The sequence below is a fragment of the Dermacentor silvarum genome, chromosome 4 (assembly GCF_013339745.2).
Source record: "Dermacentor silvarum isolate Dsil-2018 chromosome 4, BIME_Dsil_1.4, whole genome shotgun sequence".
NCBI lineage: Eukaryota > Metazoa > Arthropoda > Arachnida > Ixodida > Ixodidae > Dermacentor > Dermacentor silvarum.
This window is the reverse complement of record NC_051157.2, coordinates 86,537,129-86,643,045: the sequence shown is the minus strand read 5'-3', so window position 1 is coordinate 86,643,045 and position 105,917 is coordinate 86,537,129. Positions and strand designations below refer to the sequence as shown.

General features: G+C 45.7%; 1 protein-coding gene across 1 annotated transcript; it reads right to left on the bottom strand.

Moving 5' to 3' along the window:
• Window positions 1-12,236: 12,236 nt before the first annotated feature.
• Window positions 12,237-69,356, bottom strand: LOC119450357 (oxidation resistance protein 1-like). The gene is given in 15 exon segments (XM_037713787.2): window positions 12,237-14,905; window positions 17,928-18,001; window positions 18,604-18,699; window positions 18,799-18,951; window positions 19,489-19,599; window positions 22,859-23,180; window positions 25,321-25,474; window positions 32,504-33,128; window positions 33,130-34,147; window positions 36,128-36,351; window positions 37,738-37,908; window positions 41,046-41,132; window positions 44,084-44,191; window positions 60,868-61,270; window positions 69,148-69,356. Coding segments are annotated over 15 exon segments (3,825 nt in total). The 5' UTR covers window positions 69,291-69,356; the 3' UTR covers window positions 12,237-14,769.
• Between the last annotated feature and the right edge of the window lie 36,561 nt (window positions 69,357-105,917).

The following is a 105,917-nucleotide window of genomic DNA, read 5'->3' as shown; positions in this document are numbered from 1 at the left end:
ATCTCATACTTTTAAAATCGGGTATGCATACCTGCCACCTCTCACGAGTTTTTATAGCGAAAGCTGTATATGGCTAGGTGAAACGAAAAACCGTTCGTCCCATGTTTAGATAAACATCTCCATTGGCTGCGCCGTCAGTTACGTCACTCTCTACATCGCACCCAAGCACACACACCATTAGCAGCGCTGTTAGTGATGTCGTTCTCTGCATCGTATCTGCTCTGCTCGCAACGCCGCCTTCTCGGCTCGTTGTTGTCGCATGCGTTTGATATCTCAAGTTAGCTCGGCGTCATGGTTAGCAGCATCCGCCTGCCATTGGCCCTTGCGTTCCACTAGAAACACAAACATGTAACCAATAATTGAGAAATGCTTCAATACAGCATCGGGATTAACCCACTGCTAAACACCGGGGCCGCATGTTTCAGCTTTGCTGGTTAACCATCTGTACGGAGTGCTTGGGTGGTGTTTTTTTTTTGTTTTTTTTTATAAAGTTTACAAATTTGAGTCCATTGTACGATTTTATACATGTTGCATGAAGTTTTACGAGAAATGGATTCTGTTGGCAAAAAAGTGTTGAAGGTGTTGAATGCAAAGGTGCAAGATTGGAGAAAATGCATACAAGAAAGAAATTTTGACGGCACCTAGGCTACCCTGTTGTGGCAGCGCAAGATGCCATATACCTGAGGGCTACCTGTTTCAAGCAAGTTTACTCAGACTAGTTCCTGAAGCAAGCGAAACCGGCAACACCAAAGTCGTTGAAAAGGTCACTGTGATCTGAAAATGAATATGTTCCTTTTTTAGTCACTGCTGTTTCTAATTTCTATTGCTTGTATGCTATGTCTAAAGGTAAATAATCGTAAATAAAGTGCACACGCAAAAGGTGTGCTCAGGACACACTTTCTTTAAAAATGCATACTACACCCTGGAGCACCCAGCTAAGAAAACAGTTATTAAAATGCGGAAACAATAAGCTAACAATTGTTTACAGGAATTTAAGTGGGTGCATTTGCCTTTGTTCCGCACAAGTTCAGCTGAATGGCCTAATAAATTAATTGCAATTAAAGCATTAGTCAAATAATTGTAAAGCCAACAATGAGTCTTGCAAGGCTGCAGAGTGAGACATATTGTTAGTAAAATGGGGGAAAAAATACTTAGGAAGACATGAGCTAACTTCATGCCTCGTACTTCCAGTGGATAAAAATCTCAAAGCTTTATGCGAACACTTTAGGGGCAATCAGCAACAACTAATGTTCATTTTTACGTTCAAGATGAAGCCAGCCACCTGCTAGGTCCGAAATATATTTCATTCCTCTTGCACAGCTGCTTCAGTGTTGTTTTGAGATTTTATATGCACAATGTTTGCGAGACTCTATGCTTTGTGCTACACCTCAGCAATCTTTTCTTTCTTTCTCATTACAATGAGCTTCTGAACAGACGTTGATAATAAGCTGATACCACACGTACCACCAAAAGTATTAAGTAATAATGCCAAGGGCAGCCATAGATTTGAGAATGTGGATACCATGGACACTTGCTAAATTGGATGGCTTAAAACAGTGAACATACTAGTATCGTGTTTTAGAGGACAGTGGCACCATGAGATGACCAAATACTGGGAAAGAATCATCGACCTGGTCTAGATTAATTTCTTACATTAGTTATGCTTTGCCTAATGCATACAGAAATATTGCACATGTTTTAAACTATTTTTTAAAAATCTTTTGGTATTTATTTAGTTCACAGCATTGCTTACGCGCCTGTTTCACTTCCAGTTATCTTCGGAGTAAATGAAACCTCTGTATTGTAATACAGTTTACGAGGCTAGCATTTTGTACACATTACTTTTAAGTTGGGAGTGGGAATATGTATTTACACATATTCTGAAACCTTTATTGGACATTTACTTTTAATTATCATGCAATCCTTGCTCTGTTCTTGTACAGGTCTACAAATTATTTCCATTGCAAGGAATCATGAACCTGCATTCTGAGCATATTTCTGGCAAAGCCTCACTGGATCAAATTGTGAAGTCAGGAGGGTCCTATTTGCCTATATGTCACCCAACTGATCAGTGGTGAATGTGATTGTATCATATTTTTGCTAGTGTGTAAGTCGGAATCGTGACAGCTTATTACATTTTTGTTTGTGTCTGACTATCTGAGTATACCTGATGATTTGTTGCTTCCGATTTGTAGGCAGATGTGCAGCAATCCAGGCTTGACTTGTGTGACTTTACACGGTTAAATCTCTTATTTCTGTCATGCATTTCATTCTTTAACTATGGTCGAGATGAGTTTAGTTCTTTTTCGTGAGTTTCCTTTTTCCACTCTGCTTCACCTCACGCCACATCTGGTAAATGAACCACTGTAGAAGCTGCCACCATGGCCAAAAAGAGCGTCTCTAGATAATGCTGTCAAGTCCAGCTTATGATCGAGAGCTCATAAGTACATTCAAATCCTGCTATATATTCTAGCAGTGTCTGACACGAAAATACCTACATTTTCTCAGATATTCGTTATAAGTGCACACACTGGGAAAAAACATTTCTCAAAATATTGTCGAAAAAAGTCCCGGTCGAGTCTATGCAAAAGAAAAGAAATATGATGCCTCCAGCGCAGCAACAAAGGGTCTCCTGTCAATTTTCATTGTCCATTGGCAGCTTGCCATGCTGGTACATGGCACATGAACGACGCTAAATTACAAACACATTTTGCACTGTCATTAGTGCGCAACCATGGGATCGCACAGGATTGGCACATAGATTTGGTGAATGCGTTCCAGCCAAGTCAGGCCATTGGAATATGCGCATGCTGAATTTGTGATATTAAGTTCCTCTTGCTGAGTATTTTACGTTTTTCCTGCCAGAGTACATACATTGTGCTGCGAGTGAACAAGTTATTTGCTTTGAGCGATAGTGTCTCAGAACTTGCGTTTTCAGTTTCATTATAGCAGTAAAATAAAGCATGGCCAGCAATGAAATAATACATGGCAAACCAAATTTTATATATGCTTCGCTATACCCATGTTCGCTATTCGAGGTTCAACTGTATCCGAGAAGGTGGACAGAAGAACGGCCACCAATACAGCTCTCTAGAAAGAGCACTACATGTAGAGCGAGGTTCTTGTGTCTTTAGATCTTTCCAATTGTATGTTCCTTCTCTTTCTTTATCCCTATAATCTTCAATGTGGGTCAAAAACACAACAGAATAATGCCCCTACAAAATTAAAAAGAATACTTCAGCTACCCTGTTCTTTCCTTGGCTTCCGCAACCGCTGTCTCCTTAGGTGACTGCGTTGTCAGGTTTTCGTGGCGGCCGCATTTCGATGAAGGCGAAATGCAAAAACGCCCGTGTGCTTACGTTGTAGTGCACGTTAAAGAACCCCAGGTGGTCAAAATTAATCCGGAGCCCTCCACTACGGCATGCCTCATAATCAGAACTGGTTTTGGCGCGTAAAACCCCAGAAAAAAAAAAAAAAGAAAGTCCTTTGGCTCTGGTACAGTTTTTAAAGCTGTCTCGCTGTACTAACATTGCGTCATCTTCTTTCCAGCTGCAACCATCATTTTCTTTCTGCTGCTATAGTTCTTATCTTTTCTCATTGTGTGCATGGCCATGCTGCACTCATGTCTGCCCTTTGAACTTTCACTGCCGTGTTTGTGGCCTTGACTTCCTTTCATTCCTACGTGGTTGTAGCATTTCACTTTCTCACGTCATCACTATATACCGTACAGACTCATGTAAGGGCCGCACTTTGTTTTCTTTTTTTTGTTTTTTCAAAATTTTCACGAGGTGCAGCCCTTAACACAGGACGGAACCTCTTGGTCAAAATGGTGCTGACCCAACCGGAGACTTGTGTACACCCCGGCTCTCGCCATCTAGTAGCAGCATGCAGAAGTGCGCAGCACGCAACAATTTTGGGGCACCGAACATGATTGCTAGTTCGTTGGCAATTTTTTTCTCCAAATTTTGTGCTGCCAAGTTGGAGGTGCGGCCCTTCACGGGTGCAGCCCTTACACGAGTCTATACGGTACTCTGTTTCACAATAATGTGGAACTGGAGCAAGAACTGCAGCTATACTCATTGACAATCTAAGAATTCAGTACAAGTTCCACTTACAAAACCTCACTCCTTGTGCCCTTTGTGCCACCACACTCCAAAACATAGCTCCCGACATATGCCAATATTGAAACGAATTTGCTGCTGCTGTGACATCACAGAAATGAGTGAACGTAATTGGCCGGTGCATCCACACAAATTCTTTCTCAGTTGGACAGCTGTAGGTGAGAGGTGAAGATGAAGGTGAGAGCTTAAGACAAAGTTTGTCTCTTTTATTATTATTTTTTTTAATACTTTAGAGCATTCAGGCAAAGCTTCTTGTTAGCACATACTTTTGTGTCACTTCTACATCTAGTGTCAGATTTAGAAGTGACAGATCTAACTGTTTGTGTTAAGTGCATGCAATTGGCACTTGTCATCCACTGATCTTTGAAGAGAATCCGCTGTATGGCGCAGAATTTCTGCAATATACCTTATTTGCACACCTGGTGGGACAGAAAGATTGTGCTAGCTCTAATGAACAATTATAATGTTCAAGCTTTTGATACCATGTTCAAGTTCTAGAATACTGACATGATCAAGCAGGCTTTTGCTTTATTTCAACTATGTACGACTTTGTTTAGCAATATAAACCAAAGTTGTCATTAAAAAATTTTTTTCATTGTGCATTACTATACCTTACAGTTTGTTGTTGTCATTGAGTGAGCAGACAGCAGAAATTTCACTGTTCATGGCTCGTTGCTTGTTAGTCTGTGATAAGCCTACCTACAGAATCTGGACCTGGGATGCATGCCCTAGGCTCCTACTTGCCAAGATATTGACTGCAAGTAGACTAGCATAGTAGATAGACTGTTTGCAAAGGCATGCATTGACTAGATTGTGAGCATGCAGAGAAACCAAAATGTTCATAGTCAATTGCCTATTGCATGCTGGCTCATATCAGTTACGAGGGAGTACCCAAAAGTAACCGAATTTTTTTTTTTAATGCTATGCATTTATTTATTTTTCACAAAACAACCTTGTCACCTTCAAAGACTCTTTATTCCACTTAATACATTTGTCCAATCTGCGATTCCATTCTTCGAAACATTTTTCAAACTCATCTGTTTTAATGGCTGATAGCTCCTTTCTCGTTTTTTCCTTCACTTCTTCTACGTCGGGAAATTGCAGTCCTTTCATGTTCTTTTTCATTAGAGGAAACAAAAAAGTCACATGGAGCGAGGTCAGGTGAATAAGGGGCATTGGGAAAGGGAGTTGAGCTATTTAAGATTGCGTAACAGTCTGCGACAAAAAAAGGCCCTGATTTGTGGAAGTTGGGGACTGGTTTTTCCACCACGACAATGCACCAGCTCGTGCAGCCATCTCAGTGCGCCAGTTTTTGGCAAAAAATAGCATGACTCCCTTGCCCCATGCCCCTTATTCGCCTGACCTCGCTCCATGTGACTTTTTTTTTGTTTCCTCGAATGCAGAAGAACATGAAAGGACTGCGATTTCACGATGTAGAAGAGGTGAAGGAAAAAACGAGAAAGGAGCTATCAGCCACCAAAACAGACGATTTTGAAAAATGTTTCGAAGAATGCAATCGCAGATTGGACAAATGTAATGGAGAGTACTTTGAAGGTGATAAGGTTGTTTTGTGAAAAATAAATAAATAAATAGCATTTTAAAAAGAATTCCGGTTACTTTTGGGTACCCCCTTGTATGTGTGTAGAGTTGGCCACAAAAGTTTACGGGACACAAGTTCCATGACAAATGTGAATTTCTGCCCTCTAAAGGCATAGCGCTTCTGGTTTAATGTATCACTGTGTAGTTCACAAAAATTGCTTCAAATTGAAACTAAATTGGTGTCCGTGTGCCCAGCCTGCGCAAGAATTAAGTTTTTTGCAAATACCGTGTTCTACAAACTGATGTGGCCAGCTGTACATGTGCAAGCATGGCAGTGCTATAGTAGACTTGTGTTAAATGATGTAGATTAAAAAAAAATTGCTCCTGTGCACCCAAAGCTTCTGGCTAATGTTTGTTTCGTTTATTTGCAGTTTCATTTATCGTGCAGCTCGAAATCAGCACTAAAATTGTGAAGTAGTTTTGCTCAGCTTCATGCAACTGTCCCGAGTAAATAAAGTTTTGCCAAGCATGGACAGTTCCAGGCTTTGACCTAGCATTGAACTTCTTTTACACATCCTTCATAATCTTCCATCGCTTTAGCCAAATCTGGATGATGTGTACTTGATTGATGAAAATGAATGCCACAATGGGCTTGTTTCTCTGTGCGCGAGCGTGTGCACACAAATTGCTTATAACCACTGTGGGTGTTTCACTTGCCCTGCTAGGCCAGCTAACTTCTGTGCCACACTGACTATCTTGAGGGGAGAAAATATTCTCAGAGACAAAGAAATTGGAGCTCCAACTGAACTTTTATTAGTTCGCTTGTGACTGATAGCAAATTGTCAACTTGTGTCCTACGTTTCACGACTTCAGATGCGACTCGTAACCGACTGTTTTGCTGGTTCCATTTTTTTAGTGATCAGAGGCTCCCATTTCTTGCAGGCTTGTTTAAGTAAGCACCCTGTGTACTTCGATTCTCACCACTGCTGGGAATCAAACCTTTGATTAGCAGCCGATTGCCACTGAGCCACCGTGGAAGTTGATGTAATACACAGTCACACTAGTTGTTTTCCAACATCAAACTATATTCATTTGGCAACTTGCATACAACTTGTGTAAATAACTGCTTTGCTGTCACTATTTGTTCAGTGATCAGAGGCTCTCGATAATTCTTGTAGGCGTGGAAAAGAAGCTGCCATGTGCACTTTCACAATACAGGGAACAGTGCATTTTGGTGGAGTAGCATGAAGTCGCACTGCACCTCGGTCATGTATTATACCGCTACTAAGCACATGATGCATTCTTAAAAAAATTGTGACTGTGTGTCTGGTACAATTTTGTCTCTCTTGTTTTTACCCAGTCATCCCTTTATATTGTGGAAAATTCTCGCTTTGGTTTGTCCCACTCACCTTCCAAGTCAAACTGCCACTATAGTGTGTTTGCCTGCAAAAACATGGAATGGCAAAAAAAGCTCTTTATTAAGTTTACTTTTCTTGGCAGTACTCAACAACTAAAAAGACGTGCTGACAATGACAGTGAATGGTTCAGTCTTCAAAACTTTACCATTCCATACCTTTTTCAAGGTCATCTACAGTTGGGCTTTGAAAACATGCAAGCTCCACCAATTTATGATGTGATAATGAACACAAAGAAATGGTTGTTGTAATTTTACTAAGCAGCATTTCTACTGCTCAGCTTAAACTGTACGGTCATCGGCATACTTAGCATTTGTATTGTGCCTCTTCCTGTTTATATTTTTTTTCCTGCATCCAGTTTTTATTATTATTATTATTCCAATGCATTGAAAGTGCTAGACTGGCTTGCTTGCCTTTTACAGCTTGCATCTCTTAAATAAGGCTGCTAGAAGTGTATCTTGCTTGCCTGGATTACATCTCGTGGTGGCTGTACCAATGATAAATGCAGGGCCCCCACTCTGTTCATGGTGAGGACCTTAGTGTTCTGTGCACTGATCAAGCCGAAAGTCCTTGGGGATTATTTTTGTGCATGTTTCTGAGTGTGTTTTTGTGTAATTTATGAAACATCCTTTACTACATAATTTCATAAATATGTCGGAAGCGATGCCTTAGAAATGTTTGCGTGCAATTTCTGTATATATTTCAAGAAGGCATGCAACACAGGGTTGTACAGGGACATATTTCGGTTAAAATTTTAGAAAGAGTATATTACGCTTACCGCTGCTCTGTTCTTGCTCAAATTTCGCAAACAGATCAGGTTTTAGGGTCTACGTCATTCAGTGTGACACTCTTGACAGTTACTTGCTTGGTTTTTACAAAAGAAATATACAACGTTGCCTTATTTTGTTTACGAAGATGCAAGCTGCTGCCGAGACGGCACTAGCGTAAAATTGTGTAGGCTCCTGTCGGGAGCTGCAAAAAGCAGCTGTTCAAGGAGAGTTGTTGCATGTTGCTCCCTCCTCTAGAACACGTCGCAACCCTCCCTGAACGGCAGCTTTCTGCAGCCGCCGACAGGCGGCAACCAAAGTTTATGCTAGCGCCGTCTCGAAAACAGCTTGCATCCTCATAAACGAAGGCAACTTTGCGTTTTCTTTTTCTTAAAAACCAGGCAAGTAACTGTCCCAAGTGTTACATTGATCAGCGTAGACCTTAAAATTGTATATTTCTGATAATTTTAACAAAAACAGAGCAGCAGTAAGCGCAAATCTTTTTTTCTAAAACTGAAGCGAAATATGCGCATCCCTGTAAATGTTTTGTATTTTTTCATTTGATGATGAGTGAGATGATGGAAATCTCTTGCACAAGCTTCCCTGTATTTTGTCACTGTGCATTGTTTCATTGTATACATACAAGCACCATTATGTTGACCTTTACTTAGCCATATGCACGGTGCTAGCGAGACAAGGTCAGTGCCATATGCTGGGGCCACGTTCTGTGCCGTGCATGAAGTTGTAAGCTCCAATGGCGCTTGTGCAAGATTTTGAAGAACAGTGTCTGCCTGTAGAGTTCAGTGGTAAACAGAAAATGGGCTGTAAGCTGCAATTTGAGAAATATGGTGTCTACTTTACTTCTACACATCACATCAATAAAACAATGCAGTGAAATGGAGTCATAACAGTCTAGACTCTGTGGCAGCATTTGCTAGGGCAAGAACTGTCTGTCCAGCCTGACTACCCATGATATGTCAACATTAAAAATGTCCAGAAAAAAATCTTGCCTTCCATTGTATATTTGCATTCTTTATACTAGACTGACCTCATGTGGATGAAATCATCGAGAGTATTGTAGAATGCCGTCAGTCGGGATGAAACATGATGAAATTTGAATACAAACATCGACCACAAAACATTTAGTAAGATTTACGTTACGTTACAGCACTTCACAATGAGACTAAAGACGATAAAACTGTTGCTTAAGTACACCGTATGTGGCCTAGACACCCAGTGTACAGTGGCAGTAAATAAGCATCGTATGAATTGAGAGTGTCTGCCACAGTTTGAATGTAAAGCAACTCTGGATAAAGACGCATGCTTAGATTTTCTTTTACAATCACCCTTGCCTGATTGTAGTCGGTAGTATGGTCCAGCAAAGCACATTGTTCAGCAAGCATGCTTGATGCCTTCAAGCACTCTTGCCTCAAGTTAGCATAAAGGAAAAAAATTGTCCCCAACTTGAATTCGATCCTGGGTGTGCGACGCCTTAGCTGTAGTCAGAGTTGTCAAAGCTGTAGTGGTGGTTGCGCCAGCAGCCAGTTTTGGGTGGTATTTAAAAGCTTTTGTTTAAGCCAGCCCTCTACAACCTTTTTGCCATGACAAACTAGCTTGACCATTCAATAAAAGTGCGAGGCAGTGAGGATGGCACAAAAGCTGTTGGGAATCCCAAAGCTCCGCACCTCGACATTGTATTTGAGGTTGCTACATACATGCACACACAGCAGCGAGTGCTACAGACATTGCACTGCCAGAAAAAAAATGTGTGCATGCACTTAAGTTTTGCAGGTCAGTCTGCTTTACTGTCAATGCATGGCCAGCTGTCTTCCTAGCACCTGGTCCTTGTATCATCAGGTCCTGCATCCACACTTATGGGCACAGTCTCATTTCGCAGAATAAAGCCTTGTGTATACTCCAATGTGCCAACTCTGTGAAGTGCAGCAAAAACTATGGATCACATCAGCCAGCCAGAAGAGTACGAGGAGGGTTCCTTCATTGTCCGCCTACGATTGTAGTCTCCGTGACATTGACTGAACTTAAGCATCATATTAGCAGCAGAGGGTTAGCAAGCCCTCCTTCTTCTCCGGAAAACAGTTGCCTATTACTGCTGTCAGCTGACACAAGCACTAGCCTGCACTGCACTATATGGAGTTGATGAGAGGAGAGTATAAATTCGTGTACGATACGTATCGCTGAGCAATGTGCAAACGAAGGCATGAAATGGAGACTAAAGGCCAAACTACACGTACACTTGCTGGCGCGCGAAAGCTTCTGCCAGCACACCGCGCCTAGCGAGGAATGGCAGTTTGCATCTACAAGGATGCGCACCAGTGTGCGCCCACTTGGCTCTCTGATAGACTTTTTGACAGACATCGTCTTGTACTTTGTAACTGACAGTGCTTCAAAATGCTGAAATATGGATAAACACAATTTTTTTATTTTCGGAGACGTTAGATCAGCGCAAAAATTAAAGAAAAAGCACATTCTCACATGACTTGAGTCTGCCTCACTGATTGCCGATTGTACCATGTCATAGCTGCGTAGCCAGGCGCGTGGAAACACGAGGCAGCCAGAGCCCGATATTTGTGTAAAGCAGGTATCTGTGTTTGTGCCATGCTTTGACATATGATCTGTCCTGCACAATCTGCGCATGCATACGTGCGTGCCGGCAAGCACGTGTGATGTTTGGCCTTCAGGCTTTTAATTTGCATGAGCTCGGGCAGTACATATTTAGTATAGCCTTTAAGGGCTGACTATTCTGCTTCTAAGCTTACATATTTGTGGAAGCAGGTCCTTTGTGCTGGAAACCATATTGTGAAACTTTTCGTTTGCTAGGTGGGCCCTCTTGGCATAGCTAAAAGCAATCTTTGCCACTTGTGTCATGTGTTGCTACTACTTTGTTTATTGCTCCAAGTTCACAGCAAGATAGCATTTCTTGGTTGACATCGTTCACTGAAGTACCAGGTACATTTGCCTGCCCAGAAAAAAAAAAGTTGTCGCAGTTTCACCCGAAAGGCGAAGCATCAATTGCGATAGCAAATTTGTAGAGAGCTATACGGAATAAGGATAGTAGTTTTATCAGCTGTACAAACTTGGACATGCAGCAGCACCGGCAACACACAGAACTGTTGTCGACGCCGTCGGCGTTTTGCCCGCGTTCGCACAAAACGCGCGCGGCGTTGGTGATTGTTGCAGGAGCCTCTGGGGGCGGCTCGGAGGTTTTCGACGAGAACAGAACAGACCACTCGTCGAGCAGCGTCGGAAGTCTTTACCACCTTCTCGCCTCGCAACGTTTTTATATAAATAGGCATTTTGTGCCGCAGCTAAACGTTGCCTCCCTTCCCTCCCCCCCCCCCCCCCCTACGGCCTTCTGCGTGTCTGAAGAAGTCGCGTTTGCTCTACTTATATGGTGATTGTAAAGGAGGAAAGAGACGCTTAATTCTGCAGCCTTTAAGGGAGCACGGCGCAGAACGCGCGTTTGTTCTCCGCCTTGCATTCACTTCCCGTGAAAGCGCGCGTCCCTCGCGCCCTTTCACTCACACATACAGCGTTCGGCGGCGCGCGGCGACGATTTCATCTCCATTGACGTCATACGGAACCTCACGGCGACGGCGACGGCAGAAATCTGCTTTGGAGTGTCCATATAATTGCTATCGCAATAAAAAAAAATATTAAACACACCTGACCATTTGCAAAGCGAACTAGACTGCAGAGATGCCTTGTTTTGCCAACTAATGACCAGACAAATCCTGCAAACAACAATGTCAGGTGTTTTAACTGAACAATGTGCACCAAAAAAAAGGCAATTGAGATATGCGAGTGAACAAGCAGCAATAACCATTATTCTCTTGAAGTGTTCGAAATTTAATGTTTTCAGGTCCCAGCATTATATTGCTTTATGCAGTTTACTTGCGTTTTTACTAAGGCTTTTACCACTTTTAGAAACATCTTTGTAGGGTTTTTCCAGCTTCTTAGCAATTTTGTATCTATTTGCCGTAAGGGAAGAGTATTGTTTGCAGTACGAGTTGGCTTCAGATACTGTTTACTCTCCGAGTGTTTTGTGTAACGGTGGTGCTTAGTCCTGTAGTTTAATGTGTTCCTTCTTTCTTGTCTTTGCACTTTGTTATGAGCCAGCTATGCTGCAAGATCTAGTGCTCCATCTGGGCAATGCTTGAAGCCACCCAGCTCACATTCTTAACGTGTGCATAACACAGTTTTGTCATGATGGCCCAAGTTAATACTAGCAAGAGGTTTCTTACGACCATCTAACAAGCCTCAATTTGCCCAGAAAGTGTTAACACCAACGACCCTCACAATCTGCTGAAGCATAAAGCGGATGATATGGAAAGCCTTGAATGCCACATGGCAGCAATAAAAGCCCAAGACGAGAGTTTTGAGACACAAGACACCGCAGAGTGTCATGTTATGGTTTTATTTTAAACTTCGTTTTTTTTTCTTCCAACACTTCTTTACAATACCAACAAGTACACAAGCAGTAGTTCCTAGGCCAAACCCTGACCCTAGCTCGCACACCATTTAGTTGCCTTAAGGTCATCGCGGCAGCACTGCGTGCTTCAACCCCACTGAAGGAAAGGAACTGCCACTCAAAGCCGGAGCCAAGCAGACAAAAATAGATCCCTCGTCACCTTGGCAGGGCACTTTTCACCTGAAGACACTTTCCACCTCCGACAAGAGCAGCATTTCCTCCCTTCCCACCAACAGCGAGGGACCTCTGCGCGATTTCAGAGAAGTTCTATACACTTAAAACGCAACGCAAAAACTTTGAAAAAGGAAACCACAAACAAATACTGTACAGTATATACAAACAAACCTAAGTGTGCGTGCAATTCCACAGTGTTGTCTTCTCTAAGTGTCATGTACACACGAGCTACTGCTCCGAACCGCTTGTGATGGTGCGCAGAGCAGGCAGCCTTAAAAGGTGATCTAAACAGCAGGGGATAGCCGATGGTCATGAATATGTTGCAAGGGGGAGAAAAATTTATTTTTGTTCAAAGGATATTGGTCGAGCACGGCGCACCACCGTCAAGTGATCCAGAGGACAATCCTACTCTCTAGAAACAGCCTTGTGTCAGCTACTAACAGCCTCTCAAGTGGCTCTAGACAAATAGCTTTTATGTATATATTCGCTCTGTAGTAGGATGTCACTTTTGGCTGAGACAAGTTTGTGTGAGAGCGTGTGTGTAGAGTGCACTGCCACACCGCGTCCTCATTTCCTTTGAGGGAAAAAAAGTGTTTACTTTGTGAGAGTTGTTCCACAGTACACTGGTTGTTGCTTAAAATATGTGGTATAAGCACTTTTTTTTTTCTCTCCTACAAGGGCAGCATTCTGTGCCAGCTACAAAACACACTCACACAGATACAGACACTTTTCCGCATCCCCGGCGCTAAGAGGGACGACAGCTGGGGGAGCAACTAAGATTTGTCGCTCACATCTACCGTTTAACATGCCTCCGCAACTCTAAAACGTTCTGTTTGCTTCCCTCCTCGAAACCTTCATTCTATGACGGCGAGTCCGCTACCTCTGAACATTTTTGTCGACACAGGATGACATGCAGGCAGTGGTAGCGCCACCTAGGATTGGAGTAGCTCCACAGCGCACTTCAAGGCCATCAGAAATGAGCAGTACTTGTTGCGACTGTGAGGAGTCGAGTAAGTGCCAGACCGCTGTTCTTGCATTTGAAAGCTCCCAAAAATAAACAAGCGATTTGTTCCCACTTGGAAAAAAAAAAAAAAGATATTTAGCTTCACAAGCTCCAAACAGATTCTCATCAAATTAACTTGAGCAGCCAGAGCCACTACGCAAGGAAAATAGACCTGGAAAACCAGGATTGCTGAGCCATTTTACCGCCGCGGGAAAACCCAACTGCGACAACAAACATAACGAAACCAGGGCACAAGTAACCGTCCTTTGCACTTATTCCCGTGATTGTCCTCTCCGTAACACTCTCCGGGAAAGCTTTTGAACCTCTCAATGCAGTCACCCTGGTACTTTTGGTCTCATCTCACCAAGGGGATTGTCTCTACAAAGGTTGCACACACATGTGTTTGTGTCTGCATGCTGCATATCACAGAAAAAACAAATGGTTTTGCTGGGAACCACACTGGTGCTCTTTTTTTTTTTTTTGCCTCGAAAGCTTCTTGCATTTCAAAGGCACAAGAAAAAGAAATAATGTACAGGAATGTACTCTCTGAAAACACTCCAACAACAAACTCAACAGGTTTCCAGACAAGAGTTAAATAAAGCAAAGAGTTGTTCCCAAACACAGTCCTAAGCAACCTCTCTTTTCTGCTGCCAGCAGTCGCACCTTTTTCAGCGTCTGATGGACCCCTGTCTGCACATTGTTTCTTCTCTAGTGCATGCAGCACAATGCAACACACAGTACTCCATCTTAAATTACCATCAAATCACTCGGACAACACCTCTGCAGCTCCCCAACCACAAACCCAAATAAATAGGAGTCCACTGGTCATCGATCCTTGACAGAATATAGGAGTGGCCATGTTTCTAATTACAAAGGTAAAGCGGCAACAAAGTTGAAAGGAAAGTGATACGAGATTCCAGTCTCGCAAAAGAGAAAAGCGGGGACATGGTTTGGTGGAAGCAAGGCAGCAATGCTCAACAGCAAAATAAGAATAATCAGAGGATGAAGGATGGTGGCAGGCTGTGTGTGTGTTGGGACAAGAGGGCACTGCTCCTCTAACATGTCGTGAGCTTGACGGTTTGGTCCGCACGGCCCAGAGAAAAGCCATCGTCAAAATGCCAGCCACACAGTGCAGAAGGTCAGAGGACAACAAATGGGGCCGCTTGTTCGTCTGTTCTTGTACCCTTCTTCTCAAGGTCGTCAGGTGGGCAGCATGTGTGTATATGCTCGGGTGGCGTGAACCTTTTTGCCGACCCGTGGTTCAGACAAAGCCCCATGCCTCGAGCGCTTTGACCACAAAGTCTTCCTTTTTGGAAAGAATGTCGTTCTCATAGGTCTTGCAGCGACGACTCCGCCCGTGGAACAGGTCGCCATCCAGCCACAGCCCAAACTGGCCACTGCGATTCGCATAACGATGAATGTCAATACTGATGGCGATGCATGTGCACATGTAGTACTTGGACTATGAGAGACACTGTGTTGGAGAGCTATGGATTAATTCTGACCAGTGATGCCAGGTCATAGGTCATGCTAGCTACAGAAATATAGAAATTGTAATTTTTAATACAGGTGGAGCTTCAGGCATTGCAAGTATGCTGCTTATTCGTGTCTTAAAAATAACAAAAATTATCATTACAATGAAATGATGGCCTGCTTTGCTTCTCACCCTCTACATGTCTCCCTTCAACAAGAGCTCCAGTAGTTTCCACAGTACAGAATGTTAAGATCCTGGAGAAGGTTAATTTTATATTTTTGTGGGCGTGATTAAAGTAATCTCAGTTAGGTAGCACATGCAAAGTTCATGAAACAGCTTCATCACCAAACATTTTAGCATTGGTAGCTGAAGCTTCCCGGGTGATCCTAGAATAGCACACTTTCTTTGTCATAAAAAGCAAAACCCAATGTAAAGCATGGGGTCATGTATTTCCTTAGTTCACGGCTGCACAAAAATAATGTTCACTGATATTTATTATCTCCATTTCCTCTTTATGAAGAGAGAAAAGGCTCTTTCCCACTGTTATTCTTTTACACTTACATCTAGACAGGCAATAAATTTTACATGTTAAATATACAGTAGAACTGCATACATATGTTTTAGGGGAAAATGCAATAAAGAATGTAATAACTAGAAAAAATCCGAGGACACCTAAGCACTACTTATGAGTTGTGAATGCTAAAGTATTAATGTCCAACTCATAAGTAGTGCTTAGGTGTCCTCGAATTTTTAAAGTTATGAACTTTTCATTAAGTTATAAACTCTTTGCGGGCAAGCGAGCGCATGGAGACACTTGGTGCATATTGTTTTGGCCTTACTGAGGCGCAGTTAGAATGCGAGAGCTTGCGCGAACAAGAAACGTGCGGATTACACAAGCAACCAGACAACAGCGTCGCAGTGCTGGATCTGCTCCGTCAAAGCATGCTGGTGACGTGTCGTCGCGGTGCTACCCTCTTCCTTCACGCAAAACTTGGCGCACTACCATGGCAGCAGGTGTTCTGATTTGCCCGCTCTGATCCATCGAGGCACACTTGTGACGTGGTGTCACAGCCAGTGGGAATTTAGGTGCCATTTTGCTGCTAAAGACACCATCGGCTTTTTCGCTGCCAATGGCCCATTCTCCACTTCATTCTTTCACATCAAAGACATACACCCCGAAGTCACTAAAAAAACTATGGGGGCACCTAAGTAATTCTTATGACGTGTAAATGCAAGAGCATTACTTGTCGATGAGTGTGTCGCTGAGTTATGTCGCTGACAAAGTACGAGATCATTGCAATGCTAAGAAATATGTGAAGCGAGCTGCTGCGCGAAACAACATTCACCACCCAAGATCCCGACAACGTGAAAGGCAGATCAAACAGCTGCGAACGATGAAGACCCCATAGTGCCAACAGTGGCACCACTCATAGTATGCTCCATCTATTGAATCACCTGCCAATCAGGGCCCAACCACGTGCAAAGCCTCAAAGATATTCATCACTGTCACCTGTTGCAACTATGGGCAGTGGTTAGCACGCTCGGTTAAAAGGGGTCACAGTGGTGGTGGGGCAGAGAAGAGTCCTCACTGAGGCCACTTTTCTTAGGATGAAGATGACGTTATTTGTGTGCCGTTTTTCTACCACGGGTTTTCTGCCACAGCTTTCCTGCCACGGCTTTCTGATGATGGCGGGGTCGCACAATAAGCCAAGTAATGCTCTCGCATTAAAAATTGGGCAGACTCAACTGTAGTTGACATCCACATAATGTGAAGCGGTGCATGAATCGTTGCAGCAGAGACACCTATGCGCACCGACCTGGTGGGGCTCAAGCAGCTCGAGAAGCACACTGTCGTTTTTGCAGCTTCAGCAAGCTTACCTCTGCACTCCCCGAATTCAGCCTGGGTCAGCAACTTTTTCAGGCAGGGCATTTTGGTGGGAATTTTGATGAGCTTTTGGTACCCATGTGGCGTGGCTTTTGGCGTGGCTTTTGGTACCCATAGTGCTTTACCGTTTTCCTATTGCATAGCGTTTTAAGGAGGCAACAGGAAACTCAGACGAAATCGAGCTGGTGCCTAGTGGGTTTTTCTCAATCTTTAGTTGGTTAACACTGTTGTGACCACCTGGGGTTCTTTAATGCATGCCTAAACCTAAACAGATGTGTCGTTGGAATTCACCCTCATAAATGTGTCCACTGCAAATAGGAATTTGATACACTGCAGAATATCATGGCCACTGCCCCATCACAGCAAGTGGATGTCAGCAATACATTGACAATCAAATGCCATTAATTTGTTGCTCATCATGCAATGTGAAAAATATAGAGAGACTAGTGGTTTTTAACTTACTTGTATTTGTAAATCTCCTAGCCACAGCTTTTCTCCAAATTATCCGCGAGAACAAGATTCACAAAAACTTGTTTCTGGCCTAATCCGGCTGGTACTGATAATGTGCACCTCAAGTGCTAAATACTACTGAAGATGTATCATCCCAAGCCTGATCCGACAATCAAGTTACTGTCATCCAGGAGCATTTATTACATTGCCCTCTTTTTATACCAGAACAAGAGTTTCTATGTGACTTAATGAACAAACTACATATTTCCTGGTCAGCAGTAATGGAGCTTTGTGTAAAGTCTTACTGGGCCAGGTGAAAGCTGTGGATTTGCTGTGATGGATAGAGCTGAGCATAGTGCTTAAAACATTGATCTCGGGCCAGGTTCAGGAACACATTTCGAGCCCACACATTCAGAAGTGCTGCTCCAAGTTCACTTCAGCCATCCAAAGTTCTTTAACATGCAATAAAACATGACACAGGTGTGCCTTCGCATCCTGTGCTCACTTAGGTGCAGCTTCCAAGGCTGGAAATTAAACCTGCAACCTCATGGTCAGCAGCAGAATGTACTGTTAAGAACTTATCCGAGGCAGAAAGTAAAGCTGTACTCACTCTCCAGCACCGAAAGCCAGGGAATCAGCATTGCCCTTGATGAAGTAGACATTTTCGCCTGTCCATTTGTACAACTGCACAAATTGCAAAGCAAAAGATGGATATATGTCAACCTAAAGTATATTTGAGGACAACGCATACAACTTCTTCAGCAAAAACGGAGGACTTTTCGTCACAAGTGCAGACATTGACTGGTAAGAACCTCTATCTGACACACTAAGCACTGAATGCCATGTGGGTGCATTTACACTTACCAGCACCCATGCCAAATTCGCTTGTCAACTTTCTCGGCTTATGCTATGCACAGCTGTCGAACAATACACCTTCGCTACTGACTCTTGCCAACAGCTGTGCACCAATGTCATGTGAAGCTCTTAAATGCTTCTTCAGTGAGTCATGCCTATGTCACATTGTGATACCACTTTTTATCACTCTACTCTGTGACATGCAGCTGCGTGCCAATGACACATCGTCACTATGCCATGAGTGAGCTGGGAGTGTCTAACTGGCAAAATAACAAGCAATCCACAGTGCTGTACAAGGCAGGTTATCAATAAAGTCGTCATTTAACTTAACTGTCAACAAATACACTTAAGAAAAGTTACCTCTCTGCTTTTACAAGTAATGCTTTGTTACAAAAAATGTCCACTGGAATTACGCCTAGTGGAAGACTTGCCTTGAACTCTGGGTGGAAGGTAAAAAGGAATGATTCTCCTGTGCCATAGAAGTGGTCACTCATTCTCAGGGAACACGATGTCAGAACACCAAAAACCTGCACCAGAAAACAAAACAAATAAAAATACAACTTTGCTCGTAACACGCACTCATCGTTTCGGACAGAAGGTGGTACAATGTGGAAAAGCCAACTTACAGCGCCTTCAGTGTCCAACACTGCGAGCAGGATGGGTGATTCAATCTTGAGCATCTCACGGTAAAGAGTCTTGAGGCTAAAGCCATGCTTCAGTGTACTGTATACAAGTGCCCACGAGTAACTCTCTGCACGCGCTGGAAGGTGCTTGCACAGCTGTCGCAAGAAAAGAAAGCACCACGTGCCAACTCAGACAGGCACAGCATATTTAATCGACACACGCAGCAAATAACAGAATTCTTGCACAAGTCTGTGAACATACTGTGTAAAATAAACTCAACATATTGTGCAGAACAACATGTATAACGTGGATTTGAGCCAGCTGGCTGCACATTCTCCTAAAAGTAGTCAATACTCTCTTCCCAATGGTTGCTGTCCCCACCACACCAGGCCTTTCACGTAAAGCTTCGACTTCCTTGAATAATATTTTGTTATAGCTGCATACGAAGAGATACTACAATGACTTGGGTGAGTTGGGCGTCACTATCTATAAAAAGGACAATTCATGCAATAGCTGTCTATTTTCCCAGTGACCTAATGGAACAGTTTTTCATGGAACAATATATATTATTCCTTGTTTATTTTTTATTTTTTTTTATTCTAGACATCAAATTTCACAGGCTGCACACGGTGATGCATGCGCAACATGGACAATAAGACTGTTCTGTAACTTAAGTGAGGTTCTTTACGAACCTCCCGACGGTGCTCCTCGGTGAAGATTTCCGTGGAATCGAGCAACTCGGGCAAAGGAAGGTCAGTCAGGTCTAGTGCAGACTCCCTGCGTGTTTCACTCATTGACACCACCTATATGGAACAGTGAAGGGGGAAAAAAGAGGGAGGGGTGAGATTGTTTCAAACACATTAAAATTTTAGAAACTTGACTTGGTCTTTTCATTACACTAATTACGTTCCAAGGTGCACAGTGCACAGTTATTAGTCGGAAGCCAGTGCACTCTAGTACATGGCCTATGTTTGCTCACAACAAATTAACTTATGCAAGTGCATACACAAAACAAATTTCAGTTGGATCTTATGTACACGAAGAGGAACCCAAAGTAGAACTTTCTACACTCTTGCGTTACTGACATTACCACAAACTACAAATTTCCTTAAATTTTTTTCGCCCCTTTCTGGAATGATACATGTGCCAATGCTAATCATAGAAAGCAATCTTCAACTCTTTAACATAACTCTGTTAGCATATATTAGTGGAAAGCATGAAGCCTGAACTTTCAAGTAATAATTTCATGCTCAGGCCATCATGAACTTAGCGGTGCTTTCATGTCTTGGGTCTTTAACTGCCCAGTAGGTGGTAACAAAAGTTCACACGTTGAATAGAAAGTTGTCCGCAAGTCTATAATGCTCCAGGCATTCGCAACGTTCACAACTTCACAGGTAACTAGCTGTTGCCAAAACTTCAATGACACATCGCAGCCCAACCTTCTGATGATGTATGGGGTTTTTTGGCGCAAAGGCCAGGGATGGCCAAAGAGCGCCAAGAAATGGTGTGGGGAAGTCGATGTGAATGACAAGTGTCAGATGTAGAGAGGCTGTAGAGAGGCTGTATAGAGGCCTAAAATATTCCCTGTAAGGTACGTAAAAGATACACTAGCATTAAAATAATGTCAAGGATGAGTGATGTGAGCGATGACCATAAAATGTATTCTAAAATGAAATAACAAGAAAAAAAAAAAGAAAAATGAAGCCTGACCTTCTCTTTAATATTGTTTTCTGACATATTCGAATAATATAAAGTGTAATATAATATCAAACATTTTCTTTGGTGTTTCTGTGAATGACGCAGGCACTCCATTGCATATTTTTTCACTTCCACTAAGGCATGCGTTTTCAATGCCTTCTCGAATCCCAAGCAAGTCGCACCAGCCAATTCTGTGTGGCTTTGACGTTTCTGTAACAAATCTTGTGACATCTGGCTGCAATAATTTGCACTAGTTATAGCAGTTTGCAAACCGGAACCACAGTTCAAAGAAATTGGTAATTAAGAGGGCACATGGGTCTTGGAGACAAAATATTCAAGTTTTTTTTTTTTTTTTCACATCCCCATACCAGGGCACACCTGTTGGCAAAAATCTAGCTCAAAATGACACGTTGTTGAGGAAGAAAACACTGTATTTATCGAATGAAATGTTCAGTTTTGCCCATGAAAGTGCTGACATGACCCATTTTGTGTCATTCGCTATTCCAAAACCGTCTATCATAGCCAGGCAATCTCGGTCTTGTTTGAAAGAGCACCTTTGCAGATTGCTTTCCTGCAAAAATGAGCCTTCAATGCTGCTTCAGAAGAAAACTACCTGGTTTTGTAACATAAAATGACATTTTTGCACTCTATAATTCCTTGCATTTTTCTCAAAAAAAGTTTTCCAAGTCTAAAATTTGGTAGCAGCACTGTGTCACTGCTACTCATTAAATCCTTCTGATTTCTTTTTTGTCTCAAGGCTAGAGAGTCAGAGAGTGCACAAAAGCTATGAAATAGTGTTTTAGGACACTGCAACATTTTCAAATCTCGTAGAAATCATCTACATTCAAATCTTGTTAAAATAGAGATATAAACATTAAAATGCAAACTTGCACTTTGAACATTCAGGAAGATACCTGCTTAATTTTAACTCTCCTGGTGCAGTACATTTTTTGCAAGTCACATCCCAAACTTATAACACATAAATAATTGCAACTTTTTTTTTTTTTGGATTGACTTGAAAAGCACTAACTGCATATTTGTAATCAGCCCACAAGGTTGAATATTTCCTGAAAATTTCATGTGTCTACAGTCAATAACAAACATGCTTTAATCCAAGACCCAGGTCCCCCATTATGTGGTGTGTTCTGACACTTCCTATGTAGTAATTTATGATCAGCAACTGCACACACCAAATATACTAAGAAAGAAATATAAACAAGTTTTTTGCATACTCATCATCATCAACAACACATAAGAGTAGCTCTTTATGTAGTAAAACTTGGCTTAAAGTAGACGTAAGCTGTACGTAGTGCCAACTGAATTCCTATGCCTTATACTTAGTAAACAATCAAACCTGACAAATTAGTCATGTTAATCCAGGGACCGTGCACTATGACTGCATTATCAAAATACTTTTTTCAAGCAAACGCTAGGCTATTATTAAATTATAGGGTTTTACATGCCAAAACCATAACATGATTATGAGGCATGCCGTAGTGGGGGACTCCGGGATAATTTGGACCACTTGTGGTTTTTTAACGTGCACCTAAATCTAAGTACACGGGTGTTTTCGCATTTCGCCCCCATCAAGATGCGGACGCCGTGGCCGTGATTTGATGCCGCAACCTCGTGCTTAGCAGCCCAACACCATAGCAACTAAGCAACCACGGTGGGTTAGGCTATTATTCCTTTGTATGACCACACACAAATGATGCCATGGTGACATTTTTCCAGGCAGTCTTCGGTTCAGTTGTCATCAAAAGCAAAGGTCTTCCAGTTCACATTGCTTCCTTGGTTTCTGAATACGCTAGCGTATTAACAACACTTCTTCATCTCTAAAGGTTTCCGGTAGAGATGCCATCCACCGAGATAGTAAAGGGTTACAGTCATGTTAATCGACAACATATTGCAGTAACCCCACTTCTAGTTCCACTTCTGATATGATCAGATGACGTACGTTTCGCTCAGCCCTAATTTGTCTACTCTAACAGGTTTTAACTGTAATCAGATTGTGAAGTTGCGAGATCACTTAAGTGCAAGAAGATGTTGGTGACTATATGCAATAATGCTGTAAAAAGAACAGACATATGACAAATGACAGTGCATGGTGAATAAAGGCACGTTGAGCACAAGTACACCATGCAGTGAAGGAACAAACCCTGATATGTGAAAGAACAGTGCAAAGTATGGAACAAATTTGAGATTGGACAAAATGGGCAGCACAAAGTTAAAGGTAGATAAATTGAGGTGAACCTGTCTACTCTCGACCTCTGCATTAATACTTCACATTTCAGTAGTGTACCGACGGACCCACTTCAACACACTTCTAGGATGCAACTTCAAAACGTACAGAAAGACACTCGCCTCCCAATCACCAGGAGAAACTGCAGCAGCTTCAGGCTGTGCCGTGCCACTGTCAAAAAGCTTGAAGAAGCGTAGAGCGCCACTGTGGCCCTTCTTGGAGCCATGGTGGCCCTTGCTGCCGCTTATGTCAGGAGTGTCGCGTCCTTCTTCAGTACCGCTGATCGTCCCCACGACGTGGCTGTTGGCAGTGAGCAACTCGGCCTCGTCGTCATCCTCGGGCTCTGGCAATGGCTCAAATCCACGGTTGGCCATGTCAACCCGATGCACGTCGCCATACACAGAAGGCGCCCACTTTTCCAAGAAGTAATACAGCTCATCTGCTCTGTAAGATACACAGCACAGCAAAGAAAAACGTGAGAAGAACGTAGCACCTCTGCTAGCCACCTCACTTCAGCTCCATGACAGCAAATTACTGTTGCACAGTTGTGCAGTAAGGGCATTTTTAAACATGGGATGCGCAGAGAAGACGTGCCCAACTGAGATGTGTGGACAAATAGAGCTAATGTATGCTGTGACATTCCATTTCATTGCTGTCCCCCACTTACTTGAATTATAAAATTTCACGGCAAGCTTTTGAAAGCTCCTACAAAAGTATTTTGCATGTCAGAAAAATGTATGCCAGCAGAGTATGTTGCAAATGCATAATTATCCCCACCCACTATGGTAGCGCGAGTGGCTTTGCCATTGCACTACTAAAGGGACACTAAAGGCAAATACCAAGTCAACGTAGACTGTTAAAATACAATTCCAAAAACCTCGCACCGCTTGTTTCGTGCCAAGAAAAGACTTAGTTTACAAGAAAACTGCATCTAAAGGGTCCGCATACCTTTAGCGCAATTCAAATCGCCCGCTCCCGAGTGGGGAATGGTGACTTTGCATATGCCATCACCGCCCTTTACAGCTGTCAGTGAGTAAAACGGCGCCCGACACACTGCCGCAGTTTTCTGAACAAAACGCAAATGTGCGGCCATGGAGGAACCGAGCCAGGACAGAGCATTAGATTCACCACTGCAACTGCTCTTGGTCAAGTGACGTGGACCATTCGGTAATCCCACAACATCACATGGACGTGGCATTCTCCGCTATTAGCAGTTTGTGCGAATTTCACGAGCCAGCAAAATCAGTTCAGCACTATGCGATAACGAAACTACTGAAACACGAAGGCGCGAGCAGCGCGGAGTGAAGAAAACGACATCTATTGACTGCCTGCATCATTATCAAGGGTAAGGTCAATGAGTTAATGCTTTTCTAAAAATCAAGAACTGGACAAGCAGCATTTTCTTTTGTCTTCTAATGCAATACAATTATCTCTTTATTACGAGTGGGTTAGTACTAGTGACAGAATTATAATGAGCAGTGCCTTCGTCATCTGGTTAGTACTTGAATGTCCTGGTGGAGTCTCTAATTGTGTCCTGCATTTACCTCAATGTCTCGATTACCAAAGCCCTGTTCGCAATAATATTGATGCCTCAGACATTCTCGAGCACTAATCTATCACTTAAGCTTGACTTAATATTTGCCTTTAGTGTCCCTTTAAGAAGCTGCAGGATCAAATCCCAGCCGTGGTGGTGGCCGCATTTTCATGGGGGTGAAATGCATTGCAAAATGCCCATGTACTGTGCATCGGGTGCACATTAAAGAACCCCGGCTGGTGTAAAAATTATTCCGCAGTACCCCACTATGGCGTGCCTTATAATCATATCGTGGTTTTGGCAGGTAAAACCCCAGAGTTTAATTTTAAATGAATAATTATCCCCTTCAGGTGCTGTATGCACAATTGTGCATGCCAAGATGGTGCATCAAAGCAATACCATTGATGAAAATAATGATATTTGATATTCCCTCTAGAAGGCAAATTTGTCATCAAATTTGATAACAAATTTCTTTCTAGAGGGAATTCTGGCATCTGACGGGCCCGAATGGTTCTGCCTGCTCTGATCCGTGGACATATCGGATTCCTGGAGTGCTAGCTGCTCAAGTGCTAAAGGAGCCGGTGCCTCCATGTGCTCCGGCATTGATGAATTCGGGATGCTGTTTATAAATGTTCAAAAAATGGCACACATCTTTAAACGCTTCTGACTGTATCTGTGCTGCAGGTATGAATTACATGTGTAAAGTGTTTTAGTAAAGCTAGTTGAAAGGCTGACGTTTGCTCTCAGTGTGAATATGCCGTCATGTAGCGGGTTCACTTCTTTCGTTGTGTTTCACATTGGGCATATTTTTCAAGTAGCTGGACAGATGCTCTCTAAGTTTTCCAGAGTAGAAATAGTTGATGTTCTTCCGACATTCCTGTAGAGAGTTTTTACATGGAGTCCACACTTTGTAAACTTGATAAAACTCACAAAAAACAAGGCATAATTGTAACTGACACATTGCATCAGACCACAGCCACTTTCTGCAGGACTACTTCCATGTTCAAAACATGTAGGCCAAAAACCGTGAATAAAGGAGGCATCACCAACCTGTTCCGTGGTACGCCAAACCAGTACTGGGGCCGAATGTGCCGCTTGGAGGTTGTGACAGAGCACTGGACTTTCTTGTGCAGGGGTCGTCCCATGCGTAGGCACAAGTAGAGCAGCGTGGCTTCCGATGACTGTGCTAGCCGTGGAACCAGCTCTGCAGTGGCCCACATCACGGAGGAAGGAGAGGAAAGAGCACTCATCAGCGTCTTGTTTATAAATAGAAAGAAATGCTGAGCCAGCCGAAGTGCTAAATAAAAAAAAAGGCAGCTCTATGTACAATTTTCAGCAACTATGATAATGTTGCATAATTATCTGCAATGGTATGGTGAAACTACTTACCATTTTTTTCTAAGCTATACTACTCTTAACATCCTTCGACATTCCTTTATAAGTAGCGCTCTGTCCTGTCTGGTTCTTCTTGTCCATTGTCTTGCATTGCACTTAGGCTTGTCCTTGCATTTCCTTTTTTTATTGCTTATGTAAATAATACACTCGTAATTAATATAAATGTCTGTTATACTATTTCAGTCGTGATATTATTTTCCCTAAACTGTTAAGGGAGAGTCCCATGGTAAAGCGTGACTTGGGACTGCTGTATGTGTGCATTTCTTTTATAATGTAACAAAGTTCACCTGAACAGTTCTGATGTATCAACTTATGAACAGCAGCAACATATTTGAAAACAGCCGTGCTATTCCAATCTTACGTTACCAATAAAAGACTGCCACAATGTCCAGCTCATAAAGTTGAACATGCCACCATAGAAGAGAGCTGTCACAATTATCCATCTCATTCAGGAATATTGTTGAGTTGTCTTTTGTGGTGTTAAAATTTTATGCAACTGCAGTATACTGAAACATTTTACAAGCAAGCATGCACACAGTGACTGCAGCATAACTGTCATAATTGAGGGCCTATTAACTTTCACTGCTTCATCTAATCAGTACATCAAAGTCCAACTACTTCCAGTTACACGCCACAATCTCTCACGTAATCTATGTGAAAGTGATGGTACGAGACCACTGTCTTGACGACAGATTTGCCTTCTAGAGGGAAACTGCAGAGCAGCCATACATGCAATCTGCACAGATAGAAGTGCTCGACAGAGAAAAGAAATCAGCCATCACTAAACCACAGAACTACAGTCTAACGGTAAGATGCAGGAAGGCACGCCCTTTGATTCTACAGAAGCTGCTCAATACTTTGTATCAAATACAGAAATACTGCATTCAAAATGCAGTCAGTGACTGTTATCACTATGTGGGAACACAAAAGCATTCATCATAAGCCCTTCCATAAAATTTACAAACGTTGGCCTTGACCGCATGTACCTGACTCCATTTTCTCACTCTTCACATGACTGCTGTGGATGCCAAACTTTCATAGAAAACGAAAGGCAGAGTGGCAGTCTTTAATTATCCACTCTGCACCAGCCCAGGTAATAATGTCTTGAAAACATTACCTTGTAAAAGCTCGTTAATTCAACACTCGTTAATTCGGAAAATCGGTAAATTCGGACACGTCCTTTGGTCCCGGCATTATTTAACGCAATGAAACTCCCGTTAATTCGGACGTATTTGGCCGCAAGTCGGTTAATTCGGACAACTCTCGGAGCTCGGCGAGCGCGGAGCGCCGCAAATGTGCGGCGCGAGCGTTAGCGTCCACCGAAACGAAGCGACGGAGTTCGCATCGCCATTGCCATCAGTGGAAATCGTACGGGAATGTCAGCAACGCCAGAACGCTCCGTGCCTATTTGAGCATTTAAAGCTTTTATTCTTGCGTTTGCCGGCGCGCGTAGCACCGCGTACCTTCAAAACTGCGTAGTCGCCATCCGTGATCGCGTTGATAGCGGCCGCGGTTTCGTCCGTAGCGGTTGCGGCAAAAAGTAGTTTCGTTTTGACTCGGTACGCGCGTCGGCCGCGTGATTCAGTCACCATCCACGATCGCGCCGATAACGACCGCGGTTTCGTCCGCAGTTGCAGCAAACGATAGTTTGGTGCGTGCGTCGGCCGCGCACCTTACCGCAAGGTCGCCGTGCATGATCGCGTTGACAGCGGCCGTGGTTGCGGTTTCGTTTTCATCCAATGCAAAGCTGTCGAGGATGAAAAGCACCGTCGACATCGCGACGGGCGGCGACCAGGCGACATTGGCGAAAAACATAGTTTCACACTATAAAACCGGCGGCGGTGGCCCGGGGCGTCGAGCTCGCGCAAAGCTCGGAGCCAGTCGTGTTATAGTGAGAAACTCTATGGCGAAAAAGTAATCGGGATGTGCGCGCGCTAGTGAAAAGCGCGTCTCAGATGAAGACGCGCGCCGCGGCCGCGCTGTGAAGGTAGACGCGAGAGCCTCGCCGCTGCGAACTAATCAGTCACGAGATGACGAGAATTGCAGCTTCCGCATTGCGTTTGTGCAAAAAGAAACAGAATTTGCTGTTTGATACTGTAAACAAGAGCGTGTTGACGTAGTAAGCATTTGTTTATTGTTTTCTTGATGCCCTCGATAATTCGGATACTTTTTTTTTTTTTTCGGGCCCGTGAAATCCGAATTAACGAGCTTTTACTGTATGCAGAGAATAGGCTTTCAAAGCTGTGCTGCTGTCAGCACAGCTGTAACTTCAGAGAATGTATTTTGTCCTGACAGACATTTCTGGAACACGATTGTGAAACCCGTTTATGCATAAATTGACATGTGAAATGTCATGAGCAAGTGTTGAATTTAATGTCAAACTGTCATTTAAAATGCTGCTGGTTTTTGTTTTATGATAGGACATCTTTTAGATCACTCAGTGAGTCTCTTCTGTTTACAGCTTAATCTATGCCTATCTTGGATTTGTTTCACATTTCACAAAATTTTTCTTTTCAAGTTAACACCATTAAAGATATTACAAAATGTGGTAAATAGCAGGTCGCTAATGCAAGACAGCAGTGGCACATATGAACGACAAACTTGTACTCAAGCATACCAGTCTTGCAAGATTTAGGCATGACAAGTTTTACCTTTGCAAGAATCCCTGATCTTGTGGTATTATTGTGAATGGCATTCTTAATGCACCCTGCTTCACCACTGAGAAAGGTGTTAATCCTCTTGTGAGAAAGGACATTCACAAGACTTACTTTAGCATTACATAAAGAGAGAAGAGGAGATAGCATCCCAATAGCAAATGTGACAAGTTAGTTTTACAGGCATGACAGTCAAGAAAGCTATCCTAAGAAAGGTAGGGAAGTTAAACTAAGTAAAGACATTGATTTTGCTTTCAAAAACGCACCAAGACAATGAACATCACAGCATGCTCTGCTCAAGCATGTCACATGACAATTATCAGTTCACAGCTAACACAAAACCATGCATAAAAGCAACAATGAAAGCCTAATGGTAGCAACATTAGTATTGCAGCATTGCAACAAAAATAGGGATAGAACAGCTTGCATGCTTGAAAAAAAGCTCGGGAGCAGAACACCAAAACAAGGAATAAATATCACAGCATAAAGGGGCTGCTATAAGAAAGAGCACAAACTCAACTGCTGCATCCCACAACCAGATGTCCAAGAAGCTTCCAGCAAAACTACAAAACAGCAACTTGGATGTAATGGAAAGGTTGTTGCAAACTAGGGCACCCAACACCCAAAAGCAAAAACCAAACAGGGTTTTCCCAGGAAAAGGAATGATGAGGTGTAGGGTTGGCAGAGAAATTAAGGACTGCCAAAAAAAATGAAAAAGCCTTGCTGAAGCTCAATTTCAGTACTAACCGTTGTCGTCAAAAATGAATCCCAGTTCTGCACAGTCCGGCGTTGAGAGCAGGAACAAGTAAAGTGTTGTTAAGTGTGACACATGTTTCGTGAACATTTTACATGCAGCACTTGCCAAGTGGTTTCCCAGTAACACAGCCAGACATAAGTGCAGTAGTATGTAAAATTGAAATAGCGAAAGGTATGCAGATTGAACTAAAACCATCAAGAGCTGATGATTAGCTTTCACCACCACATTGCTTTTTTTTAAATGGATCTGCTTGTTCAGAGACAGACCAGATATATGCTGTGCGTGTTCAGCTCTAGATCACTTATTCTAATATTATGTGCCATAAGTAAACCACACAAAGTACGAGGTGTGTTCAAAAAGAGACCGAACTTTTGAAATTAAGCCCATGTAGCGGCAGGTTTACACAACAAACTGCCATTTGCCACGTTCCGCTCTGACCGTTAGTTGGTGAGCTACAGCCGCTGAAGTGAGCACATGAACAAGCTGTTCTTCGGATTGGTGCCAAAGTGACAATGAAGGAATTGTAAGAACGGCGTGTGTGAAGTTCAGTTCTGCTACAAACTTGGGAAAACTTTCACAGGGACATTTCAGTTGCTTAGCCAAGCATACGGGGAGGACTGTATGAGTCGCATGTAGTGCTATGATTGGTTCAAGAGTTTTGAAGACGGAAGAATGTTGGTCGGTGACGACCCCAAGCCTGGACGACCTTCCACATCCACAGATGATGACCACGTCGAGAGAGTTCGAACTGTGATTCGTGGAAATCGTCGTTTGACTGTTCAAAAAGTCGGTGATGAAGTGGGTATCAGCGGAGGATCATGGTCATGAAATTTTGAGTGACAAACTTGGGATGCGTCGTGTCAATACAAAATGCATGCCGCGTTTGTTGACTGACGAACAGAAGCAGACCTGTGTTGAAATCAGCCAGGAACTGCTCACCGCTGCCAATGACGATGAAAACTTTCTTAAGAATATCATAACAGGCGATGAGACATGGAAAAAGCCTTGCTCAATGATGATGTTGAGTCATCACAGTGGGTGGCCAAAGGTTCTCCTTGTCCAAAAAAGCATGCATGAGTCGGTCAAAAATGAAGGTGATGTTGGTTGTGTTTTTTGACTGCAAAGGCATGATCAGTAATTTGTGCCACATGGTCAGACGGTAAACAAAGAAGTCTACCAGGGAATCCTAGCACGTTTGAGAGATTCTGTGTGCAGTAAGAGGCCTGAATTGTGGGAAAATCAGGCTTGGATGTTTGCATCCTAACAATGCCCCGGCTCACACATCACTCCTTGTCTGCAGCTACTTAATGAAACACCACATTCCTGTTGTGCCCCACCCACCATACTCTCCGGACCTAGCCCCCCAGCAGACTTTTTTTCTATTCCCCAAGCTGAAAACCACCTTGAAAGAATGTCATTTCCAAACCGTAGAGGAGATCCAGGACAATGCGAGAAGAGACCTGCATGCCATTCCAGAAAGTGCGTTCCAGGAGGCTTTCCAACAATGGAAGAAAAGATGGGAAGAGTGCATTGCCAGTAGAGGGGACTACTTTGAAGGGGACAGCACGTAAAATGTACCATAAGCAGTAGTGTTATAGCAAAAGTTCAGTTTCTTTTTGAACACACCTCGTATGTGCCCAGCATGTTAGTAACACAAACACTATTTAAAGGGCATCCTTTTGACTTCCTAGTTTAAAGTGCCATAGTGAGAAAATACAAGTAATATGAGCACCCAAGACACAAGCACAACCATCTTTGTGGCGGTACTAATTAATGTAATTAATGTATTTTACATCACACTATTCACACAAAAAACTTGTAAATATATGAAATTAGACAAATTAAACAATCACAAACCGAGAATGTTTATTGAATATTAACCTAACGTGTCTTTCATCGGGGTTGGTTTGGGAAGCTGCAACAGCTTTTTTATATATTTGGCTTGTGGCCCTGCTGGTGGTTTCTTCGGGAGACGACCCTGCATACGCTCTGCATGTAGCTTGGGGTAACGTTCTCAACAAGTGGTGTATTGCTCCGGCAGCGACTCAGAGGTACCACGACTCAAGGTAGAGCTGCCTCTGTAGGGTCCTCTCAGTCCCAATGACGCATCATGGGAGCAGTTCTCAAGAAACCTACTGAAGCATTTCTGCCTTGAGTCATGGCACATCTGAGTAGCTACCGGGGATATATATACCGCTCGTTGGGAGCATTGCCCCAAACCTGCATGAAGGTCTATGCAAGGTCACCTCCCGAGGGAACCCCCACCAGGACCACAAGCCAAATATATGAAAACTGCTGCAGCTTCCAGAGCCACCCCGAAATGTTGGGTTAATACAACACCTTTATAACGTAATGCTTGGGGCCTCCGAAATCATTCACTATACAAGTCAATTCATTGTAAAGGTTGCACATTGCACAGCTCACAATAGAACCGGGACAAAATTGGTCATTCGTTAAACAGGTCATTTTCTTGTAGAGGAGTTCATTGTAGAAGCACTCGACTGTATTTCATAAACTTTCTTGGTTGGCGATTGTTTAATTTGTCTAACTTCAAGTGTTCCCCCAGTAACTGATTGCAGTCAAATGGTTACCTTCGAGCTTTGTAAACACAGTACTGCCCTGAATTATAAAGTTTGTACATATTAGTCAAACAATTCTGTGTGAAAGATGTTTTTCCAAAAACAAAGGAATAAGAAAGTGGGAAAAGGGCATTATACTTAGCTACTTACTTGAAAGTAAGCTCAAGAGAAAGGATAAAGAACAGCAGATAGCTTTGTCTTACTGTAGGAATGGTCTAACACACATCAGTTTTGAGTTCATGACTCCAATAATGTCAAAGAGCTTTTTTATTGATCATTGCTGACAAACTCTAAACTTTAGCAAAGTGCATGCACAAGTGTAGTTTTACATCTTACCCTTTCTATACCGTAGGAAATGACCAAAAGTGTACCAAATTTATCAGAGATTTCCAGGAGCATGGCCTCATGACGACTATATATTCGCTATCGGCTATATTAGTAGATTTCGGTGATGCCTATACTTGTCAGCGGTAGACAAAGGTTTAATAATTAAAATGCTTATAAAACCTTTCAGCAACTAATATTTTTATCAGCTTGTGAAAGAGGGAAAAAAGAATCTATAAAATGACTGGAAACTAATAAACAAGATCTGGCATCATGCGTGTGCCAGGTGTTTGGAAGACTAGTGGCACAAGTTATTTCAGGGGCCTTTACAACTTTCTCAAGATTAAAGTGACGAACCTGCAATACCATTTAAGAACAACAGATTACTGTTCACCAAGTCACTTGAAAGCAATCAGATAACGAAATCTAATTGAGTCTTGCTTGTTTTGGCACTTTTGTACTCACTTCATATATTTAGTATAAACAAGTAAAAATGAAAGACGAAAAAATGTCGCAAAACTCACTCTCAAATGCTGCAAACAGCTCGGGTTTTTCCTCAACCATGTTCTTGAGCCAGACATTGGCATTTTCAGTACGCGAAGAGGGTCTCTTCTCATCCGCTGCAGCATACTGTGTCTGCAGCTGGGGTGGAGGTGTTGGTGGTCCTGGCTCATCGGCACCGCGCACAAAGTCGGCCAGCGATTTGGGCGATGATGCAATCATCTTGGAGATGGAGTGTGTGTATGACGAAATTGACTCCATTGGATTTGAGAGCCGCTTGAGTACCCGCTCGTGTGCAGACTCCTGGGCCCTGTCGGAAGAGACACCACCTTCCGCCGACGCCCACTCCCTCATTCGCAGAGTAATGCTCTCCGTTGAGGCGGCACCACGTGGCTCTGGGGCTGGCACATCGCTTGATGAATCCAGCTTGAGCGTTGGGCTCAGCATGCGAGACCAGCGCGCTGGCTCAGGTAAGCTCTTTCCTCCTGACGATGGCGGTGGTGGTGTGAATGCCTTTTCCCGCCGACCTCCGTTGTCTGGCTCCCTGCGCAGTGTTGGTGGAGACTCAGACGCCTTGTCAATGGGCTTGAACAAGTATTCTTCGGCATTTTGCCTCTCTTTCTTTAAGGCTGCTACACTCTCTTCCGCACATTAGAATTTTCTTTTGGGCTGTCACCGTATCTGGTAGCAACTTTTCCTGAACGTTCATCAGAACTGCGATGTCCTTGGCCACGAGCTTGTCACCAGCCCGGTCATCCTTCACCACCTGGGCAGTTGCAGAAGACAGTTCAACTTCAAGTTGAGTACCACGAGGCACCACTTTGTTAGACTCCCCGGTGCCCGCTTCGCCAGCAGCAGCCTCCAGCTGCTTGCTCACCTCAGCAAACGCCTTCCCAGTTTTTTCGTGGGCCTCCGGAGCTGGTGCTACATCTGCAGCGAGTTGTTCTACTGCACCTTGTCCGACACCGGACTCTACTTTGCCAGACACAGCACTCGTCACTTTTGAACTAAAACTTGTTTTGACTTGGACTGCACACACTTCCTTCTGTAGCTCAGACTGCAGAGGCTTTTCCGATGTACACATGTCCTTGCTTTCTAACTGAGCTTTACTCTGTTCAGTGAACTCTGCATCTACTTCTGGCTTCTGCGTGCCATTTCTCGACTGCAAGTCGTGCTTCACGTCTTGTTGCGGCACTTGTTCCAGATTTTCAGATTTGACAACAGAGTCTACTCTGACCACATGTTGCACTTCTTTTGGTTGCTCGCACTTGGCCATTGATGCCTCCGACAATACAGATGTGGGAACTTTGTTCTTGGTTTCAGCTGCTGAACTAGGCATTTCGCTGCCAGCTTGGCATGTAGAGGGCACGCCTTCCTCCGGCGTCTTTGGTGGTGAGGTGATGATTACTGTACTCTCGGCACTTGCTATTTGATCAGACACGAGTTCTTCTAAGGTGCACTCACTGTGGGACAGCTCGGAGCAAGGCTTTTCACCTGCCTCCTGCATTGAAAGACTAGGCGATGCTTCTGTAGTACACTCTTGTGAAGACTTGGCTGGCTCCGATGACTTCCCGCTGGAGCTCGCCTGGTCTTTGGGGGGTGGCTGGTAGTCAGCGGGCCGGTATGGTTCTTCCAACTGAACACCGGAAGCAGGGTCCACTGTGTCACTGCATAGCCACAATAAACAATGTTTACACCCTGTGCTTACAAAAGCATGCAGTATGAACATTTGTCAATTTAGCATGGATTCATTCCAGCCATGATGAAAAACAAATTTGAAGACTTGTCCTCCCTCCAGCCTGCAATGACACTACTTTGCAAGTTATGCCTGCACCTCCATGCATGATATATGTTGTGCCTTTATCATTGCCTGCATGTATCACCATTCTATTGCTTCGATGGGATTCCGTATCAAACTAAATGCTGGTGCCATAATTTTCTAAAAATCCATTTCATTTTCCATTAAATTTGGCCTTTGTCATTGGCTCAGACGTGGCTCAGATGCCACAGTGCTGCTGTTATTTTTTGGGGTAGTCACTTGATGCCATGCATAAGAAAAGAAGACAGAAAAGTGAAATGGATGTTACAAAATATGAGCCCTGGTCTCGATGTGCCTGGATGCACACTAACATAGCGAGACTCCATTGTCATTCCGCACCAGGTTCCCACCCATAATTTTCTATGGAGAAGCAAGCTTACTAGCTCTCTCTTGAAGGGTCGTATATCATTTAGTTTGAACAAGAGAACAAGTGGTGGGCAGCATAAAGTGACTATTTCCCAGGCCACTAAGTGGGAATGTGAAAAGAGAGGAAGGTGTCCATCTATGGAACCATGAGCAAACGTAGGTAGCATTTACAAACAACAAATGTGCACTGTGCAAGTTAATTCTTTTATGGTCCAGTGTCTGCTTAATTTTCTTTCCTCCTTATAAAAAGTGCTGTCAAGACAGAGTCCACATTCAAAATGGCCACACGTTTGGCCCAGGGCACATGTTAGAAACCTACTGAAAAGCTGTCTGAAGGCATTCATACAAGTATCAGGTTTATTTCATGAAAGTAATAGCAGTGTTCCTATGCTGCTCTCTGACTGGTCACATGACCTGCTGGTGCAGTAAGCCACTCATCTCATCGAACAGGCTTGCATCTGTGCTTTCTCAACCTATTCCGGCCCAACTAAGGAAGCTATCTGGTACACCTTGTGCTGGCACTACAGAGGGACAACATTACAGCTTGGAGTTGTTAGCACCATGAAAGCAGCACATCATGAAACAGTTAAAGAGATACTAAAGATAAAAATAAGTTGGGCTGTGTTAGTAAATTACCCTTCTCCAACCCCCCCCCCCCCCCCCCAAAAAAAAAAAAAAAAAAAGCCACTGTTACCATGAGAGTAAGCTTGGCAAGGCCTAAAGAGATGCAAAAACGAAACACAGGTGGTGACATCCTTGCCTTGAACTTCCCACACCAGCTTGCAGTGATGTCATGGATTTTGAAGGTATCTGCTCAGGCCTGCCTAGTTAGTTTTTATTGGTAAATACGAACTAAATTGTACCATAAATGAGCCAAAGCTGAACTTACCAAATTGCTAACTTTTACAGCACCACAGCTGCCCAAGTAAGAGAATATACTTTGACATTCGTGACGTCACACTGACAGGTTAACAGCCTTAACCTAGGCCAGTTAGTCTTATATCTTGACATTTATACCGTATCAACGGTTCATTATTAAAGCAATGAACTGACTCCACACTTCCCATTATGACACATATAAGTATTAGATACCAGGCGTGTAAACTTTTTAATAGGTTGGCAACTGCCCCATGATATGGGCAGTTAATGCCCACAACTCAACTATAAAAATTATTCTGTGCACCTCCCATACAGTTTGACAGATGACATTACCCATATTTTCTGCTGCTTTCATCACCGGCGACATTCTGTGGCAATTCAGTCTTCAGCAAAGAGCTCAGAAGCAGGCCAATCTGACTCCATTGAGATAGCAAGACTGTCCCTTAGATAGCTCCACCTAAAAATCTTTTTACCTCATTTGTTCAGTCTACCACAACACATCTATTAGCAAGTAGTTCTCTTTTACTGATTGCCAGTCACACAGACAGTAAGGAGTTGAAAATTCCAAGGAAGTAGCACTGACCGAAGGCGCATATGTGTAATGTCGTTGTAGAGAGCTGCGGCCACCACCATGTCCATAGGGGCAGTCACTTCATAGCAATCGGACCCATGCTCCATGACGAGCGCATCGGACACATTTGGTACAAACATCACATTGTTCGGAGTCACCAGAAGTGTTCCCATCACCACCCCCTGGCCATCCGTTATGTGCCGTGATGAAATCTTCAGGAACATGTCCATGTTCTCCTGCAAGAACACAACAGGTCCCCCCCACCCCAAAAAAAAGTCAAAAGGGCTGCATCAAGGTGTTTGACAAATGCTGCCATCACAAACTGACAAAATGTCAATCCAAGCTGAATAACTGCCAAGCCAAGTTTCTAATCCTAGTAATAAAGCTTGAATACAAATTTAGAATTAGAATTTTGTTTTTTCCAAGGACACATTGGGGTTTCTCAAGGCAAAAAGCTGCCCTAGACAGCCTCAGTGTGCCAGAGGCCATTGGGGACAGCAGAACAATCCAGGTATTACAGCCAAACTACAATATAACGAACATACATATAGTAACTAATTATTTGATATGACAAGGTAAACCTAAATTCCTTTTCGTTGATATGAACATGTAACGAATATATAGGCTTATAACAAACATGCACTATAACAAAGGTATTTTTGTGTCGGAAGTGTTAATAATGTTCGACTCTACAAAATTTGTGCAGGTATTTCACAACTAATGACTTATGAAACATTGTACAGTATTCAATGATGCATAACACTTTAACACATACACATCTTTTGCATTAGAACATTTGTATGACCGATTTGTATCACTTGCATATGTCATAAACCAAACTTCAAATGAAATGCACCACTACTAACAAAAATATAAAAAGGGCGGTTAATACTTGACATAATGACATCTAGAGCGTTATACATAACTTACAATAATACTGCACACTTAACAACATACAAACTGTAAATGTTTACAAAAACAAAACTACAATTTCAAAAAAGCAAGGGCGATGATGTGCATATGCAGAATTCAGTGTCATGACATGGGCAAAAAATAAAAGCAAAAAAAAAAAAAACAATGAAGAAATGATTTCACCTAATTTTTGTTTATGAAATGATCTCAGATTTGTCTCTGGGCAAACGCACTGACAATCTTGTTTTTATTTATATACCATATTTACAGGACTGAAAATTTGAGTGAAAATTTCGCGAGGTGCTGTCTACATAGGTGAGGGTGCAGATGATCTAATTTTTCAGGCCAAAGGCTTGGAAAGAAATGATGCCAGCTGCATCTAAAACTCTTTATCATGCTAAACCACATAGCAAAATCATTTAATATGATGCCTAATAAAGGATCCATGGTCTTAATGCCAGACAATACAATTTTGCTTACAAACTGTATACATGGTTGTGGACGATCTAAAGAAAATTTATTTTCAGCCAAAATTTGTCCCTGCATACTACACAGTGGGTGCCACCTATGTAAGAAATAACTTTTATTTTCAGCCCAAATTTGCTCCCGCAGACCACACGAGGTGCTGACTATATTCCAGAAAATACGGTACTTATTTGGGAGCGAAGGGTCGGTGTAATTAATTGATAGTGTTAGGTAACACAGCATACCTTGTTCTCTGGCTCAGCAGATTCGACATGCTCAGTGGAAGAGCCACCATGTCGCTGCTGTTCTGCAAAAGTGACAGGCGAGTCTGGCGGCGACATCATGGCCCTTGGTGAACAGGGCCGCTCGCCAGGCAAAGGTGGTCCTGCCCCAGTGCCATGATGGCCTGCAGAAGCCTGCAAGTACACAAGCGGGGCACTGAAGTTCCCGAGAAAAAGCACAGCCAAACCTTACTGCAATAATTTAACACTTGCACAAAAGGTTGTTTATTATATCTTACAGTATGTTCAAAAATCAGTACAGAAATTGGTGTTAGCAACGCCTAAAATCTGCCTTGTGGCAGCGGATGTTCGAATGTGAGCAATGTCAGCATAATGAATGTGCTAGCACAAATGATGATGTGTGGTGTTTCATGGTGCAAGGGCCAGGTGTGCTAGCACAAACACCACTGCAAAATGTCAAAAGTAGTGAATGGCCATCTGGGCATTCATAGTAAGGTGTGTGGTTGCCAGCCCAAATGTGGCAACTGTGAATTGGTAGCACAGAAACAGCAACTAAAGAACTCTGGAAATAAAATCAATAGTACATTTGACAGTGGGGCATCTGTTTTGTCCGGAGATGGTGTACCTGTGCATACCTGTGACCACACCGATTTCCCACACACATGCATTATTGGGGCTGATGTCAAGACAAAGCTTTCTAGAATATTTAAATGATAGCTTGTCGCAAAAATAAATAAATTCTCAGTCAGCATAGCAGTCTTTTTGCATGACTTCACGTTGTCCCTGTACTTACTGCTGTTCCAACCTGAAAGCAAAGCTAGTGCATTACTTGTGTAATTAGACTAGTATTTATCAAAAACTGGCATCATAATGAGCTGACTCACGTGTACCAGAGATAACGAAGCAAGGTAACATAAAATAAGTCTTCAGTGTCTGGTTCTGCTCACGCATCGTGTACATTGCAGCCCAGCACTTACGCAACTACAAGTGCAAAACAAAAATTTGCTTCAATGTTAGTGGCACATTGTTAAATGTTGCGGAAAGAAGTTGCAGTGACCATAAAGCACGAGCAACAAATTTAGTTGCAGGTGGAGGGCAGGTGAGCACGCAACGCGTCTCCTCTGGCCCAGCTGTGACTGCGCAGTGCATACGCAGCCCACATGCCCTATCTTGGAGGTAACCTGCAGTGGGTGTAAAGCCTAGGCATGCCGAGATGCCCGTGGTTTCACGTGTGCTGCCTTCCTGCGCATTTAGTGCTGGAAGTTGCATAATCTGGGGTCAGGCCTGCTGGGGGTTGAAGCTGGGGGCAGACAAAGCGTGCGTTCCCTCTGCCTGCACTTTTCGTGATAGTGTCACCCGCAATCGGACGATGCTATCAGCCACGGGGCGGACTGAACACGAAAGTGTCGTAGACTTCACTGCATATCACCGATGTGAAGCTATTGCAAGCACAACATGGTTGCCAACTTTCAAATTTAACAAAATGCAATTTATTTCTCGTTGAGCTTCGATCTTTTTTCTGCTTGCCTGATATGTAGGAAAATTTCGCGGCTCCTTCCGTATAAGAAAAATCCATGGGTGACTTGGTTTAACTGAATGCATGCATAAAAGGTTGAATTTCAATTTAACAAAATTTCGATATAACAAAGTAAAGTGCCAAATTTAACGACCCTGATTTACCAGTTTCAACCAAAAATGCCAAAAAAATATCTGCAAGTAAGAATTATGGCAAAAAAAAAAAGCTTTTTGGAAATCTTTGGCCAAGCACCCCTGCTCCATCCTTTCTATATAAGCATAATATAAAGCTATTGTGGCTGACATCATGTATGCTCATGAAGAAAAGTCAAACTTTTCAATTCCACCTAATCTGAGGAGTTCACTTTAGTGAGAGTGTATAAAAATAATTTCTCTCAAATGTGCGAGACATTTCGAGATTTAAGTGCTACATAAGCGCGGCAATTTTTGCCCTCTAATGAAGAATGTATCCCAACAATAATCGCACTCTATAGTCCTGCAGACATATACATGAAACACTGACGCACTCCTGAAGACGAATGGCTCTGCAGTTGGAAAAGGGGTTGCTCTCCCATCTGTGCTTCGAGATTGCCGCTAGAAAGTCGCACCAAAAAGTTCCCAGGATTAAACCAAATAACCTGACCACGTGAATAACTAAGCAGTTGGCCAAGCATTGGTTCAATAATATGTTCGCTCTCTCTCCATACCGTGTTGCTGCATGCACCACAGGTGTCATATACAAATTATGAAATGTGCATACAGAATAGACAGGAAGACATCAGTTCTGGCTGCAGGGAATAGTCTATTGTCCAGGAAGATGGCATGTTTTCATTTTGGTTTCACGTTACAGTTCAAGCCACTGTTATTGCTTCTTTATTAACCTTTTTGGATGAGTGTATTAACCCTTTTGGACAAGCAACATTACAGAAAAAAAAATTTTTTTCTGGCCGTATTTTGGTTTTGAGTACTAAGTTTCTGGCTAAATGTCTTCAGCCAACACCGAATGGCACGCAGCAGGCGTCATTTTTCAGTTTAGAGCAGGAACACAAGACTAGGCAGATGAATTTTGGCACGTGACTCGCTTTCTTTTGAAAGCACGGCCATAGGAGACGGACCGATGCAAGATCTCCACCTGCAGTGGTGTCACACACGATGTAAAGCAAAATGTACGCATATGACGAGAGCTGTCTGTGCAAATTCCAAACGAAGCCATACATGGACTGAGCTGAAGCCCACTTGAGTTTTTTTGTTGCCTGGCATTTTCCCTCCATTGCTAAAAAAGTTTACACAAAATATTTTTTTTTCTTTTGGCTCCTTATGCTTATTCTCAATGTGTTTGGCACATTTAGATAAAAAATATAAATTTTCCTCAAGCCTTTATAGTTCTCGTCCTTATAGGGTTAACACAAAATGGTGTTGAACGCAGTGTCAGCATACATGAGAGATAGCATTGGCTTATCTAATAAATAGACATTGTAGTATGTTAGGCTTTCCAAGTTATGCAAAAAAAAAATGCATTTGCAAACACCTATGCATCTTTTAACCCTAGGTATTTCATCTGAAAAACCGCAGCAGTATCTTTAGTTTCTAGAAATAAATGCAGCACAATCTGGACCCTAAGCGTGATGTGATCCAACATGGCTTAGAACATGAGTAGAGTCGCTCTCACTGTTTGGCAGTCCACCAACAAGATAAATATTTATATAGACTGTCTACACCGAGCTGTGTCAAGACTAAATCCTACTAACACTACTAAGCAGCCAAACAAATACTAAATGACAATAATCAAAGCTTGCCTTGTCATCCTCCAGTCTCCCAAGCTCAGGCACGTCAGCTGCATCAGCAGCGTGAGATTCTTGCTCTTTAATAGGGATGTACAGTGTCTGTCAAGAAAATGGGGCCACAGTCAGCAACGCTTACTCCCTTGAGTGTGAAAACAGAAAAGCACTTGAAATTACCAAACATAGGCAAATTTATGAGTCAGTTTATAACGGGAGGCCGCAGGAAATGTTTTAATGCATAAGCATTCTTTGGCGTGCTCCCCAGCCCTGTCACGCGAAAAGTGTAATGCCTTAAATCTGCACGAAAACGCGTAATTTGTAAAATTAAGACATTTAATCCTTATGACAGACAGCTTTAGTTCAACGTTAGTGTAATAGCGGGGTTAAGGAATATAGTGTTACCATTCCGCAAATGAACTTTGCAGAAAGATAGTTTTAGTATAACGTGATGGCATAGTTTATGTATGGGATGCTATTCCATAACGCTTTGAATTTCGCATACATTGTGCACCTAAGTGATTCTATATGTGTGTGTGTCCGGAAAGTGCGAGAGGCAGCACAATGGAAGTCAGGAGCGTGTGGTACTTGTACTTCCCTTGTCTGCCGATCTGCCGCGAAACACACAAGCAGCACAAGCTGTCCACCACTCCGAAATCTTCCAATCTCACAGGCCATATGCCGTCGTCGCGTGTATCTCCCGACTTCACCGATAGGTGGTGCTGGCATCTCGGGGGTTTCTCTCGTTAGGCTTAGACACGTTCAAAACGAGAAGTAATCTAGAAAACTCCTCAAGGTTATCCGTAACACTCTGTTGTTGAAGCGGCCTGAGACTAAGCGAAAACCGTTTACACAGTCATTTGATATGAACGAATTTGCTATGAACGAAGTGAATTCTACAAAAACAAAGCCAAATTCAGTTTGAAGTGGGGGGCCGGGACCGCCACCATGTTTTACGTAAACCACGCAAAAACAGTAACATTAAACCTGAGAAATAGCGTGCGCACGCTAAACGGTATGGGTCGTTTAGCATTCTGCGCATGCGCATTTCGATACTGCTATTCCGGTAAGCCCGCTATTACAGTAAACACGCTAAACTAAAACTGTCTAGTGTAAATGTAGATGTTTGGTAGCTTTTAAGCAGTAAGGAACAACTTAAAGCAAAAAAAAAAAAAAAACTAGAATGAAAAGAGAATACCCATACAGATACATAGGGCTCCTAAGAAAATGCATGGGGAAGCTTATAGTAGGGGTGGGCCAACTTAAATTAGGGGAGTTTTCCAACTTAAAATTTAGACATGGGCCAGATTAAATTTGGGGGTGGGCTAACTAGAACTTTGAACGTGCACCAACTGAAATAAATTTGGCAGTGGGCCAACTTAAATTTGAGGGCTGGGTCAACTTGAAACTTGGGGGCGGGCCAACTTGAAATCGAAGGGTGGGGGGGGGGGAGGGGGGGCTACTTAAAATTTCGGGGTGGCCCAATGTCCAATTGAACGCTGCTGAGCTGCTAAGTTATGAACACCTCGTGGCAAGCGAGCACGTTGAGATGCTTGATGTGTTTTCATTAGGCCTTACCCAGGCGCAGTTAGAATGCAGATGAGAGCTTGCGTGGACAAGGAATGTGTGCATAGCACAGGCTTGCGAGAGTGACATCAAGGGTGACATGGCACCACGCAATGCCTCACGCGCTACTGCGGCAGCTGGTGTTCCCTTTCGACCACTCTGCTCCGTCGTAGCACACTTGTGCTCGGTGTTCCAGCTCAATTGGTATGATTGCATTGAAGGGGCGGATGCGGCAAGAAAACCTGACAATTGTTTACTAAAGCCTAAGCATTCTATGCCACTGGAAAGACCCCGGGTAGACGCGCATAAGCTAGGAAAAGCAAGTAAGCAAAACTAAGCAAAAACAAAGCCACACCAGAGCCAAACAACGCTTACACATTAGTAAACAATTCCCAGAATTCCAGCATAAATATACATCTCGTGAAAAGTTGCAACCATTTCTACCATCCTTAGATGACCTTGAACTCAAAGGTGCCTTGCAATATATTTGTCTTTCTTATTACTGAAACAGCAGTTAGAAGTTTAGAACAGAGTTTGCCGAGTCTGTCAGTACCATTTATTATGTGGATGACTATGGCAGCCATAATCATCGATAAGTCGTCATCAAGTCGTCAGGCTGACTCCTCATCCTTGCCACAGAGAAAAATGTAAAAATTTGCCCACAATTGCCACTGCATTGCTTGCACTACAAATAAATGACTTATACAGAATGGCATTTTGAGCCGGAAAGTAGATTCAATGAGCGTATCTCTGCTCTGCACAACCAAATAAATCAAGACGTATGTGTATTACATGTCCAGCTTGTATGTACTTCTAAAGAACACAGACCTGCTAATAGAAGAGTGCACAATATGCAATGATTTCATTTGAGCACACAAGGTGTACCATACCAATCCTGTGAAACCGCTGTGGAGCATCCATGCAATTGCTTACGTACATAAAACAAAACTATCCCTACAACCGCCACTTCAATTTGAACTGATGCCATTTTAGAAATGGACACTGTGGAGCAGGATGTGCAAAGCACTAAGCTATCATGCAACATTCGCACTTGGCAATTTCTGCAAGGTGCAACCTGAGTCGAATCATTTGGATGTCTACCACAGTACCCAAACATCCTACAGGTGAGAAACAAGGCCGAGTGAACTGCACAAGAGAAAGCAAGCAGGCATTTCTTCACAACTCTCTCTTTTGTTCCTGCAGATTGTCACATTATTTTCTTTTTTCTGAATTTAAAACAATGCAACACAGCACAGGGACAGAAGAGGATATACAAAGCGCTGTCCTCTTCTGTCTTTGTCCCGTGTTGCGTTGTTCTAAGTAAGCACTGTTCTAAATTCAAGATCATCAAACAACAAGCACAAATAATGACATCAATGTTGTTGACAGCTAATATTTGACTTAAGGTATTCAATTTCTGACACTATGGAGCTTGAGTTTGACAAAGTGAGGTTTCACCACTCCGTCTTTGAAAAGTGTTTGCTACTGACCTGACCAGGAAAGATGAGTCTGCTTGTTAACCGGTTCATCGTCGTCAGCTCTCCTGGTGTGCACTCAAACCTTGCAGCAATGCCAGCCAATGTGTCAGAAGCCTTGACCTGCAAGTATATGCAAAACGATCTGTATGCAATGACATACATGGCTTCCAGAACATGTAGCATTCACATAAGCATGATAGGAGATAAAGGCAGTGGAACAAATGCTATCTGTGCATAGAGGACACACTTGAGCTATCAAAGCACTGTCGAGGCACCATCAGTGTCTCAGATTATTTGAGATTGGCGGTGATCAGAAAAATATATCTGATATAGAAGTTCTTGAAATATGTAAAGAGTCAAGAAACAGTAGGCAATTGCTCAACCATGGCAGCAAACAATTTTTTTTTACAGCAAAGCTGTATATGGCTAGGTTCTGGCAGATTCCATCCGTGGACAAAACGACGAGTAGAACAACAATTAGAAAAATGTGGGCCGATCCTGGTGATAGTGCAGAAAGGGTTCAAGTGCAATAACACACACCCCTGTCACGTGGGCCGATCCTGGTGATAATGCAGAAAGGGTCCAAGCTCAATGACACACACCAATGTTGGCTTGGGGACCTGTAAAGCGCCCTTGAACTACCCTTGTCACACGTGGGACCCAAAGAGACAAAAACAATGCTAGTCTATGACGATGCGTGTTGAAACATCAGTGATAAAACGTAATAGTCTAGCAACCAATAGCTGTGTCTCATTCTCTTTTGACATAGCCATTTCCCTAGCAACGTCATCAGTTGCTCCTTCGACTCGGTATGGGTAAGACCCACGTCGCTTGCTCTGAAGAGGAAGAGCGCGCCTTCAAGGAGCGCCGGCGCGCTCAGAGCGTGAATGGATGCGAAATCGATGAGAAGCCAAATGCGCAGCGGCCCAACGTGCTGCGGCCGATGGTGCAATGTAGTGTGGATCTAGTCGCCTAAACTCGCTTTCACTCGCACATACAGCATACGGTGACAGCGATGCAACGAAGTTGTGTGTTGTTTCTTTTTAACCATTTAATATAACCACCAAATAAAAAAGAATTAAAATATAATTAAACAAAGCCAAGCTTCGCTGGTCTTTCATCTTCACATAGTGGAAGGGCTCTGAATTTTAACAGCGAAGCTCTTCTAGCTAACCGTAAAAAGTGCCGCCTGCTGCCGCAAAACCTCGCCGAGCTATGACGTCACTGTGTTGCCTAGTAACCACCTCGCAGAGCGACGTGTGCCTCGCCTCCTCTCCGTGCCGTGCACATGTTGCCATGACATTGGACGTTAAGGAGAGTGAAGGAGAAACTGAGAGCGAGATAGAGAGAGAAATTGTAGCAGCACCAACGAGGCAACGCGCAGAGCTGCCGCCCGCGTTGCATAGCCGCGCATGCGCCGAAGCAGTAGTGATGCCCCCTCACGTTGCATAGTAACCACCAGCGCAGGTGCGCGCTCACTTTACCCGACACAGACACGGCTCCGCCGAGCACCCGCCAGCTGCGCGCGACTGCACATGCGCCGTAACGTCATCCCGGCGTGTCGTCTGTTGCGCGCCGCCCGTACACTGTGTATAGCTTTCGCCCAGTGTGCATGCGCGTGGCCTCGGAGTTTGCCATAAAAGGGGCTGCGCCTAGTGCACGGTGTAAGATATATACTCTTTAGGTGGGGACACTTCTCGGCTTGCTTGCTAGACGCGATCGACCAGATAAAGTAGCAAGGGCGCACGTGTATCGAGGCGGTGACGGCAGCGGATATCTATCGGCGGAACGACGTAACTTCAGTTAGAACGCCGGCGAGAGCGTGCGCCGACAAGGAACGCGCGCATGCCCTCTCCCCGGTGACCTACTTTCGTGCGTCACTCAATCATTTCGGATTTCCCGGAACCGCCGGTTGCTATAACAACGGGAGATCAAACCAATAAAAAGCTTTCTGTGTTGAAGTGTTGATAGGTATCCGCTGCCGTCACCGGGCCGATCGGCGCGCGCCTTTGCTACTTTATCTGGTCGATCGAGTCTGGCGAGTGTCCTCACCTAAAGAGTATATATCTTACACCGTGGCCTAGCGTCAACTTTCGCTAGATATCGAGCGGCTAGCCTCCAACGCGTTCGGCGTTGGCAAGCAACAGCGTTCTTGGCACTGTGCCAACCTTGGTTAGGCCTGCCTGCGTTTGTGGTGTGCAGGACCGCTGTCGCTCGAGTAGGCGCCGACGCGTCCAGCGCTAGTCATGTGAAATGTCGCGAAAGGGAAGGTACATTCGAAAATGATCACTCGAGAATACCTTCCCTACATGGGTAGTTAAGTTAAACCAAGACCTAGAAGTAGCAGCCAGTAAGACTTGAGGATCGACAGTTTCGCTGTGCCTAAGCTTTGCACGACCGAGTGCAAACTTGCCCGTTTGTTGTTTTTCGTTTCTTTGCTTTACATTTATGGAAAGCAGAGACAGCTATCTGAGCACATGCAGTATACTCTTTAAGGCCAAACTCCGATTAATCGCAAGCATGTAGGTAGTTTCACAAAGTGAAACACAAACATATTTTTGATGTCCTATTGCATCTGCCTCCACCACTGTCTATCGATATAAAAAGCACGGACTGGCCCAAATAGCTTGTGCGAACAACCGTGACAAAAGCAGCTCGGCATTAGCACACCACAGCTCAAGCACAGTACGCAGCCTCATCATTATTCGTTGTCTTGCCTGCTTCCTGCATCAGCGGTGCCAGTGAACCAGAACAAAGCCAGAGCAACCAGCTCCCTGATATGTCAGTCTTGCTGCAACATCGCGTTTGGCGATGCAATGCATACATTACCAGCAAGCACATTATGTGCCCAGAAAAACCGCAGCAACACGTCACTTGTGCTTGCAGGATGCACAATCGGCTTGCTCCAAACATGCCTGGCATTGGAAGGTGCTGCCAAACAATCCCAATAGTACAAACCTCACCACAGCCCTACACAGAAATGAATGCTTATGCAAATTTCGACAACATTCTGAGAGAAGCAGTAACAGAAGTCACAGAAACTGTTCTCTCCTCACTTCTGCCAAGACAGACGAAAATGCAAAAACTACGACATGCATCTATTTGGACACCAGAAGGACAATTGTACGCTTATGTAAATTTACATGCATAAAAATTATATTACAGCAGAATTCATTGTGCACTCTACAGGCACAGCTGCACATTAGTCATGGAAGACTCCTGGAACATGAAAACAATTAAGTCAGGCACAATGACAAACGGAGTGTAGTTGGAGAGAAAACATAAGCAACAACGCTGCTCGTTTAAGGATGATAACACAGAAGTGTGAGCTGCATTTCAAAATTCAATTAAGAAAAGGGAGATGTCATCTGAATAGAAGACGTGCAAAGCTCTACAGACATTTAAACTTCGTGTTACCCAGAAAGCAGCAGCAGTGTTCTTGCTGCTAGCAGGAACAAAGCAGCACCGTATGATAGGGTCGAAATAACGGCAACCGGCGTTTCGAATCTTCGATTGTACTGCGCGAAGCCATTCACAAGGAAACCAGAAATTGAATCGTAGCTTAGAGCCGCGTACGTTTCAAGCAGCGCGGACGCTAAGCATGGCCTCCGAGATTAGGCTACACGCACCACCCAATCTCTGAGGTCATGCGCGATGACGGCTCACAGCACGAACGCTCAAGAGACGCGGCCATTTGGTAGCGGGGAAGGCGGTAGAACACACGCGCAGTTAATTATGGGGTTTCACGTGCCAAAACTGCGATCTGATTATGAGGCACGCCGCAGTGGGGGACTCCGGAAAATTTCGACCACCTGGGTTTCTTTAACGTGCACCTAAATCTAAGTACACGGGTGTTTTCGCATTTCGCCCTCATCGAAATGCAGCCGCCGTGGCCGGGATTCGATCCCGTGACCTCGTGCTTAGCAGCCCAACACCATAGCCACCAAGCAACCACGGCGGATCACACGCGCAGTTGAGCCTCGCGGAGGGGCCGCATATAATTAAAAGAAGGCGCGGGCGGGCTATTAAGGACCAGCGTTCTCTGTGCAAGGGTGTTATTCTGGACATTCCACCATATCGTAAAATTCGCCATCTTGTCAGCTATGGCCTATCCGATTGGCTCAAAATGCCACCGTTACAAAATTTACAATTTGGCGGAATGTCCAGAATAACACCCCTGTACAAAACGCTGGTCTTTAGGCGCCTGCGCCTTCCTTTAATTATATGCGGTCAGGAGTGCTATTCTGGATATCGTCAAATTCCGACATATGGTCAAGTTCAGTAATGGCGGCATTTTGATCTAATCAGAGAGGCCGCAGCAACGCTGTGGTCCAATCAGAGAAGACAAGAAGGCTAAGTCGACAATACGGTGGAACTTGACAACGTCCAGGGGTGAGATCTTATAACGGCTCGGAAAGCAAACCGTTAGAGATCGCGCCCCAGAATAGCAAACCAGGTCGCTTCCTGTACAGCGCTCCGCGACTGCAGGCGATGCGTACGCGGTTTCTCACGTTACACAGACGACGCTTGCGTAACACAAAGCGCAAGCGCGATGAGTCACTGTGGTCGATCGAGTAAAAAAACACGCATGCACATGCGGAGAAAATCAAAATGGTCGAACGTCAACCCTCCACGATAGATAAGCAATGTGCATCAGGTCACCAATTGACGAAAGGAGAAAAGCCGCTGGCTGCGCGCTATGAAATTATTAATGCCGTAAGTCAGTAATATATACCCCAATGGTTTTGTTAAAACAGGTTTTTCAACCGCCAGCTCAGAAGAAATCTCAAATCCAACGACGCTACGATGGATAAATGTATCGGAGAAAACCTTGGTGGTTAAACGACGTCGCACGCTTTTTACAAGTTGACAGTGTTAGATGGAGTTCTTAGAAGGAGATGGAGTGTTAGATGGAGATGGGTAGAGTAAGGATCGAGAAGCGGGAAACTACCAACAACGCCAGGTACTAGAGGCCACACTAAAAAAAAGTTCTCCATATATACGTATATGCTGATCTCGCGTGCGGTACGAAACGGCAGATGACGGTAAGGCATAAAAACGTTCGCAATGAAATATTCTTAGAAATAGATAAGATAAAAGACAAACTCCAAAAAGCGAAATTCTCAGACGTGTTAACCCCCATACGTACACTTAAGCTGGGTATTCTGAAGCTACGCCTGTCCAATGATCTATTACGTCCTTGCAAGGCACAGCGGCGCAACGGTATCCAACTGAAAATCGCACAACGACGACAGGATAGAAAGGCGTAGCAGGCGTTCTCGCATCGCGCGCAATCGTGACTGAAACCGCGCTCGCCGCCTAATACCTAGACCATAGTTGCGGAGTGGCAACTCCCGAATTGCAATGACTCCTGAATCATTCCACATTTTCAAACACTCGGAATGAAATTGCAATGGAACGATGGCAGCAGCTTAGCAGATGGAATGGGAACGGAATGGAAGCCCGAGATTCCGGAATGGAGTTGGAGTGGAATGGGCATGCACATACTCAGAGCGCTACTGTTGATTATTTTAGGTTATACTACAAAAGCGGTAAATTTGCAAGTTAGACTAAACTAGATTTGGCTAATTTATCACATTTCTCAACTTTTACTCAATACGGCATTTTCAGTATCTACCAATTAAACGGTGACTACCTCTGCCGCGGTAATTATAGACAACACGGTATTTACACATCATATACTTATGATGATACGGAAACTTTTCTTCGTTATCATTGTTGCAGTTCATTTAAAGCCAGTAACTTTAGTTAAAGTCAGCTCCTTAGTTTTAGTGCACTCCTTAACATTTAATTAAAGAGCTCGGTTGCCAACAATTATTCGATTGAGCAATAGCATGTGCAGACCAAAAACGGCCCCGTCGCAAACGGTTACACCCTGCGCGAGTCCATGCTAATTTCGAAAGCCTGCCATATTTTTTCGTACACTGTCGAGAATCCAGAAGGCGTTATAAGAGGCAGTCAGAGGTGCGAGTTGGAAAATTGTGTGCAATAGTAAAAAAAAAAAAAAAAAAAAAGTCAGACTTCAGTAATTCCTTCGGCTCTGAATCATATACTGCACCAGAAGCATTCTCCGTGAAGACCAGCATCTTAATTTTGCTTGCCTGCTTTTTCGTCAAATAATTGCACTCATCCACTATGGGGGACACGGTGTACAATCATTTGCTTCATGAATAATAATTAGAGTGATTACAGGCAACAACACCCTGAAGAGATAAGACAACAAAGTGTTGTCATTCACGAGCAAAAAAAAAAAATGCAATACAGAAATAGAACGTAACACTATTTGTTACGTTGTTTTCTTAACACTGTTACACTGTTAAAGAGTTCAAAATATGTCGTTTTCTCTTTAGTTAAGCAAGCGCTAGTAGTAAACAATTATAGAGGAAGCGTTTTTTTACTGGAATTCAAGGATTGGACCAGTTCAGCCACTCCGAAGGAGTAGGAATGGTCCAACTCTCACCACTCCAAGGAGTTGAAAGGAGTGGAATTACGAAGATCTCCCCTCCCTGGAATTGAGTTAGAATGGAATGGAGGGCTACACTCCGCTATACTCTGCCATATACACCCGTCTCGCGCATTTTTTGGAGTACGCGACAAACAATGGAGCTCGTTCTTTTTTTTTTTTTTTTTTTTTCATTAAGCGCGAGCGCGTGCGCGGTGCCATCGATGGCGGCACTTTTTTTTTTTTCCCCTCCGCCTTCTTCCACGGCTTTGCAGTTAACAAAATAGAACGCGAGCTCGTTCGCTTTCTTCACGCGGAGCACTCCCCGACGGGATGAGAAAGCGAACGCACGTATATACGTATTAACGCGATAGCGTTTAGGGCCCCGTGTCGCCGAAAATCCGGCGTCGCCAACCGGCGTGTGATCGCGGGTGGCGGAGAATATCATCCAACCACATCGACCGCGCAGGCCCTCCACGTGGTGCAAGGTTTTGGTGAACAAAAATTGAATTTCTCACAGTGAAATCCGTCAGAAAAATGGTAAAGTACGACTTTACCATTCGGCGTCGGATTCGGCGTCGGATTCACCGTCGGCCTGTTTTTACCAATCGGCATCGGATTGTAATTTGAATGTACGAGAAAACCCAATTATGTTACGAGGAAACTCAAACACAAACCGCATTTCCAGCATTTCTACCAGACCTGCGCGCGTCGGGGCAATAGCAAACAATAAAGTAATAAAAAAAGTGCTAAGGCCTTCACATTTTAATTTAAGACCACTATATATTGCCCCTAGAAGAACGTCTTTCCAGCAATGCATTTCAGTTTAGAAGTGAAGCCGACATTAAGGGGATCGGTGTAAGCTTGGTCTTTCCACGTTAAGTGTTGGCAGTGAATGAAGCCTACTTGTCGTATGCGAACGATGCGGTGCGAACGGGTCCCGATAACGCTATCGCGTTCTACTCTTAAAGTCGAAGCTTAAGCATCCTCCAATTTTTTTATACTATAGGTATATGCTGGGGCACGTACAGCCCCGCCGGCGCCTTTTAGATTTGATCGCATTGCGCAACGAACGTCAGAAACGAAAATCAAGAGCAAAAGATGATTCGCAATTGTTCGCTGCGTGTTTGGAGTGCGAATTGGCTTTCCAACACAACAGCTAGTCCACCGAGGGTTAAAAAAAAAAAAGCGACATTTCTCCCCCCTTTCGCTACTGTCAGTTCGGTCGCTCCGTGGCGCTCTTATCGCGATCGCGGGCCGTTTTGTTCACGTTCCGGTTTGTTTACCTGTTTTCCTTTGGGTCATACCTAAGCTGGCGCGTTCGCTTTTGTCTGATCTGCATATACTCCAACGGCAAAGGATGAAAAGACGCCGAAGCAACGATCGAGAGCCGATTAGACGTATCCGCACGAGGGCGCGTGCATCTCTAGCCTTATCAGAACAAATGAGAACCCTTGCACAGTTTCGTGCGAAAGCGCGACCGACAACGCAAGCAATGGTATCACTAGAAGTGCATCATAACAGCGACAACAGCAGTGACTGACGTGTTCATCACATCTCCGCATTTCTTTGTGGGAAATAAAGAAACATAATGGCGCATGTCAGCCGCGCCTTATGCACGATCATCAAGAGGCGCACACATGGGCGCTCTAAAGCCACGCGCCAAAGACACGCCCAGAATAGGTTCACTGCGTTGCCGCTTTATTTTGGGAAGTCACGCTAAACAGGCTTCACTGCAGGTTAGAACGGTTGGAAGAATAATATATATATATATATATATATATATATATATATATATATATATATATATATATATACTCGTATTGCTATTTTTTATAGGTATTACCAACTGTCCGCGCATTTGAACTGTGACTTACAGGCACGAGCTGATAGTGCTCTTGGCATTTATTATGAACTTCATACACTTTAGAGGTATTTTTATTTATTTATTTCAATCCCCTACAGGCCCAGAGGGCACTACATAGGGGGGGGGGGATTTTTTATACAGTCATAATGCACAACAAAGTTGCAAATACAAATGGCAATAGCAAAATACACAAAAGAAAAATATCGCGGTCTTGTGACGACAAATATGGGCTGATCCCGAAGGCCGTGAAGTTGTATTTGCATGTAGTGACCCCAACCGCTCGGCCAACAGGAGCACAGGTTCTATTCAACGAGCCCCAGTCTTGCGAGATCACGTCAAAACATGGGTACCCCTAATGGCACGTACACACTAGCGGCAAAACGCGCAAATGGTGTACCCCTAACAGAGCTACAACTCGGATTAATTGTAATTCGACACACACGCACACAAAGTAAACGTTTTTGCACTGGCATAGCCAAACTTTGTGCTTATAACGAGTTCCGTACTCCTCTAACGAAGTAATATGCTAAATGGTACACAAACCAAGAATCGGGAAACAAGTGGTAAAGACTTCATGCAAAACGGAATTTATTCCTGCATAACGCGAGCTGCTTCCACGGAGCGCAACCTAAGACGTCTTCGAAGAAAAAGGTTATCAGCAAAACAAGGGGGTGGGAGCGCGGAATGCTTGAAGATGCAGTTCAACGAACCGATAACTTCCACTTCAGGCTGCGATAAAATGACAGCGAGAGTGGAAGACGCACTTGACTAGCAAACGTTTAGCCGCTTATCTTCAGTTTACATTCTTTTTTTTTCCTCTTTTATGACACCACCACTCCATGCTTACACGTGGCCAAGGACGAATTCGCTAGGGGCGTGAGGAACGCCGCCATGTTTGAGTGGTGGGAGATAACGCTTTCTGAATGGGCGCCGCGCTTTCCTGATACACGACCATCCGATCATCTGATAAAGCAGTGCCTCCACGCGAAAAAAAAAAAAAAAAAAACTCGCGCCCCCGATACATTATGCGAATGTAATGAACGCCAGTTGACCTATCGAACTTAATTTTGATTAACAAAACTTGACTTTTCCTTTTAAAGATTGTGATAGCAAACAACTGCGCCCTCACGTATATATCCCACAAATGCAGTAAATGGAGTTCATTAAGAGTCCTCCAAGCGTCCTCCAAGATTGGTGCACGTTAAAGAGTCCCCAGGTGGTCAAACTTAATCCGGAGCACTACGGCGTGCCTCACAACCAGACGCCATAATCAGACTCAACAAGAGGAGGGAAAGCTGTGTTGATCTTACGTATTCGCTGAAATGAATGTATTTTATCCTTGGGGCTTTCGCCACACGCCTTCCGTGGGCGCTCATGCGCTGGCGGCGACGCTCGTCATGCGAGTTCAATTTATAAAAAAATACACCACAGTATAGGACGACAGCATGGCCTCGGAGCGTCTTCCAGAGAAGGGCCCCAGATTCGTGGTCTGCCACTACAGGCGCTCACGTAACAGCAGCACCCGAAGCAAACAAATTACGGAAGGTGCAAATAAAACGCTCATCGGTGACACGAAAGGCGGGCGCGTGCAAGAAGCGGCACAGTATATAGTAACGATTACGAGAAGGACAACACGTTACCTCGCGTGGCCGACGAAAATTGCGCGGGAGCAATGTACACCGCTCTAGGCCTTACACGGCAAACAGGACAACAGCTTAAGGACACATGAGCGCAACGTTGCGTCCTGTATCCTTAAGCTGTTGTACCGTCATCGCACTGTTTCTCCGCAACGGTACACACGTGCCCTCTGTACAACTTTATGAAAGGCGAAATTGTCATACACCCGAATGTAACACGAAGCTACAAAGTCAGAAAGAAAAGCTTTGCAGTTGAGGAAAAATTCGTCCTGGTCCGGGATTCGAACCGCGGACCAACGTCTTTCCGGGGCGGTCGCTCTCTCTATATATGTATACCATCTGAGCTAACCATGGAAGAGTGCGAATTAATCGACAACTCGAAGCACAGGGACACTGGATATGTCAAAGCAGTTCTGCGGAATCAATTCGAAGTCAGCTCTCCCTTGACATATTTTGTATGCATATGCACCCATGCACTATACACGTAGAAACCACGTGTCCTTCCGAACTTGAGCATTCTTTCCTAGCGCTCTCTTAGCCGGCTTTTTCTGACGTGGGTCGATGCTTCGTTCCCGATGGTTGTTGCGCGCAATGTTTTACAAGCGCGGGTTCAGACACGATTCGACGAATCCGCACGCGTGGTCGGCGTATGAAACCACTGTCCTTGAACTGCATACAACGACAGACGCCGCGACGCGTTCACTATGCTTGCGAGGCACCCAAACAAGTTGTAGACAGAAAAAGATAAACAATGAAGACGGCGCGAATAGTGATGGCGACAGCCGTTGCGCGCGTGGATTCAACAATGGACAATGGACGACGCCTCCGTAAGGCGGGAGCGATATCGGTTGTAAACAAACACTGACTGCCTAAGGTGCTGCGCACTGCCCTCCGTCACTAGCCCGCGTAGCGGCAAGCTTCCTGTTGCCCGATGGAAACCGCCTGTTATGATGCCAAGGCGGGTGTTTTGGCACAGCAGTTCGACTCGCGGTCGAAGCACCTCGAACATGTCCTTCGCTTATAGTGCAATGTGAAAACTACGTTGCCACGGGCAGACGCCGACTCTAGTGTGGGTTCGAGACTACACGCGGATGACATGTGACTTGCGTATCATTCGTGGACCCACCGCGGTGAATTGGTGGTTGGCGTTGCGCTGCTAATCAAGCTCGAGGTGGCGAGTTCGATAATGGCCGCGGCGGCCGCGCTTCGATGGGGGCGAAATGCACGTGTACTTAGATTGGTGCACGTTAAAGAGTCCCCATGTGGTCAAACTTAATCTGGAGCACTATACGGCGTGCCTCATAATCAGACGTCACGATCCTTGGTATATTTTGTGCACTGAAACAATGCATTCTTCTGGCCAATCCTGAGGTGCGCTCAGACTCGGGTATCATCATCAGCATAATCAGCCTATATTTTATGTCCACTGCAGGATAAAAGGCCTCTCCCTGCGACCTCCAATTACCCCTGTCTTGCGCTAGCTGATTCGAACTTGCGCTCGCAAATTTCCTAACTTCATCAACCCACCTAGTTTTCTGCCAATCCACCTAGTTCTGCCGTCCTCGGGTATGGGTATGATAAATCCTTCGGCGACGTACCGCTGAGACCGCATGTATCAGTTAACCATAACCCGCCCTCCGTAAACAATTTAATTCTTGGTTGGGTAAGCCTATACACTGCATAAATAGGAAATTTACCACTGCAGTGCTGATCCCACGAATTGAAAACGACCAGCACTCAGGGGAACCACTCCGCCCAACACGAGTTAAATTGGTAGATGCGTGTTTATGACACTTTTTTTTTTTTCAATAAACCCTACACCCAAGAACATTCCCCCCCCCCCCCCCCCCCATTTATTTGGAGAGCAGAAGGTTATTTGGACTAATGCCTCTTTTCTAAGGATCACGTATTTACCGGTCACTGGCAAATGGCCCCGAGACCACCTCCCAGCAAAAAGTATAGTCGGGGGACCCACAAATCACATCCGCCCCACCTCCAAGTGACCCCTGACATCACACAGCAGCGAGAGCGCGTGTTTGAGGCGTCCAATCCGAAAATAGTCGCGACGCGCACGCCGCCTAAGCAAGCCGCGCGCGAGCCGAAATCGGAAGCAATCAATGAAGCAAGCCGCTGAGGCAGAAAGCTACATAATAATGTACGCTGCACTGAACGACAGCACATGTTGCCGTCGTTCAGCCGGCCGAAATTTTCAAATGCGTTGTTTCCGTCGCCGAGTCACGCGAGCATTCTGCGCCGATACACAGCTTCTATCAATTGTTCGTGATCTCGTTGCTTTTCGTGTCTCCTGTGAGATCGCCATCAATTAAAAAAAAAGTGTAGCAGTTGATAGCTCATGTTATCACCATCTTGTGCGCAGCTATAGCCTCCGTTACGAAGAAAGCTATGCCAACCATCTCGCGTTTGGGGTAATGCACCAGATTGGTTAAAGTCGCTACTTGAGCTCGTTCGGAGGGCAGTTGGCCGCGGATTGATGTGAGGTGGGACTCCATAGCCCGATATCCCTTTCCTTCACGGGACGCACTGTATCAAGGTTCAAATTGTTTTCTGTTTCCATTCTGTCCTTGTCAGTAGCGCGCCCAGCAGTGTAGTGTAGCGCACCCAGCGTGTAGTGCATGTTATCAATAATGAAAGGGCTTGCGAAGGCGCAACCGAACATTACGTGCTTTTCGTCAAGACACTGAGTTTAATGTCAAGGTGAATTTCCGTCTTATCAGCTAGTTATCGCTGCTCAGTCGCTCTTTGGGTGGGAGGCCGGCCACCTGAGACTGTCCAGAGTTGACGATTCTTACGCCGCGGAATCGTTCAATGCCCGCCTCGAGGAAGAGGGCCAAGTACTTGCGTAAGAGCCGTTGTGAACAGCAAACGTAAAGCGCGCAAACCGCAACAGCTCAAATCATTACATAAGCAAGATTGAAAACACAGTGTGGACGAAAATGGGCCTTGTCATCCGAAGCTTTTCCTCTCCGTGTTTTCAATTATAAAACGCCAAATGGCGGCTTTCATGTTTCAGCGACTATAATGAATTAATGATCTTACAGAGACGGGTAAGTCTCAGTAAATAATCCCGCGTAATCCCGGTACGTCTACCATCCCGCATGTGTTTCACTTATAGTTGGAGAATGCCAGCAAACTTGAAAGTAGAAAAAATCGAGAAGCAGACAGACAAAGTGACAGGAAGGTCACTTTGTCTATGGAAGTGACAGGAAGGCAGCCACCTTCCTGTCACTTTGTATATGTCTGCTGCTCGATTTTTTCTACTTTCAAGTTTGCTGGCATTCTCCAAGTATAACCATGTACCAACTAGCCCAACAAGCCACTCTCGTGTTTCACTTGTATATCTTCGTGCTGCTCTCGGGTGTATGACAATTTTCTCCTTCGAACTTAAACTAAAACGCTTGAAAAACACGCACGTTCTATTTAAGCAATACTGCAATGCCCAGGACCCTGTGATTAACAAATCAGTATTCCACGGCGCCTATAGCGAAAGCAGCAGCCACGAAAAACGAAACTATAGCTAAGCCAGCAGGAGGGGGAGGAAAAGAGAGGGGAAAATGGGGAGGTTATTAGCCATAAAGTGACACAAAAGTAAAACAAAAGTTTGGGTTAGCTGTCTTCTGTATACACGACCATGTTGCGCTGCACGGTACTGTAAGAGAAGGTACTAGCATTATTCCCTGGCATGTCACGTGCCCTGGTTGTGCCGCTTCGACGCAAGCACAATAAACACCTAATTGATGGTATGCTCTTTAAATGGACACTAAGTAGGAAGATTACCCTTGGGCCTGTCTCGCTACTTGCCATCGTCCCCTGTTCGAGCGCAAAAGCTTGGCGTCAATAACTATTTTGCAATAGCGAAACGGCAACCCTATTAAAATGGGCCTACACGATCAAAAAAAAAAATTTTTTTTTTTTGAAAAGTAAGAACGCCGAACGGTATACGAACCAGCAATGAATATAGCTGCAATATGTTGCCTGCATTGTAACCCGCGAACTATAGCAGCGTCAGCGGAGATGAAAGCAGCTCTCTCAGGCATGCTTCCAGCCTGTATATCGTGCGCAAGAAACGGAGAGAGAGGCCGCGAGAAGCTGCTGCGGCGCCTGTGTAAGCAATCAATGCCCATTAAGGGATCGCAGCGGACAGGTTTTAGGAGTGCGCTGCCCGAGTCCCCCATAAGACAGAGCTCAGCGGCTCGATATCTCCGATGGTATTTGCCTATTCACCGGAGGATACATACACGCTGCGAGTGAAGACATTTCCGCGTTCACAGGAAGGACCACGCGCACGGATACTCGAGGATGGGCCCACGGGAGACTTAAATCCATTCGGCGCACGCTGCAAACATGCGTACATCGATAATCACACGACCGCAATAAATCGGTCGTATACTTCGGAGCAGCCAGTTTCAAACATTAAATCGGTAGCGAGTCGGGTCTCTCGGAAGCAGTCTGTCTTCGCCAAAGCATGAAGCTCCGAACCGCATCAAGGCAGACACAGCGTCCGTCACATTATTCACGAACGACTCGAGCAGGAACCCGGCGCACCGACATCTCAAGTACAAAGAGCTTGAAATCGCATATAGAGCACGTGCTCCTCTGTCCAGCATGCATCCACCAAGAAGCTGCTATAGCTTACACTTCTATATGGTCCCAGCTTTTTGAACTTTATCAGTAACACTCGACGGGCATACGACAATGTCCCTCATCGCTTCAATGGCTTTAGCTTTGAGACATTTCTTGCGCTTCGTTTATTACTTAGCAGCGCTCGGTGCATATCGTTGAATTCATACTATACTATACATAGACAAAAAAATAGAATAAGATCTCAACAAGTGCTTCATTCAACGCGAGTCATATAGCTTTCTAGGACAACGCTTCCTTCCTATCCCCTGCCCTAGTTAAATAGTTGTGCCATATTCGCTTTTGTTAACAAAGTAGAGAACCCTTCTCTCTTATGTGCATCAGACGACCTCCAGGGAAAAAAAAAAACATTTCTAATATCGCGCAATAGTAACGACTTTAAAGCTCGCTATTTAGACATGCAAATGGTACAAGGACAGGGAAAGGCACAGTTCGCACGCGCTCTCGACTGCGCATGCGAAAAGCGGGTGATCTAGCTGCGCGCGCCAGGCAACGCACGCGTGGCTGCCTTGCGAACGTTCCCAGCTGCGCACACCTGCGGCCTGGCACGCAACGGCTTTATCGCCTGCACACCTACGGCCACAGCGCGCGGCCCGCCGACCCTGTTTGTGGCGGCGCAGGAAGAGAAGGCACCGCGTGCTAAAGGGAGCGCGGGCCACTTGCCGATCGACCAGCAGATGCGCACACGCCGGTCCGACAACGTCCTTCCCTTGTAATGTTTAATGCGGCCGAGTTCCGCCAGCTCGGGCAACTATACCCCTGCTTGTGACATAGTCGATCAGACTGGGTGGGGGCAACGCCCGGACATTCTAAGAGGGGTAAAACAAAAATCATACAAGAAAACTCGGGACTTTTTGTCCAGCAACATCCAGGACATGCACGTGTTTCCTGCTGTCCCTGACCGCTCTTTCTGCGTCTTTCCAACAACGCACGGTTGACTTTATTCTCGCAGGGAAGTAGAATGCCTGAACCAACAATTTACCGCTGAATTGACGAACACCCGTTTACCCACGAACTTCGACTTCAGAAAGAACGCCTGCTAGTTTTATGTATCGAAGCCTCCCTATAACTAAATAACGGACACGCGGAACTCTCCGCGCGGTAAGAAGGGTTTGCTGACCGCTGCGCTTTCCCTAGAGAAACAGAGCAGGAATACAACGAAGACAGAGTAGGCGCGGAGAAGACACACATAGCCGTCGTCTTTTTGCCTCACTTTGCCTTCTTCGTATAGCCCTTCACTGTTACCCTGTGGCAATGAACAAAGCCCAACTCGAAACGCCGCTAAAGACCACGCATATTGCGAGCGTACTTCAAAATCATGTGTCCCGTGTAGGGTTCCGCCTCAGTGCCCACACCAGCGGTGGAAACCATCCTCCGAAAGTCAAGGGCTGAGGGTGCCCATCATGGGTGAGGGCGATCGCTAAAATGCCGTAAGACCGGGAGGAGGAGGTGCCAAGAAGGTGCCAGAAAGTTGTCAAGTCCCCTTTGCCTTCTCGTCCCATGTGAAGCTAGACTATTCTATATGCCTAACTCGAATGAGATTATAAGCATGAAATAGTATTTAAAAAGCATGTGAAGCTTTACGCGAGAAGATCCGCAGGAGTGGTATATATACAAGATTCCCCTATCGCGAAGGGAGAGGCCGCTGCTTGAATGAAAGGGCCAGGGAACATGCAAAAAAAAAAAAAAAATACAGCTGCGCTATCCTGGACACTGCAGCCACTAATCATGAGAGTCGCAATTCCAGGAGACTAAGATTATGGACAAAAACAAAGGGAGAACTGCACGCGAGCCAACAGAAGCACATCCTATTAAGAGGTAAGGTTCAGACTGTATCACTGAAACTTCCGTTATTTTGTATGATTCGGGAATTAGCTTCTACAAGAGTTTAATTTCCCTATAAACATTCAGGTGACACGGACAGTCCAAATTCATCGCTGCATTCTGCGCACTTCGACTCCACTCGATCGCACTATAGCGATCAAATATCGCCCAACATGAGTCGTCCTTGACCCCGCCGACATCGGCTCAATGACTTTGCTAACCGGAGACGAAGACAGTGATCAGAGGATCGCGAAATTAAATTATTCCAGTTGCTTGGCCCACACCTTGCTTGAGACGGCGAAGGCGACGCCGTCATAGTACCGGGCAAGCACAGAAAAGCACCCACCACGTATTCGATGGCGCCCGGCGGCGGTTGGGTGGGCGTCCTGCTCAACTGCTTCCTGCCCGCGCCGGCGTCGGACGAAGCCGCCGTGGTGGTGGGCGGCGCCGAGTGGGGCGCCGGCGGCAGGGGAGGCGACGGCATGGCCCGGGCGGCGGCCGCACCGCCGGGCGACGTGGCGGTCGTCCGGCGGCCCGCCACCGAGGAGTGGCCCCCATGGAAGGAGGAAGGGTGGCGGTGCTGCTGCTGCTGCGTCGCGGCAGCCGCGGCCAGCGGCCCCAGGAGCGGCTCGAGGGGACCCCCGGAGGACCGGCCCCCGCGGCCCCCCGCGTCCTCCTTCTTGCTCGTGTCCAGCACAAGCTCCAAGGGGTTCACGTAGCCGTGGCAGTCCACAGACTGGGTCTTGTTGCTGCGACAGAGAAGAGCGGAGCGGCACCTTCAGCCACGAACGCTCATTATCTACGTGCGGAGACAGTGCGAAGACACGCACACACTGCGCAGTCGTAATGGGAGATTAGCAAAAGACAAGAGACGCAACGGCGCTATCGTTATATTATCACCACCATCAGCAGATGACCACTGAAGAAAAATGGAAGGTCTCTCGGCGACCTCCAATAACCCCGGCTTGTGCGCAAGCTGACACCGCCGTATACCAGCGAATTTCCTCATTTCATCGCACCATCTCTGTTGTCCTCGACTGCGCTTCCCTCCTCCCTTCGCCCCCCTTCTTTAATTAATAGACCACCGGTTACCCGTTGCACACGCTAAACAGCTTGTCCGACTCGATTAATTTTAATAGCAAATAAAGTGTGGGCTAGCCCCGTTTGTTCTCCAATCTCCCGCTGTAACGTTCCGCCTATGATTTTCGTTCCATCGTTCCCCCCCGTTGCAAGATTCTTAGCTTCTCAATTTTCTTCATAAACCTCCATGTTTCTGGCCCGATGTTATAACATAGCGGCAGAATAAATTAGTGTGCACTATTCTATTTACAGCACTATAGCGGTGCTATATAGTCCTACTCATGTTAGTTTACACAGATGATTCATAGCAAGCACACAAATTATTTAGTGCTGTCAAGCAAGAAGTGAACCATATTTAATGATAATGTGATAGAATGGTTAGACACAGAAACGTCACTGCTGACTGATTTCTTTTCCCAAACATTATTCCGAAATAAGGTGCCTATTAGAGCCATTTTACAAGGAGTTTAGGGACAGGACTGTCCCGACCACACACCATCGCTATAGCGTCTATACTGCGGGAAGCTCCCACCTGCAGCATGCTCCTTTTACGGGAGATAGGACCCGAGTACGGGCATACAGGGTGCCACGAGAACGTAAGGACTAGGACTTCCCGCCCTGCCCGCCATAACAGAGTAGAATGGCATCATGTAGTGGCCAAATCCTGTTCCCTATATCTAAAGTCATGGCCTCAGAGATCGGGCGGCGCGCGGTGACAGCGAACGCCGCAATATCTCGGACGCTACGCCGTAGTACAAGACGCCGTCAAGGCGACGGGACGGAACGATCGGACCCACTGCTCAGTTTTCCTTTCTCCTGATAAGTAATATGGATTCAGTATAGGCGCTACACGTTAACGCCCCTATATTGCACGTTCGTCGAAGGCGCCTCTACAGCGGCACACAATCGCCGTACAGTGCGCCGCGAATAAAACGTCCGTTCGCTCCGATGGCTTGAGCCGAAAGACTTCGGCTAACGGCTTTCGGGACGACTCAATTTACGAGCGCGGATGCGTCAACACAGCTTGCTTCTTGAACGCCAGCCGAACACTGCGGCGTTAGAGCCGCAATAAACGGACAGCTAAACGGGTCACGCAGAGTCGCGGACGTCTGAGCAACAAGTGAAACGAATAATGACTGATTAGTGCGAAGGCTGAGACCTCCCGTTGCTCCGTCGGAGCCTGTCACCGCGTTAAGCGTCGCCGCTACAATTGGCTACCGATTGCACCGTTGTGCAATTGAGAAACGCGCCACGTTAGCCCCCTCGGTGAGTCATACAGCCTCGTTATCTCTCGGCCCCAAGAGAAAAGTGATAGCTCTATACTAAGGAAAGCACGACGCAGGTAGTCTGAGTCATAGGTCGAACGAGTGGATGATTTCGGGGACGTTGCACGAAAGAAGCGCACATTTTGAGAGCGTGTGCTGAGTAATACGGTTCGGCAGACCATCTATACGCCCCTGGACGAAGGGTCCGACAAACTCCTCAGATTTACCCGTCGACGCTGCAATGAAACAGGCGCTGTGCGATCTGTCGGCGGTTTGGCTCAAGCACGGTATACTCTTTCAAGAGTATACGTACATCACCCCCTTGTAGCAGTCCCCAAATGGAACAACTTCAACTCTCAGCAAGATAGCGTCTTCGGTCCCCGAGTACCCAATTGTGTGCCACTGCTGCACATTGCCTTCAACCCTTTTCAATATTACCTCGGAAGCGATATTAAAATTAAAATGTTCATACACGGTTGAACGTATGCGGAACTGAATAGAAGTGGTTAAATCATTCTTGCAGTCAGCCTACGTGAAAATTGACACTAATATGATATAGACCGTTCTGACGCCGCAGATGACAAGTACCCGCCAAATCCTTTCTAACAACGCGAGTTGACATGAAAAGTCTGTTGTGTCTATATACACGACAAGAAAGTGAGACGGTCACTTTCTCCAAGTATACGTGACGATGTCGACTGCAGCATCTAACCGTGGTATTTATAAAGAAAAATGATTTCTGTGCGTTCCGTATAGCATGCCAGTTAAAACCGACCTAAGCGATTATGTACGTCAGCTATATCTTCTATATCTATAGACGTCATAAATGACGTCTATAGACTTCTCATAACGCAACTTGAGACCCACTCTAATCGAGTCGCTGTCTGTACACGCCAAATAACATCGTCTCGCATATTTTGCAGCCGTCACCGAGCGCGCACATGTCATAATTTTCGCGCAGTATTTGATGACGAGAGCCCGGACCGCCCGTGAAATTGAAAACGCCTGGCGTTGGCCTGTAGTCGGAATCAGCAGTCAACCGCTTTGAAAGTTCATCGCCAACTAGCTTGGACCGAATGCTTATTGCAGACCACTGCAACGTGAATTTGTTAAAACACATATCGACGACGACTTCCCGATCAGGGATATTAATCAAGTCCTATATATATGCCCGACAGAGCTAGATGGCTCAAGGTTATCGATCCAGCCAGACAGCACAAATGGAGTCGCCTTTCTGAATATACCACGGTCTCGATGACAATATGACGATGGAACGCAAAACTTCCGAGCGTAACCGACGTTTTGAGCTATCCATGATGGCAAGCCCTTGCTCAGTTGAAAACGAAGCCATAGCCCACTTCTCCAGTGGATATATTTTTCCAGCAACGGGAAGCGAAACAAAGCATTCTTTCCCACGTCATTCATGCTTCAAAAAGCTTCACTACATATAGCAGACACACAACGAGACGTACGCAGAAAGAAGGCTCCTCAAGCGGTTCAGCTAGCGCACTACAGTGATCACGTACACAGTAACGCCGGTGAAACCAATTCATGACTTCACACGCTATACGCGCACAAAGAGCAGTCGTTCACAATTTCGCAGCAACGCACTCCCGCTTCCCCCGACACACCCGCCACGTACATTTAACGTGCGCACGCACAAACTACACACGTATACACCTGAGCAGCAAGAACTGAATAAACGCTCGGGGCACGAGCGAAACATGCCCAATGGCCACTCAAGTTCGCGCTGCCGTGGCTGCTCGGAAATCGTTTTCCCCCAGTGCACGCGCGGTTAACCAGCAAAGCCGCCGCATGCGCGAATCTATCCCGACAGAGAAAAAAAAAAAAAAAAAAGCATTCGCGCCGGCCGCGTTTCGCAAGACTCCTGTGTATAGGATAGGGCCGAGGGTGGATGAAGCGACGACATAAGACAAAAAGAAAAAGGGGGGACGCTGCGACAAGGGGGGGGGGGGGGGGGGGGGGCAACGAATGAAGGTCGGAATGAAGGTTGGGCGTGTTATATAGTTACGCGAGAGCGTACACACAACACCGACACGCGCGCCCATGCACAGCCGAGCGAGAGCAAGCAAACGGTCCACGACATGCGTATACGCCAAGTGCATGCTCGCGGAGTGAGCGCTTAATGGTGCGAGATAATTGCTAGCACGCTCTCTTAAAACCCGCGAATGCACACACATACCCACACGAGGCGCCAAATGCAGAGGTTAGCTAGCAGATGTTAAAGAACTCGCCCACGCGCGAGAATTAAGTGCGCCCCATGGTTTGTCCCGGCATATTTGCCCGCGGCACGGATAAGCAAAACGAACTGAACACGCGCAACATTTGCATGCCGATCCCGTGCGGAACGCCTATATACGCAGCGGACGCCGGCATGCGACGCAGTGGGGTTGGTCACTTCATGCAGTGTGTTCCCTATGGCGCTCCGAAGAAGTGCGTATATAAGAATGGCATTGAACTGAAACTTTCGCTGAAGCTTTCCGGCTTTTAGCACAGAGCGTTCTTTAGCACAGAAAGTTACTGATCGTACCACCCAAGGCGCGTGTGTTCGGCCATGACTGCAGAAAGAGAACTGCCATGCTTGTCTGTATATATATATATATATATATATATATATATATATATATATATATATATATATATATATATATATATATATACAATGTTGCTTGGAGCGGCACGAAAAGGTTATCCGCCCCACACCGCCGCCACGCGCGCACCTATTACCACTACCGAATGCTATCAACAACGGCGGAGCCTAAAGATGGAACTAAAATTGTCTACAGATATACATACGCCGCACACAAAAGAGGGGCGAATACTGGGATGTAACGGATAAAGCACGAGCATAACATGTCTACGCGGAGCTTTGTGGTTGACAGTCACCCCACCTCTACGATCGCACTCAAGACAGTGTGCTGTTATGAGTGTGCGTTTGCATTCGTACACTGCGCTGTGCTTATTGAAAGAAGTAAAGCATGGACGGTGCCGGTGTAGTAACCGCAGTAATGTGGAGTTCACCACTCCACATTACTGCGTCAACATATCGAAGTGAGGCAGCACTTCGAGCAAGCTTTCTCTCTTTTACAGAATACTTGTTTCTATATCCAACGAGGTCGGTTTCACCAACTCAATGCGTGCGGCGAACCTCCGTACTTAGTACATGCCCGTTCGCCTATTCGATCACTCTAACGAGCCCATGATGTATACGACATGCTTATCGAGTGAAGAAACCATTCGGGGCCTCATTTCGACGAAAATACGAAAAAAAAAAGAAAAAAAAATCTTGAAAAACTGGTTTCTGATTCACACTATAGGCCGACACGACACCGATTTTGGTCTGCCGACTGTTTGCGACAGCGTTTTCCTTCCTTTAAACCATTGACCACAGCGTTTTCCGTCCTGTAAACTGCTGTCGCCAACAGTCGGCAGACCAAAATTGGTGTCCTGTCAGTCCAGTGCGAATGAGCCTTAAGTGTACATGGCACATGATCACGCGGCCAATAACTGCTGTACACGCACCGACAAATACTTCTGAGAGAAATCGGGAGCTCCCAGGAAATTGGAAACTTTCGGGCCGTCACGAGAAAAAGCTCCGCACGTTCGCTACTATTAACCAATCAACCCTTCAGCGGCACCCCGCAACGACAGTCAATTAAGAGAATAACGAGGAATTAAAATAGAAGGGAATGGCATAGGACACCGTGAAATGCCGGTAAATAAACGTGCAAACCCGATTAAACACTTCTGAAGCTTCTGAAACGCGGCCAAGCATGCAGGGCCAACTATAGTGCAACCTGATAAATATTCGACGGAGGCACGGCAAACGGAAACTATACAGAAGGACATTTACTGCTTCGAATACGACATCACACGCCAGCACAGGGGGGGGGGGGGGGGGGGGGGGGCAGCCCTTCAGTTTTTCCTGGAAAATGCGACAGCGCCTATACAGCTGGTTGCATCTGGCAGTTACAAACAGGAAGTTGATTGTCATGCGCCAAACGCGCATATATTACAAATCCAAGTTATGTATATACGTACGCCACACTGCATGCCGCGCTCGCAAAACCGCACGCGCGCACATTTGTCTCGCAGACGCAGCAGTAAAGCGCCATCCTATAAACCACGAGGCACGCAAGTGTACGCACCGTTCCGGACGAAACGCTCCAGTATATAACACTCGCACACGATTACGTGTATACGGAGAGAGTACTTGCAACAACGCGGCGAAACATGGCAATATCGATCGCCGTTGCAATTCCTACTCGCCTGCTTTCTTTCCTCGATCGCACGTGGCGCGTCAAAAACGAATCGCAAACTTCCGCAAACGCCGCGAGAGCCGTCAGGATGTTCGTTCCGCCACCTGCGCCTCAATCGCGCGTCGGGCGCGCGCGTCGATGCAGCGTCAGCGCAGACTCAATACAGTTTTCTTTCTTTTAAACAAGAACAACCGGCGAGCGAGGGAGGGAGGGACTGACAGCCGAACGCGAACGGAATGCTCAGGCATCTAGCAACACGTATACGCACAAAGTCGGCACAGAAGCGGGATATGGAAAGGCGCGCGGCAATCGATAACACGCTCGTTTCTTAACCAGCCCGCGCGGCCCGTGCGGTTCATTTTTCATCCCGCTAGCGAAAAAGAGCACGAATGTTTTAGGGATGTCAGCGTTCTGAAGTTGCTCCCAACTTCGCGAGCTCACATATAGCTTCGCTTTTTCTTTCTTCGAGCAAGATACAACTGCGATTTGCCGCTGAGGCACAAGTCGCGAGCTGTATAAGCGCGCGGAACGTGCGCAGTGATATATGGCGCGGCATGACGCGAGCGCATGCTAAGCGGCACAGGTTGCAGTTAAAATTAGTACTCCCGCAACGTCGCACACGTCAGCTATAATTACGCAGGTCAATTATGACTAAGGCACGCCAGGTATAACTCGAAGTATATTTAATAAAAGAAACACGAGCTACACGTATATACCGAGGGCGCAGTGACCCCTGTCAAATCGCGCTCGTATTAACTATAACTCACAGCTTTATGTTCAATCCACATGGCTGTCTGAACACGATTAGGTTTTCCTAGACCAATTGGTACTGGTCGTGCAAATTTCAAGCATCATTCAAAGCGCATCGTCTACACAACATGCACGTCAGTCATACAAGAAGATAATTATAAAAATACAAAAACCCGCAATAATTGCCACAGCTGCTGCTACTGCATATAGCCCATGGGAACCGTAAATTTATTAGATGGATCTAAACCACTGCCACGAAGTTGCGCGGAGATGACGCATCCGTATACAGTATATGAAACAGCATTGTCGGGTGGACAAGAAGCGGAGCACAGGATCAGCGGTCGAGCGGTTTGTATACAAGAGAGCCCACATTCGATGAACTATACACATAGAAGACACACGACGCTTTCTTTGCATACAAGACGCGATGTACTGTGGTCTATAGTCTCGTGCATAATTCGTACAAGCAGTGCTTGAATAAGGCACAAGCGACACCGTGAAGACGAGCGATGAAAGAGCGGGGAAGACTCGATCACTGCACGCGGGTGCTAACACGCAACGACAAGATTACGCACGCACGCGCATACTGAGCTTAAAACGATTCTCGTTGAGATTGTATTTCTGCACATATTATAATCCGGAAATACATGCATTGAGTGTCGGCGTAGCCTGTACGTGACGTCGTGACACGGCACGAACACTTTGCGAGTGATCCATATTACCGCTACCATATGTTGCTGTAAATAAGACTGCAGTAAGGCGTAGATTTTCGCTTCGTCTTGTCAGGCATGCATTGCATGTACTCCAAAATGGCGTTCACTACGACGTCTGTGTAAGCCATGCCTGAAAGTATATACGTAAAGACGAGCATCTGTGCTGTACGTACTAAGAAAAAAATAAAGAAGAAAAAAGGAAAGAAAAGAAAAAAAAAGCAGCAAACCATCATGAACCAACTCGCACTCTGGTGCGAGTTGGTTCATGATCTTGAAGCAAACTTTGACCGCAGCGCGAAGAAAACCAGACGAAAGACGAGGAACACGAAGTAGGCAGCGCTAGTCTGCGCTTCGTGTTCCTCGTCTTTCGTCTGTTTTCTTCGCGCTCGTCAAAGTTTGCATCAAAAACAGCAGACCACTTTTTTTTTTTTTTTTTTTTTTTGCAACCGCAGTGGTTGCAGAAAGAAAAAGCCCGAAAACGAGCTATACATTAAGTATACGCGTGAATAAATGCGCTCTCGACGTGGCCGCCGGTTACCTGCTAGCTCGGCGGATCGACCTGAGCCTCGACCGCGATCGGTGCCACGAAGAGGCGAGAACCACGAGGACTCGGCGAGTGACGGCACGCCACAGGTTGCGCGGCGCCCTCGTCGTCGACGACGGCGGCGGCGAGGCCGCCATTGCTGGCCACCGTGACACGCGGGGCGTCCGCTAGCAGCGCTCAACGCCAGCACGAACGCAGCTCCGACACGGCGACACACACGGACACACACGCGTGGTACGTAGTACAGTGTGGCTGCCGACGAGGACGCTTCCTCCTCCCGTTGATCTCGGTCAACAGCGACAACAACGGCGAACAAAGAACCGCGGCGTGTACGATTCGCCGGACACACAAAAGCTTCCACGCGAGTATACGGCGATTCGAATGCGAGAGATTACACGGCGAGATTAAAATAAGAAAAGAGGAGGAGAGAAAAACGAATATAAAGGTATGGGCAGGGACTGACCCATCGGGGTTACCTATATGCCCAACGACAGGCTTTATAAGGCAGACTGAAAACAGTTCGGCGTGTATACCGTTGCAGGCGCGTGACGCGATGTTGGACCGCGTGCGCGACCAAGACGGGCCGGTGCGTACGGAATGCTACAAACTGCCGTACTGGCCGTGTCACGTGACGTGACGTCGTCTAGCTTGGCTGACGATCCCTTAACGAACCTTGCTTTACGAAAAAAAAAAAGAAAAAAGATCAATGCTCCAAGTGTTGGCCGCTTGTCTATTGATAGCTTTCACGTGACGTCACGCACCCACCTTATCACCGTGTCGGTGCACCAACATGGCGGCTACCATGACGACAGTGCAAGCCATCTATACGCGGCGATGACGTCACAGCTAAAAGCGCGCGGGTCTCATGGCATCCGAGGGAAATATTTCTCGGAGCATTGCTTTGTATTTTAGAGGAATGAGTATCCGTGTTCAGGTGGACATTCCTTTCAGGGCATAAACGGTACTCGTGAGAACATTTTATCAGGAAACGGAAAGCAAGTCATGCTAGCCTCTGAAGTTTCGTGAAGCTCTGTGCCACAGACACCCGCACACGTAAGTATACGCGCGCGCAAGTCCAGCGATCAACCCAAGACGGATGCTGAAGCTCTATGCAGTCTGATGCAGTCGGACGAACAAAACCTGAAAGTTCGCTCAGGCCAAACCGCATCGCTATACGAGCAAAAATGGAGCAATAATTTATTGTTCATTAAATAGGTAAAGCTGAAAGAGATAGGAAGAAGAGTTCTATACTGGCCGCACTGTAAATGTGTAGTTACAGCGGCTGGCAACTGAACGGCGGCCAGTATAGGGAGGGGGGATTCATGAAAGGGCAGGAAATTAGAATAGTTGAGAAGAAAAGGGTTACTTACATCTGTACACAGATCGGGTCTAAAAGCAAAAAGGAAGCCGTTAACGAAGGCGAAGTTTAAGGAACACATGTACAATTTAGGTCATTTTTGTAATTATATGTATTTGTAACCAATTTTACGCGGTAGTTACTAGCTATTCTTTAACTAATTACTTTTTCCATCCGCCCGTTGTACACTTTTCGTTGGTGCACAGATGATGAGCACTTAGTTTACTGCATTTCATTGTAGTTAACTATTGCGTAACCTTCGCTTTGTGAGCTGGGTATAGATTGTATGGAAAGAATTATAATATTTAGATTTGACGATAATATCACTGAATCAAAAAGACACCTTTTCTGCGAGTTATGTTTTGCTATAGACGAATGTACAGTTCATTAGCTTTACAACACCGTATGACTCGCGGAGTGTATATTTTGTTGCCCAGTGTATGATGAAAGAAACAAAGAAGGAAGGAAAGAAGGAACGAAGGAATCGAAAGAAAGAAGGAAAGAAAGGAAAGAAGGAAGTAAATAAATAAAGAAAGAAAGAAATGGCGAGCCTCGCGGGGTGGCTTTAAATATATGGTTGCGTAAGTATGCCGATTCTTATGCGTTGCATATCGCCTGGTGAGCAATTAATTTTGAAACACACTTTACACCACTGATCAGTGCATTGTGTCTTATACTGGTGCGCTGGATTCACGAAGCGTAACCAATGACACCGGAAAAAAAGTGGTAACAGTGTTACACAACGTCCGGCCGCGTACTGCTCCTATAGGACGCGAGGTGGAGCCGACGCTCTCAGACATAACCGTTAGTTTAGGTGGCAAGCGATCAGCGACAATCAACCACTTTCAAATACTATAACGTGCGCGCAGGCCTTCGGGTATACTCTATCGAACGAGATACACGACCGACACGAAGACGGGCGAATTCGCCGGAGCTTTTGAGATTCGTTGGCAGCTCAGGAAATACGATGCAACAGTACGAGGAGCGCAGCGTCCCGGATCCACTGCAGCTGCAGATCACGTAACGTCGCTCCAACTGTCTGCGGCCCAGCTGGCGCGCACACTGCAAGGCGCATTCCAGTCTGCTGCGTCAGTACGTGCTCCGTTCAAGCCAGAGAGGTGACGACGACACGATAGCGCTCGTTCAATTTGCCACTCGCTAAACAAATATTTAGTGCCTCCGCACTTCGACTATACTTGTATCACAATTTCATTATCACCTAAACTTCACCAAGGGCGATATAATGTATCCCCATACGTACGCTACTTAATATCTTATTTTTGTTTTTATGAATAACTTTTTGTAGGGGAGTCGTTTACAACGATGTTTTGCAATTGCTTCGTTCCAGCTTGACAGGACTGCACGGTCTTGCTAATTGTACTGCAATACCGATTTTATTTAATAAACCGCACTTGCTGTACAACCAAAGAACACAATATTCTCTCATATGATCACATAGGTTGCGTATGCGATCTCACTGTAAGCATATAACACTACTCGATAAGTACATTATGAGACATATGACTTATAGGTATATGCGACGGCGGAGCATATAGACCACGTGCTCACGTCGTGCATAGTATATACGTATACACATGAACAGCCTCCCGCATTTTTATCTATATCGCGCGAGCGTCCATCACGCGTCATTTTCGCGCCCTTAAGCGGCGATAATCAGCGAGACCGGCAGAAGTACTTTCAATTGCACCAAGCACTCCCCTGTGCAAGAGTCGTCTAAAGCGATGTTCCCTTCAGGCCGACGTACGACCATATTTTAGTGTTCTCGCGCGATATAGCTAAAAATGCGGGAGGCTGTACATATACGTCGTTCAAAGCCAAGGCCAATCACGGTACATTTCAGGCGAAAACAATGCTCTCGACTGAGGCAAATAAGGCGCCGATAAGCGAGCTGGCGCGCCGCGACCACGTAACAGTCGACTGACAAAACTGATTCGGTGCGGTGAGAAGAGATTGTTACTTGTTCCTAGAAGGCGCGCTTGATCACTGCGTGTCTGTCCTCCAGTTCGGTTAGGCTACTCGATTAGGCGAATACTATCTGGCGCCGGCTCGTCGACGAGTGGGTTGCTATACGCGAAAACGGGCACCAGGCGAGGAAAAAACAGATCGACAAGTTCAAGTTGTTTTGACCACTGCAGTCGCCGTTCCCAAGAAGCGCGCTTTAACTGATGCTAAAGTATACCCACTATCTGCATACGCCGCAGCTCATTGTAACCTTCGCGAAGTTCGCCTTGTAGATTAAAAGGGGGCGCCCTACAACAACCTTGATCGGAGCTGCAGTGTCCTATTAGTTACCTGCATGTATCCTATATACGGGTAACCCAGCAGCCGTGACTGTGTCTGCTCAGCAAAAGGTCGCGAGTTCAACCTTGTGGAGCTCGGGTAAGAAAGATATGCTCGTTGTGTCGAGATTCCTAGACGATCGAAGAATCCTATAGACTATACAGTTTTATCGTAGCGCTGCCGAATATACGGGAAGGCGCAGACCCGAGGAGCAGCGATGGTGTCGACCTCTTGCGACGCCGTATCCGAACAAGGCGCGCAGAACTCTCACTGCAAACAACCGACTGAGTTACACTTGTCGGCAAGCGTAAACGTGGCAGCAAATACATAATTATGACGACTGTATTTTTAACATCTTTTCTATTTTTCGAGGTAAGAGTAATGCCGCACAGGGGCGCTTCTAGAGCATCTTCCGTTTATCACAGGTACACGAGATGTCGCCGTAATCGATGGTGTTCCCGGATACCTATTCCGGAACACATCTATATACGTTACGCTATGAAGTACTTTTTTTTTTTTTTTACTCGCAGCGCCCATCCACTACATGGCGTCACTCACAGTCACCGTTTCTAGATGCTCATAGCCCATGCAGATGTGCAACCTTAATTGGGACGTTTAAACTTAGTCAATTATTACGTCCCTCTCATGTCGACGCAAGCGTTATGGAATGGCGCCGTAATTTACGCTCCTCTGCATGCCCCCGTGTATACGACTCCCGCAGACTGGAACCGAAGGGAGCTATAGTGTGGTGGTTCCTATGTATAAACAGCAGTAAAACAGTAAAAACGTTCCTCGGCGGCGCAACAAGATAGGGCATACGCAAAAGATTGCGCGGATGCGCAAATTGCCCGAACGACAGCACGAAGCTTTCGGTAAAAGCCGCCTCCGCGGTATTCCGAAAATGTAATCCACCAATCTGTATAACTGAACACTTCCCATCGGGGTCTCAAAGGTGCGAGCGAAGCGTGCGTTACACTGCTGCCGATGTGTTGTATGTATAGTCGAAAACAGTGTGCGTTTCGCGCCACGGCCTTCAAACACCACGCATATAGGACGCGTATGCCAGGACCATGGAGACTCTTAACGAGCTCGCTTCGTCAGAGCACTGAGGACTCTGAGGAGGCACGACATCGACCAGCTTCCGCACAACTTCCTCGCTGTCCCGGAACTGTCACCGCACCCACTCGGTTTCAGAGATGCAGCCAGAGAGAGTTTAACACAATAGACGAAAAGAGAGAGAAGGAAATAACAGACAATGACGCAGCGCTCTCTGAAGATCAAATCTTTCGAGCCTCTCACCTTCATTAAGCGGATAGCCTGGCTGCATACCATAAATGTTTCCTCACTTGTGGTACCTTGACCTGGTACGTTCTCGAGCTCTAAGAGAACTCGAAAGGGTCTGGTCACGTAATATTTAACAAAGAAATCCGCAAGTGCGATATGCAAAGAAAGAAAGAAAGAAAGAAAGAAAGAAAGAAAGAAAGAAAGAAAGAAAGAAAGAAAGAAAGAAAGAAAGAAAGAAAGAAAGAAAGAATATTCGGTTGAATAGCAGCGCTTCTTAGTCGAGATACGATTCTCAATTTACGCACAACTCTCGCTGGCACCCAGCAATACGGGAATCGGAGCGCCAGGAAGCCGCTTGGCTGGATGGGCGGCGTTGCGGTAGTAAAGCATCACAACAAATATTCCGCGCGGGCGCGCTGAAATCGGCGGCGCGCATAACGCTTGCGTCCGATGTCTCCACATCGCGCGGCCGACGCGAAAGCGCTACTATGTTCGATTGCTCAAACGAAGTTACGAAGCTACCGACGGCGGATGACAGAGCTGCGTAACTTTTTTGATGCGTCAGGCCGGGGCATGGAACCCAGCGGCAGTCGCGAGCCCGAACATTGCAAAAGCTAGAGGGTAAACTTAAAATACCGCAAGCACGCTTCTCTGCGCGCCATGAAGTCTCGCGAAAGAGCCAACTAACGAGGTCTCATTTATCATTATTTTATTTTTTATTACGACGAAGACTTGCCTTAAGGCATAATGTTTGGTATGCATTATTGTTTAATTGATAGCGCGGTATCAGATGCACGTTGCGTTGCTTCTTTTTAGGGCGAGAAGAAAGGGAACCGAGGGGCCCGATTTTTTATTAATCATATTTATATTAATGACATTCATTTGTGCATTAAATCACCCATTCAATTACGGCTATTCGCAGATGACTGCGTCATATACTCAACAATAAATACAAAGGAAGACCAAGTTCAGCTGAATCATTCATTACAATTAATTCATGCATGGTGTAAAAAGTGGGGAATGGCACTCAACGCCAAAAAAACTGTGAGCATAACTTTTACAAATAAGAAAACTCCGCTGAACTTTGCCTACACTCTTGACAATAAGGAAATTGGTAAAAGTAACCACGTGAAATATCTGGGCGTAACGCTAACGTCCAACCTAAGCTGGGAGTCCCACATTGATGCTGTGTGTTCTGGAGCACAAGGAAAATTGGCGTTTTTGAGGAGAAAGCTTCGTAATGCACCTCCTGCAACGAAGCTAACTGCCTATAAAACTCTTATAAGACCTGCCCTAGAATATGCAGACATCATTTGGGATCCGTATCAAAAATATCTGGTTAAGAAAATAGAACGGATTCAAAATTTGGCAGTTCGGTTCATTTTTTCAGATTATTCTAGGCATACTAGCGTAACAAATCTGCTGAACAAAGCCCAGCTTCCCTCACTCGCACGCCGCAGAATAACTTCCAAGCTAAAATTTTTGTATCTTCTTTATCATGGTCGTTTTAAAATTCCACGAGATGATTACCTCTTTGAACCTTTTAAACATTCTTCACGAACAAACCATAACAAAGTGCTTCGACAACCCATTAGTCACAACAATGCCCATAAATACTCTGTTTTCCCTCCTCTATTTCTTATTGGAATCGATTACCAGAAAGTGCTGTCAACTGTGAGACCGTGCAATCATTTACTGATCACATTCAGGATTTAGAATTTGTATGAATGATAAAACTCATGTGGTATTTGTTTCTGGAAAAGAGAAATCCAGCTGTTAATTCTTGTCTATATTACCTTTTGTTCCTTTGTCTTAACAATGTCGTGAGTGTTTTGTTCCCTTTATATATTTATGCCTGTCTGTGTGACCATGCTGTATGTAATACTCGAGTGTATTCTGTTGTACCACTCCTGCTTGGACCGCCAAGGTCTGCAGTATATTGAAATAAATAATAAATAAATAAATATCATAAAAGCCAACAAGCAATGACCTTGGTGTCATTGTTTGTTGGCTTCTTATGATATTCTTTTTAGGGCGCCATACAAGGAAAATTAATACTACCTATACATTTATTACGCGTGCATTCGAGCTGTATGATTAGCCGCTAAAATAGGTGAAAGTAGGGGATACCATCATGCTGCATGTCGTCAAGCCGTGTACATCATTTAGCAACACATAATATAAGTGTTCATAAAAGAAGCCTTTTAGTAACACAATTTGGCACATACTACTTTCAACTATAAGTGGTGTAATAAGGCTATCTCGAAAATGTCTGCAACGTGTTCTTGGTAGCCAAGACGAACGGTTTATTAACTTGACCATTAGCTTTTTTTTTTTTTCAACCTCGAGTTTCACTGAAACGTAAATCGATCACCTCGAACGCCTGCCCTAACGCATACTGGCTTTGAATAGCCGCCTTGCTCACAACATGACTCACTGACTATACGTATGAAAGCGCGGGTCAAAATGTCCTCACGAACAGAGTGAATGATGTGCGCTTCCTCGACGGCGTCGTAAAGGAAATAAGACGGATGTCGCGATGAGTGAGTCTCGCGTGACGACAGAGATATACGGCGACGCTCAGAGCACATACGCTATCGGGACCGGGAGTATATAGAAAGCGAAACGGAGGCTTACGGGACGCGAACACACTTCCATGAGATATATTACCCGCGCATACGTGACGCAGCATCCACGAGCAACCATTTGGTCGATGTTCGCTGGGCATTACGCATCACGTCGAAGCGCCGATCACACCAGTTGTTCAGAAACAGGGGAGCACATAATCGTGTGTTATGGTTTAAAAAAGGAAAAATAATAATAAATAAAAAAGAAAGAGAATTAGGTTCCGGTCCGATTGTACACGTAGCCGTAATGGCTGAGCAGAAAGAAAAACACAAAGTGCGTTCTTTTTATTTTATTTTTAAAATCTTTTCGCGAAGCGCGCAGCAGCTGCAGCCTCAAGCGCGCCCGCCGAGGAGAGAGGAAATAGCAGAAAGCATTTTTTTTTTTCCCTGCGAATAGACTACGGCACACTTCTGTGTAACATGCTGGGAAATTACAAAATTAGCAAATACGCCAATTACCAGCCAATGCAGCATCAGGCCACGAAAAGTGGGAATATTTGGTTTCATATTTATTAGTTATGACTCCATCCAAATAGTACAGAGGACAAGGCGTCTATATTAGCCCATCGGACTGCACAAGGAACACTCGGGACAGCGTTATCGTGACAGGGAAAGGGTCGTCTTTGAAACCTCCCCCTCCCCCCCCCCCCCCCTTTTTTTTTTTTTTTTGATAGTGTTGCGCGCTGCCACAATGACTGCATCCTCCTACTGAAAGTCGCCATCGTGGCAAAACGAACTCATATGAGCAATATTCATTTGATACACATGAAACAAGAATCATGAGTCCAAATGTAAAAAGAACAAAGAACTACGTAAGGTTGACACCTAACAACTCAGATAAAAAGCGGTCGATGCATCCAGTAGAAGAACCAAAAAGGGCATAACAAAGCATTTATTTCCCTAAGGCAATGCAATTATATGCTGCATACTCATGCACGAAAACATTAAATTCTCAAGTTTACTGCGTTTTAGAATCTGCACTGACAGCATTTAATAACACGCAGCATTGTACACTCTGCGCAGTCACTATATTTATGATGGACTGACAGTAAATACGTCAAAGTTACACATTTTCATTCCAAGGTGACGCATACTCTATTGAAAGATAGCCTGGATGATAGGGTGATGCTTCGTACAATTGTTGATGAGTACATAGTAATCACAGAATGAATAAATCGTGCTTTAGTGCACAGCCGGTGATGTCCGTTTTATTTGTTGTTAAAATTTACTGATCGGGGACTGAAAAAACACGCACAAGTTATTTATTGGATGATAAGTGGTTCTTGAGGGAAAGGGAAAGGTTGGCGCTATCTTCTGCAGCCCTTGAGGGAGCACGGCTCAGCGCCTTTATTGGCAGTAGGCACTGCGACGAAGAAAGAAAAATGTATTTCCTTCTCTCTCTGTCTCTGTGTGCGCGTGCGTGTGTGCGCGTATGTGTCCTTGCCTCTACGGGACATGACTGACGAGAACAAGTCGCGTAGCCTACACAAATGCGCAAAACGTGACTCAGGAGGGGCAAGTACATTTTACGCCCACTTTATTGTTCCAGCTGCTGCTGTAATCACATTTGCGCATCACCCGTCTAGGCCTGCGTCCTCTGGACCTGGAAGGGTCACTTACGGCTGCCTTAACGTCAGTCATCCTTCAGTGCATAAAGACGCGACCACGCACTCTTACACGTAGCTGCTCACCAAACACATTTTCGGCAAATGACGTCGGTTCATAAGCCCTTAGAGATCATACCAGCGGCGAAAACCGCAGGTTGTGCGAGCGATGCAGTATTACACACCGATGCCTTTTCTTCAGTGATCAAACTCTCGATTCAGTCAAACAAAGCCAACTCGGAATTCACACTGTCCACTCTGTTCAACGAAGAGTCACTATATAAAATTCCATTTAGAATACATTCCGGCATCCTTCAACTCGACGTCAGATAGAGAGATTTATTTATTTATTTATTATTGGCAGGGCGTTGCAAAGCTGATTCGACCCCTATGGTCAGCCGTGTCGAGCGATGACGTATAATTTCTGTGAAACGAAAGTCTGCGGGAGACCTCGAAAAAAGAAAATAACATTGCTGCGAATCCTTCATTCCTTCATTCAGTAATCGCGGTGCACGTCAAGAACAGTATACGGTCCGGTTAGCGACTCGCAAGCATCAACTGTTATAGTAAGAAGCGATGATAGCGAATCCTGTCAGACAAATGCCAAGATGGCAAAAAAGAAAGAAAAAGTGATAGCATGGGGAGGTAGATGTGTAACCGGTTCGTTCCGCCTGTGGCCAGTACGTTGATGTTGACTGGTCCCGTGCGGACGCTGCGCGACGCAAAAACGGCGTCTTATCTAGTGCTCGAAAGTAACAAACTCCATTGTTTTACATCCACATGCGACCTCCGATAGAGGGCCGACGGGCCCGAAGGGTGCAAGTGGCGCATGCCAGCATTGAGAGATTCACGTATTGCTTGAGTGATCGATATATGATAGATTGCGCGACCGTTCAGACTGATCGGTAGACAGAGGTTGGCTTACTGGCTGACTGGTAATCAATACAGGTCGACAGACCGATCAATAAATAATATATTGATAGATACATTGAATGATCCTCGATAGACTGTCTATTTACCATAAATTACTGGTGTTTATATTTTTTTGAAAGGTCCAAATTAAAAAAAATTGCCTGTGGCAGATAGCACAATTCTATCTAAAAACAATCTGTATACAGGCATCCGGCAGCGACGAACGACCGACTGACATAATATCGCCGCGCAAGTGCCTGCATATTGTGTACGTGTTGTGCACCGCTCCGGCATACGCTGCGGACAGCTGCGCGCTACATAAATCGGGGACGCAGCCACGGGTCCATAGCCGCATTAAGCGCTCAGATACAGGTACACCGTAAAAAACACGAACGAGCCGGCACGCGGCCGGCGTGCGACAAAACTGTTTGCACGTATATTTGCGGCGAAGCGAGGGAGACGAGAGCCTATATACTACATTCATGTTAACTGTCCATCGCAACTCTGAATACGACTGCTGACCGCGAAGTCACCTGTGCGGATTCCCAGTCATGGCGGCTCCAATCTAATGTAGGTGTATGGCAAAAAAGATTAATCAGAAAGCGATGCACATTAATTCACGGTCCCTCACTGCCGCTCCTCTGTTGAAACCTATAGGTATAGCCACACACTGCAAAACTTCACAAAATGCAATTATTAATTCATTATTAAATACAATTATTAAATACAAATGGGTTGAAGGCACATGTCAAAAGAGATCGGTGGAAACGAATTAACGTTCGCGCACGTGTCAATTTAGAGAGGAGACAACGTGATTCCTTAGTTTCGGGTTGAACGAAGACACTAACGCTTTCTATTTAAACGTATTTTAAAGAAATCGAAACCAGCATACAATACACTGGGGTTCCATTCTAAAGATGTTAGGTACGTAGGTCTCGCAAAGCTCCTTCCCTCAAAATAAACGGCACAGAGGCGCGCTGGCGTCCTCCAACAGTGAGCGCAATAATTCCAAACCACCCAGCGTTCCAGACCCCACTGCCATGTCATTATTTAGCTACCGAAGAACGCACACTTTAGTTATCCGACTTAATAACACAGGGTGGTTGTTAACGATGTGCCCGTTTTCGCAAAACTTATCTTACGTGTGAGAGCGCTCGCTCATTGGCCAGCGTTCGGGCGTACGCCGGTCACGCGATCACATAAAGATATCGGCGCGATCGCCTATCGCGATGCAAACGTCACCGAAGTCACTATGGTGAACGCCAATAGACGTTCACTTCGGTAGTAAGGCATCCGTGCACATAGAAACATCCAGGAGTGTTTTTGTTTGATTCAAGGCAAGGCAAATTAGTAGCATGCGATGAACCCCACGAACTTACGACTAAGCGCATCAAGCTTGGCTGAAAAGCGCTGTTCCAAGTCACAATTATTGCCGCAGAACAGCTCCAAATCGACGTAAAAGCGTTTGGACAAGTTCCAAAGAACGTCACTGTTCAACTATGACTGGGGGAATTCACGAAAACCATTTCGCTTGCTGGGATCCACTTCTTTAACGAAAGAGAAAGACAACGGAAGCACGCGTGAAAACCGCAATATCCGAGGAATGGAAATTCACACCATTTCGAAACAATGTGATGATGGAGCCCACACTTTTCCACACTGAAGCCGTATAAGGTGTCATAAGGACAGTGGTGGATTGATGTCTAGCTAAACAAAAGATAGCACCAAACACAACTTTCTCACGTGCTTCGATAAGCACAAACATCGATTGCAACACTCTATCGACATCAATGGAGACTCTGAGGAGAAAAGTTATATCTATAACAAATAGCGCGACGCACAAACCACAATCACAGATTGCATTTGATAAACAGTGGGCGATAAAGGGAAAGAAGCCACAGCCCTCATCCTCGGCCACAGGCTGAGGCTTTTCTCCCCCTTCTGCGATCACTCCTGATCAATCAATTCGTCTCCTCCTTCCCTGCGACACATTCCGATTTCTTTTTTACTTTAAGTGGCCTTAAGCAGATTTTCTAAGTTGCCCACGCAGCACTGTACCACCGCAAGCAGATCACTTGTAACAACGCAAAGTTTGCATCCTTGGAAGCGCCCTGCGAGAAGCGAAATCTCGGGTATCAAGGAGCGTTTGGCTGACTTGCAACGTTTCAAAAAAGGAACAACGAAAAAGGCCCGCCGCATAGAGTTCCGGTATATGGCTCTCGTACAGGGCAACGTACCGGAAACTCTAGCCCGTCGCGTAGAACCCCGGGCACACGTACGGCATCACACAAGCGTCCCAGCTCTCACCCGACTGCCAAAGCATCGTAAACAGCGCCCGCTCCGTATAGCTGACTATTCATTCTTCTTGATAGAGCATTTTATGTCTCCAATCTGACCAGCCGACATCCGTCACTGTCCACGGCAGAGACGTGCATAATGCGTCTCGCGACGGACACGCAGTGGATTAAAGCTGTCTCGATTGTCACAGACTGCAGTGCGCGCATGAAATGATGCGCAGTGCGCCCACGAAGCAAACAAGCAAGAAACAGATAACGAAACAAGGAATGGATGTGCATGACTATAGCGGAGGTATACAATATGTGCCGGTAGTGTTCCCAGAATTTTTCCACGCTATGGCATGGCTAAAGCAAAGGAGTATTTACGGCCATTTCTCTCTCTTTTATTCCTTCGGGAGGCATTAAGTTGAGCTGTTGTTTGCCGCACATCGTCGCGCGGCCGAAGCCTTCGCGTCTGTCCCTTTTGTGTCTCGTAAAAGATGCGCATAAACCTGCGTTTGCTCTGCGCAACCAACCACGTCGAGCACGCACGAAGACGCTGTCAGCTATGGTAAACAATTCTGTACAGTATAGTGCGGACGCGGCAGGAGACACGGCGGCGCATCTAATCCGAAAGAAAGCGAGACCGCTGCGCGACCCCACTGTACAGAATACGCGAGCCGCTGCTGCGCCGTGGCCTCGCCCGAGTGCGTATTTCTCAGGGACGTCTCTGGAAGAAGTCATCCCATGAAGATCCGTTTCTTGAAGCACGTACTAGTGTAAGCATGGATCGAAGTGGCTCGTCTGCAGAAATAACGAGCCCCCCCCCCCCCCTCCCCCATTATACCGCTGGTATAAGTATCCGTAAACGTATCAACGGTAAACATATAGACTTGTGCTAGGGATATAGATCATAGTTCCAAACGTCCTTTGAATACAAACTAGAATTCAACTTCGCACTAAGCCCCTTTTTCATTTACTGGCTTTCTAGAATAGACACGTACAGTCAGTCATTTTTAACCCGAACACCCCTCGAGCGCCTTCATGTATCTGCTGATGAGGGTCCCGTAGCTTTCTGGTTGGAGTGCCTTGAACGTTTCGAAAGCATTCGATGTTCACTGCTTACAGCTCACGTTTGTCAGTTAAGCCGCCTGTTATTCACTGAATGGGTTAAGAATGGCGGCGGCTGAACAAAGGAGAAAGATATGATATGTTTTAGAACCAAAATAACTTTACCCGAGTGCTCTTCTGAATAAGGTCTCCTGTAGCTGGCTTAAAGTCGTTGCCGCGGGAAACTACGGCACAGCGGCGAGGAAAGTTTCCCGCATTTATACAGTACAATATACCATCGTTAAAGCCTTCATTCAGCCCATACACAAAGGCTTTGGACATGTCATATCAGAACCAGTGTCTGATGGCGGGAACGGTTTCTGAACGGGGCAAATGCGCTGTTCCCTGTGGTCGAGTATACGCCACGCTCGCAGCATCGCAACCGACGCCATCTCACAAGTTTCCCATAGATTGCCTGTTCACAGCCGGTGGTCTAATATACTGAAAGTCTATAGACCACAGTCATACTTTATATACCAAATGAGCTCCATGGACTTCACACAGCCGAAACGAAAAGACTATTAAAGAAGGCGAAACAGTCCACATCTATTTACTCAAAATTCTCTATTTTTATATGGACTATATCCTAGCTGCACGACAGGTCATGTCGCGCGACGACGGTTGAGCAAAAGGGGGGGAAAATCTATTTACCGAATTTTGTTGTAGAGAAGTACGGCCAGGGCTCTCGTAAACGCCGGCATCTTTCTTTCTGCCTCGTCTTCACACGGAAACACACAATCACGGACACACCAGGCGGAACGGCGGGTGAGTCCAGAAGCCCAACGCAATCGGACCAGAGCAACCGGCAATCGTGTGCCACGGAGCAACTGTCGGTCGACGCACGAACGGCGTACTTAGTCTCTACTTAGTCCGCTGCATGTCAGGAGTCCGTACACGCAGTAAAAGAACGCGTACATTATCCTACTGAGCGACGACAATAATGCGCCTGTTCTAAAAACGACGAACACGGCGAGGTCCGGCCGCCAGCTGTCACTAGTTAACAACTAATCTATGGCGATGGTTCCCCGACTACGGCGTTGATCGAGTCCTCAGCGCTGATGCGAAGCCACATCGATGAGTGGCAAGGTACCGCACGGACGACCCGCTGTAGGCACATCTGGTGTCGGCACGCAACGGGCACGAGGGAGAGTGACAACGGCTTCGACGACGGCAGGGCGCAACTCCGCAACGACGTACTCGGGTGGCGAAGTCTCCGATAACGAGCACGGCTGCTAGTCGGCACAACACTGAACGCTCTCCACAAGAGCGCGGGAGGAAATATAGCGAACACGAGGTCGATGTTTCGGATCGGCGGTCGACGTCGTATCGAAGGCCGGCGGCGGCGGCGTCGGAGGGCGGTCAGTAGAGCGGTATCTTATCACTGCCGCTGCCAGCGCAAAACTCAGCGACGCGACAGCAGGACACCTTTATTTAAACGACAGAGAACGCCTCTATATCCTCTCTCCCTCTCTCTTCCTTTTTCTTTGCTAGTTTGTTTAACAAATGCGAACGAGATAGAATGACAGTAACGGAAACCGTCGAACAGCGGCGCCCTCTGTCGAGAGAATGAGTTCTTCCTAACGGGAGGATGTACGACGAGGGAACAAACGAGAAAAAAAAAATGGCGGCGACGAAAGATGACGCTCCTGTATACTAGTGTACCACCGTGACTAGTAGACCCTACTGCATACAACGCGGGGGAAATGATTAATTCGGTAGGATGCACAGGGGAAGGCGGAGACAAACAAGCGAAGTGAGAAGTATCGATGACGTGGAGAAATAAGGGAAAGGGCAGACGGGGGCGAGAGAGGAAGAGAGCCAGACACCGGTGGCGAGGAGTGAAGGATAGATACAAAACAGCTGAGCGCAGCGGCACAGCAGGCTGGACTCGCTTCCAGGCGCGCTGCGTGCAAAATGGCAGGAAGGCGGGCACGTTTCGTTACATAAACGCTTACGAAAAGACAGTCGTAAACGTTTTCGAAGCCTGTATTTGTCCGTTGTGCCTTCTTCATTCTGTGTTGCAGCGACGGCAAATAAAACAGGCGTCACAAATTCGGCAACGAAGTCGACTGTATACAGTCGAAGTCGAATTCGGTGGGAAAGTCGACTGTATGTATATACACACGGCTGACGAGGAGTCACGCGAGTCACGCCACACGAAACCGCGGCGTCTGATTGAAGTGAGCGACGGCGAGAGAGCGAACTCTATAGAAACAGCGATGTAAAGGAGAGAAGTAGAGAAAAAATAAAGAGTCATAAGCATAACGGAGACAAGAGTGAGACGCAGAGCGGATGACACGTGCATGACGCCCGTGTGCGGAAGCGGCGGCGGCGGAAACGGAAGAATCGTCCCGGGCTGCGTGCGCTCACTCACTACCTCACACTCTTGCGCCGCAGACGCCAAGGAATGCACGGCGAGGAAAAAGGGGAGGAGATGGGCACAATCGTGCAAACAACTTGTTTTCTGTTCGTCCACTTGTTTGTTTGTTGTTTGTTTGTTTGTTTGTTTCATTGTTGGAACGAAACTCCGACAAATGAACGCATTTGAAAGGCATCAAGGTAGACGCAAGCGCGCTCTTCGACGTCGCAACTATAGTGAATTAGTGGTCGCTCTGTGACGTAGAACGGCAGCGGTCGTCGCGAATCGGTTATGTATAAAGGCGACGGTAATGCTTCGTCGTCCGCCGTTACACCACTTCGTCCTTCGCTCCCAAATCGCTCATTAACTGCACCTGCGTCCTTTAGTAATCTTCCTTTTTTTTTATTACTTTTATTTCTTTCTCCCCCTCCCCCCACCCCTTTTCAAGATTCAGGATAGTAGCTCACCCCAGGCTGAATCTGAATTCCCGAAGTTCGGTTTCGTTCGTGAGGACCATCCTTAATTATCGAGTCGCCCCCTGATATAATATTCAATGTCATAAATTTGGCCGGTGCCTGCTCTAACGGCGTTATACGAACACGGGATCAGATTTCCGGCAATTTGCGCGATGCTTTCCCTCGATCGCCGGTGTAGCAGAATTGGGCGGAATATCTATAGCGTAGTGTGCCAGCGTAGGCGGCCCCATCGACACCTTCGCACAAGTAGTATACATAGTACAGTCCTCGCACCTGTGCACGTATCTCCCATCTCGCCACAACCGCATCCACGCCGGCCCCCTCGGTTGTCAAGCGTTTCGTGAGCAACGTGTCGGCCCGTGACGAAGGCGTCTTACGGAAGGAAACAAACGAGAGAGAAAGAGAGAGGCAGCTGAAGGGATGACGCCGGCCAATTAATTAGTCGAGGGGGCAAGAACAGCCCTAACGAGGCGAAGGCGGCACGCGACCACAAAGCGCTGGAGTGAAAAGGAGGGGAAAGCAACGCAGCCTTGCGAACAGGAGTCGTGCGGCGCTGATCAGAGAGAAGCGCTCTTCTGAGAGAGCACGGCGCGGTTGGCTACGCGGCTTCTCAACCTCAACGTAACAGTCTACAACCGGGACGGGGTGCCGCAACGGGCACGAATTAATAATAATAATAATAATAATAATAATAATAATAATAATAATAATAATAATAATAATAATAATAATAATAATAATAATATACCCGAAATATGTGCCCGTGCTTCACTGTGAAGGCGGGGGAAAAAAAAAGGGGGGGGGGGGTAAAACAGAATGAGGGGGCTCCGCATTAACTTTGACATTTGGCGTGTTCCAGGACGGGCGCTGAAATCTCAGGTTACACCGCCTGCATCACAGTGTGACAGGGTATCGAACCCGACTATAAAGCCGACTGCGTGCCACAATGGGCTACCGCCAGTCGGATGTGGGGCCGCTATAATACGGCGATGAACTGTAAACTTTAGTGTATAGGAGTAACGTGCGCACTCTGTATATAGCGTTCTTTGGCACGCTCGCGCTCACTCAGCAAAAAAAAAAAAAAAAAAAAAAAAAAGAAAAAGAAAAAGCACGGAGATATCGTCGCAAAGGCATCGTCTTGCAAGGCGTTGTAGACGCCATTTCACTCTCTGCATGCGTGGCGCCTGGCAGTGCTTTTTCAACAAGCGTAAAACATCGTTCGCGCAGCCTCCTCTATCTGTTTCAACAGACACCATCCTCCTCGTGCGCCCTCATCGGACGATTATTAGCATGCGCAGGCAGAGTTCTCCTCCCACATATCTCGAGTTGACCCTGTCCTGTGTCCCAGCCTAACCGCGCAGCAGCCCTGTGAGCCAATAAGAGAGACCGCAGCAACCCTGTGGGCCAATAAGAGCCGACAAAATGGCGCAATCCACAATGGCGCAGAATTTGACGGTGTCCAGGAGAGCACCCCTGAACGTCGTATCAAAGCTCCTTAGAATTTCGCGGAATGTTACGGGGATTTGGCGCGTCGCTTAAACATGCTGCTGCCAACATTCCGACAAGTTCGAACAATATTGAACCACGTACATCCCGCATCTATTTTAAAAGGACCACTATCCATCTTCAACTATAGCGATTCCCGCAAAAGGATATAAATCAAAACTTCACTAAGGGCCGTATTATGTAGCTCTCACGTTGTCGAATACATTCGCTGAATTCCCTTTATTACGGCGCGGAAACAAGATGAATTATGTATGTTTTACTCAAATCAGATGTTCTCTATCAAAATGGCGCACTGTGTATATGCGCGCAGTGGGAAGTTGGTGCGGGATACCACATGCCAACAGCGTTTGCTTTTAAGACGACCGCGAACACGCACTCACTCGCACAATTCCGCGCAACTGCGAGCACACAACACACTGACGCATTCATTAGACGTATAAAACGAGCATGCGACAACAAATAGCAAAGGAAATCAAGAGCGCGGAGGGGGGTAACCATAGGCGCAACAAAGGATTAAATGCTTCGAAAGCCAGCACTGAGCGGTGACGTGTCAGAGTATGTAGAAAAGGAAAACAGCACACGCGTGCAATGTTAGGCCGACGCATGCCTTCACACGCAACGAAAAACGCGTACAATGAAGCAGTGTGGACAAACAACAAAGGAAAAATGAAGGGAAAAAACAAAACAAAAAGAAACTACAAAAATGGGGAGGGAGAGAGAGAGAAACGGGAACAAGATTCTACATAGATGTACATAATTCATTACTTTATAGTTATCTGGCAAGAAAGACATGCTCAATGGAAACAAAAAATCTGTCTATGAATGGCCGCTTATATATAGAAGCTTTCCCTTTATGCCCGCATCGTGCCGCGCGTAGCCAACATGCAAGTATACGCTGCACACAGTCGAAAATAATATGCATGAAACTGCGCAGATATATGCGAGGAAGAAATGATAATAATAGCCGCGTGCCGCACTGTCGAGCGCGAGATGCGCCAGAAACGAAAAAGAGGTTAACGAAAATGCAAAGGCCACGTATTTATAATGGGAGCAGGGAAACAAGCGAGTTGTGCAAGTCAAGCTTCCGATTACAACACAAATGGCACGCACAGTTTCGTACGTCACGCGGCACATTTACTTGCAAAGGCGTTCGGTCTATATACGCCGACTCTTCACCAGCGAGTGTCTTCGATTAAAAGGTCCTCCATCTGGATTACTTTTTTTAAGGTGACGGGCGAGAGCTTATCAGGTGACGCTCCTACTTGTCTGTCTGCACTGTTTCACTGCATCATGAGGCGTTCGTTTAACGGCTGAAAGAACCGATACTAGTTGGCGACAGTATACACAAGTATATATATATATATATATATATATATATATATATATATATATACTTGTTCAGCTGTTCCTTCTAAAGGTACACTTACATGTTCTTCGACATTTGAAATGTTGTTTCACTTCAGTGTACTTTATGAGAGTATCCTGTTATAGATGACACTCACAGTTCTTTATTTTATCTTACTTTCGTGATATTTCCGCGCGTTCTGACAAAATGCGGTTACCCACATGCCCAAACACCAACGCCATCATCACTCTGCAGCCAACCGGAGCTGCACACCTCCGGTTGGCTGTATAGTTATAACTGTATAGTATAACTATACAGCCAACGAGTGGTAAACTGTATAGTTTATATATATATATATATATATATATATATATATATATATAGATAGAGAGAGAGAGAGAGAGAGAGAGAGAGGGATCCGCTTTCCACATTCAACTGGCTGGTTTGGCCTGTATACGGTGCATTAAACAAGGTACCTTATGTTACACGGGTAGGTGTTAACCAGCATTACCGCGGGGTTTCGCCATCACACACCTAAGTGAACATCGCGAGCACGTGCCTCGGCCCGCTATAGGAACGTAGCGGATCGTCCTGCTGTATCCACATATACAGAGCCGCGTATACAGGCAAAAGTGAAACGGGCGGAGAGAACCTACACAGACGCTTCCTCCCGGTAATCATTTTTATACCGCCTGTTGCGGCTGGCACATTTGAACCGCGGCTGGGGCCCCCGCGATGACTCACGCGAACTGTGTACGTGCTCACGGGCCCGTTGACGCAAGCCGAACACATGCGTGCACTGGAATATATCGCTATATATACAGCAGCCACGCGCTCCACTATAAAGAGTCGCGGCACCATGGAATGGAACAGGATGAAGGAACGCAGCCGCGCCGCTCGTACGTTGACTCACACTTGTCTGCCACCACAGCGCACATATACGGTCCAGCCTAAACCGCATGCCCAGACTCTTGTGGAATCTTATTTGCGTCGGTTAATTAGTTAGAAAGTCACAACGTATACGTTGCGACAGCGACAATTGGGCGAACGAAACGGTTCCTGTCCCTCACACTGAACGGGTTTTATGCGCTAACAATTAAATGCATGGGCACCCAGCTTTTTCATTCAGACAGCAATGATTGATTGATTGATTGATTGATTGATTGATTGATTGATTGATTGAATTTTGAAATACAAGAAATACACATAGGGACGTCGTAGCGGGAGGCGCTGGAATCATTTGGACAACATGGGACTGTTTAACGCGCACCGAATACACGGACTTCAATCGAGGCACGTCGGAATGCAACCTGCAGTGGCCGGTAATATCGAAGGTGCGACAGTGCATGTACCAGCTCCGCGCAAAAGCCAGTCGTCTTCCGCACAGAGAACATATATATTCCTATATGCACAGAGAACATTTCAACAGTTCAGTGTACTGCATGAATCAGCTATAGTATATGGCGTCTGATGCGGGGCCAATAACAAACGCCATGCTGCGTCTCGGCGCACACACAGCTGCGTCTCGGTGCAGCCGTGGAGGATCATGCTGACACACTGCGTGCACCTCCCACGAAGAGTGTGTGTTCATTAGTTGTCAATCCTATAAACATGCGATCGCGGAACGACTCAACGGTTCTCGCATGTCTCTCAAGGGAGCGGTCACACATATTAGCAGCATGCCAATTCGATACGACGGTCAAACCGTGTCATCAAACTATATACTACATATACTTGCACAGTCGTTCTGTACTTCTTAAAATTCTTCACAACTACCTATATCAGCGCAGGCCTCCGGAATTGGAAGCTGCACTTGCGGAGGCTCCCATAGCAAGCAGAGAGCAAACGTGGAACTTTCGCTTACAATGTCTTTATCGCGGAATCGCGAACCACCTAAATTCGCGCGATACAGTGCACTAGTAAAAGCACGCGTCTCAGCGGAAATGCATCTTTCCGTCAATTGCGCAACGGCCGAATCTCGGCCTATGAACTTTTGATTAGACCTCTCGCCACCACCACACTATGAATTCCTCTTGATGTCGCCAACATGAAGGCCTCGCTTATTGCAGGATACAGATATAGGGCGCCCATGAGAAGCGGCCTTCTTAGCACGTCAGGCCGGGCGCTAGCAGAATATGACAACCCTCTAAAGCAAAAAATTGATTTCCCCGCACAGAGAGAGCGCGCACGTCCTGCTCTCAATCCCGGAGAAATCACAAAACACGCGAAAAAACAACACAATTGGGAGGACACACACAGACGCCGCCGCCGCCGATCGTTGACTCATGCGGCCTGGTTTTGGGGAGGGCCGCGGTATACACGGCAAAGAATAATACAAAGGCTTGCAACACGCGTCGACATGTTTGTGTGTGCGTGCGGACGCATACATGCGAAAGGGTGTGTACTTTCCCGAGCGCATGCAAAAGCAACAAGGCGAGAGAATGCACGCGTTTTGTGTATAAGCCCCTGCAGAGCGCATATTGCACGCGCACACGCACACACATGCAGAGCCTCCTCGGGTCCTCCGCAGGCCCACAAACACGCCGCACGAGCGGGCTTTGTGTGCGTGCACGTGGCTGCGCAATCGACTATACGTAGGAATCAATACCGCCGATGAGGCGCGCGCATATCCTGAATTTGGTCAATCGGGCCCGGATATGCGAGAGCGGGAAAGAAAAGAAGCCACAGCCGGGACGCGCGCATGAATATGCATTTCGCCCGCCATCACAGCGAGGCGCTCGAGTCGAGCGTCGGAGGACAATGCACTCGCCATTGTTTTGCACTCGGCGACGGCGCACGCGGCATCGATTGATTTAATGCGAGCCTCGCACGGACTCCTTTGTTTGTCGCCGATATATATATATATATATATATATATATATATATATGCAACACACACACACACACACTTTGTTTCTCCGTTAGACGTGAGCGGAAACGAAAGAAGGCTTGCTTCCTCCCGCTCCTTCGCCGTTCCCTCTTCTTGGAAGGGTCGCTCCGCAAACATCGTTCCTTTTAAAAAGAGGCGGGTCGAAGGGGAAATCCGCAGAGGAGGTCAAGTGATAAGCCGAGGGTAAATACTTTGATCCCCCGCGCTACGCTGATCGCACACGCTCGCGGAATTAACGAATAAAGAGAAGGGTTCGAGCACGCGAATAAATAAATATAAAGGTGCGGCTTTGAACGTGTGCTCAATGCTTCAATGGCATATAGCGCCGCAGCAAATATATCTATTTTTCTACTCTGGTGGTCTTATACGTGCCAAAACCACGATATGATTATGAGGCACGCCGTATATAGCGGGGCGCTCCGGACATTTTGACCAGCCGTGCACCCAATGCACGGCACGCGGGCGTTCTTGCATTTCGCCCTCATCGAAATACGGCCACCGTGTCCGGGAGTTGATCCCGCGACCTCGTGCTAAGGCAGCGTAACGCTGTAGCCACTAAGCCATCAAGGCGGGTGGTGTGCAGCAACCAGAATACGTTCTTGTTGCCGCTTCTATTGATGATCAACATGATTGATTGATTGATTGATTGATTGATTGTAGTTAACATCTCTAGATTTGTGGGGGAAACGTGGCCCATACAACGCAGACGTCTACTAATCGAACAATACGGATAACTGTCAAGCTAGGCTACAGACTGGTACATCCCACCTCTGTAACGCCAAATACGACAGCCTGATCGCGATCTGTAGCTTGGCGAGTCAGGAAGCATAAACAAAAGGCCGACGCGACCATGAAGTTCAGGCAGTCTTACTTTCATTTGCAATGCGTTAACACGTACCATACAACGCAGCGAATCCTAAAGCAAACCACTCCAGGAAACATCTGCACACGCCAACGACACGGCTATACAGGGTGTCCCAGCTATCACGCAGCACGATTTAAAAAAAGAGGAACGTCGTTACGCGAACTTTGTGCGTATTGTTTACAGTACAGTGAAGTAGCCGCCTGTAATGTTTCGTTAATGAGATTTAATTAGCTAATTGTAATTAATTATCTAACTCGAAAACTACTGTCCTAATTATCAAAGTGTAAATGAGAAAATTGTACAGCAACATGAAAAACTTCAGCTTTCTGTTGCTCAATACGTGCTACATAAATGTGTTTTTCCGAGTGTGAAAGGAGCCCGCGAATACACGCAGAATTGCCGAGCGAATGGCCGCTCGAGGAATTTTGCTGTATTCGCGGGCGTCTTTAACGCTCGGAAAAACACATTTATGTAGCACGTATTGAGCAACAGAAAGCTGAAGTTTTTCATAATGCTCTACAATTTTCTCATTGACACTTTGATAATTAAGACAGTACTTCTCGAGTTAGATAATTAATTACAATTAGCTAATTAAATCTCAGTAACGAAAAAATTACTGGCGGCTACTCCACTGCATTGGAAACAACACGCACTAGGTTTGCTTCGCGTAACGCCGTTCCTCTTTTTTTAAATCGTGCTGCGCGATAGCTGGGACACCCTGTATAGCTAGGGTTCAGCGTTTGGGGTTCTAACCGAGAAAGGCAATAAGCCATTTTATTTATTTTTTCCGTGGGGAATTCTCTTAACCAAAGCTGGTCAGCGGAAGCAAATATACCAGGGCGCTAAGACAGTGTTGCCGAATTGTCACACAAATATTTCTGATGTTTCGAGCCGAAATATTCGTTTCCTTCCCGTGTTCAACAGTATACTGTTGAAGGGGGCGGGGGTGGAAGAGGAATCTTATAAGATTCCTCTTCCACCCCCGCCCCCTTCCGCATGAACAAGTTTTTCCACATATTTCAAAAAGTTTCTAAAGCATCAAAAATGTTGTTTGTTCGGTTTTGCACTTGTTTTTTAAGAAAAGTCACTTCAGAGGATCTACACTTATAATCAATTCCTTCGAAATGGACCTAAAAGGAAATTAAGGAACATACTCGACTAGCAAACATCCAAGATCCACGACTGAGTCCCCCATATGCTCCTGTATACAGGCGGCAGTCTGAGGAAACGCTTAAAAAGCAGGTACAGTACATTAATGAAAGGTTTCTTTTCTAAATAACCTCGACATAAAGCGTTGTTGTCAGCCTTTCACGCTTTAAAACCTTTCATTATCTCAATTCTGCAAATAATCCGCAAATGAGCAGTTACACTTCCTGCTCCACATAAGCGCTTTCCAAGGATCATACTTGGCTACGAGAATGAAAGATAAATATCACTCAACGTTCAGTTTTAATTTACAAGTAAATGTACGTATGAAGCTCCGGCAGCCGTCACCTTCCATTGGATCAAGTCAACCTTTTATCTTCCAGCCAGCTTTGCTGAAACTACCTCCAACGTTTAATTTCACCCGCTGCTGCAATTTCCCGAAGTTCATTGTAAGGCCGTTACCGTGGGCCCGCGGGAATGTCTGTCTTTGCAACAGTCATTGTAATTAGCTGCCACAAGCGCGACCAAAGCTGGCGGCAGACAAGAAGCTCGGATTTCGAAACTATGCAAAGCAGTGTCTGTGGGAAGATTTAGGCATGTCGGATTGACTTGTATTAAATGGGCTACTCTCAAAATCACTTATTACTGCCACTGTTGGTACCCGAAACTAGAGAGAGAACAAAGAAAAATTTTCGATCTCACCAAACAATTTTGTACGTTTTACATTGACAAAAAATAAATTGCCTTGCTCCCTTCAGATCCCTGATTTTTCCCACAATACGGAAAATTTTACACGGTTTGACATCCCTGAGCACAGCTGCAAGCGTACGTACAGGCAATGCAACATGCAGTCTCCATCGTAAGAAGCCTGGAGAAGTTATAAAGACACGTATCAGCCAGTCACATAAACAATCATTATACATTTTTTTTTTTTTTTTGCGTACCTGTTGCCGGCTGCTGTGACGAAAACAAGTAAATTTATTTAGTGTCTCTCTTCCGTGTCCGTTTAAATGAACGCTGAAATGGACGAAGCCCCACTTTCCTTCGGTTACTTATTTTGTTACAGCATTGCGCGCCAGTAGTCGCGCCACGTACTACAATCCAGAAGTACCGTTGCACCTCAATCACATGTACAAATTCGTGACAGACCATTTCATTACAGAAAGAAAATATACTATCACCGCATGCCTTTCGCAGTTCGTGTACAAAGATTCAGCAGAACACGCAGGGCAGTTTTTTACCCTCGAGTACAGCTCATGACGAAGGTCGCCTTTCCCGTCGATACAATATTCGGCACACATGATCCACACGTGTCGCCAAGTTCAGACAAAGGGCGGAGGGGGCGGTGCGACTCCTATGTATAGCTTACAGCTATCGAACTGTGTCTGCTGCGCACCCTTGATATGCGTGCAAGACAACAGGGCGATAAGGAACCTGGCGAGGTTACTGTGGAGTACACTGCCAAATGCCACAAAAGTGCACCGCCCATGAAAAACATGACGGCAGAATACCTCACGAAACAAACAAGCGACCGGTCGATTGATTGGCCGATCCATTAATTCACTCATATGACTGACTATGACTGACTGATATGACTGTGACTGACTGACTGATTGTGACTGATTGACTTTGAATGACTGTAACTGACGCCTTGTGACTGATTGACTGTGACTGACTGACAGTGACTGATTGATTAATTAATTGGACTGATTGGATGAAGTGATTGGATGGGTTGGTTGATTGATGGATTGATTGATTTTATCGTTCCAAAGGTGCACAATTGGCCGCCGCGGCTAGGAGTCGAACCCAAGACATCGTGCTCGGCAGAAGAACGCCATAGCAACTGAGCCGCCCATCGACCAACGGTCCGTGCGCTCAAGAGCCGTATACAAAATTATACTGCCAGAGAGTGGTAGCATATAAAGCGACACGTGTGCTCGCATATGTCCTCAAGCAGTCACAAAGGTTACCGACAGGCCCTCGCGCATGAAGGCTGCCCTCGGCTTGGTTCACTAAACGCCCTGGCGCACGGAATCGACCATTCATGCTTCTCATGGCCGTGCGCTGGAGCTTCCACGTTGTCGTGCCCTTACGCATTGTTGCAATGTTCCCCGACATCCGCCATTAATGCTCGGTGTCTGCGCGCGGGGGCATGAAAACTGCGAACACCGCAGATATACGGCTGAGTATAGGCGGAAACAGAAGTAGGATGAGGAAGCGGTAAAATACATTAAAAGCCGGGAATTAACTGCAAGTGCGCGATCAGACAATAACAATCAGGGCAAGGAAGAGTTCGCGTAAAAAAAAAAAAAATGAAGAAAAGAACGGTCGGAAGGTCGATGCGATATAAGACGTCAAACTAATATCGAAGGTCAGAGAGAGAGAGAGAGAGAGAGAGAGCGAAAATGAGACAATGCAACGGCGCAGAAATCGCTGAAATGGCGCGATAAAGAAAATGGGAGGACAAATAAAAACCGAGAACTTACATTGCGAGACGCGCGCCAGTTGAGGTACTGTTATTGATAGAAAGCCGACAAGATAAAGGCTATTTAAAGGGGTCGGCACGAGATTCGGCCTATGAAACAGTGGTCACGTACGCGTCGCACATATTTCAGTAACGGAAAATGCCGCCGTGCTGATGAGGTCGCAACGGACTTTCCATCAAAAAGTATACAGTCTTCTGGTCGAAAGCAAGGGCGCAGCTGTATAAGGGAAAGAGAAAAGGATGGCAAGGAGTACCATCTGTTATAACTTATCGCCAATATGGTCAGAACGTATTCCTGTGCATTGCGTAAAGCGTTGGCACAGGAAACAAAAAAAGAAAAAGAAAAAGAAGCTGCTGCAAGTTGAACTTTTAAACTATATACAAATAAAAAAAAGGGAAGAGAGGGGGGAGGGGATGGGTAATTTAACAGGTTTTGGCCAAGGCGGTTATGGTTAAGACACACGACAAACGCGTACTGCTATAGCCTTGGAAATGGTAAGTGCACAATTTGGTATATGGGATATCAACGATTCCTTCCAAGGGGCCGAATATACTAATCGCATTCCTTCCCGTCTCAGGTTCAGCTCTGGCCACATGCAGGCAAATCGCGCTTTGCTTGCGACGTGAAATTCATATTAGCGCTGATATAGGAGTAGCCGCATTCCAATGGAGTTTCAATGGCACCGGTGCAGTCGCTGACTATGGGACCCTTGTCTGTATATTATATCTTGTGTAAATAACTGTGTGAATGAATAATAAACTGAACTGAACTGAACTGAAAAAGAAAAAAAAAAGAAAATTAATGACCCATGTAGTATACATCTGCATGTTACAGAACCAATTAAAGTAGGCAAAATTTACCGAGCGTTCTTCACTATATTCGTACGGCGCCTCTCGCATTCGAGGGTACGTAGCTTTGGGACGCAGAAGTTCTGACTGCGGTGAGCCTAAAATATGAAAAATTCTTAGTAAATTACGCTGAAGTAAATCGGTAAAACGGATCGACATAAATCTGTATATTCACCAGCACTTCAAACCAATCGCCTTGATTCGCTGCCGATCCAAACATCTAACCACATGCACCAAGAAGTTGTGTCGTCTAATTATTTAATTTTCAATATGCGCCTATATGGTCGGATGATCGCTTCTCCTGTCGGTAAGCTGGCTAAGGTGAAAACTTGGGCCACGACATCCGAGATCCAGCGACGCGCACAAAATTGCGCCCGCCGCCCATCTGAGAGGCCATACTTGGACTATTTGGTGACGCATGATCGACGAAGAAGACCGCATACAAGGACACACTATACACGAAAAAAAGGCATAAGCACAAAATGCTTTAGGCGTGTATGTTTTTGCGGTACATGAAAGACACGCAAAGGTTCTTTGTGCACATGGGCCACGATTTTGTAGCGATGCCTTATGACTTATTCTAATACTAGTCTTATCATCCACCGCTCACGGCCGGCGGCTGATCCTACTGATAACGCGAGCGGGCCGTCGCTCTGACCACTGACAAAGCGCGATAAGCGCGAAAAGGTATTATTACCGGAAAGGCATCGCTACAAAATACCGGCCATGGTCATTCTTTGTCCACCTGTATAAGCGGTCCGCTAAAACAGCGAATTTTCTAACATGCGACAAATACGTACAGCGCGAAACAACAAAACAAAGGTACACGGATTTCAAAACACAGACTCGCCGCTCTGTATCGCGCCCCACAAAGATACCGATGAACTCCGTTTACGGTGACGAGCGATAATATGCGTCGGCGGCCTGCGCCTGAAGTTTATCTCTAGCTCCAACAACAGCTATTCACGGGCAACGGACACGAGCGATCCAATATTATATGCGAGCGCTATAATTTACTACACAAGAAACGAGGCTGTTTCATAACGACGCAGGAATGAAATGACGCGAAGCACGCAATGAAGCAATTGAGCCCGAGCCCCCAAGCAGCAAGCTTTTGAAGGGGAACAGAATTTCTTAAGAAAGAAGATTAACTATAAGGTTAACAGGCGAACTATAAGTTTGAACAATTATTGAAGACACGATATTTCTTTTTTCAAGCCGTAATGGAACGGCTTTAATTCTTGGCCACTTTCACAATGTGTACGTTATCTTGTGAAGAAAAAGTAAAGTGAATGAATGAATCTAACTAAATATAGCTTTTTTTTTCTTTTTTTTTTTTTTTTGACGCTACTTCCATCCTCCTCATCTATCCTCTTCGCGACAGTTAGGGTCCCAGAAGGCGACATATCTCAGTGAAATTCCTGCCCTGAGTGCATTGTTGCGTTCCAGGGTGCCTCGAGAAGCAGGTGACGGCTAACTTTATGTGTGTACATCGGTAAACATGAAGATTACGCCGAACTCGACAAATAGATTCGTCGTCTTCAAGACGTAGTACGTTTGACGTCAGGTTGGTGAATTAAGGAGTTGCGGGCGCGGGACGCTGTCCTTCCAGTAAGTGGTGATATAAATCCGTGCAGCGTGTCCGCGGCCATCGATCACATATACGTATAGGCGAAGTCTCGCTTTTGGCGCAGGGGAGTTCTAGGTTTGCAAATTTTTGTGAAGCATATGCGACGTGGAATTGTGCTGGTGCCGATCCGTTTCTAACCATTTAATGTATATTTACTGCATTTACTGTATATTTATTGTATATTTACTGCATATTTACTGGGAATTGAACCGTTAAGAAACATTTCGAATAGCGTTGTGTTCAAGCCTGACGAGAACTTGCGGTGAAGTCCTTTCGCTGTTTCTTTTCTTTCCGTATTCTTGACTGTTTAGTAAGGTCGACACCTTCTCCCATATAGGGGGGGGGGGGGGGGGGGGGGCATATTCAAGTCAACTCTGGTGTCACCCTTGCCTGCCGCAGTAAAGAACTACGACGCTTGTGTCACAGCACAGGCCTTCCTCCCTTGATTGCTTTCATTTCGTCTCCAGACGACATGTTTCCTTCTCGTTTGCGCTTATAGGTGGCGCTGTTAATCAGTCTTATTAAACAGAGACAGCAAATTGGATGCAAAGAATAGAAAAAAAAAAGAAAAATGACCAGGGGCATTTACAAGAATGGGAAGAAAGAAATTAGAAGGAAAATCTGTACGATAACACAAAGGGCAGTGCCTTGCTATTTGAGGCTCGAGCTGATTGCCCTATAGGACAAAAACATACTGTAGCAAATATTCGTAACAAGATGAGACATGCGTATGCAGCAGCAAATATCCGGAGACCACTCAGCATATCCTAATGGAATGCGAAGGGATTCACCCAGTGAGACCCGGAGGTAACGTACACCTTCCAGAAGCGCTTCGATTTAAAGTGGACGGAAGTATCAACCGGTCAGCAGTCGAGATAAGCAAGAGGCGTTTAGAGTATTGGTGTAAAAAAAAAAAAAAAAAAAAATCAGGGAAGAAACTGATGCGACCGGATCCGTTACATGCATAGGTAGAAGGTAAAGAAGTTTTGAGGGGGAAAAAAGAAAAATAAAGATTAAGGAGATGTATACAAGAATGCTAGAATGAAAAACATGTACAGCATACCTCATTAAATTAAGCAGGCTACGTTACTTTTTGTCGCCGCCTCGTTTCAAAGGAGCGGCCAATAAATCACCATCATCATCATCATCATTCAGGTCTCGTGTTCTTACTCTTGCATTCATGGAGCAGCGCATCGGTCAAGGGCTCCTTTCTTGCGACTTTCCTGTGTCCTCCTCGACGACGACAGGGAAGCTCGCCGAATACAATGCCGCTTTCTGAGTCAGCTGGAAGGCATAATTACTGCGTACCACTGCGACAAATTGGCGACACGAACCAGAGATGGCTCAGCGATGTTCCGAAATCATTTCACAGCTGTAACGTTAAATCAAGCGAGAAACAGTTATGTAGGCAGATACTTAACTATATGGCCAGCAAGCAGACTCCACTCTATTAGGTATCAGAGAAGCGATGCTGAGATCCCCCGACGATTATAAGTATTTGAAACAACTACAAGGCTCTACGTCCCTAGCGATCGAATCCTTTTTCTGTGACGTCAAACGGTTTTGCGTGTTTAAACCGGCTGTTTCTCCGTACAGTGTACTTGGTGTCACTGGATTTAGGACGAAAAATGACCGTATCGGCAAATTTTGCATGAGTAATCCTGGCATCAGTGCTAGGCCAAAGGTAATACTTTGCGTGAAACAACGAGCTTTTATTTTCGAGTCGGCCTAGCATTTATATTAGCCGAGCGAAGTCATTCAGCTGTGAGCAGACTCCAGATGGCTCGGTTCTCTTTCAGAAGTGACGGGCAGCTGTACTGCGTTTCTGTGGGTGGAGCCCTCACATGACATTCTTAGGTTGCAGCGACTACAGCAGCAACTTGTAGCAACATATAAGTGCCGATACCGTTCACACAGAGCCTTTCTTCTTCTTCTTCTTCTTCTTCTTATTATTATTATTATTATTATTATTATTATTATTATTATTATTATTATTGCTTTTCCCGTGGGCACGATCTGCATGCATGTAATATCAGTATGCGTTCAGCACAGAAAGCAATGTTCTGCCTGGTAACGGACTGCGTAGACGACTCGAAGCTCTCTCGCAATGAAACCACTGTTCAGCACGCTTATCCGCATTTCGAGTCGTCAATGCAATCCTAAACCACGCGTGTTGCGTTTTCCTCGCGCAACGGCCTCGTCTCCCTAGCTCAATGCATGCCTCCCTGGTACTGTTGACTGCCTACCCGATTACGGCAGCTTACGGCGAAACGCGCCGGATTAGATAACGAGCGCTGTCAGACAGGCCGCCCGACAGATTACAGCGGCGAAAAAAAAAAGAAAAAACAAATGCAGCTCGGAGCACGAACCGCGATGTTGCGACATGGGGGCTGTCTATCGAGCCTACGAGAGAACGCCGCCGCTTATCACCAGCCGGGTCCGGATATCACTCTACGCACACTTAGCGAGGCAAACATGCGAAATCTCATCGGACAGAGGTAGTAGCTGTCGCATCTCCGCACGCGCGGCAGACACACGACGGGCTCGCTGGCCTAGCCAGCCAGCCACCGCAACAGGTTACAGTGGCCGGACGCACAGTCGCTGGTCCGCCCGATTTTGCAGCTCGCGAGAGAGGAATTCAGCTCTCAACTCACTTGTAATAGACAGCATAGCTTCGTTGGGTGCTTCGTTTGGAGACGTACGACATTGTCAGCGTCGCCGTAGCCGGGAAACGCCGCGCATTCCGTGCTTTGGCAGCTTCACCGGTCCCCTCAGCTAACAGGAGGCAGCCATGTTTGGTGGGATACGCAGAGGCGGCGCGCCCCTTCGCAACATGCACCCAGCTGTACACTACACTCCTCGCTTGCTGCCGTTGTGATTGGGCGGTTGTTTGTCGTCCGTTACTGATCGCAGAGGCTGCCTGTTTGCGCTGTTTTAACAAACCTCCGAGACCCGCGCGCGCCTCCAAATCACGAAGGCCGTGTATTTTTGTTGATAGTTGAATATATTTGCAATAGGGGGCGCAACCAGACAGCAGCTGTTTTTGTTTCGAAACATAATTGCGGCCACGGTTTAGCCAAGCGACGAGTTTGTTTACACTCACGCGGCGTGCGCAAATTGCGCTTATTCAAGTGCTACCGTGCAGGCAGACAACAAAACAGGCACCGCTCGCTTATGCAAGGCACGACGTCTCTGGTAACTTCGTTCGTTCGTTCGTTCGTTCGTTCGTTCGTTCGTTCGTTCCTATAGCACTCTTTTACATAGGAGGGGGGCGTACAAAAATTCCTTACATAATTCGCGCCTGTACGACAAAAAAAATGAACTGTGGACCTTCAGTACCCTAAAGCAATGAAGATTACTTCAGAGCATTGGTCTCGGCTTATATAGCATGAATTTTCAAGGGATGGTCCGAGTGGGACGATATGTAAGGCCAGTGCTGGTAAGGCGAGCCGACTTCAGAAGGCGTTCCCCTGGAATTTAGGGACAGTGGTGGTGAACCGTTGTGCGCACAAGTTAACACAATAAATTATTCGTTCCACGAATCGAATAAAAGCTGGTTATCAATCCAGCTTCCGCTCAACTGAGAGGCTTCTGGGCGATAGTTCGCTCATCCAATTTTGCTAAAACAGCCAATCGACGCGCGCCTGCAGGCGAAATTGTCGCCTAGGCGAACTATCGCCAAAGTGGAACGTTTCAGAATACGACCTCTGTATTCACTAAGGCTAACAGGAGAGCTAACGTTCTCTTTATCTTTTATTTTGATTTCCTTTGTTAGCATATTCGTTGCAGGCAATCCACTATTCAAACAGCGGTAGAACGCTTTTCTTTTTCTAATAGCGCGAAATATTACATTACAGTGCATGATCGTATATAGTGCTTAGACAGCATAGTGTATTGTATATGGTACAGAAACACGAACAAAAACACGCAGACCGTGACGCGACAAGCACCTATATGTCTCCTTTTTTCTGGTTTGTCTTCTTTTTCTCTGCTTCGTATATCACCTGTATATACATTGATTAGAAGTCTTCGTAGGCGCTTGCGTGTCTCGGTCGCAGTTTGTAACTCATCTTTCCCTCTCCTTCATACCCCCCCTGCTTCAATACCGTGATTATCTACCACATGGGCACCCCGTACATACTTTTGTAACGGATTATCGTCTAGTACATCGCAACACGAGGCAACTCGCAGAAAATCTCGCCAAATCCTCCGCACGTTAATATGAAACGCTCTGATACAGCGATAAGAACGGCCTCGCCTTTTTTCTTCGTTTGCCTTTCCAGAGTTCATGTCTTCATTCATGACCGAATCTCGCAAGGTAAACAGACTTGCAAAGAAGAAGCTAGAGTATAACAAAGCTCACCAGGAGAGCGACTAGCCAAAAAGGCAGCTCAAAGGAGATGGGAAATGGGGCGCCGTAACATTCGGTTTGGCGGCGAATCCCTCTTAGGCAGCGAGCACAATGGCGAGCGGACCGGCGAAGCGAATGGCATTTACAGGTATACGACGAGTTACGGTTAAGTCCTCTCGGAGCCACTCCAAGCCGGCAGCGGATCCACTTCCGAACCATGGCGACGACGCACAGACCTCTCGACGAAGAGGGATTTCAGACACGTGCCGGTGGTTTCGAAAAGAACATCCGGCAACAGACAAAAACGAACACAGCAAACCGCACGAACAACGCCATCAAGAGTCAAAAGCAGGAGACAATACCGCCGAGAGTATACACGAGAGTGCCGAGGTAAGAAAAATAAAGAATGCCCTTCGCTCGAGGGCCAATTACAGAGGAGAGAGAAAAAATAAAAACAGGTATGGCAGCACCCTCTGAAGAGTAAAATCGAGGACGACGAGGTGGGGAGAAAAAGATGGTGCCAATCGAGGCGCCAGGTTAGGATTTCGATGAATGCACGCATTCTGATGTAGTTTCTTTTTGCTTCTTCTTTTCGAGTCCTCGGTCGGACAGACTTGGCCGCCAGGTTCTTTCGCGCACGAGCCATTCTTTCGATAAAAGGCGCGCGGTTCGCGGAGGAAGTTCCGGCGCAGTGAGTTGTCGAATGGGCCAGGCAAACGCGAAGTTAATCAGCTGAACTTCCACACAGGTCGCTTCATCACTTTCTTAAAACGCCATTCTCAATTCAAGTATAAGTTTGATGCCCAGAATGAGCGAAATAAGAAATGAAATTTAAATTACGGAGTTTGTAACGTCCTGAAACTCTGTACAATGGGTTATGAGGCACGCCGTAGCGGAGAATTAACTCCGCTAGGTTAGTTCTGACCATCTGGGGTTCTTTAACGTGCACACAAACAATAGTATACCGGCTTCCATTCCCATCTGAATGCGGCCAGCGCGACCAGGAATCGAACGTGCGATTTCGGGCTCAGCGGCAGAGCGCCATTGCCACTGAGCCACCACGGTTGGTACGGAAAGAACTGCAGCGCACGCTGTAGACTGGCACCGCACGGTGGAGTTCGTAAAGCCGTATTCTTGCATGGTGCTACAGGCATCACGAGGCACAGTAAGCTAAAACAGATTGCAGTTGCCTGCGCCAACTTTCCAAGGAGAGATGCGGCAAAAATAAGATAACATTTCCGCGCTATATAATACGTCGCAGTTTGCTGGCACGATCGTTACTTTGAAACGTGTAGCTATTCCATCGGAATACTGGCGACACGCGTTGTTACAACTGCCACGCGACGCCCCATCGCGCATGCCGGAGAAGCCAACATTTCACTTTAGCTTCGGCCGTATCTTCGTTGGATAAGCGCAGGCTTCCATATCAGTGCTGATTTCTGATGTTACAAAATACGACGACCGTATCGCTCCGGTATCTTGCCGCCGACGGCCGTAAGGAGCACTATACACAAATGTGCAGCTCAGCTGGCTGCATCTGTCTCTTCCTCGTTTCATTCCCCTATCTATCTATCTATCTATCTATCTATCTATCTATCTATCTATCTATCTATCTATCTATCTATCTATCTATCTATCTATCTATCTATCTATCTATCTATCTATCTATCTATCTATCTATCTATCTATCTATCTATCAAGACGATATCTGGCAGCCACTTCATTGCGTTACGGCATGCAGACTGCGAGATTCGGCGTTAATGGAGTTTCGGGCTTCTTCAACAAGGCTTGCGGACGCCTCATGACAGGCAGCTTGAGGCGAAGTTTAAAGAATAATTGATCCAGCGCGTTTTACCAACACGGTTCAACGTTTCCCGCTGGCCCCTCGATCCTGTACTGATAGTTCGGGATACGCCAAAGCAACTTTCTAATACCTAACACTTCCGAAAAGATGATTACTAATGAGATCTACACAGACAGAGCAAAAAAGAAATTATGGGGTTTTACGTGCCAAAACCACGATCTGATTATGAGGCACGCCGTAGTGGGGGACTCCGGAAATTTGGACCACCTGTGGTTCTTTAACGTGCACCTAAATCTAAGTACACGGGTGCTTTCGCACTTCACCCCCACCGAAATGCGGCCGCCGTAGCCGGGATTCGATCCCGCGACCTCGTGCTCAGCAATGGGAATTCGACTAAAGACCACATCAAATTATGAGGTCTAACGTCCCAAAGCAAAACTGTGGCTATGAAAGACGCTCCGTGTTAATTTAGAACACATGGTGTTCTAACGTGGACGTCCATCTAAGCACACGAGACTTTCTTCCCTCCAACCACATCGGAACGCGGCCAGGAATCGGACCTTCGACCTCATGCAGCTGAACTTCATATATCGATTGATCCAACACGGAGAATCTGGTGGGGATTCGGGATCAAACGCAAGTAAATGATATCCTGGAAGAAGCGACATTGCACAGGTCACGTAATGCTCCGAACAGATGGCGATATACAGGGTGTTTCACTTAGGCCAAACTTTAAAAATATTCAAATGCTATTACGTAGCTGGACAGAACCAAGGTAATGTTGTTAGCCGTTGCTTGGAGATACTCAGATTATTTTTTGCACACCGCCTAATTAGATAGTCCTAATTAATTAACTCTCTATTATTATTATTATTATTATTATTATTATTATTATTATTATTATTATTATTATTATTATTATTATTATTATTAAATGAAAAGTGACAATGAGAAAATTGTAGAGCAACAACAGAAACTCCCGATACAGCTTTCTGTTGCTCAATATGTGCTACATAAAAGTGTTTTACCGAGCGTGAAAGATGCCCGCGAATGCACGCAAAATTGCCGCGCGACTGGCTGCTCGATCGAGGCAATTTCTGTGTATTCGCGGGCGTTTTTCACGCTCGGAATAACACTTTTATGTACCCGTCGTGGTTGCTCAGTGGCTATGGTGTTGGGCTGCTGAGCACGAGGTCGCGGGATCGAATCTCGGCCATGGCGGCCGCATTTCGATGGGGGCGAAATGTGAAAACACCCGTGTACTTAGATTTAGGTGCACGTTAAAGAACCACAGGTGGTCCAAATTTCCGGAGTACCCCATTACGCCTCATAATCAGATCGTGGTTTCGACACGTAAAACCCCAATTTTTTAAACACATTTATGTAGCACGTATTGAGTAACAGAAAGCTGCATCGGGAGTTTTTCATGTTGCTCTACAATTTTTTCATTTACACTTTTCATCTAATAATAATAATTGAGAAGTTGAATAATTATTTAAGACTATAATTATCTAAATAGGCGGAATGCAAAAAATAATCCGAGTATCGCCAAGCGACGGCAAACAACATTACTTTGGTTTCTGTCCA